Below are 144,179 nucleotides of genomic sequence, written 5' to 3' on the forward strand. Positions count from 1 at the left end.
AAAAAATTGGCCATGGGATTTTGGCGTTTTCCCCCCTCTGTATTTAAGTATTGCTAAGATTTCAATATATGTTTGATATTCATCTTCCGTCAACAACTAATTCCAAAATCCATTCTTTTGCACCTGATCATGCAAACGGATACGTACCGCGTAAACAGACAGCCCGATCAGTCACAATCTCTCTCATATACATTCAACATTAAGGGCTCTGAAAGTGCACCTGTGTCGTGGCGTCAATGTCGGGGATCGTGATTTTTAATGAGCCTGTTTGCCAAATTGACAGAGCGGTCTCCATCAAGCCGGGAAGAACAAGGCAGCAGAAGCAGATGCTGCTGGAGTGGAAATTCTGTTGCAGAAAGCTGATTTTAAACTTTGCGCTTGCTTAGACCGACGTCTAACATGGGGTCTGAATCATTGTAATTTGTTTTAAAACTGTCCACTGGGCAAATTAACAACGAGAGGAGGTGTCCGTCTCCAAGTGTGCTCTGTACTTCTGTTATATCAAGACGTCTGTGAACGAGTTGCACGCCACATTTAAAGGGAATGATTGGCCATAACTGAAGTCAGCTGTGACAACTCCCACAGCAGTGTAGTCTTCCCTCTCACAGACCCACCAGCCTGAGTCTTTCTGCAAAATTACCAGTTGGCATTGGATGATTCAGTGTACATAAATCCAACTTTCTATAGCGGGCAATAGCGATACAATTTTTGTGAATGATGCAACACTTGTCTCTCACCCGGTGTTGCAAAAGTGAACTCAGAATAATAAACAAGTATATGCACCTATGTATGTGCGCATCCACATACATGTGTATGCGGTATGTATGTCCTTGTTGAGCTGGAGCAGTCACACATTTGTCCTTTTTGTGGAGTGGGTGGACGGTGACATTGTCCTCCCCGCTGTCACGTGCTATGGAATATGCTGGCTGCCTTTGTTGTCCCACTGCCTGTTCTGCTTTTCTGGCACTTTCATACAATGGTGCACTTGAGCACCGGGATGCTATTAAGCCTTTCAGACTACTACAGCTTGAATTCCAGCTCTCAGGAAAGACGAGCATCCCAATGTAGGATACATGGCACAACATACATCAAGAAACAGCAGTGAGGATCGAGTGTAACACTGGAAACAAGGTGACTCGCCTACTTTTGGCTTTATCAGAGCTAAAGACAGCATTTGATCAACAGCAATTATTATTTTTGTTTTGACTGAGTCTCATTTGATGAAACTCCTTTTTTGTTTCCTGCTTCCTAATGTGCTGTATAGGAGCTAGTCGTGAGATTGTGAAACACAATATAGTAATAGTAATAGGACGGTCAACATAATATAAAAAAAAAAAAATCATAAAATTTCATGATTTACTCTTCGGACTGATTTTTGAAACACTAACAAAAAAGTGTACCATCTTCCACAAGCAATGTCCCAGCGAGGCGAGTCCTCCCAATGTGGCGGCGTTGTGGTCGAGTTCGAGCCTGACGACATCAGAAATGCGAGAGCCAAAAAAGCCAGGAGCATACCAGGTGGGCTCATCTTTGAAGACAAACGGAATACATTGGCCAGAATGAAATAATGTTGTGTATAAAGTACCGGCATTCAATTTGTATGCATTTTTTATAAGGTTCCGCACTTATCTACCTCAAGGGTCCCAAGTTCCTCATCTACGTCAGTGGAGCGTTGTCAATGTGGGTAAGAATCGTCTCCTGCACACACACACACACACACACCCCCCCACACGCACCCACGCACACCTACACGAGGAGCAAAGCACAAGGCAACATCATTTAAAGTGGTAAGGAATAATTGTTTTTGTTTCTTTAAATGTACCAAAGTGCACTAAAGTCTTGAAGTACACTATATTTCCTCATGTACTGGCCAGAGGCATCAATGAATTAACAGCTTAGAGCAAATGCCTCTGTTTGTGCACATTCTTGTAATATCATGATTTGTGCTCTATATTCGTGCTCAACGCAAGTCTGGCATGCAGCGTGGCGTAAATCTGTGAATGGGCGCGCAAGACAAGTTTTTCTATTTTTGCAGACGCATGCAGCTTGGCGCGGTTAAAAATGGGCATTTTGCGCCATTGTGGGTGTGAATAAGCTTCACAGAAATTGAAGAGTTCCTTTAACTCATTCACTGCCAGCCCAAATAAAATGGACTTTTTGACTTCTATATCCGCATGCACCTGTCTACAAAAATAGCGCCTTTGGTGTCCTAGCTGGTCCATCAAAATGAGAAATTACTATGGAAGGTGATGGTGGACTGAGCTGTTGAAGCGAACTATTCCACAGTAATGCGCAGGATATTATTTTTAAGATTCGTACATATTCTCACATTAACTGACTAAAAAGCTATGACTGTGAACAAAAACGTGATGATGTTCATTTGTTAATCAGGGCGACCGAATGTGGCACTTTGCCATCTCTGTGTTCCTGATTGAGCTCTATGGACGTAACTTGCTGTTAACTGCGGTGTTCGGCTTGGTGGTGGCTGGCTCAGTTCTCCTGCTCGGAGCTTTGATCGGAGACTGGGTTGACCGCAATCCCAGGAATAAAGGTATGCAGCAGCAATTTCACACTCACCTGCAATGTTTTGCATGCATTACTGTGCATCAGACAAGCGGGTAATAAATCAGTGCATCTCAATCTTGCGGCGGGGCCGTGTGCTGGTTTGCCGTCCCGCCATGTGGTAAATTGCATTCCCCTTCCGGCGTCTCAAGTGTAAATCACTTCCTGATTTGATTTCTACACTCAAAAACCAGCGAGGCACACGGTTCACAGCCACCGGCATCTGGTTTAGGTTAGATTTCGTAAATGAAAATATCATCCAGGCTCTAAGAGTATTTTTTTTTTTGTCTTATTTCAGTTGCTCATGCGTCTCTTTTCATCCAGAACATCTCAGTGACAATTTGTAGCATCGTGCTCATGTTGGTCTTCTCATATAAGAAAAGGATTGAGCAGATCTGGGATGGCTGGCTTACTGTGAGTACACCAGACATAATGACAGCATGTCTATTCACTCATATTCAATAAGAGGATAATGGCTGCGATTATTGCGGCTGTTGTTCCCCTCTGTGATGTGAGCTTGCGGCTGCAATCCTCCTGTGCTTCCATAATAACATGTTGCATCGCAAAACTTACACAAGGTGGTTTGTTATACGGTGGTGATCGTCCTGGCAGATGTGGCAAACCTTGCAAGCACTGCGCTGACCATTGCCATCCAGCGGGACTGGATCATAGTCATCACCGGCTACAATCGCGGCCACCTAGCCGGTATGACGACTCGCTCTCGTACGTGGTCACGGTGGGCAAGCAAGCGTATTAATCTAGTCCTCCTTGATCCTGACATAAGGAATGAATGCCACCATGAGGCGGATAGATCAGGTGACTAACATCCTGGCCCCACTCGCGGTGGGACAGGTCATGACCTTGGCCTCCAACGTAGTTGGGTGTGGCTTCATCCTGGGATGGAACCTCGTGTCTCTCATAGTGGAGTTCTTCTTCTTGTCACGGGTGTACCGCATCGTCCCTGCTCTTTCTGTCAAACCACCAACAGCAGAAGTGGACCAGGCCAATCTGCAAGGGCTGGACAGGAGAGGATCGCAAGGTATGATGGTGGGATTTCAATTCATATCTGTCAGTCAACTACAGCAGAAATACAATTTTTTAGATCCCAAATACTTTGACACACTTAGAATGAGAGCAAATCAATACTGTAAATCACTGAAATAAATTCAATGTACACTCTAGACTCCTATGATTGCATTGCGACATTCACCAAGGCAGAAAAATAACACTGGGGAAAATATTTTTTGTTTAGTTAGGTCTGACAGCTGTTTTTAACAGAATTATGGGTGCGGAATCCAACACCGATCTCGGGTTTTCTCTATCAGGTCAAGTTTTCAAGCTGTATGATCACAGTTTTCTTAAAAAATTGTGTGTATGTTAGGGTGACGATATTTTGATTACCAAAAAAAGAGGACACTTGGACTGGCCTCGAGATATTGAAATGATTCTCATGAGAGACGCACCACCACGAAAATCAAGTTACATCTGTTTTTACGCCGAGCACATGGGTGCCTGATTTCACAATATACATCAATAATCATGGCTAAAGATTATAAGGAAGACTTCTGCATTGTCTTTCTTCTTCCTTCCTTCTTATTATTCCCCATCATCGATCTTTTCACATTTACACTAAGAGTAAGTCAAGTTGTGCGCCACCATCTAGTGGTCAAGAGTAGAACTAACAGACGAGATTTGGAACATTATTATTAACTGCAGTTATGAAGTGTACAAAAAAAAAAATCCGTGAAATAGCAGAACCGCGAACCAACTACCAGCAATGGAGGGGTAGTTACGTACTCTATTTGCATATGACATATTCTAAACTTACACATACTACGGGTATTCTGATTTGGTTGAGATATGGCAGGAAAACTGCAAACTAATGGCATGGAATACATATTAATGATTACATATGTTCTGTCCTTGTCAGTACATGCTTATTGCATAAAATAGTCCTCTGTGTATTGTCTGACTGACTTGCTATTTGTCATCAGGTGAAGGTCAAGCGGTTCGGCCTCTGGCAGAAAGCAACAGCGATGAGAGTCTTCATCTAAAAGAAATCACCTATCCCCCGCTATGCTTGCGGAGGTTTCGCTGGCTGATGAGCACCTGCAAGGATGGATGGCGATCCTACTATCAGCAGCCGGTCTTCCTGGCGGGAATGGGCCTGGCGTTCCTCTACACCACCGTACTGGGCTTTGATTGCATCACCACCGGCTACGCCTACACTCAGGGCATAAGCGGCTCCCTCCTCAGTTTGCTGATGGGCGTATCAGCCATCACTGGGCTGATGGGCACCGTCATGTTTACGAGACTGAGGAAGACGTACGGTCTGATCAACACGGGCATCATCTCCAGCTGCCTCCACCTGGGCTGCTTGCTCATGTGTGTGTGCTCCGTCTTTGCCCCCGGCAGCCCCATGGATCTTAGCTTGCTCATGCCCTACTTTACCTCAAACTCCTCCGCTGAGCTTGGAGGGATGGCGAGTCAAAGACAAAAACACACGTCTCCTCTGAGGGGCAGCAGCAATCAACCACTTCTACCCGATCGCTCTTCCATCCACTGGACCAACAACACTGTACTTTTTGACAACGTGCCCTCCGGTAGCGCGCCAGAGTCGTACATCTCCATTATCCTCTTGTTCATGGGGGTCATCACGGCACGCATCGGTGAGCGGACATGGTTAAAACAACACTCGGCAGTCAGGAGAGCTCATTTACTTTTACGCAGTACAACCACCAGTGAACCTATTTTTTTTCCCACTTAAATGACACAATCAATACTTAATCTGTCTGCCACACTGAATAGCATCATTATAAGGCAGCTGGATTGTGAGGGGAAAGAACTGATGACCTTATGGTTTAAAAGATGAAAGCAGTTCTGTAGACGTGGCAATAGGTACCAGAGCATCAATTTAATCGGAACTGACCAAAGGACACAATCAACTTGCCTCCACCGAATGTTAAGAGAAAGAGTGCACTACTTAACTGCAACCAGCATACGTGCTGTTCAGTCACTCTCAGCTAGTTTGCCTTGAGAGAAGAAAAATGTGACATCTATTATAATAGTGGTCTCCAACCATTCAAAGCATTTGAAAGGGCTGTCGGTTATACGATGATAATCGCGATCGCCCAGAAATACCAAGACGCCACTGTATACTAGCACTAATGAGAGCTGTTCCCAATATTTTTCTCTCTCTCGTATAACCAATTGAGGTATCCAAAATGGTTGCAATATGTAGTAGAGTTCTATACCACTGCAAACTGCAACCACAATGAAAAACAATTGGGACCAATCCTGGCACTGTCAATCAAACCTGCATCTCATCTATAAAGGCAGATTTTTTTAATACAATGTTGGATATTTTCTGCAGATGCTCATGATGTACACTGCTACAATCACAAATCAATTGCCACCCTGGTACTTTTTTTTTCAAACTTAATGTCACCTGTGTTGCAGGTTTGTGGTCCTTTGACCTGACAGTCACCCAGCTGTTGCAGGAGAACATCTGTGAGTCCGAGCGAGGTGTTGTAAATGGGGTGCAGAGCTCTATGAATTACCTGATGGACCTGCTCCACTTCATCATGGTCATCACTGCTCCCCAGCCACAGCATTTTGGTATCCTAGTTCTCATTTCAGTGCTCTTCATCACCACTGGACACACTATGTACTTCCTGTATGCGCACAAAGTCAAGAGAAAACGTCGCCTGGACCCCTAAAAGGGGAGACAAGGCCCGCAAATGCAAGCATGAGATGCGTTAGCAGCACTTTGACCACGTGAAATGAATGTGTCCCCTCCTATTCCGTGACTTAGTCATTCATTTCAGCACACCATGGCCAGGGTCTGTCTCACCTCAGCTGCTTCCTCCCTGCAGGGCCTGCATGTGATAAAGCAGCAAACCAGAACTCAGGTGCAATAGAATGGGATTAACACTGTATCATGAATATGAATGGCTGCTCTAAATGCAGCAATGAAACCTCCAGGGGAGGTGTCCTTGTGGAATTTACAACAGGACTCAATGCCTTCGTAAAGCCCATAGGATTACCGCAAGGCTTTCAATGAACCTTTTAAAGCTTTGGCTATGAAACTGGATGGATGATGACATTTTTTTAACCTGCCTGTACAAAAGAACTGCTGTTGTGAGGAAAACACTGATGCGTTGAAAAGAAAGACATACATTATAGAGACTTTACAGATCCACCCACTTGGAAATATTCCAGGATTTCCAATAAAGGGAAATAAAGGGAAGTACTCATGAGATCGTATGAAATAAAGGTGAAATAAAAGTAAGAAAGACAGCTCCCCTTTTAATGGCCAAAACAGTTTCTTCACCTGATTTATTTTCCTGCGCAGGAATCAAGCAAAGACACGTCAAATAAATGTTTAATGGCCAAAACAGTTTCTTCACCTGATTTATTTTCCTGCGCAGGAATCAAGCAAAGACACGTCAAATAAATGTATAGTCCTCATCTCCAATGGCGTGCGTGTTCAAAATATTTATAAAAATGTTTGAAATCAACACTGTCACTTCTTATAGGCGTTCAACCACACTTTCAAATGAACCCACCATGACCTCACCTCAACAAAAGCACAAGAAGACAGTTGGGCGATTATTTTCTGCTACTCGATGTTTTTATATTGCCTCCACGCACAGCCGACAACCAGCATCACCTCTGCAATATATTTGTATCATTTTCCTGTCAACTCTACATATCATGTGTTGTCACAGTTTATTTTTGACTAATATCAACATAGTAATAAATAATAAAGTAACTTTAAAATGACATTTTGTCTTGACACGATGCCAATAAGGAAAAATGATTTCTCTGAGTTTTGCTCGATGTCACCTCCGACAGGTCTAACGTGACGACATGATCCAAATAAGGCAAGCTTAATTTGTTTAGCTAATTAATGCTAAACACTAACGAGAACAAACAGTAGAAAAAGTGCAGTAGAACATTTAAGGTAGAGCACAATCATTGACATAGACCTTTGTTTTTTTTCCTTTCAAAACAGTATATAAAAAAAGAAAAGTGAGTTCAAAAGAGCCAGACTCAAACTGTTGGTGTCATTAAACCCTCATTAACTGTACTCCAGTTTGAAGTTCTTAAAAAACAAACAAACAAAACAATTATATAGTCTTTTAAAAATCAAATGGTGGCATTAACCATTATACAATTAAACTAAAACAAAAATCGAAACAAAAACTAAATCTAAAATGAAAACTAAACTAAAATAAAACCACTCACCCGATAAAGAAGCTTTATAAACAAGGAGAGGGAACAGAAAGAGTGCAGATTGATAAACTCTCCCCTGATTGTTTGTATCAGCATTGCTGCAATTAATAAAGCTTTTTGAATTTAAATTTAATGTGGAGGTGGTCCTCGCTTTCAGTCCCAAGTGCAGAATGTGGAATTGCAACACACACACGCACAGTTACCGCTTTATTTATTGTTTTTAATTCTAATTTTCATTTTGTTTTATATTTGTGGCATTTCCTGCGATTACGATTTTACCAGTGTTACTGTTACTACACATTACAACAAATGAGGTTATGTCACCGGCACCATTGGAGCAGATCTCCAAGGATCCCCTCTCCTGCTTAGCTAGGACTGAGCAGCCAGAACCAGTACTTTAAACTAAGTCTATGTTCCATTTCATGATCTATGGTTATGATCTCTTTTCCTCTTTGGCATCACTCTGTGGTGACATCACACCTCACCCTTCCCCCAACAAAATATCAAATATAAAAAAAGCTCATGCATCAGTACTTTTGTCTATTTTTACTTTTATATTTTTGCAAAAGTGTGATGTGCTGAAAAGTCTATTGTGACAGCTGTTCTTAATAACAATGTTGATTTCTTGATCGCCTCTGTTTTGCAGTCAATCCAAAGCAATAAACTCAAGTGTGAAGCATAGGACATCAGAAGGGGAGCCACAGAATGGTGTAAAAGTGTCGAGAATTTATCATCATATCAACTATAAGATAACATCCAGAGGTTGAAATATATGGTATCAGTGAAAAAAATGCAACAAGCAAAAGGAGCTTTCATCACTTCCTCCTCCTTCTGCTGCAGGCCAACAATATCCCCGATGCTTTTTGTGCTATTCCCTGATTAACGTGTACACACACTAACAAGTCTGACTTGAGGCATTCTCACTTTGAAATTCGTTTACTTTAGAAACTGGGTCAGTGATAGCACACTGAAGCCGCAGTTGCCTCATTGAGAAACTAGAAAAGGAGTACACAGGTGCAAATAGAATAAAGGTGTTTGTAGATATTCAAAGCCAGCCAGATCCTTTGTCTCAACTCAGTCACAACTTTTCAACCAAATTCAGGTGAGATCATACAATTTAGGAATTTGACCAAGATTTTCGGGAAATACATGCATCTCTAAACCCCTGTCATGCATGACATCATATCAAATGAGAAAATATTGGGCGTCTGCTCTTGGCAGAATCTGAGTTGCACGAAACACGTTTCGTGCCTCTTACCCAATGTGTTTTGTGTGGGAATCATCCAGTCATATTTTGTAAATGTGCCTGCATCTAGTTATTAACTGCTGAATCTATGGCTAGTTTAGAAGAGAAAACAAGGAAACTATGAGGAAAGCTTTGGCAAGGATCACATAAAATGACGTGGAGGGCCAGACACCTGTGATCTAGATTAGTTTTATCGATAATAATAAAAACGGAAAATGAATGCAGCATGATGCACTCTGGAAGACGAGCTGCAGTTCATCTTTATGTGAAGAGATCTCATTATGAGAGACTCATTAAAGAATTCATCTGAACATCACTTCCCACCTCCTATGGCCCACTTCAGTTCTCCTGGTGCCATAACAGGAGTAACGAAGAGGCCATCGCCCATGTCCTCTATTCTACCATCTGGACAATGGAAAGGGAAATATTCCCGTTTTCACCAGGGCATCAAAACCACAAGGTGCAGCTCCAGAGCCAAGAAAATCATCAAAGACATTGGCCAATCCAACAACAGACGGTTTCAGTCAGCTCCCCCCTGACAAGAGCCTCGGCACATGCAGGGCCACAACCCAGAGGCTCTGCAAGAGCTTCTTTCCTCAGGTCGTTGGAACTCTTTATTTACACCAGGACACAAAATGCGCACATGAAATCTGCATCAAGCAAAACTCAATGCAGGTCTTTTTGTACCTTTTGGATTTAACCAGGTAGCAGGAACTCCACACACACTCGCGTGTTGGCCTTTCAGCATTACAGTTCCCTTTCATAATAACGTTAGTGTAATCTGGCCGCCAGACTATGGTCATCACTTGGTAAATTTAAATTCAGTGTTTATGTCCCACAAATGCTGAACAGCCTGCTCAACAAAAACATTTTCACAATTTGGTGGACAACATAAGATTTATTTGGTTGTTTTATTTCACTCTTGATGGGTGGACGGGCAGGTGTTCCAAAAACCCAATTGTTTTTATAATCTTAATTTTCCATATGCATCCTTATAATAAGATTGCATATTTTTACAGTGTGCATCGCTTTTGAAGTCAAAAAAGCATACACGTAATGGACGTTGGAACACTCCTATTGTGTTTTCGCAAACCACAAAAAAGAGAAAGGCAGAAGAGAAGTAAGAGCAATTGAAATAGTGAACCCTTCTTTCATGTGGCACTTAGTTGAGTCAGCACATGTGGGACGTCAGCGCAAGTGAATGGCCTTGCAAGGACCCAGTCAAGCGTTTGCTGCTGACTGCGGACAAATCGATAGAACGCTAATAGATAAAATGGTCATAACGGGAAAATAAATGTCCTTGATCAGTCTATACTATGTAGCATTCCTTTGATTTCACTTTAAGACCAAAAGGTGATGAGCATAAAGCAAGTATTAATGAGCTTTACTGCAAATGAACTCAATTACATCACTAATATGAGTCCTGGTAATCATTTTGGACATTGAAAGTGAAGCCTCGGAAATTGTGCGACACTTCAGCTTAGTGATTGCGGGCATTTTTCACTAACTCAAGTATTTTCCTTTTTCTTTTGCTGTTTTGTGATGCCTCCACATAAGGGTAGCAATGCTGACAAAAATTAAAAATGGCTCCTACTGTAATGGTGTAATACAGTAAGAAGTTACATCCAGTCATGTCTGTATTACAGTTGATCAAGTATTTATGATAGTGGTGACAATTTGAGCCGAGAATGAATACTTTATCGTGTCCATCCTTCATGGGATGATTAATACACGGACAATAAATGCCTAACAAATGTGGCTTGACATGTGTCTATTGTATTGTGTGCTTGAGTTTTTGACCTTCCGATACAAAGCACCCTGCCCAGTCCTGAATCGAGACTCTCCTGCATTCAAGAGATTCTCCAACTTCCTTTTTGGGTGTGTTTGGCCGGCCAGATGTTTCCTGAACCTGCCCTGTTCCCAACTCCCTCCCCACCCCTTTAGTGAAAGGCAAGGGAAGGACGACAAGGGAGTGTGTCATTCACTTTGTATGCATGCACCTGGACTCCAAGGGATTTTCTATTCTGTGACAATCAAGCTTAGAACAGACTGATTTTTCGGCCACTCACCTCTTTGCAAGTCAGCTCCCAGACGCCAGTTGTGCTCGTTATCCCTATCGGTGAGGCAGTGATGTCGTGGGATTGCGGTCTGAGGTACATGTTCTCCGTGTCTGCTTCGCTGCAGCCGGGCAGCATTTGCATCCTGCATGATAAGGAGGAACTGTCCAGATTGGAGATGGTCCAGAGACTGGCCAAGGATGGTTGCCGCTTCTTGCAGAATCACAGCAAGGGCCCAGAAAGGAAAAATGAGGTGAGAGACACAGAACAGTGAGAAACTTTGGCAACTCTAATTCTGTAAATGGGTTGATGTAGAAGGCGAATGTCTGCAGAAGGCTGCTCTCTATGAAGTATCATGTGACTGATGTCATCAGTAACATTTTGTATTATTACACAATATACAGTAGAGTTAGGTACAAAAATTTGTGGACAGTGGAGCTTTTTATGGTAAATCACCACAATGGATAAAGAATCAAACAAACAAGATGTGCCGACTTTCAGCATTAATGTAAGAGGTGCCAACAAAACAGCATTATGAACTATTAAGAAATTACCTTCATTGGATAGTTGCTAATACTTCCATTTCCAGTGGGGTTGGCCATGGGGTAAAGTTAGATTATTATTTTTTTCACTTTCATGCTGATTTCATGTTTGTCTTCAACTCCTGAAAAGTCATGATCCAGTCACTGACTAATTTATTTGCCTTCAATTAGTATGTTCAGGGTCATTAACTTTAATGTGAATGGGTGTCTCATCAGATTTGAAATACAGTTCATCAAATCATCACAATTTAAAATGCCATTAATTCATCGAGCCCCAAAATTCAAGCGCATTTTTTCATTATATTTTCATCTAGACAAATGTCACTGTATGGTGTGAAAATAATAAATCATTATAAAAGAGAATGTGAAAAATGATTTCCTAAAGTGTAATATGTAGTATTTGGGTGGAGTTTTCAATGGGTGCGGCCTAGTGAGTGAGCGCCTGTGTGAGGTGTCGCTGACAGAAGTTCCTTACAAGTGTTTGCATTATTTTTCAATTTGTATTTTTCTCTGTCCAGCTGAAAGTGCATCTGCGAGTGAATCTCTGCTAGCCCACATTCAAGGGCATTACAGTACCTTAATTAGTCTATTTGTCTTGGCTTTACTCAAGCAGCAGCGTATCTGAAGCTTGCTCAAACTCAAATTAATTTTTTTTCATAACACAAATCATCAAACTGAACTAGCATCAGCTCAAAGCTGGTCTGTGCATCTTCCAAGTCAATTCTTGTCACTTCACTCAGTAATCACATCATCAATAAACACCAATGAACACGTTCCATTAGCAGCCGTGCATGCTATAACACCGTCTCCAGCATTTTTGAATCATGATGTGGTACGCTTTGGAGTTTATCATTCTGGTGGTTTTTAAAGGTAAAAAATAATAATAATAACAATAAAAAGTCTATTAATGTTCATGAACTTTTGGAGCCAACTGTATGCTCACATCTTCCGCTATGATTGTGTTCGCTTCAATTATGTCGACAAGTCAGTTAAATTAGTTTCAAATAATTCTGAAAACACACCAGAGTGAGTGAAAAATTGGTAAAACTGGAGAAATGAAACGTAGCGGACAGATGACATCATCTAAGATCAGTCCACCACACTTAAAATAATGGCCTCTGATTGGTTGAGATCATGGCGGGCTCAGCTTCCTGGATGGTTGTGCTAGCTAGACTGCGCCACAATGGCAGGAAGCATTGACGCAAGCGGGCCAGACCAACATGCAAGGACGTTACGTGGCTTCAGGGTGGAGTCGAGTGCGTTAGGTCCTTGACCTTTCTCCAAACAGTAAATCTCTTTATCTCTGTTGTTATTCAACAAAATGACTTTCTGTCTGCACAATGCCTTTGCTAATCTGCACATAACATGCATAAAAAATCCCATTCTCATACTGCTGTTATATACTGTAAATAGTAGAACATAAAGTGCACCAGTGTACTATGCATATATGTCCAGCATGTCCATCATGTGTTATCCTATCAGATCTTAGTTAATACTTGACATGGGAAATATAGCCATTATCTAGTTGTGTTTCCAGATAATGCAATAGTTTACTGTAATCCAATGATGCTCCGCGCATACCAGCCATGTGACTCATGTACATATCTAAATATGGGCATCAAAGAGCTTAGAGTTCCCAGATGGTGAAGGCATAACTATTTCAGTCCACTGCACTCTGATTGTTACGCAATCACTTTCAATCTTGTTTAGTTTTATTTCCCAATGATTCAAATCCTTCATATAATTTATTTTTAGCATGTCGTTTTGTTGGATATGACTATTTGGAACTGCTTTTCTTTGCAAAATCATGTCCAAATATTTTGCATAACGTACACGCTCGCCATATGATCAGAGTTTAAAGCCTCAGAGCAGATGCTGCTGTAGGGAACGTTTGGGAATACATCAAATGCTTCTTTGAAAACCATGCTGGCGTTTGAACAACTCTGTGTAGAATTTGGACCAAATGGGAGCCGTGTCAAGATTGACATCTTCTAGGTCGCGTTGTGTGTTCCATACCATGTACGCCAGCGCCACAGAGCAGAGAGGGTCCCTGTAGGCAGCGGAATGCATTTGGAACCCAAGCGAAACAATGAACCATTTAAAAATCACACGGCCCTGGAGTAATGTTTACTCAAATACAGACAGAGTCCATTTTAGGAACACTTCTGCACTAGATTGGGTCACATCAGGGCCCGAGTTTGCTGCCCGATTACAAGAACAGGACTCCAGAGAACTGATAATTTTACTGAGATTACCACAAGGCTTAGTCAGTGTGTACTAGTAGTGGCCACAGCATTAGAGTTGGATCAATAATTCATCATGAGGAAAGGTTGGTTTGCATATTGACTGGCGTGATGCTGACACTTAACAGTGATCAACTTGTTTTGGCATTTGAGAGCAGATGAGAGCAAATACGCACACACTATAACTTCTATTCTGATCATTGCAGCAGGTGTGTATTTGTGTATGCATGCACTCATGACTTGTCTCTTCCTATGTGTTCTGTTTTGATGGAAAGAATTTGGTTGTTTAAAAACTCGGCTCCGGACTGCATGTTGGGCTAAATAAAGACTAAATTGTCCAAAGGTGTGAATGTGACCATGAATGCTTGTTCTTCAATATGTTCTCTGTGATTCGCTAGCGACCAGTCCGAGGTGTATTCAGCCCTCTCTCCCAAAGTCAGCTGGAATCGACTCCAGATCACCCATCACCATAATAATGAAAATAGATAAATGTGAGCGTCACACTGCTTAAACCCGTGTTGCTAACACGAACATGCTTTACGGATAAAAACAAAGGGAACTGAAAGCTTGCGCATACTGTGTTTGTATGTACACCATTATTGTAACAATGATAATGTGTCTGGAAGCAATGCTTGAACGCTTCGGTGCAAAAGGCAATTAGGACAACCCAAAAAAAAAAAAAAAAAGCAAGCACTTCCCGGGTGTCCGCACAGCTAATTGCATACACAGAGATGAGAGCTGCACTGACTGACGGGTGAGGGGAGGGGGCGCTGAAAGGGTGAATTGGTGCAGGATGCGTGTGCGTGCACCATATAGTGAGGTCCTCATTATGGTCAATATCAGTGATCCTTCCAAACCTGCCATTGTCAAGTGGTTTATAATCCTTTTTTTTCTAACAAGCTGGAACAATAAAATGCTGTTTGGAGTTGCAGTGCAGCCTACTGTGTACATTTACTGTGCATGGAGTCTTTTATCATCCCAGTATAGTAGGATTTTGCCCAAAAACTAATGCCTTTAAATAGGTGGGGTATTAAGGTTACTTAAGTCACTGTAAAGTGAAAGTAAATGTCTTGTAAATTTGATACACCACAAGACAGAGAAGAGTTGTGAATGATAACGAGGCGCTCTAAAGCTGCTACACCAGCCCAATTCACACGCTGGCTGTCAAGTCGGGCATTTATTTTTCCCACCCTCCTCACACCTTTGCCTTTTTCTGCATGACCTGCACTCACTGTCAACAACGAGGCACTCTAGAGCAGCCACACCATCTCACTAGTCAAAGGGAAGATGCATTTACAAGGTGTAGGCATTGTTAGCTAGCTAACTACAAATCGTGTGCCATACAACCACCGATGCAAATGAAGGGGTTCAAGTTCTTCGATAGTGGGGGAGTTGGAACTCACACCAGAGCTGAAGCGCCATTGACAGGCACCGTTTTAGCCATGCCCAACATTTGAACTTCATATCTACACAATTCTTTGCACAGTCCAAGCATGTATAAATTTGGAAGCGAATCTCTGAATACACTGTGCAATGTATTTAACATCATTAGTGAACGACTGTATTTGCCTTGATTTAATTCATGTAATTTATAAAACGAGAAAAATACTCCACATCAGTCTTTTTGAAACAATTAAAGCCAAAATATAAGGTTTAAAGTTGTGTTGCTTGACTGTATAATATAACGCACCCACATTCACTTTAAAACGAGTCATCTACGGTATTCAGAGCTTCATCATAGACCTAAATGTACAGTTGTTGCAGTCAAAGAACCTAACAAACAGGAGGAATTTAGTGATGTCATTACATTTTCAGTCTTGAAGTATTCTGTATCTAGTGGACGTCATTTAAAGCAAATGTGCCGTAAATTTGAGTCTTGAGCTTATGTTTGTAAAAAGCTGCTTCAGTAATTGACTGCCTTGAGCAGAATTTTTTTTATTTTTTTCCCCCAGACATAGCCAAATTTTCTGGCATGGCACGCTAGTAATTGCCGTGCACATTATCTATGTGCAAACAATTGGAATGTTATTAGAAGTGTGTTTGCACCCACACTCTCTAGTTAGCTGTGCAAAAAACAAGCACATGCCTGTCTCCCTTAATAAGATTTAAAGATGGAACAGGGGTGACCTTTCCTGGTTCAGATTTATATCAGATTGGGTGACTTGGCATGACAAATCTGAATATGAAATCAGAACGACAGGTGGGAGACAGGAGACAATGTTAACTCCACACAACCGAAACCCTGAAGGCAGCGGTCATAATTTAATAGAGCCGACATCAGGAATCAGTAATTAAAATATGTATGAGCCACTTATGTTAATCCCTGAATGTGCTCCTACTGATAGAGCCTGAATAATGATCAGTGGAAATTGGGCTTCATTTACAGTGCAGGTTTTGACACAGCATTGTGATGGAAATCAGTGGTGATTTGTGTTAGTTGGAGAACATGCAGGGCGGGAGAGGGGGAGTGCGAGTTTGGGGCGGGGGGTTATATCTCCTTGGTGATAATGCAACCCCTCCCTTTCTCCATCGCTCATGTCCAGCCTGTCCAGTGTGACGAGGCAGTGCGCGTGCAGGAGCGGGGCCGCTGCGTTCTGGTCCTCCGGAGGATGGCGTCACAGCGAGCAAGGGGAGGAGGGAAGCGGGAGGAGGAGGAGGCGGCGAGGAACAGGAGGTAAAGCCACTCCACAAATCTCTGCCTGCCTCTCTCACTAAGGCTTTCTCCACCTCTTATTATTCTCTCCGGACTACTCTCACACATGCGTCCATCACAACTACCGCTCATGTAGGACTGTGTTAGATGGACCTTGGCAGCATGGAACTGTGAGCTCTAGCCTTCCCGATCAAGTCGTTCGGGGAGGGGGGACTTGTTTGGACTATCAGTGGGTGGGGGGGGCACAGGACTCTGGATGGCAGGGTAAAGGGGGCATGCAACAGTAACCACGGTAACATTGCCGGCGTGAGGGCAAGGATGAGCTTGCTGCGGGATGAGATGCTGCTGCTGCACGCCGCCTTAGTGGAGCAGGAGGAGGATGAGGACGAAGACGAGGAAGGGTCCGAGGAGGGCACCGGCAGCAGCAGCGACGGTACCGGCCGGGTAGAGCCGTCCACTCTGCCCACATTCGACGTGCCCTACTTCCGATACATCGACGACGAGGGCACGGAGGGCGAGGAGGAGTGGAGCAGCGGTCGCTCGCTGTCCTCCATGGACGAGGATTCGTCCACTGACTCTGTGGTGTCTGACAGGTACACAGTGGTGTCAGGGACCCCAGAGAAAATCTTGGATCACCTGCTGAGTGACGTGAAGTTGGAGGAGGACCAGATGGCCACACAGTGCAAAGACACAGGTCAGTGGAAAACCTCCCACATCCTCTCTGTTACTGTTTGTTTTCTTCTTTAGGGAACATGTCTGCGTATTTACGAATTCTTAAGAATGCTTTATTATTAATATGGGTGTGTGTTGTCATCATTGTGAGCCAGAGTCTGCGAGACTGCTTCACTGTCAAAGGTTATGTGTTTGAATCGCGGCTCTGACTTTTTGTGGGTTTCTTGTCCACATTCCAAAAAGCATGTATTAGGCATCGCGTTGACTCGCTGATGTGAAAAGCACAAATCTGTCAGGAATTGGTGCCACCCTAAAGATGGCAACACTCTACATGAATTTCCTCAATTCACTTCAAAATAGTGGCAACAAGATGCCACAAGATGGTGATGGCCTTAGGTGTGAATGTGATTTTGTATGACATTTGCCCTGTACTTTACTGGTTACAAGTCTCAGATCACCTTAAGTCAGGTAGGATACACTCCTACTCACCTGTGGATGTCACTATTGTTATTCATTTCGTTTCCTCAAATCAAAGGCACTCTTCCCCAAAATTTGCAGTTCGGCTCGCCTCCTTTAAACGCTTTTGCACACAGACAGCAGGCAGGCATAGCTTTAGAATGAAAACCCACTCTGTCAACAAACGCACTCACTTCACTTGGTGGTGGCAGCAGGTACTCTAATAATAATGTGACACTGTTGCCAAGGCAGAGGAAAAACTCTGAAGCTTGGAAAAGAAATGGTGAATGCAGCCGGCAGAGACCAGCAAGGGGGAGAGGGGAGAGAGGCAGAGAGCTACAGCGAGGGAGAGAGGGAGAGAGAGAGACACACAGAGAGAGAGAATGCGAGAGAGTAAGAGAGAGAGAGAGAGAGAGAGAGAGAGATTTACATTCTTTGATTCCTGGTAAATGCAAGTGGTCACATTTGATTTGTCATTGGTCATTGGATGGAAGCTAGCAAAACACCTCAGTGGCAATCATTACTTATTCTGGTGAGGAAGTGAATCAAAATGAACTTAATGTTGTCACATGGGACTTGTTGTGGAGCATATGGTGCTGCAATAGTCAACACAGAGGGTAACAATTTGAACATTCTCAAACAACAACACACCATGCACATGTTTTGACAAGACACCTACCTTTAAGTTCACTGGTCTTGTTCAGTAATCATTCAGCATGAGTTCAATATGAAATGATGGCACTGAAGCTGACAGCAGGCACGATGGGGTGCTGTGCACCAAGGTCAAAGAGCCACACACCTAAAAAGACAAGAAGCAATGAGTCAGCAGCCACCCACTGATTTCTAATTTTCTTACTTACTCAATTGGCTCACGGGCATCATGCAAACTATTTATTTCTCTCAAAGATGGCTGAGGGACAATATTTAATACAAGTCATTTTAAAAGCACCACAGGCATATATAAGCCAATAAAGTCACCACAATCTATCCATATTGAAGTGAACTTTCACTACCCATTAAGTTGACCTACATCTAATGATCAGATTGTGAGATGTTAAAACACACACTAGTAGCAATATTCTACCTCTTTTTAATTCTATGCAAAAGACAGAGGCTTATTACTTTTGCTCTATATGGGTTTGGTGTGGCTCTTTGCAAGATCACTTTCTTACTTGGACGAATCACAGAGCGACAGTGAAAGACACGTTAACCAGGAACTGATTGCCTGCCAGCAGCACAACTACCAATACGCCACCAAACCACAGCATGGATTTTTTTTATTATTATTTTAGATGCATGCTGCAAGTTTCAAAACTCTTTTAAAACTGTAGAAGAATATTTAGTGTTCAAGATGTTCCAGCTACAATGATTTTAAGCTTTTGACACATGGAGATTAACTCCTTGGTGGCAGCTGAAGTCAATAAGTGACACATTTACATGCTTAATATCGAAGGCAGTGATAATCAATTTCACGTGTGCAAGAAAAAGGATTGTCAGCCTAATTGATTCCACGGAAGAATGAAACAGCGGAATCAGTGAATCTGAGATGACTTTTCTCTGAAAGGACATTTGGCAATGTTTGGCTCTATGCTTAATGTTGGGGTACGAATAAAAGCGGAATACAAATTGTCGCAGTCAGGCGGAAATGACGTATGAGCAATTATGCTCAATTTTGTGTTGCCCCCACATTGTCTGTTATTTTTACGCATTAATAAGCAGTTGTTGAAAATTGCTTGAGAACAAGTCCATTAACACTCTTGAGCATGCAACTGTCGTGAAATGTTCCAAATAGTGATGAGGTCGCGTGAAGCGTTGCATGGCACATTCCCCACCTGTATTGATACCGAGTTGGTGGTGTATCGCTTAGTACTGACACCTGTTAGATTATAAACATTCATTCCACGCAACCCAGTTGAGATACTCAAGTGATGTTGATTATGTGCTTGTTTTTGCGGCAAGAAGAGGCATTATACCGTAATTTCCGGATTATAAATTGCTACTTTTTTCCTATATTTTGAACCATGCGGCTAATACAACAGTGCTTTTCTGTGGATTTTTCTTTCACCGGTAGGGGCCCGCTATAGTTCAGAAAAAACACTAAATAAATCTCGATTTTTTTTTTCTCTTGGGTCTGTTCTGTTCTAATTAGCAAAGTTGTTGCTGTGTTAAAATTTTCACAGTAAAAAAATGTTCTGTACATGCAGTAAACAACTCAGTTTTTTTCAACATAGAAAACTGCGGCTTGTAGTCTGATGCGGCTTGTATTTCTTTTCTTTTTTTTTTTTCAAAAAGAGTTGCTGTGGCTTATATATAGGTGCGCCTTACAGAGTCCGGAAAATATTCAATGACTTGGCATTCACACAATAACATTTATCTGATGGGCGCTACAGAGTTAGAAAACACCCGTTCACATGGCACTTATGAGACTGGTGTGCATAAAAATTTGGATTTTAATTCTGGAAGATCAAGCGGATTCTGAGAGGAAGGCAATAAAACAAGAAATAAAACCAAATATCTTTGAGCCAAAATATAAGATCAAAATAAAAATCTAACCTTTTTTTTTTCTTTTAGATTCGATGTGGCAATGGGTGGCAGTGGAGATTTGTGCTTCCAAAAAAAATCTGTGATTCTTTTAGCAGATACACATCCATTGAAAGATGCATTTACTTGGAGTTTGGCGCCTCAGTGACACGTTCTTATGAATCCCTTTTAGAAAATGAGGCAGGACACACCCCACTCCAATATGATTGGCTGATGCATCAGTGTCGGGCATGCACTACCGCATCCAGGCAATACCTCCAATACCAATTCCAAATATGTATCACATTTTTTATAAAAATACAAAAAGTCATGTTTGCTAAGGGCGGGCTTAATGATAGGGTATGTTAGGGTTAGTAGGATTCATAACAACGCCGCCACACTGAAGAAACATGTTTGACAAATATAGCCTACAGTTAGTGTTTGCTGATTACATTAAGATTACACTCCTCTGCTTATATGGCAGGAAATTAAGATAGCTTCCGGCTACCACAACACTGCATGCATAAAATGACCAGGCAGGATACTGTATGGTCCCCCCCCCCCCCAAAAAAAAAAAAGAATTCTTAACAAGGTCTTATTTAATCAATTTTCTACAACATGCAAGTATGCTTCACTTTGAGTAGGACACATTAACGTGATTGGCTTTTCATGCCATGATGGTTATTGTGTGTGCCATTGAAAATAGAGTTATGTTCGGGCTTGTTTGGACTTGCTATGCTCAGTACAGTCGAAGTGGAGAAGCCTCATTGGGCTGGTGGAAGTCATCACCAGAGGACTTATCTTCAATGAAATAAATGTCTTTCATATTGCTCTCCTTTGAAGTGACTCCATTTCACAAGTGCGTCAGACCGGCAGAGATACAATATTTTAAATGGTGCAGTAGCGCTGAAATTGTCATTTTAATGATGTCTGTCTCTATTTACAGACACACTTTTGGATGACTTTCTGCTGACCTATCCAGTGTTTATGTCAACTAGCGATTTATGCCAAGCACTTCTGGGACAATATCCTTCAATACCAACAAAATGATGTTAACAGGCTCTCTAACTAACAAGGCTAAAGTCAGATTCACACGGCTTACACTTAAAGCCTTAACCAATCCTTACTTATTGCTGCAAGCGGTGCCGAGTGAAAGAAGACACAAAGGAGGCTCTGGAGAGGAAACAAAAAGTGGTGCACCTAGTATCACAGTGGATGCTTCTCTGCAGGGACTTTCTGAGAGAGGACGAGCATGTCAAAGTCTTCATGAAGGTAGAGGACGAATGGTTGACTGTGGGTGTAACGGGGAGAAATGAAAATTGTCTTTTCCTTGCAGACTTTGTACCGCTATATGCTGGATGACCTTTACGAGCACCCGGCCTTGCAGAGGGATTTGAGGGAGCTGCAGAAGCTCTACCAGCTGCATCGGAGGCAGTGAGTAACACGATCAGAGGTTATCAATGATAAATGACTTAATGATTTAAAACATCATGATTACAATGACTTGGTAAAGTTAGTTCAAATACGAACGTCTGCAGAACTGTTGCAGTACTTAGACGAGAGAGAGTACACCGCACAAAGGAAAAGCTTCTTCTTCTTTCATCAATGCATTCTTTCAGAGACTGACGAGGAAATGCAGTGTTCTGGGCTTTTGGTGCATGCAAATATGAAAGTCAGGGAGCTCTTTATGCTGAACCTCCATAAATCGAGGGAATAAAATAAAGACGAGCTGTCGGATAGAGAGCGGGTTTATCTACCCTGACAAGAAGGAAGAACCTGCCCACAATTAACCCTAATCTCATAAAAAACATTCCTATACAAAATTAATAAATTCTTAAAAGACAGCAATCTGCAAGCATTACATTTGGACACATTTTGTTAATTCTAGTGGATATTTTTTGATGATGAAGCTTTGTGTTACCACATTAGGTCACCCCAGGGAGTGCAACATAGGAAGTTACCCATGCGAGACTGCAATTTTAATAGCCACATTTTGGCACACTTTCTGTCCTTGCATGATAGCGAGCAAGCTCATCTTCAATGAAAGCGGCGGCTCATTGCTAAGTCTCATTTCGCTGCATGAAAATATGCGAGGAACAAGCACGCTCGTTCATCAAATTATTCTAGGCTGTTCAAAGAAAAACAGATTTACATGCGTGCACACACACATACACACACTAATGACTTCAGGCACAGTGTGTGTTATACGTTATATACAATCTATACATACCTATATTGAAAATATACCTGTACTGTATTTTACACAATTGGAAAAATCTCACTCCACGCCACCAAACACAAATGTCACAAAAAATGTATACTTATAGTTATTGTATATAGTATAGTTAATGTGCAATTGTGTCTCTTTGCACTCACAAAATTTAGTCACTGTGTGAAATCTGGATCTGTTTAACTAGATAGATAGATAGATAGAAATTGGAGGGTGGGGAAGTCAGTGGGTTCTTGCCTCACTCTCCACAAGGTTTTGCAAGAATCGGTTAAGTAGTGGAGTGCGGAATCCTGCTCACTATCAAACAAACATGACCTCCTTGGTGAAGGTAAGAGTCCGCCAGCTGACAAACACTTTGTCAGCTGTGACTGCCCCTCCTACCCCCTTCCCCAATCAGAGTCTCCCTGGGGAGTCTCTGTCCTGCTGCCCATCAGGATCCAGTGCAAATGACATCGCCTGATGCTGCTACTGCTGTTGTTTTCTGGCACTGACTCATTCCTGCTCACATTCAGCGAGGGAGACCCACCACAACCAGTACACTTTGTGTGGGTGGCACTAAGTGACATACTCTACTATTTATGGGCTTTTTACAATGAGGCCTATTGGGAGGACAAGATTGGCTGCTTTGTGCTACAGAATGTAGACCGAGCTAATCTAGTTCTTCTGCAAAAGAAAGCCTGTCGTGTGCTCTTAGGAGCTAAGTAACTTAACTCCATTACAACTCTCAAAGCCTTTCATAAGGCTGCCTCATGATTCACAGTACTCCACGCTGAAATATATTTTCTTGAGGCCAGGACGGCTGCTGCCCGGCCAGTAGGTCCCTCAGGGTAGGCTTTGTGCCAACATGCCTATTGTGATGCAAAGGACCCAATAGACACAGGGACGGCCATCATAGCCATCCATCAGATCTAAATGTGGAGAAGAGGGTGAATAAATAAAAAGGTCTGGGAGAAAAAAAATGCACCCAGCAATCTGCTCTCACCTTCTTGACATTGACTTCAAATAATGAAGTGAGCTCATAAAACGCGTACGCTTTGATTAGACAGTGAGGGGGATGTATTTATGCAAATTAACAAGGAAAATCAAAAGATCCACTTGAGAGGTTAAAAAATGAAACAGGTTTGGGCCTGTGTTGATTGATGCTTTATTGTTTCATTTATTCTTTTTCAGCGAAGTGGAGGAATATTCCCCTCAAAGAAAGGTGAGTGAAGAGGCCATGATATTACTAAATGGGCCATTTTGTATTGCTAGGTTATGTATCCCCACACTTACGGTCTTATTGGAAAATATTACATGGTTATCTCAATGTTCATTTCCCTTCTTCCAGAGCAAAGCACTTTTCCACCAATTAAGCCTGAAAGAGAACGGGGTCCTATCCAGGGCCACGCACAGACAGACCAAGGAAGGTAAAAAGACACACACATTCCTCACATCATAGATATTTCCTTAAAGCTGCGCTGATGAAGCATTATCCCCAGCAGCAGCACAATGGGAATTCTACCGGGGACTGAATGTGTCAGTTTGGCATGCACATTCCTGAGTTGTGAAAAACAATGCAAACACAGGTCGCAACGGCATGTTGCGCTGTCGGGAAGCCTCTCAAGGGAAGTGCTAATTTAGTGATCATGACAACTGCTCTGTTTGAGGAGGAGAAAACACAAAATGACGTACAGTCCTCGGGAAGTGAGTAGGAAAGCTTGCAACTGGTAGAATACCGACTACAAAAAGCCAGTATATAGGCATGAGATCTGATCTTAAGCAACGAGAATACCGGTATTTATATACAGCTTATTCTGACAAAAAATTGTGAAAGGTGGCAAGGAAAATGCAATTCCTAAAAAGAAAACACTGTTTCTAGGCAGTGTAATTTGTAAGTTGCATAGCTTGAACCTTTAATACTTTAATACCGCACTTAATTATAGCAAAATTTAAGAAGAGGATATTTCAAAAGAGTTGACAAAGCTCCTGAAGCCCAAGACAGATTATAGAGCTGTGCCGATGACCAAAGTGTAGCCGATAGTACACAACAGAATTACTGACACATTGGTCTTGCCATCTGTATCAGATAGGTTGTTCTTCCACATTAGTTTCTTAAAAAAAAGAAAGAAAAAAAATACCCTTTGAGCAATAATTTAAATGAAATGTATTTCACATAATTTAAATAAACAATTTACCTATACAAATGCAACCACTTTTATCAAATTTAACATAAAATACTTTGTAAGTTAAATACAACTGACCTGCATTTAACAAAGGTATTGTATTGGACTTTAAAAAGTTTGAATATTTAATTGAGTAATTATTTATGTGCGCCACTAGTGTATGAGTACTGCATTAACTTGATTAGATAGTTCAAAATCATTTCCTTGATAAACATGAGATTTTTTTAGCTTAACATGCAATACTCTGTTTTTGCAGTACCGTGCCATGTGTACATCACGATGGACTCCTACCTGAGCATGAGGGCCCATCCTGGGGCTGTGGCACAGGAGTTGCTACAAGCGGTGGCTGAGAGGATGGGTGTCTCCGAGGGTGAACTGGTGCTGGTGGCCGTCACTTATCCTGGAGGTAAACACGACATTATACAAGGTCAAGTTTACAAGGTATTTCACATTAAGTACACTAACGTAAACCTTAATGTCTTCCAGTCCAGCACAGTACGGGTATCAACAATTGTGACTTTGTATCATTTTGAACAAAACATGTTTTAGGGGTTTGTAGTTTTTGTGAAAAAGTCACTCTTGTGTAGCTAAATAAGGGCAATATTAGTCACCTCTAGCATACGCAGACTCATGGACAGCGAGAGGGTGGATAGTGGGGGATCTACACCGTCCACATCATTACTATCCCTTTGTTAAGGCAGGATTTTCAATCAATATTTGTATCAGCTCTTAGTAATTTGTGTATATGTATGAGTAAGCATCCATCAGTGCAGATACAGGATTTCAAATTAAAATAACAATAAATGAGTGGTTACATTTCCTAACACAGCGGACTAGTCACAGTTCACTACAAAAAAATGTATACACACAATTAATTGACCAGTAGAATGTTTTTCTTCTACCAAAGTCCTGCAGATTCCATACATGCTTAACCTTCTGTGTTGTTCTAAACGGCCATATATCTGTGCCAAGCATGAGATACTGCATTTAAAAAAGGGAGAAGCATTTATAGTCGATCAATAAACAGTTAAGTCAGTGTCTGTTTTGCTCCAAGTGGGGTCCTATCTCTTGTACTTTGCTTGACAGATCTTGCCCGCTATCTGCCACTTGTGATATGTGATGCATTTGCTCTCTTGTAGGCAGACTGCTCCTGCAGCCTCATGACACAGTTTTCTCCCCCTCCCTGCAGCCAGTGGGAAGACTGCATGTTTGCAGAAAGGACCTGGGTGAAGTCCTGGTAGGGAGAACACTGTCACATCAGTCACATCACAAAACCTAGTATGGTCATGTAGAGCCGAATGATTTTTGAAAAATAATCAATTTGTGACTCATTTCGCTAAATACTGTGATTGTAATTTAAGATGTGATTATTTTTTGCCGGTGGCTGCCTAATGCTGTTTCAACTTTTTTTTTTATTTTAATTTATTTTATTTGTTATTATTTTATTTTTATTATTTCTATTTGCACTGGAGATGGGAAGCACTCCAATCTGATTGTACAAAGAGTGTAATGACAATAAAGGGTATTCTGATTCTAATTCTGACCAGAATCCCACATGGCATTGTAGCCAAAATTACAATCCTGGTGAATTAATGCTCAATATGATGAGCCCCTTAAATTTTTGTGGAATCCGAAACCAAGTTGGATGAAATGCGAGTGTGGATCTGGGTCTATTTCACAAACTCTGACTTAACACTAGTCTTTCCCAAAATAAAAATAGAAATTTAAAACAACTCACAAGAACTTCTATGTGAAGATGTCTATGGTATTCAAAACTACTGACCTCTTCGCACATAGATTCATTAGTTGTTGTCTTGCCTGATTTCGCTTTGTGCATAGCGCCACCCACTGTTCAGGAAGCAAAAGCGTTTCCATGTACAGTCAATGCAATCAACTCAAGCAAAGCCACTGTATTGAACCCTGCGAATAAACTAATACGAGACGAGAATAAATCCGTACTGACGGAATGTCCACCTCTGTCTAATACACTCTTCTCAGAAGACAACTGGGTTATGTTGGTTGGATAGTGGAACATTTTTTAAGTCCAGAGACATTGATGTTAGAAGTAGAGCTGTGCAATTAATCAAAATTCAATTAGCCCAAAAAAAATCATCGTTTGAATAATCGTGATTTCAATTATAACAAAAATATTCTGGATTGATATTTTTTCATAATCGAGCAGTCCTTAGTTGGAAGCATAAAATTATCTAAAATGTCCAACAAGGTAAATGAGTAAGAGGTGCTCTCAGGTGGAAACAATTGATTACAAGGTCAGAGGTCAAAGGTACAAAAATGTGCATGTCTCATGTTTAGTACAGAATATCTTGCAATTTGTCATGTTTTTTTTTATTGTCTTCTTTTGCATTTCTCCTCAGAACCCATTCACAGAAAACTCAAAACTGCAACAGAGGACTGCCCATATGCTTAGTTTAAACACATGGGATGTTGCTGAAGCTTTCAGCAACATTGACTGGACCATATTTGACTCCATTCACGAGGTTTGTTCCATAACCTGACTTTAATTTTCCAAGGATGTTGTCTCAGTAATTCCCAACAAGCCTAGAACCATTAAGCGACCTGATCCTGTTTCATGAGCAATTTTACTGTTTTTGCAGCAAGAGCTGATCTACTTCACCTTCAGGCGTCATACTGGTGGAAACCATACGGCGGCACTAGAGTTGCTACTTCAGCGCTTCAATGAGATCCAATTGTGGGTGATGACTGAGGTGCTGGTGTGCACTGCGCTCTGCCAAAGAGTACAGCTCATTAAGAAGTTCATCAAAATAGCGGCACAGTAAGCATCCATATAATCATTGTATTTCCTCAAATAGACACCCCCGTTCCCCCCATGGGGGAAAAAAATTACCCTACTAGGCTGTAATCACTCTTTACTGTTCCTACCATGTGTTGCGGTGTGCCATGTTGACCACAACATGCTGCCTGCATATCTATTGATGCTTACACTAGACTTTAAAGAGAATGCACAGTGCATTCAGAGATAGAAAAAAAAAGACAAAAAGAGCATGCAATGCTTGGAAAGGAAGTTGGAAGCACAAATATGATTATTCTAAACCAGTGTCAGCGGAGGTACATAATATTATTAGATTATTAAAATCTATTTTATTTAATAGCGTAATTATTCATTTATACACGCAAAGCTTGTAATTCCCTGGCTGCTCTGCCAGCAGTTGATAATGAAGTATACATAGAGTATTCTGATGTAGCTTGAATTTTGTATTTAGGGTAATGCTGCTCTCTCGTGGGTTATCAATGAACTGCATGACCTTGTTTGCTGTGACTAATTAAAGCCATTTCCCTGTATTCTATTTGGCAGCTGCAAAGCACAGCGGAACCTCCACTGCTTCTTTGCCATTATAATGGGCCTGAACACTGCTGCTGTCAGCCGTCTCACTCAGACGTGGGAGGTAGCAATCACAATTTATTTTATTACGATTATCTGTACTTATCCTCTCTCTTCCTGACAATTTTACAATGCAGTACATATAATATGTAATTTTTATTCCTGCAGAAAATTCCTGGGAAATTCAAAAAGCTGTTTTCTGAGCTGGAGAGCTTCACAGTAAGTGAATTTCATGTTTCTCATTGAAAACAACGAAGAACTCAATAAAATTGAATATTGCAGAGATGTTCATTTTAGCACTGATGTTGAAGTTAAATTCATAAGTAATACAGTACTCATTTATTACACAGATTCATTAAGACCATAATAAAACACTTCCACAATCCTGAACTATTGATTTTAAAAATCCTTTTTGTTTGTTTCTTATGCAATGTAAATATTTCTTGAGCGGGTGAATTTGATCTTTTTATTCGCTCTAAGTCATAATTTTAGAAATTCACATTGGCCTCTGTGCGTCATGAATGTATATTTTAAACATTGCTGTGTCTCGTTTCACTTTTTTTAATTTAACTAGTGAAATAAATGAAGTTTCCCCCTTATTCAAGTTTTTCCATATCCACCATAACAGTATATAACATTCCTTTTTAGTGCTTCACGAACTATAGAATGAACAAAGGGAATTTTTTAGCATCACCCATGTGCATGCATATTGCACACACTGAGCATCCCACACATTTGTTTTGAACACGTCTTCACAGGATCCCTCACTGAACCATAAGGCCTACAGGGACACCTTCAAGAAGATGAAGGCTCCAAAGATTCCCTTTCTTCCTCTGCTACTTAAAGGTAGCATCATCATTATCAACATGAAAGCGGACCAAGATGTAGACACAATATCTCAAATAGCTCACAACTAAAGCCGTAGCTCTCTTTCTTTTAGATATCACCTTCATTCATGAAGGCAACAAGACATTTCATGATAATCTGGTCAACTTTGAAAAGCTGGTAAGTCAGGGAAGCGATGAGATTCTGGCTTTTCAAATCACAGTGATTACTGACACGCTTGTCTTTACCAGCACATGATAGCAGACACGGTGCGCCTCATCCGACAGTGTCAGAGGGATCATTTGGGTCAGTACTCCTATTTTGTGCTAACCATTGACAAGGAGATGTGATGATGAAGACAAATGATCTCATTTTAACCCCCACAGGAAATGACATCAGCCCAAAGAGCAGTGCAGACGTGCGCACTTACATGGACAACCTTCATATTATCGACAATCAGCAGACCCTGTTTGAACTGTCACACAGACTGGAGCCTCGGACTTGAAAGGAAAGAGATGTTACTTACTGTAGCCTTCTTTTTCACACTCAGGACCCTGTCAGCAATCCGAGGTCATGTAGCTGAACGACCACCAGAGAGCGCTAGTCAATCAGGAAATACTTGTCTGACAAAAGAAAACGCAAAAGGAAGCATTGTTTTTGTCACATGTCTTTTTGTGAAGGGTCACCCTAGTATCATCAATGCAGACATAGCATAACAGGATAATATTTATAGCATTTCTGTATCCATATAACTTGCTGCCTGTGTGGCACATACAGGGCTGGTCTAAACTGTTGCTGTTACTCTCATGTCTAGCAGGTGGCAGCATTTGGCAAATGGAGTTGATGGTGTCCCAGGTTGACTCATTTTTGTTTACTGTGGCACATTCACTCTCGTGGCACTAAACAAAAATAGCACAAAAACGATGTATGCCAAAGTAATGATGTCTCAATTTATAAATACTTCATTGTAAAATCCAGTTTAGATAATTTCATATTTTGCCATCTAGTGGAAGTCAATTTAATTGTCCTGCCTGCCGCTATATATCGGTAACATAGATGAATAAAGAACATGATTATTTCTAAATAATTTTTGAAACGAAGTAAAATTGGATAAGTTCCTGATGATGTCTTGCAGCACACTTGCGTGCCACACACATGGTTTAGCCTACAAGAGATTGACAGGCACTGATCAGGAGGTGCTTCCGCAACAGCTCATTTTGAATTGGCACCTTAATTAAAAGTATTCATTTAACAGACAGTTGGTAAAAACAATTCCTACTGTTGTTTTTGATGGTGGAGGAACTGAATCAGAGCGACATGAATAGTGTCCAAGGCTTGCTCGAAGGTTACAAATCATGCTCAGTTATTAGTCTTTATATTGTGCAATGTGAGGTTAGGTAAAGAGTAACAATTTAAAGTCTTAGTGCAGAACGTTAATGTGAAAACCAGCAGGTGAAAAGTCAAGAACATTAACATCACTTTTTTTAAATTCTCATTCAAATAAATGCTGTGGACAATCAGTAAAATTAAGCAGCAAACACACGTTCACATCAGTTTATATACTATTCTGAACGCTTTCCTTCAGCCTGGAATACTAACCACATTTTATATTTGTTCATGGAGTGCAACAAAGCCCACAGTCAATCTAATCTCATTTACGTGGATAGTGTTGTGTTGTAGCAAGGAGATGTTGGAGAAAGATCTTTACTATTCCTATAGCCGTATCTAAAGGAAAACGTGAAGTAAAATACTACAGCCTTTTCCAGAGGTTCTGCTGCCTTTTCCATAGGTTCTGCATACATTTATTGAGAAGTCATGAAAGAAAAATACATTTGCTAACTTAAAACTACTTGTTGCTGCTGTCCTAGATATTTCTTGAGTTCGGACTCAGTAGAATGTACATTTTATTCTTTTTTTTTTTTTTAATAGGGGGAGGCGTTTATATTTTAAGTCATGACTGCTAAACAAGGCATATTTTTTGTATTTGTATTGTAGTCATAAAATAATGTTTGTGCATATCCTATTTATTTGTTTCAAGATAATTTATTTCGATTGTCTCAACTTATTCTGTTAGATTTTCTTGTGCAGTTTTGACTGGTCTGTGTGACATGGCAAACCATAGATCAACCCAGCGTGCACCTAATAAAATATTTTTCATAAAAGCAATCCGAGTACTATGACATGTGACTTTTACATTAGCTCAAGTGAATGCTATCACTGATAAAGCATTACTTTTATTAATGAGAAACAAACATTTGAAGGGCTTTCGACAACAATAAATAAGGAAGAAAGAAAGATTAAAAAGAAAAACTCACCGACTAATGTCAACCCACTGATGCCGCTTCATCATCTCTTTCTGTAAAACAGTACTGAACCACACAGTTGTTGAAAAATAATGGCAAAAAAAAAAAATACAAAACTCACTTCTCCTGTGATGCTCAGTATTTGAAAGACTGGATATAGTGTCTATAATTATAATAAATTACGAACACAATATTATACAAAAGTAGTAACAAAGAATCTACCTTTACATATGTAATAATGCTCTTTTTCTAGATGGAGTGTAGTTTGGAGTGGCATATGATATACTGCTGCATTTACTGAGCAATGTTTGATATGTTTTTCTCACTCATTGTGGCCTTTGTATATGATTAATGACAGGATTGACTGACTGACTGCATGTTTACTTTGAACGTGCATTACAAACACCCCCCAATTGTATACAGCATCTACTGCTGGTCCAAAAGCAGGAAGAAGTGAAATATATTTCCACAGTAGCATCTATTCATCAACACACAGTTTAACTGACATAAACCAGGTGTCCTTGTTAGTCTTTTAATATGACTAACTGTGGCACGGCCCCTGCTGCGTCTGGCCCAGCGTACCCTGCCATTTCTGCCCAAATACATCGGGCACGTTATCATTTCCCTGTCATCAAATGACTGGCTAGCTGCTAATGAGCGGAAGAGAGGGCAAATGCAGAGACACTACTGGGAAGATGAGCTCTTCATTTCCTGTGTGTGATACAAACAACAGAGGCAATCTTTCACCCTCCACTATTCTTTATGCTGATATAAGGAGTGAGGGTCGGAAATAGCAGAAACAGGCTTTAGTGTTTAAAAAGCATGAGCACTAATTTTCACATCATATGTTCTTTACCTTCTATGTAACTGTTCCAATAATTCAAACTAAAAACTGTTGTTGAACAGTACATATTTATTCATTATTTACTATCTTTCTTTGGAAACATAATCTATATTCTCTAATATGTTCATGATTACGCCTTTCATTTGGCACATACGTGTTGTCAATAAGCTTAAAAGGAGTCTTGTTAGACCTTTTGGGTTATTTTGGTTCATCTGGAAGGAGAACTGATAAAAGATGTGTAATCTGATGCGTTGCTGTCTCACTAAAAGCTATCAATGGCATTGAATAGGTTTCGTCTGCAGGCCCGGCTGAATGAATTACACTAGTCTGTTAGTATTCTGCCGAAGCCGTACAAAAGGTCAATGTCAAATGCACCTCATTTAAAAGTCAATAGCAACCATGCACATCATCTCCTGGGAATTCAGGCCGGGAACTCTCCAGACGGCATTGTGTATCATTCAGTTAGTAGAGGGCAACCAGCGAGCTTTTTTTAATCTTGACCTTCCAATAAAATGTGCTCCCTATCCAGAATTACATGGTCTAAAATGGAGACATAAGCTCCCAACAAATCATGGATGGATTGAACCATCTCAGCCGAGAGGACCAGCAGTGTCCGGATGACATGCCTTGCTTTAAACATGTAGTTTACAATCTTTGTTCCTATTTTTTTTTTTAATATTTTGAAAAAAGAAAAAAAAAAAGCCAAAGGATCAGAGCTGACACCAACAATTATCAAACTAATGCAAAATAAAAATATGTGGACGAAGAAATATGAATATCACTACAAATAACATATGTAAAACTTTTCAAAATAATACTGTGACCAGAAGTAATACTACCGGTATTTGCATGCCATTCAATATCACACAGATAGCAGCAAGGCCACACCAGCTAAAATCCACTTAGCAGGAGGCTGTCTGTTTCGGAGGTAAAATGTCCAAACATATGTGGATCCTCGATGTTTTGTGCGGTACAAGGGACACTCGTAAGTGTTTTTGAGCTCCCGCTCTTCCGCCGGCACGGCTCGCACATATAGCACCGGCATGGGAGGAGTGAGATCCCTCAAAACTGCCTCTGCGATGATTCCCGACTGAGTATCCCAACGTGCGCCTGGAGCGACATGGGTCATGTTGGGTGTTTAGTCTCACTGCTAATTCTAACAGTGTTGAATGTTGGAAATATGCAAGGATAATATTGTTTCCTGATTCTACCTTCCATGAAGAGGCCATGGATGTAGTAGGCCCCCTCCCGAGGTGGATGCCCAAAATCATCTTTTGTCTTCTTTGTCACATCAGCAGTCAATGTCATCTTATCCAGGGGCCACTGATTCTTACGAGCAATGCTCTGCAGAATAGCTGCCAAAAATCAGAAGTTTTCAATTACTAACTCTCTGAAGTGCACATTATCTACTCATTATGATTCTTGCTTATTTTGAGAGCTCACCGGTGAGGAAAGACTGCGGGTTGAAGAGGCCCGAGAGCCAAACAACAGCAGGTAGAACAAAGTCCTGTGTCCAGCCGTCCAGGTCACGACAGCTACACTTGATATCACTGAACCTAAAACAAATTGTGTCGCAATGTGATCGCGTTTAACATCAAATAAAAATGTAATACACGGTGATAAGTCGGTTATTATATAGGTTTGTGGTCACCTCACAATGTTAAATGTATATACTGTATCTTGAGGCTTCAGATGATGTAAAAAAATTGGTGTCATTTATTTTGCCAGGTTTGCCATAATTTTGGTATTAAATACTTATGGCTTTTGCACACAGGCAGAGTGGTCAACAAATCTTCCTCATGGTTCTGAGGTTTCGGAAATTCAAGTCTGGACTACGGCCTATCTGTGTGTTGCATGTGGTCCCCATGCTTGCATGGATTCTCTCCAGCTATTTAGACTCACTCACACATTCCAAATACATGAATGTTAGGTTGGGATGGGGATGGATTTAAACTCACCCGGAGGGTTAGCGATATAGAAAATATATGGATGGATGGGGTGTTGCACACTGTGTTCACACAGGTGCATCACGACACATGTTGCTGAAAAAGCCATGATTAAAAAAACAGATCAAGTTGTTTCGTTTACCATCGCGTAAGCGTTTTGGTGGAGGCGTAAGCCAATCTGGCCCAGGAATCTGGTACAGCATCACTGAACAAGGCCGACTGCAGATTTTCCATACTGGAAGAAATTGTGAGCTCTCCCTATAAGCACACACAATCCTCATGAATGATGCTGCACTTACAGTAATACTGATGAGCAAAGAGAACCCTTCAATACGCTACCTTCAGGCCAAGATCTAGTTCATTAAGGGACTTCCTCATTTCCCCCAGTAGGATATTCATGCGTTCACACTCCTGCAAACAGACTGAAATGTACGGGCTTCGCTCTGCTACCTTAACCAGCATCTCTGCCATGTTATATTGCTCAGGAAGCTTGTCGAGAAGGTCTTCAATGATAGACTTAACCTGACAAAAACATGGGCATGTGGTGAGCCTTTTTCTGATGATTAATGAGCTCGTACAAAAAAAGTGAGATGACGTGGCCACACCTTCTCCTCCGTGCTCGATACTGCCCCCTCTCCTCTGGAGGAGTCCTGTGGCTGCAGCTCAAGCAGAGTCTTTAAAAGGTTGTCCGCGGTGAGAGTGAGGCACTCGAGCTCTGCATTTGGATGCAGGCCATACAAAATGGGGCTCTCGGGTGGAAGATGCTCATCAATATAAGCGTGGTACCCACTGTGGTCCATGAATGGAGGGGCCATGAAGCCAGGACACAGATAGAGCTCCCCTTCAAACTGGCAAGTGAAAACTTGATTAAATAAGTACAATCACATGTGCACTGAAGTCAGTGCGACAGTAAGACAAACTCAATTGGTGAATATTGTCAATAAACACAATATTGGTCAATTTTCTTCAGTGGGATGTCACACAGCTGCGTGAGCTAAGACAATAAAATTGCAGTAAAGCTTTACATCCCAAGAGGGCATCCTTTATTCTTGAACACAAATGTTAAAAAAAAAATCTTATTCTCACAATGACATACAGTAGTTATCTTCTGCAACAAAGTAACACATACTAGCTGAAAAAGCAACTTGTCGCACAAATGTTACAAAATATGAATGCAAATGGAAAATAAATGACGTTGACTCACCATTTTGGGATGCATAAACTCTTGCAGATAGGCCTTACACAGCCTTCTGTCCCAGTTATTAGTAATGTGTCCACCATACATGATCTCCCCAAAGAGATAGCACAAATCCTCCCATGGCACCTGCATGAACGTAAACCACACAGTTAAAGAAAACAAAAGACATACATATGACTTATTCTTTGAATCTTCAAGCAAGAACAATATGATCTGTCCATAATAACTGCACAAGCTTTTTGAAACACACTGATCTGACGTGTGACAAGTTTTCCCCTCAGCAGGCAATGGCGAGAACCTGCGAGAGGTTAAAGAGGGAGAAGATAACCTGCGATTCATAACAAATTACAAAAGATGGAGGTTCAAAATCATTTGTACCTGTATTGTTTAGCAAATTGCTTCCTTCGTCAGCTCTAATTGCAGTGATCACTTATGTAGCGTTGTGAACTGTCACATTGGCTGCATGTAATTACATTTAGGACGACGCTTCATTGCTCTCCTAATGAATTCTCTGTATACGCACATACAGGTTACTGTTTGGTTAACATAATGAAGGACATTCGTTTTTTTGGAGGGCAGAACACCTTGGAGACGTGATTGGTTCTGACCGGGGTAATAAAAGCTCTAAGAGAATCACATTAGCAGCTGCGAGGACTGCAGAGAATTGATTTTTTTGTCATCTTAAAATAAAGCTAAATTATAGGTTGCATGTTTATAGCAAGCATATGTGAACTAATAGGAATCAAAGCATCCATCATAAGAGTGAAAACATTTGACTAATTAATCTGAATTACTGAATGAAAAAAAAAAACAACAGTATAGTGGGTAATTATTACAAACATTATAAATATACAGACAATTGTGAATAATATTAAAAAAAGGAACGGTGAAAGATTAATGAAATGACCTTGTTGTTGGACTCTAAGTAGTTGAACAAAACATTAGTTGAGATGGTGAGGTCTCCAGTGCTGAAGGGATACTGATTGTTCCACCCTTGAGGGCCAAACCTCCGGCGCTCCGTGACACAAGCATGAAAGAAGCAGAGGGAGAAGAACATGGAGTTGAATTCCTGTTCGCGTGAGCACATATCCAGAGTCTCCTAAAAAAAAAAAAAAAAGAAAAAGACAGAAAAAGAAAAGAATATGTGAACTGCTCGCAAAGTTGCCCCCAAACATATTTTCAGTACAAAATATAATGCATTTCTTCAATATAAATGTACGTACTTGACTGAAGTTGTTGAGGGCCGCATGCAGACTGGGATTCATACCAGTAGGCGGCTCGTTGGTGATTTTGATTGCATTCTCGAGAATGCCTCGGGGGATTACGTGCTGCTCAGGGCTGGGTGCTGGTTCCCCAGTGATGAACACTCTGTAGCTCGAGTGACTATCCACGGCCTCTTTCTCCAGTAGAGCTTCAAGAATAGGCAGCCAGCTTGCTACCAGGTGAACATTCTAAGGAGCCCAATTATACATCAAATAATGAAGAATTATTTTATTTTTAGGCTCAGTAGTTAAATTGTGAAACGATCATTCTAAAAATATCTTCCTTCGTTTATAATTATTAAGACAACCCTCGGGGACTGGCTTTTCTGCCAGCGTCTACCTTCTAAGGAGGCATTTACTAGGCTGATCTAGCCAATTGTGTTTTTTTATTGAACCAAATTGAGTCTATTTCCCACTTGGGGGGGAGATAATATCATTAGCTGAATGGGCTGAAAGAACAGCTTGATGCAACTACAATAGCCAGTAAGTGAATAAGAAATCCTCTCACCTGCAGAATGACCCAATGTCCAAGTTTAGAAGAATTCCTGAGCGCCCTTTCAGCGACATCTTCCTGTCCCTGTCCCAGTGAAACATTGTGCAAATTTCCCAATTCCGTTGACAATCCCAGCATTAAACCTATACAGACAAAGTTATTTAAACTATTTGCCCAGAGCAAAGAAATGCATATATTGGACCTGGTTTTAGTGTTATACCAAGTTTCTCTACATCTTTGAGTGGATTGACACCAGGTGAGAGGATGAAAAACACAGGCGTTGAGGGGCTGCTACTTTCATACAACTTTTCAAATTCCAACCTTGCAGTCTCCACATATTTTGCTCCCATGCAGTCACCAACAAAATTCCTGGCAGCAAACCAAAGTTATTGTCATACAATACACTAATTACACACATGAATAGGCATGGTCTTGTGTTCACCTTAGCATGTACATCACCCTGTCAGGGCGCAGAGCTCTCAGGATGATAAGCTTCTGAATGCAACTCTTATTTTTCCAGTCCTGTGGGAGTCTTTCCTTTTCAGGGCAACTGGATTCAACGATCTTCCTCCAGCGCTTGTGTGAACTTTCGATGTCTCTGTCCAGTCCATTAAACTCCTCCATTGAAGAAATGGTCTATAGTCACATGATACATTGTCAACTTTCTCCGCGCAAAGAAGTAGGATTACATATTTGAACACGGACAGCTGACGTCATCAACCTCACATAAGATTCCATATTCAGGTACCTTAATGGCTCCCCAGGCATGTGGTGACAGGAAGGACACAGGGCTAACTTTGCTAGCTTCCACTGGGAAACGCAAAAGAAAGTCAAACTCCTGCGCATCAATCAGGTTCTGCTTCAGCTGAATCTGGAGGAAAGAGTATTTTGTAATGACGTATTCCTGTCTCATCAATCAATTTCAAAGCAACTCAAAGTTTCAAAACAACTCCTTGGCAAAAGGACACCACTGCTACATCTGGTTGAATACTTTAGAGTGTAAAATAGTGACGCGAAGGACAGCCTTCACAACTAAGCAGTTTGTTTGATGGGAAAGAAATGTAGCCACAATGACAGATAATTCCATTATGTCACCAGAACCAACCCCCTTGTCAGAACCGACTGTCTGAACAGCAGCTGGTGAACGAGGGGTGAGAGGTAATCAATAGTAGCGTATAGTCCTGCTGACTGCTTTTAATTGAAGTTAATGTGGGGGCAGAAATATATTTTGATTGATCAGGGTGACAGGACGCTCCACCTCCAAGGCAGCCCGAAGTCCCTCACCTGGAAGGCAGCATGTGACAAGAAGGTTAACTTGTCTCTCTCAAACAGGCCCTGGCTGGTGTACAGGAATACAGAATAGGTGATGGCCTCGGTAAGAGCAGCCACTCTGCTGCTCACATCCTCCCCACATTTCACATGCTCCATTGCGTTGCAAAATACCGAGATAAAGCTCTGTAAGACAGCAAAAAGGACAGAGTATGTAAAAAAAGACCTTCAAATTGAAGATTAAGAAGTGAATGGAAACAAAATGTGTGTACATTTAAAGTGAACCACACCGTTGGGGTAAAATGTAGAAAACGACAAATACCCTAAAAGTCCCAATTAAAAATTGGACTCCAAATTGAAAACAATTATTTGGCATAAGTGAGCATGCGCCGAGAGGATTTCAGGGTTAAAAGGCTATAATACCTTTAGGGAAAACTGATACATGGGGTTAATCTTGTTGAGGTCATTGATGATGAAGAAGAGGAGTGATGCTCTCTCAGCAGCAGGGCGGTATATTTCCCGAGCCTCGTTGATCTTTGTCTCATTCTCTTGGGTCTCCACCACCTGTGTGTTCCAAGCGCACAGAATGAGCTATGAGGCTCTCAGTCATGCTCCAAAAGCTGTTCATTACAGATACTCCAAACTGCATAGCGCTTACTGCAAGTTCAATAAAAGATGAGTCACAGGTTGCGGTAAGATGTTCCAAAAACTTGAGTGAGAAAAGAAGTGCAATATTGAAATCTGATAAGGGTCATACTTTGTCTTGAATGTGGGCAGCTGTGGTCTTGGTGATTTCAAGTTGCTCCACAAGAGAAATATCGCCGAGGAAATTACCACAGGCTGTGGAGAGGCGACTCAGCAGGTCATCCTCCAATGTTTTAAGCTCAATCTTAAAATGATTCTGCTGCCTGGTCAGCTCCATCTTTGACAAAGTGAACAAATTAGTTATCCCCTATCTGGAATCCTGGCCTACCTCATATGTACATTGACTACCAGTCAATGACTGTGAGGTTTTACCTTCAGGTCTTCAAGGTCAGGCCTTTCCCGGGATACTACTTGTCCCAGCAGTTGCTCCTCCAGACCAGCCGGGGTCACAGTGAAGTTGATGAGGGTTGTTTGAGCCTGGAGCTCAGGAGGAAAATGGGGGTTGGCCAGTTTGGTGTGCAGAATAAGATTGAATTTACTATTGTATTCACACACCTTTCCACCAATCTGAATGTACCTGGATGACAAAAAAATGTTAGAGAGAAGTCAATTTGGATACTTACGGATTGTGTCAAAAGATTCAATCATTATTAAATGTTTGTTAAGAAAAGAGACACTAATTATGGTTTGAAAAAATTGTCTTCAATACAGTAATAGAAATTTACAGATTTGCAAATCTAACTCAACTAATGCAATTTTTTGCGGCAACAAACAAACCAGTTCAGCAGACTAAATCAACAGGATCTCTGTTGGTTACAGCCAAGTGGTGCACTCCATTTGTCATTGAATGTTTAAATAACTGATGAATAAACTATCCATTCTACACAAGCACCAGATTTCTTAACAATCAATCAACAATTCCTTATTAAAGCTAGTGCAACCTGAAACTTATTGAATATCATTAATCATTAATTAAAGGTAATCTAAGCAAATGTGCTGTTTCAGAAGTCTACAGTATATCAAACTGGTAACAATTCACATTAATCAGCACCCGATCATTAGCTATGAGTTTAAAAAATGTTGGTGACCCCTGTACTAAATGGTTTTTTTTTATTTTAATATCCAGAGAGGCCACATGAAATATTTTGATTGGAAGAAAGTTTCAGAGGTTCTGAGCTGCGACCCTAAAGGCTCAGTGTCCAGAATTTGTTGTTTGGAATGGTGATTTTCCCAGCGACAGATGAGTGCATATTCTGCATAGGGATATAATGATGCAGGTGGTAGGAGATGTATGGTGCGGGCAAGGCATAGAGCGATTTATAAATCATAGGGAGAAGTTTGAAGACTATCTGGAGCTTGATGCGGAGCAGTTGAAAAGGAATGAGGGTGATGTGTTGGATCGATGGCAGTTCAAAATAATCCTGAAGTTGTAGACTTTAAGAAAAGGCTGGATGACCGCCATTCATGTGAATGGAGTTGTCTCCAATCGCTCTGAGCAGTACCTCATTGATGTATGTATCTACAATATGTACTGTATGCATGTATGCGATATACAAATTGTGACCTAGCGAGCTAGCTGGGCAGATGTCCCTTGTTTTGTTGCCGTGGAAGGCAGTTCATGCACCAAATGCATTTTCCAACCGGCCCAAAAAAAAAAAGATGAAGAAATAGAATAAGTAATAGTAGACATGGCAACTAATGGGTCGCGTGCAGTATGCATTAGTTTGCTGCTACGACTAGTTTGGCAATCGGCCTCTGCCACAACAGGGATTTACAATTTACAGCACCAAAAAGTGCAATTATCCACCAGGTTTCTTGTTAATTGAGCCATTTTAAATTAAAAAGAAAAATGCTTCCGTAGTTAGAAGCGGCAATTTCAAAATCCAACCGGAACTCGTTCACTGCCATCAACCCAATTAACTGATTTTTGGAGTTAAAGCTCTACCGTTCTTGGTTTTTGTAAAAATAACCCCCTCCCAAAATCTGACATATAGTCAAGTCCAATTTATAGTTTTTTTTCTCCATCATGATGTATTTTTTGATTGGTTGGACTACTCCAGAGCGAATTATAGTTTGAAAACTATGGTAAATATAAAAGATTGCTTCCTCCATAACCAATATTTATCTGTCCCTGCATTTCAATTAAATTAGCACAGGCTTGACAAACATGGTGGCTTTTCATTTTTCTCTAATTACCACTTGGATGGCAGGCAAGGCCAGGGTTCTACGGCGCAAAGTTCCTCGCGTCCTAATCGGGTTCAACTCTTTATCTTCACAAGCCAGAATTAATGTACTATTGATAGAACCATTACTCCACCAAATTAAAGTTTGCTGATGGATTGTCTTGTAGTCTTCCGTCAGCCATGAAAGGAATAATTAGTATTCATTACTTCACACTCTACAACATTCCAATTATTAATGAACTTCAGCTGTGAAGCCCCACCAGATCCATCATGGCTAGCCCTGTTGGTTGTATTAATCATCGACAGAAACAAGTGTGCAGGTCATCTACGAGGGATAAACTGATAATCAGCACTAATATGATGGATTTTGTTCTCAGGACAGACAGGACGTCACAGGACGTGCAACGGACATGCAAAATAAAGGTTCATACTCACAATCATACACAGCTAAATCCATGAGTTTGGTAGGAGTCAGCGTGAATCAGAGTTATAAAAGTTGCTGATTTAACTTTTTTTAATTATAGTTTTAATTTCATCTTGACTTGTTTTGTAATTCCGTTAGTTTTAAATAGTTTTTAGAGATTTTGGTTTTTATTATTTTTATTTTTTTCTAAATACTTCATTTTAGTTGAGTTGTTAACGGTTTAAGTATTAGTTTTGGGTCTTTTTTTTTTAGGAGAAAGTTCAGGATGTACTGCCCAAAGATGGCAAGGATAGGCTCCAGCACGCCGGCGACTCTCATGATGATAAGTGGTTTGGATAATGGATGGATGAACGGTGTATTTGTAAAGTCCAAGGTAAAAAACTAAAATAAAATAAAAAAGGTCACTAAGTATGATATTTTTTATTTTATTTTATTGTAGTTTTTCATTTTTGGGGACGTATTGACGCACCGATAAAATTTACTGACAGAAGCAATGACGGAAGCACGGTTAAAATAAAATGACAGACTGACCAACTAACGATTACAGTTTGGTTCGACTTAAAAAAAAAATGATGGCGGGTTCCTAGGACACTGCCGGATGGTTGAATGTCCAATTGGCAAAATGTTGTAAATTGCCCACCTCTGATTAAAACAAGTTTGTAGTGGTGCATGTTAACACATTTAGATTAGGTGAATAACATTGATCAGTATCAGCAGACAAGGATGTCTGGAATCAAAGGTGGTTTTGAATTTCAGAAAACAAATGTCATTTAAAACCATCAAGTATAGACTTCCAGACTTATTAGAACTCAATGGGATAACATCAACAAAAAATTTATAGCAAAGAATAATTTTAAAGCTGGTTAAAGGCATTCCTTCATTCCATGAAGACAAATGTTTAACATGCAGCGAATCATTGTGAAATTTTTGAAGAGATATTGAGTTTGCCAACATGATGGAGAGCCGCTGCATTGAGTGTTTCCTGGTACCTCTCTTGTGAGCCCTAATACATAACCATGAACGTTCTCCGTTCTGCTTTTACATTGAGGCTCATCTGTTCAATATTCATCAGGCCTAAAGAATATGAACACACAAATATACATCTATCACCTGTCTTGAGGGATGGATCAATATGTTGCATTCATGGATTCAGAACACGCACATGCACATGCATTAATAATCTGAAGAACGGGCAATGATAATGTCTTCCGTCAGGTTTTGCTGATATTCCAGTGCTCAGTGAGACTCAACCATCTGGTAATCTGATCCTAGTGTCTTCCACAACCAACACTACTGATGCATCCATTTGAGTTCCAGTACTCAAATCGGCCTAATACTGATGGAGAGTAATCATTTGGTGTTTCATATTTTTGGTGTGACCTGTCATGTTGAAGCTTAAAAAAAACTAACCGTCCCCTTTTGATGGTGTTCTTGCCCAGGAGAGGCTCCAAGACAGGGTCAAATTTTTCTGGCACATTCTCAATTAGAACGGTGTCACCACAGGCTAGTGCCTCTTCAATTACATCAATGTACCTGTGGAATAACAAAAGAAAATCAGGATTGCAAATTAACACCCCTACTGTATGCTAACCCTACCTTTAAAGAGAAAGTTTTGAGTGTAATAATTAAATGATATACTTCATCCAGTACATCTCACAACACAGCTCCTTCTCACCCTTTCTGCCCCTGTTGCACCACCCTGAGCTTGGAGCCTTGCTGACTTCGTATCCACTTGATGCCCTGCCGCTGTGGGTCGACCATGAGTGGCCAGCGCTCACTAGTGGTCAGGATGGCAGCGTTCTCAGTTGACATCCTATCATTCGGCAGACCCTGGTTATGCCAAGCAGCCACAGTGGCATCATCTGTAAGCATGAGGATGGGATCCAGGCCATCTGTCAGGGGTACAGAGACCTGAAATGGAAACCAGGGATTGATGTCGCTGAGCACTGGAGGCAGCAATGAGGCTTGTAAGACAGGTTTCACCGCTACAGTGTGACACAGATGAAACTTAACCTTCTGATATTTGAGGAAGGGGATCCATTTTTCATTGAAGAGTTCAGCACGATACTGCATGGTAAAGTAACCCATGTAAGAGACAAATGCTGACGTGAGGGCGACATCCCCACACAGGGTTTTCTGCTGCTTCTTATACTGAACAAGCGTCTGTGACCAACGCTCCTTTTCTGACTAAAAGACAAGAAAAAAACAAGGACCATGATTGCTATATCCTTACATACAAAAAGAAATCAACATTTAGAATGCACCCATAATAACAACGTTAAATATAGATGACATGGAGAGCCAAAATTAAAGACAGCGGTGCAAAGCAACATCAATGTACATGGCAGAAATTAAAGTTTAATCTCAGATTCCCTCTGCGTCACTACAGCATTTATCTAAAGATTCAATACGACGACTGTGACAGCTCTACAGCGATAAATCACGCATGACATTTTCTTACATGGGGCCGTGGATCTGAAATATGTCACATAATAAATTCTCAGACAGTTAAAAATCACTATAATTTTACTCTAATGTATTATGGATTGCCTGTAATATCACTCGGTCCGGGGTGAGACATTGTTAATTTCCAACAGCTGTTGAGGCTTTGAGGTAAGTTAATGATTAAATATAGACGGTCTGATTTATTAGTCGGAACACTATTGCTTCCAGGTCAATGCCATAAAGACAAAACATTTATCTTGATATGCTTAAAAGCCAAGCTGTTCCATGCAAACCACATTTATTTTCTGGGATAAGGAAGTCGAATTTACAAAATGACCACGGAATGGTCATCTTTTATTTGATATTAGAAATTATAACGATAATTTTCTCCTTCCAAGTCCATTTCCATGATGCTATTTTATCCGTAGTGATATCCACATGTAAACCTCTTAAGAAAACAGCAGTGAGGCTTGTGCAAATTAAGCAACAATTACAGCAACCGGCACCTCTGACTCTCAGATTTTCTCCCTGATTACCTCTAAGCCCCTGACTAGTCTATTGGCCAGCTCTATGGTCTGGTTGGAGTGGGTTACATCCTGTTGACAGCTGATTTTCTCAGCTGTAGCGCTCTCAAACTGAGCTGTAAGATTCTGGAGGTTAGCATCCAAATCCTAGAGAGCAACAGAAATGGCAAAGAAAGAGAATATATCAGTGATAAAATATCAGCAAACTAATCAGCTAAGTTAGCTAAGAAAATATAAAAACTTTATTTTACTCACTTCCAATTTCTTTTGGACAGCTTGCAGTTTAGTTGTTGCATTTTCTAGTTCTGTATTAGCATGGGATAAAGCATCCCTCTTTGGGATGACCTCACAATAAATCTGAAATTGCAATAAGTAATGGCATTTTTTGCAACAAAAGGAAATTGCATATATAACAAACTTCTGTATATAACAGACCTCATAGTATCGAACAATGTTAATTGTCCAGGCACAGAGTCCAGCTGCCGCTGTAGATTTGGTCCTAACTTGATCAGGGAGGAAGTCTGGCTTTTTAAGGTAATATTGTTTGACTGCATTCAAACAAGACTCATGGATGTGCTCCTTGTCATATGACACCAGGGCCTGCAGAAAATCATCCACCTGATACAACGGATGTAAGAGAGTAAGTAAGTAAGTAAACATGTTTCCACATTAAGGACTAAAAGTATCACAAATGCTGTTCTGTAGCTTGGGCTAGCTGCCCATATGATTTTCTTTATTCATTCCATCAGATTCATGACATATTTACAAATTCAGTTATTATTTGATTGGATACACTGAGTCAATTTAGATGCGTAAACAATAACAAGCCTTTTTTTTTAACCTTTTGTTATGGTATTTTTTTAAATTTTAACCCAACAAAAAAAATCAGGTGAAAAATGTGGTGATCCCTGTACTTTCAGTCAAGTTAAAGTTTTGTGCTGTTGTTACAACAGATCTTGAAGAGGGTAAAGACCCATTCAATTTTAAGAGCTTTAAAATATGTCTTTGGTGGGTGTTGAGAGAGTGCCTCCTCCTCTAGTGTGTGAGCATATTCATGGAGCCATCCTGATGTAATGTAAGTATGGGAGAGACGGCGAGCGGGGCCAGGGTCAAGGCCAGCACAAAAATTAGATTGGCATTCATCAGGCAGATGTGACTGAGGAGATGACAGCTTAACCTTGCCCATGAAGGCCCGTGCTGCTTTCCAGCTCCGGTCCTTAGGAACCCGACCACGTGGAGCCAGTAGAACCATCACAGCTGCCGCTACGTTGATGACTGCCGGGGGAGGGTTGGGGAAGGCCTTCAGTTCAGTAAGATTTACCTAAAAAGAGTCATAAATGTTTTACAGCTTGCAGAAGGACTCCAGATTTGACACCAAATACCTTGTTGAGGGTGTTCAGTGCTGCAGTGGCAGCTGTCAGTAACGGTTCTGCTTTGGCAAGGTCTTTCTCACAATCCTGTTGTTTGATGGACACTTCTGTCTGTATGAGAGAAACCTAAACAAACAACGGATACATTACTGTAATCATATTTCACATGTTTAAAAATGGGGATGTTGATGATAGAAGGAGAGCAATGACTAGAAGGAAAATCAAGAATACAGTGTGGTATTTCACCTTTTGTGCCTCAATATCCGCCGCCTCTTTTTTGCTGCTAACCTTCTCAGTCTGAAGTCCAATCTTGGTAATAAGAGCCTCAATATTCTGATTCTTAAAGGTCAAATCAGATTCTTGATCTGCCAGTTTGGCTTTCAGGTCTTCAACCTTAAACAGGAACAAAGTTATTACACAAGTTTAAATAGTGCATAAAATACTGATGGCAGGAAGCAACATGACTTGGTTCATAAATTAAAGATAATCCTAATTTCCATACCACAGCATTCTACCTTCATTATTTCATCCTCAAGTGTGCAGGAAGAGGTTTCACTTACCTGAGCAGCAGTGCTTTGGAGCTTTTGAAGGCCGCTGTCAAGCCGATTCATCTTGTGCTGGAGCTGGGCCCGAGACTTTTGCAGAAGGTTCGTGTACAGGGTGATTTGCTGGAGAAAGCTCTTGGGGGTGGTGTAATTGTGCCTCTTCTCATCGCGCTGGTATTTTTCACTTGCTTGGTTGACACTGGTATGAACGTAGGCCATGAAAAGACTGATGGATTCCTGGACAGCAGGCTGTAAAAATAAGCAGACAAGCAAGGGGGGAAGAGGGAGAGGTGGATTGAGTAGAGTTTAACGTCCGCAAGATGATGGAGACTGAAATATTATCTTCATAAATTTTGAATTCATCTACAAGTTTTTCCATCATACTAGGGTGGCCCTGACTTACTCAATCTGAAATGTAGGTGTAGCTAGCAGAAATGATTAGGCTTTGAAACCTCTGTGAAAATAATTTCAGAGACATCAGAGACAGACAGTCCCGGTAGTTTGTAAAACAAGGAGCATGTTAACAGTATCTAATGCATTCCCGAGTTCTCATTTATCAAGACTGATTAAGCAAAGAAGTGTGTGTAAAGCGTATGTACGAACATTCCCACGCAAAGATTGAATTTATCAATTTGGACTTGTGTGGAAAGACTACACACAATACCTCGTGGTACAATTGTGAAACTACACATAGAACGGCTACACAGAACACAAAACCAAACCAATAAATAAATAACTATTTAATGTTGCGTCTGTTAAAAATCAACTACAAATGCATGGTAATATGACCATTGTACAGTATCACACAGTACAGTATCATCATGATCACATTTGAAGGTGGTTTTATTTTTAGTCAGTGATCAACATCCACACAGGGACAGATGCGCACCCTCACTTCAGTGGAAAGTAGCAATCTGGCACATGCTTACATGTGAGGACACTTGGTTGTGACAGCTGTGCCAATTTAGTGGGTCGTTATGTGCTTAATCACTCTTTGCTCATTAACATAAATGATCCTGGACTGTGAGCGCTTCACTGCTATGATGGAAAACAATGTGATGCGTGCACTCACTGTGCGTCTTCGGGCATGTGTTCGGCAATTTGTCTGAACCTCAGCATAGAACTAATGATGAGGGATCTATGAAAATGTTAATGCAGCTGCACTGTAGTAATTAAAAGTGGTTCATTAAAGTCTAGTCATGTCTGTGTCATGGAGAAAACAGTTTTGCACCTTTGATAACATCTACCTTTTCTGGCAACATATCGTTGTTAATTTGCTGTTTAAGTGTGATCAAAATACTAGGAGTCAAACACAACCAACAGGTAATTTATTGTGACTTAGAAAGTCCTACCTCAATGTCTTCAATCTCTTGGATAAATCTAGAGCTGACTGACTGCAAAGCTTCCGTGCTCCATGGATGAAACCAGTCAATGGTGGTGCACTGGATAAGGGCAGGGAATCGACGGGCCCTCAGTCGGAGATCACTTCCTACTGGTGATAAACACAACACCACCTACAAGAAAAAGAAGAGAGACGTCAGACAAAACACAGAATGCACCACTAAAGTCTGCATGCTTACTTTGCTTTAACAGCGGCAGTGTCAGTGATTTCAGAAAAATCAACGCATATACAATATCATATTGCAGCAATAGCACAGAAGCATCCTAAAGGCAAACTGATGACTGCCAGCCTCCTTTTGCCCTCACCCGCTATTTCCATCACTTTGGCAAGCAGTCAAGCAGACACTTCACCAGTTGGATGAAGCAGACGGTGCCACGACCAGAGACCCTGGCACAACGATTAGCCGTACAGCAAATGTGTGCACCCGGACACGAATTTCCATCCTTTGAATCTCCCAGTTTAACTGGGTCTGTTAATTTATCATGTCAGGCGTAATGACCATAAAAACAGATGTGAAACACTCAAAATCACTAATATGTGTATGTTCCACAATCTACGATGCAAAGGCACCAGCTAGTTCAACACTAATTAAACCAGTTTCTGTCTATATATATTTCTGAGATTTAGCGGTTCAGGAAATGATGCCATTCACTTGTGGGAAAACTCTTATAGCAGGAACACCCTCGCAGCTTTGTGCGGACCTGTTACCTTAGGCTTCAGGAGCTTTGCGGAAACTATGACGGAATGTACACCTCAGCAAAAGAAAAAAAAATGAACATCGCTCGTTTTCCAACAACAGGGGAAAACAACTAGCAAACAGAAGCAGAGCAAAGTGATATCAGGCAACATGAGGTGTAGAATTTGCAACATTTATGATCAACAGGTAAGAATATCATCTCTTTTTGAATTTCAATTGATTGTGAAATCCAAAACATAAATCTTAGAACGAATAACATTCAATGGTATAGTAATACTCCTTTATGAATAATGCATGCCTCAAACGTACATGTTTACAGTGCTAAATGCTAATGCTAGCTTTGGATTGCTATTGCTGCTATTTTGCTGAACGGATTTTGGCTATTTATCACAGCTACGGACTTTCACAATTGCATGACATTCTCAATTTTTGAGAATTACGCTCGTGCTCATGAGTGTGCGTCGTGGCTTTGATGAGGAGAGTGATGTGCTAGGTTTGGAAAAACTGGACCGTCAGTTGAAGGCGGGCTCTGTCAGTAAAAAACCTCCAGCAGTTCTCCCGGGTATCAAGCAGCCCAAGAGCACGGACCTCAGCTTTCACGGCGGACACAATTCCTTCAATCTCCTCCTCACTGAAGACTTCAGGAATTTCCCCTGCAGGGAGATGCAGCCATTATTACAAACACTAGAATTGCCATCAATATTAATTGTTCATGCAGCGGAAGATTTCACAATCCTTTCACAGAGTGAATAGTTTAAAAATGGATTCTGGACTAAATAAGCAAACAAAAAAAAAACATATGGGAGTATTGAATAAGAATGAATGTGAAATAAGAATCAGACCTGATGACAGTAAGTCATTAACAATGACCAGAAAGCGTTCATCAGGTATTTGTGCATCAGTCACAAGGAGAGCTACACGCTGATTCTTCACCCGGGTCTTTAGCAACAAACCCGCCAGATCCATCTGAGCAAAACCACAAATTAAAGAAACGTGAATCTGTGAACGATGAAACATCTTACTGTAATCAATACAATAACCATTATGACAACATGAACTTTTAAAATATTTTGAAATGATTACAACCACAAAACTTGTTTCATCAACAAGATATTTCCAACTGGCCTTTAATGGTATCTGACAATTACTTCCTGCATCAACATAGCCGCTCAACAAAACGGAATTAAATCAATAACATGCTTGCAGCCACAAGGGAATATTGATCAAGGTTTTTCACGTTCATTTTATTAACTACGGATGTTTTGTATAAAACCAATTACATTCAAGGCCTTGACTGTTGATTCAACATTTAGGGACAAGCATTGTTTAAGATATTATTTTGTAATTTATTTCATGCTTATCTTGCATCGATGGTTTACCTTGAAGTCCTGGATGCTGTAACCTTTGTGTAAAGTGACTTGGAAGACTTCCACAGAGGAAATGTAGGCTGCCAGACGAGTCAGGCTCTGCTTTCCACTGCCCCCAACCCCAATCAGTAAGCCATGACTGCCTGGAGACTCCAGGATACGACTGATGCGACAACTGGCAACAATAAGACCTTTTTGTCATGAATTTGTTCAACTTACTTTTTGGGAAAATGTTTTTGTTTGTTTTTTAAAGCAAATACAAGTAAAAAAAAAAAAAGAAACTTATTATTACCAAACAGACTCCATTTTCACTCACTCTGATGATGTGCAATATATCACCACTTACACATGTTGCATTGCGTCCTCAAACAGAACAAGATTCATGGCTGCATTTAGTTCATTGTGGCTCTCCAGGGCATCGGTCAGGATGGTCCTGAGCACACACCAGTCTGTGACACTTGTGTAAGCTGATTCCTTCCCCATTGAGGCAAAGTGACAAAAGATTAGGGGTTGCTTTGTCACCTTTTCATCCTCAACTCCCTAGATAAAGAAAAATATAACCATTAATTTGGGACGAAAGATCAGTATTGTTTGCTGAGGGTGATCACTGATATTGCACCTCAAAGCACTCATGCACAGTCTCCATCTGGAGCTTCCGGAAGAGCTGTACGTCTTTGACATCTAATAGCCTGTCGCAGTAGACTCTGCAGGACTCATGAAGCCACAGCAGAGCAAGATCAGCACTGTTTTCCACATTCTCTGGCTCAGCAAAGAGGATACCCTGAACCACAAACAACCAGATTATGATTTGCTTCATTCACATGGTTTATAACAAATAGTTGCAATATTTCAATCAACATTACCTGAAAGATGTTTGACATGTCTCGCATGTTGAATGTATAGTGAAATTTGATGGCTGTTGGCAGAAAACTGAGATCCATCTTGTGATGGAGCATTACTGCAGCCTGGACTACAGCTGCAATGCTCTTCTGCACCGGCAAACTGAAGTGTTGTTGTGTCACATGACAGCTCAAGATTAGCCCAAAGATGGACATAAGAGCGTCAGATGAAGGAAAGTTCACCGCAAATACAGAGAAATGTCTCTGTTGAAACAAATGAACATTATCTTGATTTTGAAAATAATAATGCACCCCCCAAAAAATCTGTTTGACTTAAATCAATGTGATTGCCATTTTACTACTATATTATTTAGTCACAATCTGACCTACACTAGGAAGTTAACATCAAGTTTTTAATTGTCCTGTGCACAACAGTGATCAGATCCTAATATGCATACTGAAAACATAACTCTTAAAGAATAATTCTCTCTATGTTGACATTTTAAATTGTAAACATACCTGTAGTCTTGGGTTGATATTGAAACTCCCAGCAGTTGGGTTCATACAGGCAACGTATTGCGTGTTGTATATTTCTTTTAAGGTCAACTTCTGTCTGTCATACCTGTGATAATGCCAGGAATGCATTAGAATGTACAATTGAATGCAACAGTCAAAATGGGCCTTCATACCAGTGTCCATAATCCAGATGCTGCCTTATGAGTGTGTGCGGTTGGACTGTTCCATAGGTGTCAACAGCTGGCATGTTCATATCATCAATGAAGTACACCAGCCTTCTGCTGCCTGCGGGTGAGTAGCTCCTGCCAGCTCTTTTCTCTAATTGACGTTCTAGGGTCTCTACAAAACCAACATAAGTTATTTCATTTGCAGACGAGAACAACTGAAATCCTTTCACCCCGAAAGAGGTTGAAATTTACCAGCAGATGGCGCTGCAGCTTACTAAAATTTGCAACCATGGACAGCACACATCATTAAACCTCCACCAACTCACCCTGTAGTGCCTGGGAGGTTATGTAGTAGTTGAAGGGTACTTTTGTAGTTGTGTAACTCTCTGGCAGGCTATCTAACTTATTCCTGACAAGTGCAGTTTTCCCCACTCCAGCGTTTCCTACAAGCATCAGCGGCTGTCTCCGCTCCAGCAACAAGTCCATGAAGTAGCGGAGACGCAGGGTCTCTGCTGTGTGTACCAGAACAGCCTACAATCATACAAACAGCAGGAGGACGGGGAACAGAAACATACATTGTTATTAAGGCTTTCTTTGGAGTGATTTATTGACAGACATGTGTTCAATGAATTGTATGTGATTTATAATTTCTTGTATTTCGCCAGTACACCACAACTATTCTGTCATAATAGCATCATTTGCTGAGAACAAAACCCCACTAATTATGGCTCAGCAAGACCCTTTAGAGCATTCACAGCTGTATACAGGAGCATAAAGAAAGACAAAAGAGCGTGGGTGATAGCTCAAGCCTTCTTGCTCAAGCCTTCATCCCCACACAGACTGGTATGGGGTGTAGTGGATGGTAATCACACACAGTGGCAAGCCTTTCAACCACTGGAACACCCCTGCCATAACCTATCAAAGTGAGCTTTTGAGCTTTTCTTATTATGTTCACTGGGGCATATGTATAATTTTAATGTCTTTATTGTTGATTCTTGGTTATTTGTCTGAAAAAAAAAATAATGATAACGTATGTGACGCTGTCTAACCTTTGAAAAAGTTTAGCATTTTGGAATTACCATTCGCCCCCCAAAAAATATTGGTAGAGTCTGAGGTATTCTCACTTGCAATGGTGTGCCAGTTTCCATTTCAAAGGGAGGCACAATGTCAGTCCAAGGAAGAAAGCGCTTGGTTTGAGGATCAATGTAGAAGTCAAACACTGTCCCCTGTGTTGGAAGCTTCACCGTCTTCATTTCTTTGGTCCACCATTTACTGAACTCCACCCGGTAATCAAAGACCTAGATAATCAGAAAAGATTTTAGAATGTTATACATATTCTCAATGCACAGGGCAGCCTAAATTAAAGATGCCAAGCTTCACTTTAGTTTATTTAAAGTGTCAAAGTTTCTCAGACAAAGTAAAATGTATGGCATACAATTCCAAGTACATTTGTTTTAGTATCAAGAAGACAAAACAAAAAATGTGAAAAACTAGTATTACATAAAAGAAAAAAAATACTACCTTTGCTACCAAAATCCCCTCCATATACAAATGTATGTTGGAGAATGGTTTTATTACACCCAAATAAATGTTTTTGTATGGACACACCCACCTGTTGAAGTGCCAAAAGTAATAATTTAATCAATTGGAAAATAGATAAACCTGGTCATGGCACAAGGCCCCTCCAAAAGCCCAAATGCAGGCAAAAATAAAGTAGGTCTCATAAAGCTCCCTTGGAGAGTTGGAAGGAATGTTTTCTGGCGTTAGGAGACAATCGAGCAAAGTGCAGAGTGTCTGAATGAGAACAGAGAAACACAGGTAAATTCTGACATAGTAATTCCATAGAGGTCAAATGGAAATTAATTATTTGTTATACGCGCGATGTACCTGCACCAGAGAGTTCTCAGGAATTGGCGTGATTGTCTTGAATGTGTTTCTCATCTTCTCAAGACAACGTGGGACATATTTTTCAAACAGTATCGTTAAGTGAGCCCTTTCTGTTTGCCGTTCTCGCTGGTCAATCCAACTGGCAACATATCTGAGCAAAAATAACCATTTTAATTTTGAGATGGCGCAATTAAGATGACAACATATTCTAGTAAAAACACAAATATGTCATATGTCACCCCATGTCTCACATGGTTATACAATGGAAAATAATTGTTGTTTGAGACTCACGGGTTCCAGCCTAGGTCTTGCGGGTTGATGTAGAGAATTCCTGCTCTGGACACAGTGGCAGGAGTGGCTGCTCTCAGGTGGCTAATTTCAAACACAAGCCTCATAGACGAGGTAAGTGGCACTCGCTCATTGCTCGCTAGAGTCAGGACCTGAAAGATTGCATATGACTTAATTGTACACACCTAATAATCAGCAAGACATAACCTAAACAATGGAAACATCTCATCAGCTCTGTGACATGATTCATTGCTCTGGAGAAGAAAAAAAAAAGTGTCCCACTCCAGGAAGAGATTGCTGAAGGAGGGTGAAAGAAACATCTTTTTCTGTCTGTACCACCTCGGTAGCTATGTGTTGTAAAAAAGTGTATGGGTGAACAGGGGGGAGGTACCTTGTTGTCATCCATCACTGTGTTGAGTGATTCAATCCACATCGGATCGATGTCTCCATCCAACACAATCCACTTAGGTCCTAGGTTGGACATGTTTGCTTGCTCTCGCATCAGTGATGAAAGCAAACCTTATGTTGAGAAAGAAAACAGGAAAGGAGAGTGTAAGGTATTCAATTTCTGTTTATTTGCAGATTTAAAAGAACGGTGCACCCCTGGCTGTTTGTGGGGTACAGGGACCAGGCCAGCCCACTAATATCAAAAATGCACGTATAATTGATGCCCATTATAAAGTCGTAAATGCACTTGGGTTTATACATGAAAAATTAGGGTTGCTCCCCTCACCCCCAAAAACTCAAAGAACAACAAAAAAAGAAAAATAATTTAATTAAATGCAAAAATTTGAAAGTATATAAAAATACTCTGAAATAATACTGTGAAATCCCGTGGCTTGGTGAATCTGCCTGTGCTGAACTGCAAATTAAGCGAGGTTCGACTGTATTTTTATTTAAAATAATATGTACTTGCCGTCTTTCCACTCTCGGGTGGCAGGATGGATGAAGCCAAACAATTCATCTCTGTCAACTGCTTTTGGATTGAGGTCGTTCAAGACAGGCTTTCTCTTCAGGTTTACATAAGTTTTATAGAGAACCCTCAATATCTAGTGAAAAATGAGCATAGTATGTGACATAAACATAAACACTACTGCACATAGATTAATTTAGTTTTAAATGACAATCAAATACATTAATATCTAACCGAGCTTTTTCCAGTTCCAGCATTTCCAACAACAAAGATAGAATGGCGCACAGCCATAAGTTCCACCAACTGCATCACCTTAAAAAGAGACGCAATGACATTTTAGATTTTCATGAATTATTGTAAAAGATAATTATTAATGAGCCATATTGAGCTAAACCTTGAGGATGAATGCTTCCTCTGGCTGGAGTCGGAGAGAAACAGTGGTATTTCTGACTTCCTTTTCAAAGTCCCAGTCTCTTTCTCTCTCTACTTCTAGGCCAGGAAATAGATCTCTCAGCAATCCAAGGAAAATTGTGACATCATCTGTCACAATTTTTGGCAAGTTGAAATCCCTCAGTGCACGCATCAACACCTAAGAAACACACTCAATGGTTCACGAATGTTTTTCCTTTTTTTTTTGTTAGTTTACTGTACTGTACTAATATTTCTCCCGAGTAAAACCACAAGAGATCATTTTCACAGAAAACCTTGATCTTATCTCTGCTCAAATTGAGAATAAAAGTGATGACCACACGGCACCTACATTTTCCAATATAATATCAGATCACCTGATCCTCGGGTCTTGTCTTATCTCTTCGTCTGAGTGCACCAGCCACCACCAAGACAGACTTGACTGCTCGTAAACCCCAATCATAGTGGTCCTAACGGATAAACAGTTGGTGTGTAATTACGTAAATAATAAATATATAAATACACAAAACAACGTAATAAGTGATTATTATCCGACCTGCTTGGAAAGGAGCTCTTTGCACAGAGTGTAAAGAGAAGTAAACCTCCTGGCCAGAAGCTTGGCACCACAGAAGCCCTCTGCCACTAACATGATCTCACAGATGAGCTCAATGTCAGGTACCACCATTGCGCAGGGTCTATGACAGCATGAAGACAAAGCATATATTTACCTAAAGCTACTTATTGATTCATTATAAAGGTGAACAATTTCCACCTAAACAAAGCCTTCAGGTTCTCAGGTAGTTCGGTCCTTCCTGCATAGCCTGGATTCATAGTAATGAAGATCCCCACTGAGGGCTTTAAGAGAATTTCAGTATTCAGGAACAGGAATCTGAGGACACGTAGAGCTTTTATCAGTACAGGTAAGACTCATCTTGTGCAAAAGGCTTTATACATTAAAATTCATCTGTATACCTTTTCTTTTTAGATCGGATGGCATCCTGGATCGTTTTCACCTGCACCGCAACAACAGACAAAACCTCGACGGAGATGCGATTGAATTCGTCAAAGCAGCCCCATGCTCCAGTCTGCGCCAAACCCTTATAGATATTGCCTGTTGACTAAAGAGTGCAATAATTTTTTTAAAAATACATAAATGTACTGTAAATAATGTATGAATACGAAATGAGCAAAGGTAGTTGATTATGTTATCTCGAACCTTGTAGTCCATCTGCTCAGAACAGTTAAAGATGTAGACCATGACACCCATTGCTCGGCCAAGATCTTTTGTGGTCTCGGTTTTGCCAGTCCCAGCAGGTCCCGCTGGTGCCCCACTCATGGTCAGGTGCAGTGACTGAGTCAGTGTGATGTAGCAGCTAAGTTATTAAAGGAATAAACAGTGTGTGAAAACCTTTGATGCATTTTCTGAATGACAATGGCCAGCGTTTTTACCGGTCGGTGAGGGGCGTGATGACAAGACGTGGTGTATTTCCAAGATATTCGTACAGGTAAGGGAACTGGGCATCACAAATGTTAATGAAACAGTGTCGTTGCGGCTCATTCCAGCAGTGTCGGAGATGGGAAAGCCATTGGAAGGCTTGCGAGCTGGTGACCTAGACACACAATTGACAACTGACAAACTGTAGAAACAACGATACAGTGAAAAAGATATATGACAGAACTAATTTAAAAATTTTGTTTCATTAGTCAAATAAAATGAGCCTAAATTCCGAAAAGTCATCAGATGATGAACATGATTTCTGAGATTGGGCTGTAAAAGATCAAATTTACTTGTTCTATAGTTTGTTTGATCCAATTTATGTTACTCACCTTTTGGGCAATCAAGCTAGCGACAACATCCCTTGCATGAACATCAATGGTGCAAATAGTCATGATCTTCTGCCTGTTTCCTGGACTCAGCTCGCTCAGCAGCATGTTGATTAACACGTTTAGTTGAGCAATCTGGGGGAGATTCAAAAGACCAACTTCAAATAAATCAAAGGCTACCAAAAATAGCACTATTAACCGTCTAACCCTTGACTCGTCATGTGAAAATGAACACTGGAACTAGATAATGTAGCGCAAACACCTTGTGACTAAAATATCACTAGAAATGGTCTATTTGTCACTTGTCTTGCATGACAGCTCTAATCTGCCTGTTGAAGGAATGGGAGAGATTATTAAAGCAGCAGTCAAGGACATGTTAACCTGACATGGCACGGGAAAAACTGACAAGAACAAGTCTAATGCGATTATGATGGCCTGGAAAACATTCACACATCCTCTTCCCACCTGTTTCTTGTTGTAGTCTTTAAGAGCAGACTCAAATCCTTCTTCCATTCTTTTAAACACAAGCTCCACATCGTTACTCCACCATATCTGCGACGCAGTCAGAGCAACTTGGGCCGGGAAGTCAAGAATCCACTGTTCTCTGGGCCTTTCCTCATACACTGATACAGCCTCAGACAGGTGAGCCCTCACACTTTCCCTCATGGACTCTTCCAGACAGGCAAGCCACACTTCCACCTTTCACAATATTCATGTTAGAACATGTAAAACATAGCAATGAATTTTCAGAATCCAACTGAATATTATGGGATTTCTCTCAACATTAATGAAACATGAGCTATTCTATTGTGGAAACAATATTTTATCGGAATATCTTACCGCTCCATTACAGTAACATTCCTTCTGGAATGGTACGAACTCCCTTTCTTTGCTGTACATGCCCACAGCTTGTTTAGATTGATTGTTGGAGAATTCCAGATCAGACATATTATCAAATAGTTTTAAGAGGTGGCATGTCACCTGAAAAACAATACAATATAGTGATGCACAGTAAATATTGAAATGTGGCTATTAATTAATAATATAAAAACAAGATGAAATAAAAAAGTACATCTTTGGGGCGGCTTCCCTTTGAGAGAATATCCAACAAGTCTGCAGATGATATGAAGTAGAATCTCGGAAATGAAAGTCTTTTGGTCTCCAGGTATTCAGCAAGAGCCTTTTCACACAAGGCCAGCCTGGCAAATGAGAAGATTTATGAATTACAGTCACATCATTCATGTTTATAACAACAAAATTGAATGCCCTTTTGAATAACCTTTTCTGAAGATCTTCCAACTTTTCAAATAGTTTTGGTGTATTGGTGGCTTCAATCACATGTTTGGTTTTTGCACTGTCCAACATCAATTCCTGAAAAGGAAAACTGGATTCAATTTGATGTCCCGGTTGGTCCAGAAGTGCAACAATGAATGCAAGTGTAGACCTGAAATTCAGCATCTATCATTCGGAATCTGTGAGCATCTGTTGGTAGTTGCTGGCAGATATCATCGCAGCCTTTAAAAATACTTTCTAAATAGACCCATGTCCTCTGCACCTCCATCCAGACCATCAGCACAGAGTCAGCCACCGTTAGCTGTCGCTGAAGTTCCACAACTTGTACAAGAAAGTGATCTATGTGCTTGCTTTGAAAGATGCCCTGGAGCTGAACCTTGAGGATGGGTGTAAAGAGTTGGAAGGAATTGTATAAATTATCTAACATTTGGTACAACCATAAATAATCTGCAGTGAGTAACATCATCATAAACTCATATCATCACATGCACTAGTTTCACTTTCAAGCAGTATCATCAGTGCCACAACGCCACAAAAAACTGGGGGAGGGATATGGCCAATTTACACAAAGAAAGAGGCACTAAAGAAGTAAGACTTCTAATTGCCGGCTACAACCCCCCCAATGCATCTGGTGTACATGTACAAAGACCGCCAGGGTGCAACAATGCCCCATGTGCAACAGCAGCTATAAATCTGAGGCTTCAATAGGGACCTCTCCAGTGTCAGCTGTGCTGTTAGACAGTCAGACAGAGGGGCCCCATTTTGCATTCTCGACCATTCAGCATTTAACTACCAGTGCTTCTAACAGACAACTCATCTTGAGACCTAGTCCTTGTGTGTTATAGCTACAGCCTTTTTGAGATGATAAGGTCATACTGAGAAACTTAGCAACTTACCTGATGATCCTCAAGCGTCTCAATAAGCTTCTCGTCACATTTAAGAAGGGGGACAGAGGTTTGGTAGTGATCTTCATATGAAAGCTCCATTGATGCCCATATTTGACAAATTTCTGTCACAACCTGAAATTAAAGCACAATCATTCTAGATACACAAACTGCAGTTTGTGCCTGCATGAACAATACATCACTCATGCAAAAATATCATCTCAGCCATTCCAGGAGAACGAACCAAAAGATAGTAAAATGTATTAAAACAGATTATTTTAATAGTTATGTCCGTGACAATTGTTTTCTAGATATGATTTTAACCATTATGCGTAAACAATCGAAGAATAACCTTCTCAATGCCCATTTCTTTAACTGCTTTATCCACGGTGTTGCGGACTTCTTCTTCATAAAGATGAAGTTGCAGAGCCAAGAGGTCTGCCAAGGTAGTATGATCAGTCACAGTGAAGTTCATCTATATATAAAAATAATAAATTCATGTAAAAAAAAAAAAATCAAATTTCTATGGAGCAAGACGTTGCTCCAAAGTAGTGCGCACCTGCATTGTTCTTATTAGTTGCACCCAGTGGCGTTCCCGTATTGCAAGGTTCTGCAGCTGACTCACAGCTCGCAGTGATGTCAACAGGTTCTTCACAAAAAGGTCTAGGCCAGAATACACATTCCATACACGAGCCTCTTTGTCAAGCTTCCGCATGTCCTACACAAACAGAAGGCTCATTACCATCTTTTGTTAGTGTATTAGACAAATGTGATAACCAAAGCAGTGGTGCATGTCAGGAAAGATGCACACAGTTGGTGATCTCACCTTTGCAAACCCTCTCAATTCTACATCTATCTGCTCTATGTTTATCTGCCTCCATTTGCTCTTTGTCCAGTGATCCACGTTGGTCTGCAGAGATAAAGACACACATCTGGGTCACTGGGCTGAGGGAGCTTAATTGGGGCATTTAGTGGCAAAAGAATTAATGACCACACAGAGGGCAGGCTGGTCCGATTTTTGAGTTATTGCCTCTTGTGACTTTTAGAGGTATTTCCATTTTCTTACTATTTTTTTAACATTCTAACCATGACGTACTCACATGAACATATATGACGATGTCCCACAGTTCTTTAAGAACATCGATCTCTCGTTTACAGAGCTTTATGTCTTTATAGTCAGGGATTGTCACGTCAAATAAATTTGTCGACTCCTGCAACGCCGACAATTCTTTGTCCATGTCTCGGATTGCTTTTTCAGACTATACAACAGAAGGCAAGACACGAGGGGAAATCTGTTATGTAGAGTGTCAAAACTAATATGGCAAAAATTAGGTAACAGTTCAAACTCCTACTTTATCCAGACTAACGTAGGGATGAGATGTTTGGTAACTGAAAGGTGCAGTTGCTCTAAAGATGTCCCTGAATTGGCTTTGTTTCACCTGAATAACAAATAGAAGTTTCATGACACAATTACATCCAAGTATGCTCTATTCTATGCATGCAAAAACAAGAAAGAGATGAGTTGTGACCTCAAATTCCAAGCACCGTCTCCGTAAAACCATCACTTCTTCATTTTGCATAGAGGACACCTCATGCCGCACTTTTAAGGACAGTTTTTTAGCCCCATTCCATTTTTCAGGAAGTTCCTAGCATATGTGTTTGTATTGAAAAGGGTTCATCATTTGCGGGTGAGAAGTTAAATTAAAAAAATAAGTAAAATTCCATTACCTCGAGTTGTGAATACACCTTGTCCGGAATGGTCACTCCATGCCTTTCTAGGAGGATTACTGTCTCTCTTAGAGGCTCAAACATCTTGTCAGTGACAGCTTGTCTGTCTCTAATAGCCAGGAGGTGACTCATGACGTCCACCAGACTATGGTAGTCTCCTTTAGGCACACACTTAGCAAGCCCTTCAACAGTAGTACGGACAAAGCCTTGAAGGTCATCAAGACTGAAGGGAATAACGTGAAACGTAAGAATGGCATAAAGACAGTTTTCTTTGCATTTTAGGTAGAGTCGGTGGTGACCTGTCTGTGACATATGTCAAGAGGTGCTCCTTAAAAAGCCAACTCCACTTCTTAATAGTGTTCAAGAGGCTGACTTTGAAGAGCTTAACGTCCACTCGAAACCATCCATCAAATATTCTGGAGTCTTCAAGTTTGCATGTTTCAGAGTACAGATCCTCATAGTAATCAATCTGTTAAATCAAGACCACTGTTATTTACAAATGAAAAGCTCATATGATTTTGGAACGAATTAGGTGAAGACGCCTTTCACCTGTTCTTTGAAGTGCTCAACGGTAGGAGGGCTCTCTGGGAGAATATCAGCTGTGTGAGCCTCCACCTCATCAGGTGTTAGCGCCCGTGCATACAAGAGGAACTGGCTGAGGAACTCCGCCCGGTCATCTTGCCACAAATGGGTGTAGCAATCAAACTGTCTCTGGTACGAAACGGCTTTGTTGAGAACGTTCTCAACTCTCTCCATCACTTCCTTCCGCAAATCCAACAGATCGAGCATGTCTTCCATTACATCCTGTAAGGGTTCAATCACATGACTAAAAAAAAATCTAAAATGTTTTTTGTGGCAAGTGGGGACACATTTTGGCTTTACATTCTTACTCTTTCCCTTCACAAAGTACCTTCATTATAGAGAGACTTTCCTTCTGCATATTGTAACACCCCCCCCCTCGAAGTCCAGTCAAGTATATCAATTTATCATTCCACAGTAAATATAATAGGGGCTGATTAACCTAACTTTGTCTATGACTTACTTGTAAGTATTCTTCTTAAAATCAAACCAAACCATAATATGTTGCATTTAAGCAAGGCCATATTAATTGATTTAAGAATTAATTAATCATTAAGAATTCTATCATGTACAGTAGCTGTCTTGAACAAAAACGTTCAAAGACATTCTCCCATTGCATTTAAAACACAAAAACTATGAACCAATCAATGAAAGTCTGTACCTGATAGCTGTCCATGCTTGACTCAGCAGAGAACTTGTTGATATTTATTGACACCTTAAATATATCTCCAACAAGTCCTTCAACAAGCTCATAGAAGCCATCTCCAGCATCTCTCTGCAGCGACGGATGGAAGATCATGCCCAAGTCCGTGAGCATCAACTGTGCCTCAAAGAGAGGCGACTGCCTCCAGTCCATGTTGTCCACAAAGAATTGGAGTGAGTGGCCGATGTAGCCAAAGAGCCCCTCGACCACCATCTCGTCCACATATTCCATGTAGGACTGCCAAGCGTCTGAAGTCGGGTCTGCATTGAAGAGCACCATGTTCTCCTAAATATGGTTCAGAATATTGTGGAGAGGAGAGAATACACATAGAAAATGTAGCGTTATCAGAAGCACTTTCCTTGCTCTTTAGGATTACATTTTCCAGGAACAGTATATCTCTTGGCACAGTATCGATAATTGATTACACATGCATAAAATATGACCTATTGTGAGAGAGGATAAATGGTTCAAATTGTGATGTACCTGCACCAACTTGTGGATGGAGTCGCCATCTTTTTTTATGGAGCTAGCTATTTTGCTAACACGGTCGCCCCTGTCCTCAAGTTGTAGTAGTGAGCTTTTCTTGTTGTCCTTTCTATAAAACATAGTGTGCTTGCTCCATCTCTCCATCATTGATTGCATGGCATCACGGTTCTCCTTCGCTCTAGTGGCTCGGTCAACAAGGTCTTGGACCTGGTTTTTGATGATGCAGATGAAGCTCCAACAGTCCTGCTGTTGCCACGTCAAGTCAGTCTCTGCTCTTTTCAGGACTTGGTCTACTGAAGCCAGCTCATCTCTGATGAGCGGGAGTTCAATTTCGAGGACTGTCTGTTTGAGTTTGTTGTACCACTGCACTACAAGCTGCAGATTCCGCACATACTAAAAAATATTCGGATATATAATCAGGATTTTTTTTTAAGCACTGACAAAACAGTAACAGTTACTGCAGAGTACATGTGAGTTTCTAACCTTTCTGAAGAGGTCACGTTTCTCAAAAACAGTCATAGCTGCCACAGGAATGTTAATGTTGAGCGTTTGAATATACTTCACATCTGTCAAGACTTCAGCCAGCTGAGTAGCCAAAAGAAACACCAGTGAGATACCTTTATAGACACCTTAAATTTTACATAAATACACTTATATAAACAAATGACTTTTTTTTTTTTTTTTTGTGGAACTAAACCTAATGAGTTGGTATTTGCACCGCCGTCTATGGTACTAAAATGCATATCACCAATTATTATAGGAACTAATATTATTTTAAAAAACAGCATTGTAAGTGTCTTCTTGGAGCAAAAAATGTGAACTCACCTTGGGATTGAAATTGACTGAGATGAGGTAGTTTGAGGAATTTCTATACAATAGCGGTTGTTTCAGGTTAATCTGGCAAGCCTGCTCCAAATCGTGACACCACTCAGAGTAAACCTGTTCCTCACACTGGTGTAGAAGACTAATCATCTCCTTATATATGTGGTGCTCCTTTGTTGTATCCATACCTCCCCCTGATCTGAAAATGCTGAATAATGAGTCATGAGCTTTAATACACTACTGCATCCACGTACACGATATTAATTTTAGAATTAAGCTGTTTCACTCAACCTTTCAAAAAACATTTGTATTTTTTCCCATGGGGCTTCAATGCGTTCTCTGATCATTTTTGCCCATTTTAACGTTCCAGATGCACGAGCCATGTTCTTTCCAAACCTTTCCAGCTGAAAATAAACAGAGAATAATAATTGAGTGTTGCATGCTATTTTCTTCACATTTCATTTTTTGTAATATTAATTTGCCTTTTTGTACCTACCTCATTGAGCTGTGACTTCAGGAGCCATTTACATTTGTCCAGCTCATCTCGATATTGTTGCAGCAGTAGAGCAATGTTGGGACTGAATATTTGTCTAATGTGTCCTCTCTCAAGAAAAGGTCCAAACATTGTTAACAGCTTAGGACAAGAACAAGAGAAGATGATGCCATGAATGTTTTCTGTAAGAGTGACTGAGCCAACTAGACCAGTTTAAAGCACATTTTTGCAAATCCAGTCCGTCTTACTTTAAATGCTGCTTCAAGTCCTGCGCAATCCTTAAATACTGAGCAGAGAAGGCTCGCAAATCGGCATTCAAAGTCCGCAATCTTTACTTTGAAATCCTGATATTCCTTCTCAAAATCCTGGAGAAACATTATGTAATGTTACAGTGTTAAAACAATGGCGTCAGTTTGGATTTGGTTGAATTAGTAGTTTGGAGAAAACCTTATTGTATGAAAGTCACCTGGGCATTGCAGTCAAGAGGGCTGTGATCACATTGTATTAATACCAAGCAGTGCTCACTGAACTCAGTGTACATCCGAGCAGCATGCTCACTGTAGAGTTTGCCTTTAGGCCCACCGAATTCCAGCTTTTCCAACCTTTTGAATTCCAGCATTAATTGAAAAATGTCCTGCAATGAAAAAAAGTACACAGTGGAACCTAATACCTGACGTAAAACATACAGTACAAAGTAGTATCCTCACCTCCAGTTGTAGCATGCGGTTAAGAAAGTTGTTGAAACGTGTAAAAATCATAACGGATGGGAAATCCCAGCGTGCATGTTTTGCATGGCTTGCCAACTTCTCCCTCTGGTTCTGATAACTCTTTTTAAATGATAGGAAGAGTTTTATCACCCTCTTCACCATGTGTAGACCATCCTCCGGGTCTTCTCGCAGTAATAAGTCAGTAGACAAATATGTAGATGCCTATAAGATAAAATAGCACATCTGTAAATGTGTAAATCAACCTCTGCTGTCACATATGGGTTACCATCAGAAATGTACTTTTATTGCATCTACAGTACTAGCACAATAACTACAATGGTAAAATCACTTGGCGTACTTGTTCAATGAAGAGATTGCAGAGCTGTTGAAGTAAGACGACAATTCGTGTCGGCCTTTGATATGGTTGGCAACTCGTCCAGATCAGGGATAACAGGTGAAACAAGATTGGGATGGAGGCTTCAACATGTGGGAAACCTTCATTTTCCATTTGAGAAAGATGAACACACAGCGGCTGTAGATGGAGGTCAATGTCCTCGGCTTCAAGGAGTGCTTTTGAGGAAAAAAAAAAGATACAATATGAAAATGTGTTTTCCTCTGATGCTCTAATAATAGGACAAACCCATTCACTTTTTTATTTTGCTTCTGCTCATCTCATAAGCATAACCTGGCTTTCTTTTTCAGCAAATCCATTTTGAGGAGGTTTAGTCTACTCAGTGGGTCAAAACCAGCTGCAAATGCCTCCAGTCAACTTCCTGGTAGGCTGCGAAGCAACCACTTCCAAATATAGGCAGGTGCCCTTCCTGGTGGTGAACACCAAGAAAACCACGTTCGCCTTTGCAAGTAGAAATACTAAACGTTAAAATCAAGAAAACAGTGCGGTCTCGTGCAGAGTTAAACGGAAAAAGCTCTATCCCTTGTCCTAAGTACCTCCAGGATCGTCTCGTCAGCTGACCTAAGGCGGCAGGCAGGAGCGTAGGGGCGGAGCAGCTCAGAGCGGTAAGATGGGGCGAGACAATTTAAAGATTTAAAACAAATAAAAGAATCATAAAATGGGCGCTGAAATGCATGGGAAGGATGTGGCAAAAGAAAATGTCTACACATTAAAAATAAATATGAAGGTCTCATGACAGGAAATAATCCATAAAAGCCTTAGAGTTAGGGAAAAAGTCTCAATATACAGTCTAAAATTGTATGTAAAAAAAACAATTATTTAGAGTCTTGCTTGGTTTAAAAAAAAGAAAGAAAGAAACTCTTACCATCAAATACACTTCCAATCAGGGTCTTTATGACAGGATGATAGCTGCTTTCCATCATCTCCAACATCACTGCCATCTTCTGGATAACAGGACTCTGAAGCTACACAGGAAAAACACATTCTATATCAAGGAATACCAGGAGATGAAAATAAAGAATACGGCCATTTTTCAGTACATGCCTGTTGATATATGCTCTGAATATTGCGTTTCCTGGAAGCCCAGAACTCCAGTTCTGCATCAGGCCCAGGATTACTGCCAGTCAGAAGTATGTCTGATGAATCCTCCTTCAACATTTTCTGGATCAGATTGGTCCAGTCGCTGACCTGGGTCTCAATGTTGTGAGCCAGAGCCCTGTCATAGCTACCATACCTGTGAATGTGTTTTTTTTTTAATAACTTCTGCGCAATTATCTGATCTGATAACATTTGTGTACTCTTACATTTTAAAAGTACTGGATACATTTTCCATCCAGTCTGTGTCAGGTGGCACAGCGAGGATTGCTTCCCCCAAAGCACGTCTCCGCACAACTGATGTTTTACAGCATATCCGTTGTGCATTTCGATTAATGTCCTCTGACAGCAGTTGTGGCCATGTGTGCTGGTTAAGACTGTTGGACAGCAGTGGGACACATACCTTGGAAGTAAACAAGACAAGTAAAAATAAGCAACATAAGTAACTCAGCAAATTAGTTTTTGATTTAATTATTAAGCAAATGATGGGAATCGTATGGTATGACCTGTTCAATTATGATTGACAATTGCAGTAGAGGACATGGAGCCAGGACACCAAAAAGCAGAAGCTCCTTGTAGTTTTCTGAATGGACGAGGGCAGCACGCTTCTTTGTGGCGCAAATGAACTTATTTCTGACAAAACCCGGGGTCTAAGTTTGAAAAAGTATGCAGTAAAATATACGACACATTTCAATAACATTTAGCTTTGCTAGCACAAATGCTATCCTAGTCGATACTGTAGCACTGTAAGCATACCTCATTAGTAGCGACCAGGCCACCTGTCTTTGTGGAAAAGAAATAAACAGCAGAGTGTTTTTCAAAAAGTTCTACCAAAAGTGTTTGGAAGTCTTGACTGGAAGCACATAGTTCCCACGTTTGAGGCTGCATTTGTAGGAATTTACAAACTTTCTCCTCGACAAACTTTACTCTTACGTCGTCAAGAAACGAAGGCGCATTTTCCTCGTCGTCCGACATGTTGGCTCACTTTACGACCCTGACTTATACAGAAAAAAACCACTCATTTGATATCCTTAAAAAAAATCCCCGAAATGATTAATTAGTTTTACTCCCCACGTTTGTCAGCGAAGAAGACTAACCGGAGGTGAAGTCCACCTACCGGGGAGGTTCAGCGTGCGGTTGCCAAGCAACGGACAGTCTCCTCAATCACTGCCGATGACGTTCTGGAGCTCTGTCTGTCACCATGGGGAGTTTTGGGGGTCATGTTTACACGGGACATACAAATGCAATCTGATCATTCAATCTCGTTGTCGGGGGACGTAAATATTGTTAACAAATTGACGTACCTTCGAGGCAGAGGCCATTAAAAATCGAAGTATTTTTCAGAATGTATGATTCCAAAGCATTACGCACACTGCAGTACAAGCAAGTGGGAAGGGGGAGGTTACAGACACGCAGTGTGCTCACAATTGTAGCGGAGTGCAGAGCCTTGTATATTGAGAGACCTTACACTAACCAGGCAAGAGTGAGATTGATACGCGAAACACTCAAATCAGTTCTTCATAGTATTTTAAAGTTAATACTAGTTCGAGGACAGATAGTAGACTTTGTAAAGTTAAAATTTCATTTCGGGCAGACTCCACAAACAAGCTACAATGGAATATACACAAACCTTTGCCCATTGTTAAATTAGAGAAGAAAAAGACAAACAAAGATAGACACCTGAAAATGCAAGTCTATGTTGGTGCTCGAACAATAGTTCAGTACACAAAAATATTACCTTTTTTGTACTTCACAGCTCATTTTAAAGAGCACGCCGAGTTAATGGGAACCAGAACCCCACCCCCTATATCTCCCACCACCACACAAAAGGTAAAAAACGCGAAGTTGAGTTTTTTATTTATTTTTTTTAATTCTTTTGATATTATGATAATGGGATTTACACCTCTAATGCACGTTGCAACCCCCCGGCATGATTCCCAACATTCTAAATACTTGTGACAGAGACAAATTTAGATTTAAAAATGTGTTTTAAAAAAAATGTCGGCCGATGACAACGTTAAAGTTTTCATTTTCATCCTAAACCCGGTTTACCTTAACTAGTCAAAGGTGCAATCCTGGCGAATTAACGCATTTTAACCCCATGAAGAAGAAACTTCGGCGGAAACAATCATGACTTGACTTAGCTTTGCACAATAACATCAACAACGATCTTTGGTTAAAATGCAACGTGGAATTCTTGTTAAGGTACGCTGCTTCAAGACAAACTTTAACAAATACTTTAACATTTTATTTGCCAATGTTTCATCGTCCTTGTCTTGCTGAGCGAGCTGGGCTTGTCGGATGGCTGATCGCCGTTCGCTCACTCCAGCCGCTTACTCTATGCTTATCCGGCTCCACTCTGACGAACTGAATGGCAAATTTTAATAATTTTATGAGTTTTTGAACAGAATATTCTTTAAAAGTGCAGTTCAGTTTTTAACATGAAAGAGACTGGTGTGATACAAAAGGGAAGATGCTGGGTAATGGTAGCCAATCAGCTCACGGGATGAATCCACACGTGGGCTCATTGGTCGATCTTGCGCCGGGAACCAATCACGTGCCTGTGGATATGTACACCTCGGTCAACTCATGTCTTTTGAACAATTGTTTCTTTTTGGAAAACCCACAAAGCACTGAACCCGCAAAACGTGAAGGCAAAGTGGCAAGGGAACACTGTCCAAATTCTGCTTGCCAAATAAGTCATTCATTTTATAGAGATGCGAGGAACTGCCAATGTGGAGTAAACATTTTTGACAGGCAATCTCGTTTGAACATGTGTTTTTAGCATCATGAACTGAAAATATGTTTGAACGTATACTTGCTAATACATGCACGCTCATAATAAGTTAAAGCCACATAAACATTGAAGAGCCATTTGGGAGCCGAAAGAGGAGGAAGCCTATCGTAAAGAACAGGCACTCAAAAAAGGGAGGAAATTCTCATTACAAATTGCTGTAGCTAAACAGTATACTGTAGTTCACTCATTGAATATTGTTACGTTTCAGAACACCCCGTTCAGTGCCAAAGAAGAATTACCATTTAAAAAATCTACAAATCTTGTATTGGAATTTGGATCTCATTAGCTGTGCAAGTGCTTAACGAAGTGTCCCATTAGGGCATAATTGTAGCTCGGTATGGCTCATTTGCAGATTAAAACAAAGTTGCACTCACTTTAACGTTTCCTCCACTGGTATTCAAGTGAAGAAGCTCATAAACAGCAAAACGTGACTTAGTCAGCTCGGGTTTGCAGGTGGCAAATGCCATTTTGGCCCACATCACCAACAATAACAGGACCACCTGTGTTGCCGAGATTGACAGCCTGTTGCCATGGTGCTAATAACAAGTTGGAAGCAATGCAATGAAGCAGTAAAGATGAAGATGGCTCCCGATTGATGCCAAACATTCATTTTTTGCTGTAAAATCTGAACAGGTGTTAACATGGTTGAGAATGTGAGTCATTTAATGTACCCGTGTAGTTTAGATTCAACTAGGTGAGAATATATTCACGATTTCATCTTAATGTGAAGAGAAATATGTAAAAAAAATGGATATTGATCACTAACCATGAAGCACCAATTTGGGTCAGCAGGAGGAAAAATTATACATCCATCCATTATCTGTACCGCTTCTCTTCACAAGGGTCGCGGAAAATTATACAGTATTTTATAACACTAATAATAACATATTATAATGATATCATAATTAATTTAATAATTCAAATTTCCCCATTGTGGGACTAATTTCTTATATGATTCCAGCTTTACTTTTCTTATCTTATCTTAAGTCTGTCAAAGAACATGTTGCCTGACTGTAAACAATGATTTTGACTTACTGGATGGGTTAGAGTTGTGTTTGTACTTTGTGCAATTTGTCTTTTGGTTTTGACAAAATGTCACATTTATCAAGTTGAAGCAGCTCATCAGGGTTGGCAGTGAAAGTTCGCTTTTCTTCTTTTGATGCCAAAGTCCTACAAATAGCTAAAAATATGAAATTCATAATCCAATTAATCACCAGCCTTAAATGACAAGTGTTGCACATCAAATGCATTTGTTGCTAGTTGTGGACTAATCAGAAGTATAGCAGTGTATATGTTATTTGAGGTCGTATTACATTTATGCGCATGGTTAAAAATGTAAACAGCAGAGTGCACATTTAAAATTGGTGGGCTGGCAGCACGGTGTCAGAGTGGTTTGCACATATGCCTCACATTAATGAGGTCGGAGTTTAAAATTAGGCGTTCCTATACAGAGTTCATCCGCTCTCCTGGTGTTTGCATCGGTTTACTCCAGCTTCATCGTACATCCCCTACATTAATGTGAAGCTAATTCAACACTATAAATTATCAATAGATGTGAATGTGAATGTTTGTCTACTTGGCAACGAGTCCAGGGTCCACCCCATTTCTTCTCTAAAACCAGTTGTTCTCCATCTCACCTTAATGAGGACCAGAGCTACATAAAATGGATGAATAATAGCAATATTGCAAAATAACCTTGTGGCCTAAGATTCATTCTTGGCTTGAATAAAAAGAGAAGTGCTTTTTCTTTCTACTTTTTCCTCTTTTTCTATCATGATTGGGTCCTCTTATAAAATATGAATGTATTCACAAATCAGTGCGTTGTTGTAGTTCCAGTGTAGTCCTGTAGAGGGCACTAGCCTTTCTCTTTTGACACGTTCACCAATGGACCGCAAGAGGTTGGGGAGAGACTGAACGACAACTTAAAACATACAGATAAAAGAAAGAAGAAAGAAAGAATAGACACACATTATAATTATTCTTATTATTATATTGTAAATCAAGATTAATATAGTTTGAAATTGTGGCGGCCGTTATGAGGCGAGCAAGCGCCTGTTGTTTTGTGACCTCCCGTCTGTAATAATTGTTCACACTGACAAAATAATAATATCTTGTCAGTCATTACTTCATGAGCTGTCTCCGGAAACATACACACACGCACACACGCACACAATAGTTTTGATCCACTGGTGGCAAATAATAACCTAAAAGTGAAGTGAGATGTGGGTGGTACTGCAACCTGTTGTGAATTAATTAATTCAACAAGTACTTAAAAAAATGGGGAAAAAACAGGATTGCTATGATCTGACAGTTGGATCTCTTTGTCAGATCACACAGAAATCCCAGTGGTGCAAGTGCTAATGCTCTTGAGGTGTGATGTAAGCCCCAGAAGGTACAAATTTGTTAGTCCACACCCGAGGGCATCTGGTGATGGATATGCTGTCCTGGGGGAGCAGCAAAGCCTCAATACAACAGCCGGGCCGCTTATCTTGAAAGGCTTGTTTTTAGTGCCTCCTCTGCAGTCAAACAAAAGCTTTAAGAGCCCCCATTACCTTACAATTGTTCTTCAATCCCCATTGTAATGTTAGCTCACACACATACAGTACATATTAAAAAACATATGCCATGCATTATACTTACTAAGTGGCTTAAATGGCTGCCTAAAAAAATACTGAAAAAAAAAAAAAAAAATATATATATATATATATATACAATTTGTTTTTAATTGCATGATATGAAACATGAAGCCATCTGACACTTTTCCTATGTGTTTGTGATGCGAAGGGTTTGTGTGTTTGTCTTTAAGGTGGGGAAGGGTGGGTGTGTTGTGGAGGAAGTCCAGGTCCAGGCCGTTAGGCAGGTCTCCCCTGAGGACGTCCAGGCCACTTGTGTGTGAGGGGCTGGTTGATCCCACTTAATCAGCATCCTGAGAGACTGGCACTGCCCCCCTCCCTTGGCCATAATGCCGGGGGGTCACTATGGGCTCCTCCAAATGAAGTGCAACCTCGCCAGACAATGCTGCTGTCAATCAGTCTTAACCTGAGCTGGGGCCTTTATTCCTCATATAGTGTACTTGTATAATCATTCACTCCATAAATGTAAATTAATCTCATCAATGTTTTGACTAGTGCAAGGCAAGGATACATCCGGAGCTTCTTTTAGTGTATATCAAACGCTTCATTTCTCAACGTACAGTTGGCCTGTATACAAGGAAAAATCATGCATGTCCTCTACGCAATGTTAATCTCAGAGACACTGTACACTTGCTTTACACTCGACAGGTTAAAATTCTCGGCTGCTGTTTTACATAATGTACGTTAATCATAATTCTCCTACAGGGTAAGATAATCTCCCTAAATCGATCATCAAAGCCTCATGCGGTTGAGAGCACATTCATCTACAACAGAACAAGATAATGAAGACACCCAAGGAGGCTTTTGGGAATTTCCATTTTATTGAGACTATAATTTGTACCTGCTCGCACGGAACATGCAGTTTGTTGCAAGGAATATCCCGAGGGCCATTTTAAACGACTGTCAATAGAGCCTCATACGCCGTTTCTCAATACTCAGGCTTCCTCTCGTGTAACATTTGCAGAGCATGTGTCCTGTCGCTTTCTTAAGCCCTGCACGAGTTACGTAGACTGCCAGTTAGATATTCCGTTCACAAGATGTGATTTATGCTCCCGTGGTGTGAGGCTCGCAGGCAAGAGGATCACAGGTGGTTTGGAGCTTGTGTAAAAAGTTTTAATATGCAGAGCTCGGCGCAAGGATTACAGCCATTCACTGAGGGAGAAGGGTGTTCAATAATTGTGTGGAATTCAACAGAGGCCTTACAGAATGTACAAACGTGTGAATCCAAAGAGTTATAGATGTAAAAACTTTGCCTGCTTTGACTGATTGTGTCCTTTTAAAAAGAACAAAAAGACAAATAGTTTGCTCGCACACAGCTCATAAAATGAGCCAAATGCGTTGTGGCTATTCATTACTGTCAACTGTGCAGTTAAGGACCTCTGAAAGGTGAATAGGTCGACCTTTGGTCATGTCACAGTAAAACCCTCAGCATCAAATCATGAGAGCGAACTGGATCACTGCGCTCCCTCGGAAAGCCGATACTTGACTCATTGTCTTCACAAAATACGTTACAATTCATACGGATGTTTGTCTTGTACGTTTGTTGTCAAAATAAACTTTCTGTACAACCGGAGGCAACAATTTCCAACTTGGAACACGTGTGGCTCATCATTAAACGTGATACCGCATTGTCCTATCAATAAACCCACATTCAAACATTTTGAATTTTCTGCCAGTGGGCCACAGTTGTGTTGAGGCATGTCACCGGCAATTTCAAACGCTCTCACAGGCCTCCCCGCTGAGTTTACAACAGTGATCATCCCTCTCTTTTATTCTCCTTTTAATACTTTACCCTACAGTAAATTGTTCCAACGTACCTGACTGGACCTTTCTCATATCCTAATGGTGGCATTTACAACCAACCCCCTTCACTTCTCTGACTAGTAATTTAGACCCAGAGGTCAGGAAGGCTTTGCAGTTGTGTCGCTAAGTGAAGTGACCTTTTCAACTCGGCTTTAAGTACGTTACCTACCACTTTTAGTCTCAAATAAGATGTTGTTTAAATTTAAACTGAAAATGCATGTAAAATCAGGTAACATTCTAGACCCGGAGTCAGCAGCCGTCTTGAAGGTCAGAGCTATTTTGTGTTTTGATTAACGCGAAAGGCTACCAGTTTGATACACACGTTGGAAATAACAAATTTGCTCATATTACCTTTAATACTGGTATTGTTGGGGCCTGATCGATTTAACTGTCCGATATGAGCTGCTTTTTTATTCACATTAGCACAATACAACAAAAGACAAAGATGATGATATTAACGCCCCCCCCCCAAAAAAAAAAAGAACCCTTTTTGGTTTTGGTACATAAAAGCTTTTTTTGGGGATGTGCTGTTTTGTTTTTATCATAACATGACAATGACAATATCGTGGCAATTTTAATATTGCCACTATTGTTACATCCCTATTGATCATGCTAATGATTTCTCATAATGATTAGGCAACAAAAATCAAGACTAAACTTCTTATTTTTATATATATCTACTAATGTTCACAATTCCAAACAATAATGACCGCAACATTTCTGGGAAATCACAATATTACCCTCACTGGTGTATAATTTTTCGACCTGCACCCCAGAGTTTTCAGAATCAAACTGGACAGATTGCATATTTTTGGTAAAAAATGTTAAAAATCTGCAGAAGGTATGAATACATTTTAGTTTAACTAAAGGATGCGGTTAGTCAAGTAAATCAAAATCCTTTTAAATAGTTAAACTGCGCAAAAACTGTTAACACTTGGAAAGGCTTGAGAAAATGTGTTTAGTCGCTAAGAAGAGATTGCACAGACAATGGGATATTAAACATACAAACTTTGCCATAGATTCCCAGCTCAGTGGTGTAAGGTGCACGGTTGTGGTTTTAGAGTTCATATATCAACATATTTACCATAAATTAAACCCCACAAGTACATTAGTTTCCCTGCTGCTTTGGATTGTTAAAAAGCTGCAATAACTTGCACATTTATAAACCTTGGCTATCATGCTGTCAGAATTTCCCCTGTGAATTTATGCAAAAAGTGCACCTCCCCAAGGTTACACAGCAGATTCATTTAGTCCTTACTGTGTCACTCCTTATCCCCTCCCCGCACCCTCCCCCTTCTCTCCCAGCTCCATTAGACCCTGCAGACTAATCGAGCAGTACCAATTGCTCCCGCAGTGAGATCATTAAGTAAATTATTTTAAGATCAAACGGTCAGCAGCCACAATGAAGTCCTATGTAATGGTAAAAGCCTCCCAAAGTACCACCCGCCCTTATCTTCCCAATTAAAGCCCAGTGGGGAGAGCAGTGCACCTCTCAGGTGGATGGCCCGCCACACCACCACCACCACCACCTCCACCCAGGCTTCTTTAGCTTGAGGCTTAGGTAGGACCCACTAATTGGTCCTTTGAACACAACTAACCCACTGACAGGATCTGACTTGTATGCAGTTTGAGAGTGTTAAACTCTTCCCGACCACAGTATTAAAGCAACTATGATAGTCCACTTGTTACGTATGATAACATGGATTTTTATGGATTACAGTTCACTTCCTGCATTTGATTAGGGTGGCAACAGGAAGGTTGGAATGCCCTCCAAAGGTGATTCTGCTCACATCTTTCATTGGTGATTATTGAAACTCACATCCATCCATTTATTCTCAATATAATTTATCCTAACTCGGGTTATGGGTGTGCTGGAGCCGATCCCAGGTCTTGTTGGGAAAAGAGGCAGAGTACACTTTGAACTGGTCGCCAGTCGATTGCAGGGGAGATAATGACAACCATTAACACCTATGGACAATTTAGAGTCTCCACTGAACCTTCCATGGATGTTTTCGGAATTTGGGCGGGAACCGGTTTCCCGGAGAAATCCTATACATGTATATGAAGAAGAACTCCAAACAGGAAGGCTCAAACCCAGATTTCAACCCAGAATTTCTGAACTGTGAAGTGCACGTGCTAATCATATTGAGGTATACAGTTTATTTATATTATAGTTTTATTATTTTGCTTCCAACCAATAATAGGAAACACTAACACTCTCATTAAAATAATCATTGAAATTATCGGAGCAGCGATACTGACATGTTAATTTAAATAATGAAAACTCCACACAGGACTGTCTAGATTCAAACCTGGAAACTCTCAAGCATGTAAACATGGCCACGATGTCTTTCAATGCTATGCAAGTAAAGACAAACAAGATAACAGTGGCTCTTTGAAGAGAAACAAGTGCAATTTATAAGAATTACATTCAGCGTGATGGTTAATAGTATTGTGATTTTATATCATAATATATTTAATTTTTAATTGTTATTTTGTTTTTCTCAAAATATGTCCTTGCATGAAACCGGGCCATGGGGCAAAGTAGGTTGCGGACCATTGCTTTAAGGCACGATTAATGATGAACGGTAACATGCGAGAATATTGCTTATGCTGGTGTGGTGGCGACAATGCCTTGCTCAAGGGCATTTTGAAAGCAGCCAGCAAGGAAGCTAACGAGCACAGCAGCACCCTCAGCAAAAGATATCCCAGTCCATAGAAAGTACAGACTGCACTACTGCCATCCCTAACCCGAACCCGCAAGACAATATAATGAGATGAAAACATTCAAGAATATGTGCACAGTAATACAATTTTGTGTGGGACATAATAAAATGCTATTAGTCAGTGATTGCTCACTAAGTGCAGACTTTGGGTGGACAGCTTTCCTTTCAATAGGTCAAAGAATTATAAACCTGGAAATGTGGAAAAAGAGTAAACATTGGTCACATTCCACTCAGAACAAGCCACGCTTCCACCGTTAGTTCCCCTCAGCTGACCAAGTGTTGAAATTGAAGTGTGGAGACAGGATCCAATGCAGCAAAGTGACTGGGAGAGTGATTTATCCTCCTTTGGCATGAAGCATCGGTGCCATCAATCACATGGTTTTAATTAGTGATGGCCCCCCTCAGTGGCTGACAATTGTGCATGTAATTCAATTTGGGAATCGCTTCCGCCTCAAGAACTTGCCTCAAACATTTGTCAAGCCATCGGAAGTTCATGCACAGGGTGGATGCTGATGAAGATGACCACACACTACTTGGCCAAGAATGTCACAATGAACTCACTTCAGAGCCTTTGCATATAATTACGGAATATTTTTGGAGATACTGATAATTTTCTAATGAAGTCTTTGTATTGTGTTGTACAATAGCCTTGTTGGGTTAGCACTTTTTCATTATATATTTGCTGTTTAAAATAAATTTTTTGCTTGTTTTTGTCTAGATAATACTTATATATATGTATAAATATATATATATATATATATACATATATATATATATATATATATAAAACGCACAAAGTCAGAAAATGCTTCATTAAAGGCAAGTCATATTACGAGGATAAATCTATGTATGCATTGACGATTATTGAGGATTTATTGTTGAACTTAAGCAGCGGGTGCAGTCAATGTTCTGTCAGAGCAATAACAGCAGTTCAATGTGATTCTACCAATTTTTGTGTGCTTCCAAATCTGTGTCTCTACAGTGACATCATACTAGTGCTGTCATTTTGTTTCCCCTTGAAGTCAGCCTCTGAATGGACAAGACCCAACAAACCTATTTAGCTCACAACACTCCCAGATTGCTCATCCCGCATTGAAATGTTGGTTTCTTCTGATGTCCCCTTCAATGGGAAACCCGACTAATACCAATAGTAAAGGATTGAGTCTTAAATAAAAACAATGACAACTTCAACACTTAAGATGGCCATTGAAATGCAAAAATGTCAATAGTGCTTATTTAGTCCCTCAAAGACACTTGAAAGTATCTTATCTGACACATGTTAATCAACTAATGTTTATTTCACAGCAGTCATCCACTTGTTGTCTAATGAAACCAAGTGCTTCTTTTTTTTTTCTTTTTTTTTTTTTTTTAAATTAAATTTGATTTGTCATTGTGACCCCTGACCTCATCACTGTCACTTTACTTTGGTTCCTACTGCGCAAATATTGCATTTAGGAGAGAAAAAATATTATTAACTATTCGACTGAGTGGATAAATGATCCTCCATAGTGACATGTTACTCATCCCAGCAGGATATATAGGAATATTTAGAAAAGCATGTTCTCCCACTCCAACACAAAACACAGATAACTATGCAAGCTTGCAGAAGGACTTTGCAGCCCAATCAAAGCCAAATATCAGGTCTTGTCATTGTTTTGAATCCAAATGTCACATTAAAAGGATGCTTTGTTCTCGGGACACATCAGCTACCTTTCAGCGTCTGCCTCAATCACCTCCTGTGATGTCTGCATCCGATTGAACTTTTAGAGGTCCTGATTATAGTCTGCCTTGTGACTCCGTAGATCAACTCTATCTCACTCTCCTCACAATCAAGCCGCTATTTGGCCCCTGACAACATGCCCACGCCATTAACTGATGCGCCGGGGGAAGAAATTCTAGACCTGTGTCAACATTTTGGAGGGGAAAATGTTGCTTTCACCTAGTGCTGATTGACTCTAATCAGCCGCATCGTGCCAACATCGCTTTGGCCTCAGCTTGGTGTGTGCTATTGCCTGATTACGTGGGACGAAAGACAGTTGTGTTCAGAATAATCACAGTCGTGTTTAAAAAAATGAGTAAACCTTCAAAGCTTGTTTTATTTCAACAAATTCAAAAAATGCATCAACTTTATTTCTTTATGTTTACAAAAATATATTTTAGGCGGTATCTGCAATTTCTGTACAAACTCCCCCAGTGCTGCCTACAATGAAAAATGCTTCAAGACTTTGCTATCCTGTTAATCGCTGAGTTACAATATTATACTTCATAACCACTGTTTCTAGGAACTGCTTCACATCTGTGTTGGTGCCGGCTAACACCTGGCAACTGTGAAAATGGTATTACATCCCGAAATAATTGGACTGAATTTCACAATGTTTTATTGTGGAATAGAATGTGCGGTGTTCCTAATGAATTTTAAGCGACAATATTTTTTATTTTTTTTAAATGTGCTGTGAATATTCTACACTCAACAGCACAAATGATATAGAACATGATGCTCTAATATGTCCAAGAAGAAGAAGCAATTTGGAAAGCAAGTATAATATTCATTATTTCTTCTTCTTCCTATTCTCATTATTATGATTATTTATTCATTTATTTATTTAAATATAAGATTTTTGGCACCGTTTCTACACCACATGGCCTTCCTTGGGCAACGTACCCTTTTAACTTGGATTTTGAACCCCAGTCCCTCTGTCTAAAGAAAGCAGTTTTACCCACTTCAGCTACCACCAATATTTTTTAAGAATGTTACATTTAATTTACCGTCAGTCTGCCCAAATATTATTATCAGATCTGCTGTGTCAAAATAATTAAACCAACCTTTGGTAAAAGTAATCCAATCTGCTCAAAATCCATCAATACCCAGCAAACAATCCTGATTTTTTTTTAGTGCATAGTTGATTTTTTTTTTTTTTTGATTGTGTTAGGAAGCCCACCGTAAAACTCCCACTAAACAAATACAATAAAACAAATACCTCACAAGAAGGCCAGTTACAACTTTCAAAGCAGTGACCAGTGAGGCAGACAAGCTAATCAATATCCGCAGTGCAGCCCACGATCGCAGTATTATTTATTTTGTCTTTATTATACAATAGCCTTGACGTGGCCGAGTACTGAGAAAATCCAACACACATTTCTGAGGTTTAAATCTGTACCAGGAGAAAAGCAAAACACAAAGCAAGGTGAGAGCATTCATACTCCACACAGGAAGAATGGATGCTGAGATTCGAAACCCAAACTTCAGAACTGTGAGGCAGGCACGCTAACCATTAAGGACCAGCATTGCTGGGTCACAAAGATTTAATATCAAATCCTCGACAACGATTCGGCACTGTTGCAGGCTGTCAAAAAGCATTTTTTAATACTACACTATACAGCTCAAGTATTGGCTTGTGTGCTGAGAGGGTTTGATGGGAAAAAAAAAAAAAAGCATTGACGCCAGGCTCGCGCTGTGCTGTCTGGCTGTGGGAAAGGTCGTTGCTCCAGGCTGTTTTCACAACCTGGGAATGTTTTATTTCTGTTAGCTGCCTGTGACATAAATTCAAGTTAGTCAGTGTTTGTGTCCAGCAAATCACTGGGAGGGTTTGGTTTGACACACCGAAACACAAGCACAATGATGAGTATGCTGACAGTTCAGGGGCAATGTCCAGAGGCTATGAGAGCGAGTAACTTCCTATATCCTGTGCTTGATGGCGTGGAGTCTCACCTGGGCTATAATCTGGAAGGAGTGATCACAAAGAAGCGGAGCCAAGTGAATTCCGCCGGTCCGACTTCAAACATGACAGGACAGTAAATCAGACCAGTAGACAACATGAGGCAGCTCACTCATCCCCCGTGATCGCTCCCTCCGCCGCCCTGGGGCGAAAAGGAAACAACTATGCCAGTAATGTCACCTGACTACACGGCAGAGACACTTTGCTGCAAAACTGCTTAACCAGGCTAGCGAGTAACTTGCGTGTTGATCTTTCCTTTCTACACCCCCAACTATGAGGAGTCATTTCCTGCAAAAATCTGACTTTGACAAATAAAAAAAATAAATAAAAATTAAAGAGTTATTAGCGTGCCAAAACGTGCAACAGAAAGTCCATTATGTAAATGCAACATCTATATTATTGGACTTTTCATATTATGCCTGAATAGCAAACATTCATGGTATGATAACTGGAAACATTGTTTACTATAATAGCATTATCACTGAAATGTGTATAGTTTAGATCGCTTTTCGAAGAAAATCCAAAAATTATATGTTAATTGGTAGTTATATTCATTTTAGGTCAGAAATCTTCGAAAATTACCTTTGAACATATATAAAGGGAATAACATACTGTCAGGGTCGGATCGCCGGTGGGCGAGGAGGAGGTGGACCCAGAATGCGAGGAAGCAGGGGAAAGGGGAAACTAAAGGGAATTTATTAAATTAATCAAACGAGGACAAACAACGTGGCGTGGACAAACAAACGTGGCAGGGTGCGAAATGACAAAGACAAACTAAACGTGACTAAACAGAACAAAAAATGACAAGTAACGAGGACCGTGACAAACACTGGGGATCGTGGGCATGAGCGAGAATGAGCGCGAGAATGAGCGCGAGAATGAGCGCGAGAATGAGCGCGAGAATGAGAGCGAGAATGAGAGCGAGAATGAGAGCGAGAATGAGAGCCAGAATGAGAGCGAGAATGAGAGCGAGAATGAGAGCGAGAATGAGAGCGAGAATGAGAGAGAGAATGAGAGAGAGAATGAGAGCGAGAATGAGAGCGAGAATGAGAGCGAGAATGAGAGCGAGAATGAGAGCGAGAATGAGAGCGAGAATGAGCGTGGCCGTGACAGTCCGTAAAGGGAGTAATGTTCCAACGCCGAGCTGTCGGGATGAGGTGTTCAAATAGTCCAGTCATTAAGTGAGCAGATGGGGATCAGGTGTGTGACGGTAACGGGGAACAGGTACGTAGCTGGTGAGGAACGAGTGCTGAGGGGAAACGCCCCACTCAGCTGACAAAACAAACACACATGGCATGGGAAAAGGAACGTGACAAAAACAATAACAAAAACACCTGACATGACCGACACGGGTCATGACAACATACATTAAATCAAAACATATTAACTTCAGGATCTACTATATCCATTTGTCTCTATTCATAAGAAATATCTGCTTTTCATATGAAATTAATCTTGTTTTTTTATTTTATTTATTTTTTTCATTTTATGTGACGTGAGATGGCAGAAGTAGACTGCAGCATCTTGATGCGGGTTCAATGTCAATATTGCGGGAAGACTTACAGTCTATATGCTTGGGTCAGAATTGTGTGAGAATTCCCATAAGGATGAAAAAAAAAGATTGTCGGATGAAAAAAAAGGAAGACCAAGGGCAGCGTGATATTCCAAGGGTTTCACTTTACATGGCTGCATAGCAAATGAAGGCCTTCAATCAAGTGGGATTGAGCGAGAGCAACACTCAGCACTGCAAGTAATAACGAAAGGAATAAATCCATCAGTTGTGAAGAAGAAGAAAATAAAATGAAGCGACAGAAAACAAAAGGGGGGTCATAACGCAAATGTTTCGATACGCAATCTACAAAAATACTATTGCATCACATTGCACTCCAGCACCTTCACGATTAGACCAAAAACAGCTTCAGATTACAAATCATAATATTGTGCGAAAGGAAATAGTAGAATGACGATATAGAGGGAGCACATTAAATTGTTGCAAAAAAATATATATGATGATTATGTTGCATAATAAGGACGAAAACAACAAGTAGATTGTAAGGACGACCAAAGACTTTATCATCGTGCTGCATATACAAATTCCGACTCAAATATATCTTCATTACTCATTGAAAGGCTAACACATGCTGACATTCGGAAAACGGAGTAGACGGATACATGATGTCGACAAGAAAAGTATTCAGACACAATTCTTAATCAGTTAATTAATCAATTAGGTGTCAGGCTCGACCTTTTATTTCCGCACCTTAACAACAACTTCCAAATTGACGGCAACAATTTGACGAAAGACAGATACTTTTATTTATATAATGTGGTGGAAATTTTTATGCAACCATTAATGCAAAACACCGTGTCATTCGAGCACAAAAATTAAGATGATAAAAATTCTCTTTTCTCTTTCATTTGGGTGCCCCTTTGGAGTTTAGACGGTGATTTAAAAAACAATATGCATTAAAAAGAACCGGCGTGTCATATCTCTGCTGCCCTTGTTGAATATATCCATAAAATTAAGTATACTATATTAGTGTTAATCCATCTTGCAAGTACCATTCGTCAACTGTTTGCTTAGTCTAAATATGAGCCAGATTGCACCAGTGCTTTAACAATCAATACATTATCTTATGCGCATAGTCCAAACATTTATTTATTTATTTATTTATTTTTGCAAGTGTGCAAAACAAATGAAAAGGGCAACCAGTCAGTAAAAGAGCAATTGATAAAAGTGAAAAAGTGAGGTTGCGCTGGTGATGGGGAGGGCCAGTGAAAAATCTCTGCTGACCCTCTCATCCCTGCACTCATCTATCTCTCACTACTGTCCACTGATAGATTTCCCCTCACTGATTTATTGCAGAAAAAAAGTGTCACAGTGGAATGGGCTTTTGATAAAATTGTTCAAGAGCTTCCAGGCAATAAATCCTGATCTTTACATCCACGTTTGCTGGCTACTTTCACATTCTGCTGCCATCAATAAGAACGTTCCAAACATGACAACTAATCAATAACTTTACAATATGCTGGGCAGTTTGGGAAAACACTAACATTTATATTTAACAAAGAGCATGTTTCTCTATTATATTCTGTAAGCTGCACATATGAGCACTCAGTTTACAAGGCTAGAATTTCCAAAAACATAACACTGATCGACAGCAAATTTTAATCAGAGATGCTGGTTTTGAAAACAGTCTTTACAAACATTCTTCACTTATTCAGGCACATAATTTTTTTTTTTTAGATATTTTAATTTTTTTTATTTTTTTTGTTTTCTTGTTTTTCAGTTTGACAACTAAACTTTAACATGAGGGGATCTATTTTCATGCCGAGCCCAAGCGCAGTCTTACTTTGAGCATGGGTGGAGTATTGTTTCTTTTGTTATTTTGCTAGACTTTGTCCAGGGAGAATTGGACGTAAAAGGGCGTTTGTGCCTTTGTGAGATGGGAAGTGGCCAACTCCTGGCCAATCGTAGTGGCTCCCCTTTTTTATTAAAAATCCAAGCGCACCCATTGCTTGATACGGAGGAAGACAATGATGGCGCTTCTTTTAATTTCAATATGCTTGCCATAAAAACGGGAAAAACACGGCGTTTGGGGTCATGCTGTGGCTCTTCGGGCATTCCGGCCTTGTCCCCGACTCGTCTGACAATTTGGTAGCAGAAAGTCGTCTGCGCATGGCGTAAAATCTAGCAAATCGTCATTTTCGTTCCAGAGCTGGGTTTAGGTCGGGCATTCCTGCTGTGCCTACAGCCACATCTGCAAATTTGGTTACAAAATAAAAACTAGATTTTAGACTCCCAAAAAGCTGGTCAAACTCGAAGCGCAGGTTGTGTAACACGATTTTGGTGGATTTGATCGAGGTGTAGACAGACAGGTGCTTCACGGACGTGCGTGGTGGCAGTCATCTGATTTCATTCATAAATATGACACCGGCATGGGACAAGCTCGCTGACTCATTGTAGAAATCAATAAATTTAACAGATTCTAATCACTATCATCTTTAAAATATATTAATAATACCGCCGTCACTATTGAGGGGCAAGGGGAAGATCACACACAGACACAGGTCATGCAGGTGTAAGGTCACTTCATTGGGACAGCTGACTACATCGTCCGAGGGGAATCTATTTCTGTTTGCACAATGTCACGTATGCCACACTCAGGTACTTCCATCCCACAAGAGCGTACAAACGGTGCAAACACCCCGTTACACAGAATTCCACCGACCCAAAGTGTAGCAAAATACCAAAAGAAAGACTATGCCACAGGCATGCGCACAGTTAGACTACGTCTGGCACTAAACATGTAGGGCCCTATGATTTTTGCTTCCAATCATATTTTGATCATAAAAGGTCACACTGTATTAAAAAAAATAAATAAAGGTCAGGTGCTCAGATTGGCAAAAAAATTGTCACTGGAAAGTATTGACCTGACAAATATGCGTTTACGTGTTTTCCATGTGCAGGTGATTTCCATGAAATTTGAATAGGGTAAATTTATTTTGTTTACAAATACAACTTAATTTAAAAAAAGAAATAAAAAAAATGTCCAGTTGAATTTTTCAATGACAAAGCATGTTTTCCCGGATTTAGACTCGTCCATGTCAGCATTACAAATATAATTTTTTTTAATTGGGTGAGTTTGACTCGCTAATAATTGGAATATATTGAGAATCAGAGCGTTCTCAATATCAACGCTCCTTGATATCACCATGAATGAGACAGGTATGATCTGTCAATTATAACGCCGGGACTATTTCACCTAAAATCCAAGAATCACAAGGAGTAAAAACGCTAACTCAAAAATAGATCACGAACAAAAACTAAAAAAAAAAACAAAAAAAAAAAACTCAATTTAAATTCCATTCATTGCCTGGATTTAGCGCGCTAGTATGGCGGCAGGTGACAAATGCCTGGAACTCTGAGGATGCCTCTTGCACATAGCCCACAGTGCACATAGCCCAGTTTGCCCTGAAGCCAAAAAATCCAGCAGTACCAAAATGTTGTTGGATTTCAACTAAACCATCAGTCATGATGAAGTGTTTCTGACAGGATCTCTTCTGTCAGCCCAGTGGCGCCAGGAAGGATGAGTGATTCAGCAAACCTGCCCGGTGTTGTCTCACTGCCACTTCCACATTTTACGACATAGCTAAAAGGAAAACAATGAGCCGGTTGCTCAGTACAGGTGTTCCTCTGAGGGGATGACTTGTAAAAACAGGTAGCTAAGCAGCAGTGAGACGAGAAGTGACTCACGTAAAAGCTTTTTGCACTCGCAATAACTCAAAATGAAATCCTGGTCGCCTGCCCAGAAAAGATGAAATCACAACAACAATTTGATTGGAACATACGACATGTTTGCAGAAACTGCAATTGTTTGGTGACCTATACAGAGATAAACATCAGCGCCTGACCAACAGACAAACACAAGCCACTTAGGAGAGTATTTTCAAAGACCTTGGCACTCACGCTAAACAGCAAGAAATAGAGCAACAGTGCGTTTCACTGAAGATGACGGTGGGAGAAGCTGAGAGACAAAGAACACACTTTGTCTTTCAGATTAAAACCACAGCAACGGGTAATGACAGTGACGCAAGATAGGATCAGGAAATGAAATGTTTACAGTGAGTACGTTGATAAGAGATTGGACAACAAAGGAAGAGGTCAAACACAAAAGAAGATGTATACATTTTCGGTGTATATAGTCAAATGCGTTACGTGCTTCAAGGTTTAAGATAATCATTTTAATTGAGGGTATTCTAATTTATTATGTAGTAAGAAATTAAGAAGCTAACTTCGGTAAGAAAAAACTAATCTAACTTTGATTACATTATTTTATTTTGTGAAAAAAATCTTAGCCCTTCAAAGGGTGAGAAAACTCAAATGAACTTTATTTAAATAGAAAAACAAGTTCCATTGATATCTTATTTGTTGCAGCTAGATTTTGTTAAATGTGAGTTTCAAACTTTAACAGCTTAATCGGTCTTGGAAAGCTAGCAAATCTCAGAAGCTGACAAAACCTATTCATTATTATGTTAATTTTTTTAAATTAATTCCAGTTAAAATCGAAAACTTGACACTCAAAACTTGCTTAACGAACATAAGTTAAGAGCCGAGAATGAACAAACCCTCGACGAGTTGTTGAAATACATAAGAAGCAATGAATATAGATCAGAAGGGTCATTTGTAGTGAATAAAATTCACAAAATTAGCGTTGAGAGCGACAAAAAATGAGCATCATCATGCCGAAAATAGTTTCCTATTCGGTCATTACGAGATAAGGAATACCTTAAACAGAGTACACGCATACTAATTTTTCACATTTAACTGTATTTTTTTTTTTAAATGTGAGAGACCCCACACATGATGAAGACGACGTCAAGACGCTAGGCTAACCCTTAGCTTATCGGATAACTTCATTCTCCTAATTGTGGTGAATGGCTTGGCAAACTAAAACGACAAACATATTTGTGGCTGAATTAATGGTAAGGAGGTGCGCGTGAATTCCTCCCGATTATCAGCTGTCAGAAAAACGTTCATTTAGCAATACATTATTTAGGGTGTAGAAGTGCTGAATAATATTAAGCGCTGTCTGAAATATTTGAATTTAGTACAATTTGGTTTGTCTTTGCAACACTTTTAAAGGATTATTCCATCGCTCGACATTGCTCATATGCTTAGACACTGTCGAGAGATACTGAAATGTAATATTCATATAAAGAAGTTTAATTGGCACCGACGCGAGTGGCTATTTGCCTCTGTCATGCAAAGGATCCACATCCAAACGGCTGAGGACATTTGAATAATTTCAGTTGCCAAAGCCTGGCTTGATTTCGCACAACACGCTTCCAAATATCTATTATCTTGCCCTTGTCTGCAAGGGAAGATGAAAGCTCTTTTTTTTTTTCTTTTTTTTTTGCGCCGCTGCGGCTGATTCCTGCAGTCATACAACAACCATGTTAATTTAACATGTCATGCCAAACATGTTACAAAACGATGCTTGTTCTTATCTTTGTAATCACAGCGGGGAGAGCAGAGGGCACGCAACCCCCACGCCCGTGTCTCATTCCCAGCTTAATCTTACATTTCATAGCCCATCTCGCCATATCAAACGGCACAAATGGCTCAATTTGCATGACAAGATTTGCAACATGGCGAATCAGGTGTCAACCTCGATTAAACATTACACTGGCGGCGCGCGATCATAATCAGTCGCCTAATGAGTGTGGCCGCTGGCGTGAGAGGCTTGGATGGATCAGCCAGAGGGGCTTCTCCATGCTGCCAGCGGGGGGTAAGCATTTGAGGGATTAAATGTGAGGTGCCGTATCCTATGGGCCCCAACACGGGGGCTCCTCTGGGTGGCAGGAATGGAGCCCTGTGACGCTGACCAGACAAGGCCACAAAGGCCAAACACACGCACACACACACACCCACACATACGGACACACGGACAGAAATCAGGAGGGGAGGACTGCTCTCATGGTTGAAACTTACAGACAGGAAGAGGGCTGTTAAAGTTAAAACATTAATTTCTGAGGTATTAAAGTACTTAAAGCGTGAAGCTTGATGGGTAAAGTTAAAGTAATTTGTGCACTTTTCAAAGCTAACTTCAAATCTCATATTAGTTGTATGTTTTTGGCGCATCATCTCATCTGGATCTTGTTCAAGATTCTTCCACGGGATCTTGCAAATCAACACTAATGGATGATGAGATGTTTTAAGCCATTTGTGATTTGACAGAAAAAACAATCCACATCCATGCATACGTACACACACACACACCCCCCCCCCACACACACACACCCCTCCCCATAATCATGATTATGGGACATTCCCATGAAATTGTGTGTATAATTTAACATCACCTAAAATAACGTCTAATTTTGATGCAAGTTTGGGCAAAGGTGTGGATCCCTTTTTTTTCTCTCTAAATATTTTTTTTTTCGTTTCCCCGGTTAGTGCATGGACCTTAATCCCCAAATTCTGACATACAGGATGTGTATATCTATGAAGGTGATCCAAATACGGATTGTTCTACCTTGGCGGAGGTCCGCGCTCCATTGAGTGCCATTCTACTTATCTCTGTAATAGAATCACATCACATGATGAGTTTTCCTGGGCAGACCTCCGTCCCCGCCTACCCCATCCTCACTTGGGTACAGTGGGCCCCTCCCACTGATGAGCCTTCATTGTTATCTAGTGAATATACACTGTTGCTAATGCTGCTGCTGGCCATGTTGATGTGCATCTCTTTGGGACCTCAGAGACTTCCCTGTGGCCACCATCCTACCACCCTCAACATAGATGCCCCCCCCCACACACACTTATTAACCAACACCCCACCTCCACTCCCACCCTCTGGTCCGCTCCCCATTTGGGGTGACCTGGGCGCTGTTCTAAGAGTTCCTCACACCCCAGAAGCTGTCAGTAGCCTCCTTCCTTCCCATGAGCGGAACACACAATAGAGAAAGGGCTCCGGCTGAGAGGTTCAGTAGCCATTAACCCCTACCAGCTGTTCCTGCAGAGGGTATTCTGTGCCACAATACGTGCCCCCGAGGGGGCCCTCACGTCCACTAATCTAGCCATTGTTGGCCAGGAATGCTGACAGAAGAAAAGAAATTTTTCTTGTGTCCATGCAAGCGTGTGTATCCATGTGTGAGAGCCGAGAAACGTAGGGCTAATTTCTATAGTTGCTTGTGAAGGAGGGAGACCATGAAGAATACCCTATTTAGCTGCTTGACAAAATTCTCTAGCTTAAAAATGGAAAAACAATAGCAATTGTTTTCAAGTGGACTCCTATACACTGTCCAAAGTCTCTTGAAGAAAAAAAAAATATTCGTTAAATTCTATATTGCAAAAAGCAACATTACGAACTGGGAATAATTTTAGTTGAGTTCATATTTACTGCATGGCAGAAAGTCATTTTGTTCTAAAGCTTGCTCTGAATTGATTCAATTCCATTTTGGTATACTTTGGTCTTGGAATATATTAACAATTAGTCCATTTCAATTAACATGGAAATTAAAATGGCATTTTCCGGTCAATTTAACAATGATGCAGCCATTGTGGGCTTCTGGCGCGCCGAGCATATTACTCCAATCTTCACAAGTCAGACAAAAGACAGTCAGAGCAACTTCGCACACATGCAACATTTAACAACACACAACAATGCAGACGCAGTGCTTGAATTACTTGGTTCTGCACTCCGTTGTGCTAAATTACTCCAAAGAAAGTAGTTGTTGATGTGAGTCAAGATGTGAAATAATAAAACATAAAAGAAGAAAAATGCACAAAGTGGCACTCCATAGTTGTCAGCAGGTCAGTTGGGTGTCGGGTGGTGGTGATCGGAAGGGTTCAACATTTGTATGAAAGAAGTAAACAGGACAACGCCGGGAGGGCAGAGCTCATGTAAACTGTTTGGTGCGTTTTAAAGAGTAAAAAGCATTTTTCGGGATATATTCTGCCCGTGTGTTGTGACAGGAGGGGGATCTGCCTCAGTCAATTATAAGCCCCAACAGACTTTTGTGCTAATGAGGCGGTCCCACCATCGGCAGACTTCCCCTGTCGTCCAGAAAAGATCACTTTCATTGCTTGCAGAACTAATTCAGCGCACAAAAGTGGGAGCTTCACCATTGCAGCCTCTTTTACTGCTCCTTTTGTGGAGGCTTTAGAAGTGCGCTGAAGAGAGGGCCTAGCGCTCAGGCCTCTTCATCTCCAGTCCATTGCCTGTCATTAACATACATATCCATATGAAAAGTGGGCTAAGGCCGGAACAGCTGTCCAGTAAAGAGCCAGTGATTCCCCTCGCCCAAATGCTGACAGAAGCCTTTAGCCTTCCTTGGGCAATAATAAACCAGAACCATTTAAACAGCCTTTCAGGGAGGGAGAAAGAGATTGGGCCATAATACAACATTCACAGGCACCGGTGCCCCTCATTGGCTTGCAACTGTCGCTTGTGAACTCACACAAGAATAAGGAAAAAATGGCAGGAATCAACACAATATTAGAAGATTGCAGAATTCCTACTGGAGAATAAACAAATTCAATTAAAAAAAAATCATGTTATAAATATCATAATACAAAAAGTGTATTCTTAAATGTCTATTTTTTTATGAAGATGATATGCATGCAAACCATGCAGAAGGCTCCCGTGCTGAGGACTTTTCAACTAAATGGTTTGTTCCAAAGGGACGTGTGGGCTGTATGGGGACGCAACTGAGCAATCCTCTTGTTTAAACTTTGGGTGCCGGTCATGAAGACAGAGGTTAAGTGACTCGCCACAGGTCACATGGGAAGTCCTTTATTTAGGGTGGATTTTGCCATCTAAATCCTCATCCACTCAGGCCCTCTTGGGGGTTTCTAATTCAATAAAATCCCATTTAAAGTGTTGTTGATTAAGGACTCAGTGGCGATAATGGAGAACGTGAGCATGGTATTTCTTTCAATAGTAACAGAATAATGGAAACATTAAAAATTATTTCAGTAGGAAATTTTGTTTCAACATTAATATTATTATTAACATTATTGTTATTACATATTAGTTACAAATATGTCACCGTCTTCAAGGTTGATAATGAAAAAACGGAACATTCCCGGTGTTTTTTTTCCTATTATGAATAATTATGTAGGCTATGTATCTTGATTTATATGATATGAAATAAACGAGTTTGTTTAATGCTTTAACCATTTTATTTAAAATATGTTAATATGATAGTTTTTTTTAAGTATAAAAATGTACAATTAAATGATTTTAAATAATAAAAATTGTGTGGGTGAGAAAAATGTGAATTCTATATTAACAGTGTGAATTTTGAATGAATAGTTATACCTGACCTGAGTAGCATACAGTACAGCATAACAATCATTGTCAAACGTTGCAGAACTCGTATGTAGTGACTCAGCACGTCTGGGATTATTGAAACCCAAACTACATCTTACTGATCCCCTCATATTATTTCAGTCATTTTTAAATGATTTGTTTCTTGACTTGGAGCCAGTACATCCCACACCAGAAGATGAGATAATAGGAGAAGGCAGAGTGTGGATCTAATGAATAAGAAAAGGGCTCTGCTTTAAAGGGGACTGGTTTGTCTCTTCATGGCTGCCTTTTTATTCAGCTTTAGAAACACGAGGAGTCCTGATTGATAAATCCCCTCTCTTACCCCCCTGGCGCCTGTGACCTCAGAGTCATCGCCTACAATGCACGCCGCCGCCACTTTCTACAACCGCCATTGGACCACAGAAGGAGTGAATGTGGCTCGTTGGCATGTCTTTTTTTTTTTTTTTTACAGTTGTGACGACATTGAGGCTGTAGTCAAAACGGGCGACCGGCAGCTAAATTAATTTCCAATTAGGGCCAAAACACGACTGTATAATAGTGGTGATTAAATGCAGCGGAAGTGTTTTTTCATAGATAAGCAGCCAACACCTCAGGCGCTCACCTATCACACAGCAAGCCCCTGGTCAAGCCTTTATTTATCACTGCTCAGCTGTTTGTTGTCTGCTAAGTTCCACAATTCATTAAAGGAGGAAAAGGGTTTTGGGGGGGTGTGGCGTATACAGGGACAGTGTGGAGGAGCTGGGGTGGTTGTGAGGGAGGAAAGGGGAGGGATTAGGATGACTTCTTGAACACATTTTCTCCCTTTTTGCCGCAATTAAACAAAGTAGGCCTGTGATTAGTGCAGCGCGGGGAGCCAAGAAAAAGACACCCTTGAATCCCAATGGAGGGACCTGACTGAGCATTATTGCTTGACAATGCCTGAGTTTATTGCTCAAACCTGCTTAGCCTCCTGCATGGCAAACCATGGGAACTCCAGTCAGGTGGAAACTTTTTTTTTTTTCCTCCTTCCCTTTTTCTTTTCCCGCTCCTTGTTTCCTCCCCCCTCCGACCACGGAAGCCCTCCAGGAGCTCACAGTGTGCCACACAAGCACCCCCTCCCTTGGTAACTGAGATGTTTAGGATAATCTCTGGCTGTTTTTTTGTGCATGAGCTCCCACTTGTCTGCTGTTGTTCGAACACAGTTAATGATGAGCTTCCTCTGTTTTTTCCACACCCCTTCCCTCTCTCCTGTCCTCCTCCTCCTCCTCGTCCTCCTAGGACAGCTCCTTTTCTCCTCTCACATTTGAAGCTAAGCGGCTGGTTAAATGAGTGCCTCCTCCCTCTGGCTCTTGGGCCCGCTCTCGAGGGGCCTTTGCTTGGCACTGTGTGCGCGACACATAATGAAAACAATTTTACGCTGCGACGGGAAGTATGAGGCAATTACGGATGTGACAGCCACCTGCAGACTCACCCCCCTACTGTCTGCAACATGTTCTCTCCCAACCCGACCACCACACGGTGTCACCTCACTGGCGGAGCCCCCCGCTCCATCCCCCTCGCCCTCACCCGACCCATCTTTCCCAAACACACACTCCACCAGCACACAGCTTCATGAATAAGTGATGACTTGATGATGTTGTGAATGGCTGGAACAGCCCAGGAGGGGTGAGAAAGACCGGGGCTGTAATAAGTTGCCCAGCTGGAGGTGGTGTTGTGGCCCTGTCACCCTGTGGCAGTCCATAGAGGCACCTCTCCACAAGTGCTGACCCCGGGATCGCCCTCCTGACAGGAGCCAAGGGATGACGTGACAGGGGCGTGCAAAATGCTCCCCCAAATCTCTTGTTGGCCAATTTTACACATGAGGCCGGGCCCAAAAGCCCAAGTGGCAGGCCTAACAGAGCCCTGATTTAATTTGATAACCTGCTTAGTGAATGTGAATTAAATGAGTATTTCACATACAAATGATCTCCTTTCATGCCATGCTTGAAAGAATTAGTCTTTAGCTCTACCACAACAGATGCCTCAGAACTTTGCTTTGTTTTACATATTCACATAAATCAGATTCATTGCTTTTGTTTATGCCCAATAGAAATGTATCTTGTGTCATGCCAAAATCATAGCTTTAAAAGGAAAAAAAAAAACACTCATATGATGCGTGACAATTTAAGGGTCCAAATCCCACAGAGTGTCTTTTCTAAGATGCCCAGCTGTATGTGAAGCCTCCCTGACCTGAAGATTATTCACACTCAGGCCATGGTGCTTTATAGTCTTCCTGTCATTCTGGCAAAAGCTGCCTCCTGGTAGTCTGATGTGTCCTTAATGGCCCCACTGAACAATACATTATCACCCACCAAGATGCATAATTCCAGCCTTGATTGGCATCAACATATGTACATATCAAAATCAATGTGGGTTCGTCTTCAATCACAAATAATTCAAATTTGCATCCGACCAAATAGTAGTTTGGTATCCATACACCAAATATTAACATTTTCCTTCCCTTATGGTCAAAGTCAGCAGGGGTCAATTGTGGGATGCCCCTAAAAGATTATCAGAAGAGATTATCCTGTGATGTGGGCCGTGTTGAGAGTGATGATTTGTGACATCTGGTTTGGGATAGAAGACTCGGGATTGCCAATAGAGACATCATTGTGTTTGTGGTGTATTGGATTGGTCATCGCAAATTCGCCAAACACTAAAAGAGCACACATTTTCCAAAATTTTGCTAATCTTGTGTAGGGTCGCTCACAAGAAAGATTAAAAACATGCATGGTTACAGTGCTTTGGCAATCCATTCCTAACTGAATTTGATCTTTTAAGTCAATACATTTTTCCCAGACAAATGGATATAAATATAATAAGCAATCACTCTCACAGGAACTTGATTGGACTTTGAACTGGATCGTTACCAAATTGTATTGGGATCTTCTTTGACCTCTCCCACATTCCACCGCTGAATGGTGTGTTGAGTAATCCTGCAAACAAGCCACCAGACAAGCAAACTATAATAGCACTCAGTAGATAGAATTCAAAGCCATAAAAGGCTGATCCGAGCTGTGAAGTTTATTGAAGTTATTAGTTTTAACAGTTGACATTTGCATTCCAAACAGGTTGCCAATGGGCATGAAAAAAAAAAAACGACGAGGGAAGAATGCAACTAATTTCCCACAGTAATTGATCGCACCATTTGTTCTCCAACTGATTGTTTTCTTCAAATGATTGTTTGAACATTAAAGGGGCTTTTGACCCGCAAATTCATTTGGAGCCAGTGCCAGGTCTGTCTCCTAAAAAGTGTTCAAAACTGTACTGGTAGAAGACAGCCAGAGAGAGTCTTGAATACTTTTGTCCTCACGTTGGTGGTGTGTGTGTGGGGGTGTGCATGCGTGTGTGAGTGTGTGTGCTCCACTGAGAATTACATTAGTTTGCATTTGGGATTTTTGCTAATCCTGCAAACGCGCACACACACACTCACACATGCACACAAAAAGCCTAAACAGCAACATCAGGTCTGCAAAGTGTAAAAGCAGAAATTTGCACATGATGGGTGACTCTAGTCATCAGTTCCCAATACTCTACAATGCTTTTTTTTTCTAAGGCCGCCCCGAGTAGCATGTGATGATTATTCACACTGAGGCAGAGCGTGTTTTTTCTGCCAGTCCCCCACAAGCTTCTTCAAGATAGTCTGATGTGTCCATAATGGCCCCACTGAGCAAGCAACATGACAAGTGGATCCCCAGCAACAACTGACACATGAGAAACCAGTCTTTAAAAGCCACTGGGTGTATTCGCCCACTCATCTACAGCATGCTGGCCATGCTGTGTGAGACAGTCGCATCCTACATGGCACAAAAAGACGTCGGAGATGCAGGCAAATCATGAGCACACATGAAACACAGTGGGGCACATAGTGACAAATGGTTCGACAAAAGCCTCCTCTAAGCATCCATCCACTGAGGACTGTATTCTCTTCGAGCTCAGGAAAGTGTGATATAATAGATGAGAAGACTGAGAGGAAGCAGGAATGAAGAGGCGAAAGCAGCATATATAAGCGTGACAAATATTAGAAGAGACAATGTCGACAGTAAACCGAGAAGGTAAGAGATGAGAAGTGGTAAATTAATCTTCCTGCAATATCTCGCGCCAGAGAAAAGTGCCCCGCTCTTTATTTCTTATAACAACTGAAGACAAATGAGCACAGCCTGCACATTGCTTCTGATAAGAGACATGCAAGACAGACAATGGCTCTCACTTCTTGATTTAATCAACACTCAGGATGATGCACTTGAGAAAATAACTAAATAGATTTATCAGGAATGATGACATGGAGGGGGAGCAAGGGCAAGTGTGTGATTTCTCTACAGGCCGAGATGAAATATACATAGTTTAATAAAAGAGCCTGCGAGCTGCCAGTAGAGCACGCCACGACTCGGCAGCGGTGAGATTGAAGCCGTGGATGCCACAGTACCAAAATACTGTGCCAAGTGAATTAATGCGACCCGAGTCTTAGTGTGTGCACATTCAGACCAATCTGGGGAGTCTTCATTTATTTTCTCCCTGCAACTCTTCCTTGACAAAAATGACAGTGTCTCCTTATTGATTTTACAATCACAGATCAATCAGCTTTGCCCTGACTTTCCCCCTTCACAACCTCACTCAGTTACATGCTCTGGTGAAATGAGGGAGAGGAGGACGTGTATGCTCATAGGCTGGTCACAATATTAGGCACACCTGAACAATGTCAATTGGTCCAAAGCAATAATTTCAGCAAAAACGCTACCTTTACAAAGATAATAATGCTCATATTTTTACTGATACTATAAGAATGAAAATGTCATGCTCCATGACCTCACTCACTTTTTTGTTATATTATTGCTTAAATTGCTTACAAGGTGTGACTTAACCTGTGATGTAACTGTATATATAAAATCATGAGTTTTTCTTGTTGGTAAGCACTCCCAATCACTAGCGTAAAGCATTTTCATATCATAGAAAAGCTCCCTTATTTCAGTAGTTCATTTCAGAATGTTTGATATGTTCAATCGGTAACAAAATACTTTAGAAGGCCAATTCTCACCACATTTCTGTTTAAAAAATGATGACCGTAATTTATGTAATAGTCTTATTTCTTGGGATGATTGATTTTTTTTCATCATACTGTATATAATCATCAACATTTTCGAAAAAAATTGAATGGTCCACTCTGTCTATAGTGAATTTATTATTCATGTTAAATTAAAATTGTGAAATAAACTTAGTTTTACACCTTGTTTTGCAGCGCATGCAGGTATGGCTGACAATTGGATGGAATTTCTTACGTATGAGAAAGTTCCCCAACCAGCGGGCCACGTGGTATCGGGCTGTACAAAGAGGTTGTTTTTTTTTTTTTTTTTTTTTTTTTTGCCTAGCTATGTCAGTCCCCAAAAAACAGCAGAGGCAATTACCTTCTGAAGGTGGATATACCAAAGTGGAATATACATTCACACACGCAACCCGTATCTAGTTCAGAGTCCCTGGTCAACTATAGTCTATTAAAGGGGAAGTCAAACCAAAAATATTATCTTCAATAATCTAAACATGGCATTCTGATGAATATTGCGTTTGTAGAATATGAGTTAGGCAGCAAAATTCATCCATTTTCAGCTATATTCCACAAATGCAACATTAATCAGAATGCAGTATTTTGACATATCCTTGCTAAGAAATTTTTGGGATTGACTTCCGGAAAGACACACGACAACTTGATTTTGTGGCAGTGAGTGGGAATCAATCCCATGGTGGTGCACAAAATTCAGCTGGGTGAACTACTATATATCAGGACCCCTAAAATTGATTGACTTTCAAATCACTTTTGTTCATGTCTTCGAATGCATGTTCAACCATATACCAACAGATGTTCCATAGTGTGACACAACTTGGGCATGGGGTATATATTTACTCAGCTGAATGGAGTATCCTTCCTCAACATGGCTACACCAGACATCACTAGAGTTGATGTTTCACATATTTGAATCCCCTTCAATGGACAAGGAAAACAAGTGGAAACTGCCCCGCTAAACACAAACCCACAACTTCATGTTGGACAGAATAAAGATTTTGGTCATTCTTAAGAGCCATTCAAGTAGTCCCAAACAACTAGAGGTGAGAGACAGAGAGCAGGGATGTCTTAGTGAGAACATTTCCACTGCCTGACAGAAGCACGCCGATAACAACTGTACAGCCAAGATTGTGTTGTCTCACGTGCCCACTTTCAGTACACACCCAGGGCCTTTACATCTCACTCAGGCCGGGTGGGTTAATCCAGCATTACTTCAGCTGGCCTGGTTGGCAGAAAGGCAGCACTTCTCTAAATTCATTCATATTAAAAAAAATAATTGAGATGCATTCAGTTGTCAGCATGCAGGGGAAAATGTATTTAAATGGTCAGCGACATGCAGTCAACCCATTGTAGGCCAGCGTGCACGAATGAGTCAAATGGTTATTACTGTCACACATTGACAAGGTATAACAATGCTGCCTGTCTATGTTATGATGCTTCGAATAAAAAAAAAAAAAACACACACACAACGAAGCAATTTCTACAACAACAACATATCAAAACAAATACCACTTTTTCCATTCGGACTGTTCCTTTTCAAAAGACGAGCTGCTTCAATCATAGCGCTAATGCAGTAGTGCGAAGTAAAAAAAAAAAACAAAAACAAAAAAAACATGATGGTAATTGGTTTGGTAAAGATCGTTTTCCATCACACCATAAAGCTCCACACAATAGAAAAGGTCAACAATTAAGTAATCATGAATACGAAGCACTATAGCTGATGAAAATAGGGCAGTGGTTTAAATAGATTTGCAAGCAATTTACCTTTTCACAATGTTGGCAATCTGATGCAATTTGCTTGCAATTTTGTCTGCTTTCAGAAGCTCTCGCAGCTGCCACGACACGGTGCAAATGGCCCCGAGAGGAGAGCGCAGGCAAATGTAAAACTATCTAGGCCACATCAAGGTATCAGAATGGCGCTTCATCAGGAAAATGATAACAATTAGCATAAGTGCTCCAAAATCAACACTTTAAATGTCAGCGGCAAAGGTTGTGGGGCCACGGATGCGCAAGGGGAAGCAGTGTCCTCCAGGATGGACTCGGCGCGCAAACACTGAGCAATCAGTCATCATGTCTCCTCAGTGATGGCCCCACAATTGCTGTGACATTCTCTCCGGCCTGTCACTCTCGGTCACACACGGTTTTTCCACTCTGACTTGATTTGCTCAGAATTGCAAAAGGCATATACCTAGCAGACTGAGACGGCACCCACACCCAGCACCAGCACTTAACTTTATCTTTACACAGCCGACAATGAGGATAATGTATCTCAGGGTCAGGTCCTCGCTTATGTCCTATTTCATTTGCATTCATGAGGCTTTCTAGAAAAACACACCTAATGAGACGAAAAAATTGTGGACTCCATGATGACCTGTCACTTTCCACCTTAAATGTGAATCATAATCAGCAGGACCCTGTGACGAAAACATGCCCTGAAATGAGGCCTTAGCAAAAAAAAAAAAATAAATATTCGAATTTGCTGTGTAGCTTTTGGGTCATTTTGTAATTTAAAATCCAGTTTTTCGGGTTATTAGTCATGATTTATTACTATTTTTCGCAAGGTAAATATCATCTTAAAACCATACCAGCATAACCTGATCAATAGTTGAATAACAAACTCTTGACTCCCTTTTCTGCATAAGAAATTAAATTCAGCCTCACAACTTATTTTATAGAAGTAGACTTTGTCCCCTTATTAGTGCCTGGAGCCATTTATGATTCACCGGAATATGCAGACAAGGGTTATTGATTATGAAATGAATCATCTGACAAATTGTGCCTTCTGTATGGGGAAATGACCTTTCGCGATGGCGCAATGCGTCACTTGGTTAGTGATGAAACCGAGTGACAGCGTCGCGTTAAATTTGCCAGTGAATTGTTAAAAAGGATTTGGATTTCATTTTACAGGATTATAGTTTCAGATTAAAAAAGAAGAGTCAAAGGAAACAATTATGTATGTCTTTTCAGCTTCTGCTTTATGTAATTTGTCCATATAGATTTTAGCTCATGCTTTTCCTCTAATGCTTCGTTTTGTCAATAGCCTCTCTGCCGTGTATTTAATATATACTAGTGTCTGAGCATCAATATAACAAGATGAATTAGTCTGGAGGTGTCTGGATCTACGTCAATGGCAGCGCGAACAAAAACAAGTGAGCAAAAACAAAATGTTTTCCTGTATTTGAAAAGTTTCACAGACAGACGACAACGTCGTCAAAACGATTCCCATTCATGAAGATCTGCGAAAACAAGTAGCACTCTGTCAAGACCATTAGTTGTCGAAACGCTCCACACATGACACAGCAATTGATTATCAACATACACCAATATTGTGAAATATTTTCACATTATTTCAGCATTTTTTAATTTATTTATTTTTTTGGGCTGTTTTGTGATATTGCTACTTGTGGTCAAAATCGTAAATGGGCTTTCACTTTTCTAAGATATTCAACGCTCTCTAACACTGTCCTCGTGATGACGAAGCATCAAATGTGACTTGGGGTTCATTGTCTTACTCAAGGACACTTTGTGGTCTCCCAAATCCTTTAAATTAATCTCCAATACCAACATACCACAACTAAAGTCAAAAGGCTGAATATTTCTTTGGTGGTCACATACTTTTGAGGCAAAGAAACATTACACTCACATTTACACGACACTGAGTGAGAACTGAACCCACAACAGCAGCAAAGAATCTAAGCGAACAAACCATTATCACATCAACAATGCAATTTTTGCATCTAATATTTCACACCTTAAAGTAAGTAACAATGTGTGGAGCAAAAAGAAAATTGCCAAAATGAGCAAAGTTTTTTTATTATCCTGATGACCAGAATGATTATAAGGCCGCTGGCTCATGAGCGTCCCCCAGCGTCGGAGGCGTGCTGATGATGGCCTTTGCACAGATGGGCTTGAGTCCGACTCCCAGCTCGCTCCTTTGTAAGGAGCCTGCTCTCTAATTATACATGATGTTAGGGAGAGTGAGGCAAGGGGAGAGGGCGGTAGAGAGGGGGAAGGGGATTTGCACACAAGCAGGTGACACGACGAGAAGAGGAACCTGTGGCAGAGTCTCGGCACCATCGGGCACAACGTAGCTGTAGCCTGACAGCTAATTAGAAGCGACACAGATTTCTCCCAATGTAACAGATGTTGCCTAATCAGTCCAACTCGGGAGAACCCTACGCCAGCAGCATTTCATGCACAATTTAACCATCTAAAAAGGGATGAAACACTTAATGCATTGTAAGGCCAGCACAGCTGTTTCTCTCGTCAGAGCATTTCCCTGTCTAAAAGAAATATATATATATATATGCATGTTTTATGTAACTCCAACCAAGTGTTAATAATGCAGAAATAGCTGAGACAAATTAGCTGCCACACATCTGTCAGAAGATTTCAGCTTTGTGGCTTGCCAAGGATCTCTCTGAGAAATAGTCAATATAACATTAAATAGAGACGATCCATTTGCGGATCAATGGCACCATTTTAAATGGACCGTATGGAAATTGGGAGACGTACAGTCATTCATTCTTTCTCCTTCTATGCAGCAAAGAAGGTTCAGGGTTACGGTTAAACTTTGGGGAGAAACAGAATACACCCTGCACTGGTCGCCATTCGGTCGTGGCAAACACGGGCAAACAAAAAATCTCCACTCGAACTGCAAGCGTTTAATTAACCTGGAATGCATTTTTGAAAGTGTGGGACAAAGCTGACGTTTTTGTAGAAGACCCTCAGAAGGACAAAGACAAAGTAAAAACTCTCGCTTGAGATAACTTTTTGGTTTACTTTGAGGATCCGTTTTGCGAATCAATAACTTCCTTTGAGGAGCAACTTTCTAATTTGGAGGAGCAATTGTGTATAATTTTCTCTGCAGACACTTATTAAATTGCTTGTTGTTTTGCTGTTCAAAGTTGGATACTCTCCACTTTAACACAGTTCCAGCTAGACTTCCGTGAAAAGTGGACTCGGTCATCCGAGCAATTAACTCCAGTGTTTCATAATTACATGTCAATCTTGGTGGAGCTGCAAATCAGTTGGTGGCTATAACGAGTTTTTGTTTTAATGTTTTACTATAAGCAGTGGTAAACCTTTTAAACAAAATCTGGTCTTCTTCTTTTCTTTTTTTTTAACTTGAAGTGAGCCAAAGAAAACGTTTATAATTGAGCAGAGACAAATTTGTTGAACATAGTCAATAAACAAACTAACAACTACAAAGTTGAACCAGGCCTGAAATGTGATCTTAACAGTTCCAACAACAACTGGGAGATCCAGTTAGAAACTTTCAAATAAAACCTGCCAAACTAATTTCCTCAACCTTCAGACTCATCATCTGAAGGGAAATTCTGGTATGTGTGAAGTGATCTTGCATTGGCCAATTCTTTTCACGTCGCAAGACAACTCACCCCAAAATGACATGATGAGACATGTTTCTTCATACTAGCTTTAGTTTAAAATTAAAACAGAACAATGACTGCAGAATGATCTCCCTTGTGACAAGTTCACATGTATCGCTGCTAGGATGTGCACCTGGACCATAACGTAACATTTTTTTACGCTGGATTGTGCGAAATGGTAAATTGCGGCTCATCTCAGACCGGACCATATAAAGTAGGAAAACTACTACCCCTCTTTTTCGTTGGGCCTTCGGGTGGAGAAGACAATTGCAATATGACACGCCCCAGTCTCCGCCTCTAACTGACAACGGCAACATTTCTACACTGGAACAAATTATCTCTATTTCTATTTTTTCCTTTGGGAAAAATTTGTTTGCGTATATGAATATTAGACATTCGCACAATAAATATCATTACTGGATGCCTACAAGAGGTGTTTGAAAACTTTACTATCAGTGAAGATGTATATTAAAAGGCAACAAATATTCCGAGGCAGGCAGAGATGTGCAAATCATGTGCGTGTAGGCCATTTAAAATCCCATAATATACAACCGCAAATCTCTCTGGAAACCAGCAGTGATTGTGATAGTAATGTGTTTTATTTGGCAACCTATCAGATAAATGTGGATTTGTGTGCTCGCTCTTCCTTTGCCGTCCAACATTGAGCATCCAGATGTTTTTCTTGCTATCTGCTCCTGTATTGGCTGTATCTCATCAAGTCCGCATTTTTATCTGATGCACTGGATGACAGGTAATCTAACTGAAAGTTCCAACAATTGCACACAAAGGGAGAAAAAAAAGCCTGGGCTGATGAAATCTGAGCGGTTATCACACTAACCATTACCTGTCAAGCCCTCCGCTTCAATTTAAGGGTGCATCAATTTTCTGAAGAGGAAATCAAGGGCGAGGAATAAAAGCAGTGCAGATAAACAGTGACAAAGGCCTCCTTTCTGCTGCTTTTATTTATGATGGGATGTAGCTGTGCAGGGACCACACCGAGGGCTTTATCACACCAACTGATACATCTCTGATAGCCCCGGAGTCTTCACCCTTGATGAAGTGTTGCACTTGCCACAGAAGATTTCTGACTCAAACGACTTTGGCTTGAGAAGCTGTGGAGATGGGGGGCGAGTCCCAGAGTGGCCGCGCATGCTTCCCTGGGGTGACACACCAAGCAAACAAAGATGGGAGTGCGCGATTAACTCTTTTCTGAGAAGTGTGATGTATCACATTTACTGGATGAGAACATAATCATTTTATATCGTGGTTTTTTTTGGGGGGGTTTTCGGGGGCACTGGCCACTTGAGCTGAACTGAAAACCAGTAACACGATGGTACCCTCATTGATGTTTTTTTATTTTTAATGTATAAATGAATAAATCAAGGTACAGTTTGAAATTGCAATAATTCCTAAAAGTACCCAAGGCAAAAAAAAAAAATAATTAAATATCGATCAAGGAGGTAAAGCAAAAACATGCAAACTCCAGTCAGGCTTTTTGCTAGTCGGCCTTCGTAGGCTCAAGCATGAAGGTACAAGTTGAACAGGGCAATAAAAGAGATCTGCATTTGTTTTTATGTTCTTTTAAATTGCATTATTGTTTGTTGGTTTTATATTCTGTAACATGTGTTGGATTACTAAAATCTGTGTTGTGATTCATGATAACATAAACAGTACTTTAGTAAACGTTAGTGCTGGATTAAAGTGTTGATCCGTAGACACAAATATTGATCTTGAATAGACATTTTCAACACCTCGCTCCAACTAAGGTCTGCCCCATCCTGCCGAAAGACCCTCGTTCTGATAGTTATGAAGTGCTTTGAGAAGCTCATCATAGTGCAAATTTAAAAACTGCATTCACAAGACGGTGGACCCTCACATGTAAGCTCTTCCCACAAAATCAGGTGCAAAAGCAAAACATTCTTGGGCTGATTCCATCACTGGGGTACTGGGTCCTGGACTACATGACGAACAGACCACAGACAGCACCATCTTCTCCAGCACTGGCACTCCTCAGGGCTGTGTGCTGAGCCCCCTTCTTGCTCACATTACTGACCTATAATTGCTCTGCAAAATTCTGAGGTGGGAAGTTTACAGAGTACACCACAGTCGTGGGATGGATCACGAACAACAATGAGTCTGACTATTGAGAAAAGATAGAACAGTTGGTGAACTGGAGCAAAGATGACAACCTTTGCATCAATGTAAAGAAGACCAACTAGATGTTGTTGGACTTCAGGAACAACAGACACCACTTCCGCCAATGTATATCAGAGCATATGTTGCATTTTTGGACACATTGAAACCGGGAATAAGTATTTCCCTTGTTAGGCCACCATATTCATTTTTTTTTATTTTGTTCTTTTATTTTTATTTTCACAAGTCTTGGGTATTATGTGCCATAACATGGTAATTTAAATATGAGCCATTAGAACTCTAAGGGACCCTATTATCAGTACTAATGTGCCTTCATGTCACATATATGTTCTGGTAAATATCATATACAGCTCAAAACTGGTAGAACATTAAGCAATGAGATGGAAGTCTCAGCCCATTGCGCTCATGTGCTTAGAGCAGTGCGCGGGGGTCTGTGTGTGTGTGTGTGTGTTAGTGAACTAATAGTGAACATACAGGTTAAGGGCTCCCATGCTGACAGTTAACTGAGTAGTAATTAGATTCATCTACTGCTATTGACAGACGCGACAAGACTTGAGTCTGATCAATACACTCAATCACTATATTGTACCAAATCCCGATAACTGTGAGTATCCGTCTTAACTGCATTAGTTACAGGCAAATAATTAAATGTACTCTTTTGGATATGGATGGCTCTGTGTGCCAGTGGGCTGTGAAATAAATATTTTTTTATATTATTTTGAGTTTGAATCATCACGTTTTTACTGTAATAGGAGATGGTAACTATATTTTATGAATGTGTATTGTAATAGTATAAATGATAAGCATATTAAAGAAAATTATTTTTGTAAAACTAAGGGTGTCCTCAACAACAAATGATTTTACGGTACATCATTTATAGTGCGTTATTATTTCCATACAGGATGTTCTGGAGGAATACATACAGAACAAATACTTTTTAAATAATTAATTTCAAGCTAAAGCAAAGAATCATTAACCGGGCTAAAGGTATTGGAACCTACAAATTCATTGTTGATTAATGTAAATGCATTGAAATTCTATGACTTGAATTTCAGACCTCATAATTTACTCTGCCACAGTATTCAGAAGCTGTTTGAAAATAGGGACACTAGTTATGAGTTGAGGGTGAGACAAAAACTGACAAGACAAAAATGTGTCTCTGTTAAAGATGACAATGTGTTTAAAATTTGTGAAGCTGATTTGAAAATGAGTGGTTCACGTATTTCTTTGAAAAAAATGTTTTAACTCAATACTAACAAAATATATGAACCACACATAAATGAATGAGTATATTTAAAAAAAACTGTTTTGTTATCTTTTTACTGAAGCTGATCTAATGAATTAATAAATGAATTACTCAATCAACTAAATCCATCTGGAAATGTGACCGGTGGCGTGTTTTGCCGTTGAAAGGCTTGAAACTGAGTCAAGCATGCAGTTTTATGACACACCCATCATATAAACCATCAAAATTATTATTTACCCACGTTTCAAAAGAAAAAAAATACTACATTGAATGCTCACTTTATACGCGTGCATCCCTTCATTTCACAAAGTGAATAAAATGTCACCAGTACTAACCATGTGTTTGCTTGTCCTTATACATATTGTTAGACATCATGTATGAACCATCTTGACCATCAAAGGTTTTCACAGCGAGTATGTGAGCCTTAAAGACAGAATCCATTATTGACAATAGCAAACACTCTCTCACTCCCTTCCATTGACTTTTGACCCCTTCTTAGTATTTGTCCTCTATTCACAATCACTGATAGCTTTTAGTTTGCCATAAATGGCCCATTTATATTTTCGCAGACTTAGTCTCACGCATTGACCACCTGCCTGGGAGTGATGCAGATCGCTTTAGCGGCGTATTGCACATAATAACCACCATCACCGACCATTTAACAATGCATTTTAAATCAGTCAATGGCGACATCGAGGCAGCTGTCAGGGATGTCAATAAATATATATTTTTTGAGGAACTCCGAGCAGAACTCAAGCTTTTTAACTGAGGGGGGCAAAATGAGTGTATAAGTGTAACTAGGATATGTTTGGAGGATAGTCAACATAATAACCTCCACCGTTGCATTCAAACGACAAACCTACAGTAAATACAGTAAGTTGTGGTCAAATAACATGCGTCAAGAAAACGATGTATGATGCAGCGCACTGGAAATTATAAACACACTCATAAACATATTGTGAAATCAATATCTGACTAAGAGTACATTTTTCATTTCATTCCAGCAGGCACATGAGAGATTGTCATGAGCAAACGCTCGAAGTGCACTTTATTAGGTTTCTGACTATGCCGCCACACGTAAGTACTAAATATGAACACAAAAATATACAGTAAATTATTCGATGAGCCACATGCTGTTTCACCAAATCCAAAGAGAAATACAGTAATACCTTCAGGCACACACAATAAACAGCAGTTTGGAAACTAGAAAGCAATTCATCTTTAGAGATGTTTAATGCCACTCGCAGTTGAAGTTAACACTCGAACTAAACGTAAAACAAAGACAATGACAAGTTGTGATTTTAAGATATCCAAACAATGTTGCTTTGAGAATGGCCAGTTTGCTCAATGCTAACATTTAATAGAAAAAGCTATTACCATGCTAGCGGTTAGAGTTGATAGTCCCAGTTTTACAACCCCTTAAAAAAATCAATATTCGAACACAAAGAAGCAAAAAGTGTACACCGGTATCCACACTTTATCCGCTACAAAAAATAACTAATATTTCTGAGTCAGAAGGAGCAGCACAATGAGTTGAATTGCAACGTTTCATTATGAGGCACAATCTGATTGATTTATTAATTTTTTAAAATTTAATTATGTACAATGTTATAAAAAGCTATGCTTCCTAAAAAAACAATGTTTTTTGTTCAGTGTGTTTTTTTGTTTTTTTTTAAGGGGGACGCTTGGGCAGATTAAATACATCATTCATTTCAATGAGGAAAGATGGCTTGAGATCTGAATTATGACTGTGATCAAGGAATAAATTGAACTCATATCTCAAGGTAGCACTGCATGTTTTTAAATGATACAAAACCTGCTCAAGTGAACTATGATTACAATGTGTGAATATTGTTACCTTAATATATGTGGATATACCTCTATAAACTCATTTGATGTTGTAAGTGTACCCAATGACGTAACCAGTCAGTTTATATGCAAATGATTTCAAACTGTTGTCAATATTATACGCTGCGATTTGCAGGCAACCTGTTCAAGCCGTACCCTGCCTACGATGACTCTTAAGATAAGCACTTCAGCAGCTCTGGCGAGGAAAAGTGGTTTGGAAAGTGAAAAGATGAAGTGAAAAAATCTTTTTGCATTTTCTTTTCAACACAGATAAGCCACTATTTAGCCAAACTGAATTTTTTTTCTTGCTTTTTTTTTTTACCTAATACTCAAAATAGAAAGAGTGACACATCATTGGATTAAAAAGAAGACCATTCAGTGAACATGATCATTGCAACTTGTTGACCCGACTGAGCTGTTCCGAGCCATAACTCTAAAGACAGATGCTCATATTTGACGAATGCTTCATATCTATTAGCATATCCTTCGCCCTTTGACCCTGTCGGGCAAGATAATGTCTCGGATGCTGGCTCTTTCACTTGCGCTCAGAACAACGCGGCGCGCACACACGCACACACACACACACACAAATATAAAGTGGGGGGGGGTTGAGGAGTCACAGTTAATGGGATTACCCAAGCGGTCCCTAAGCTCACCTCCAAGTCCCACTGTGGCAATCAGAGGCCCGAGCATCCTTAACCCATCATGAAGAGTGCTTGCGGTAGCACACTGAGGGGGACCTCTGCTCTCTAACCTCCCAACATAAGCACATCTCTAACTGCACTGACCTCTGCTGCTTTTATGGAGCTAAACGCACCATCAGGCAGGTCACACTGGAGAGACGCCATTAACCCGAACCTTCCTGGCCGGACCCGCCATGTTTAAATATCTCTCCTCCGGCAATCAGAGCGGCATCAACACCTTGCCGCTTGACCCCGTCGCACCGCCGCACACATTGCTTGATCTCCGATGCCGGGGTCACATCGCTAATGGATCTGTACTCGTGTGTCCGGGCCAATAAAGGGAAATGCTAATGTGCGCGCCGCTTTGATAGCGGGAAGACACGGGAACAGGGCCCTACACGCATTCCTGCCTATGCACACTCCCAACGCGATTACGCCGAAATGAAGCGGAAAATGGAAGCGATTTATTAACGAGACATTAGACGCACTTTTAATAACCTTCCCATCCTGCTCAGCGGGGAGCTGCGGATTACACCACACAGGTTTCGGTGACACCAGAAAGGAAGTTCCCCGCCGGGTGTGTGAAGAGCGCGAGGAGGGACACAATGCCGAGCCTGGGGTTCTCACATCCCGCTCTGGGCCCTCACCCCATGGGGAAGGACAATGGGTTAAAAAGGCATGAATGTCCTGCCTATCCAGGATATAATGTAGGTGGCTGCCACTGAGTCTGAATGGGCTGACGGAGCAGCGCAGGGAGAGGCACAAAGAGGCCACAATAAAAGAGATTCCTCGGGTCACTAAAGCATTGCATTCACTTTGGCCTCCGCCGCTCACACATTCACCTTTAGTCTTAACGACGGCCGCTTGCCAAACGACACATTTGACATGGAATATGTGTATGCCGTTGCTCTGTTTGATTGTGAACGTCAAAGATTTAACTGCAGTAAATTAAAAAAATAAAAGACAATGAATATTGTCGGAGTTGACAGTAAATCGTCATCGCCAGGGGTAAATTTTGAGGTGTTGTTGTGAGCTTGTTAGAGAAAGAAAGATCCGGTTTGAAAAGAAAAGCGTCACTCCCACTAAAAGTAGAGGAAGGATTAGACGAATTCCACAGTATCAAGTGACATATATGTGCGTGCAAAACTGTGAGAAATCAACGTCACGTTTTCCACACACCGTTTTGGTTTACTTCAACTAATCACACAAAATAATGACAGAAGTTCTTCAGCAGACATGATTAATAACAATGAAACAAAAACAAACTGCAATTGCGTTTGTCCAACTTAACAGATGACCTACTCTCTAAATATCCCAAACGCCATGATGGACCCTCAGAACTTGGATGGTGGGGCGGTTGAACAGTTTGAAGTTTAACCTAAAAATATGGTCCAAAGGTCGAATAAGATTGAGAATGATTATCATGGAGTGAGTTTCACAACAATATAAATGTTAATAGAGCAATGATTACAAAAAATGAACATTTATTATGTATTTGCTAGATGCTTTGCTCTACTTTTTCTTGCACTTACAAGGAAATTGACTATACTAAAATCTTATTAAAACATTTGTCACGGTCAGACAGACCACTTAGTTTTCTTTTTGTGAGTAAGGACTACACTTTAAGAAGCAAACAATCATCTAAAAACCATAAAAAAGTGACAACTAATAAATTAAACCCTGCATGGCATTGTAAATTCTAAGATTTGTTTTAATTTTGGCAATTTTTTTTTTTTCGATCTAAGATATGTAAATATTACCTTCCTTTCATTGTATTTCATTAATTATTTTCCGATTGATTGGTCCTACTGTCTTATAGTGAGACATATGGCGCCCGTTTTGGCTTGGACGTCCTTAAAAGCACTACATAGCACGGCCATTGTTCAAACTGTCAACCTGTCCCGGGACAATCAGATAATGCAAGGAGACAAGGGATGATTCCCACCTAGGAACATGCCTTTACAGCACCCTTAATCTAATTCAAGCAAATAAACTCATAAGCGATCGACCAGGTCACAAAACATTGCAGCCGAGGTAGCTAATTTGCTTCCTCGCTGCGGCTCCGGCAACAGATAATACTGTTTTATTACACAAAAGGTCACCAGGGAAATTAACTTCTGGGCCAGCAAATAAAAAGAAAGGCCCAGCGCTCGGAATAACAAGTACATACTGATTACATTCAATCATGCTCGTCCCAGTTGGATGGGACGCTGACCTTTTCTGCTGTCTTGTCAGGAAATAAGATATGCAAACGCGCCCACGGCACAGCGTTCCTATGTTGTATTGTGGCAACAACATAGCAAGGCAGCCACTGCAGAGTGCATTGAACGAGGGTACCCATTTGGCGGAAACAAGAAAAGTTTAATTTTAACAGTTGAATGGGAATTCATAGTTTTTTGGGTTTTTTCCCCAGAGTCTGAGTGCACTGAATTGGATTAAGAGCACACCACTGAATACACAATGAGACAACAACAAAAAAAAAAGTTTCAAGTTGTTTGTCTTCTCAGCAAAACTCTAATTGTATTAGCTACACTCTATTAAAAGGGGACGACGATGTGTTTTACTGAGATCATTCAGCGTAAATATGCAATTCAGGCGCCACTATAAAAGAAGTTCACTTTTGTTGTAATTTTGTTGATTTCCAAATGCTTCTTTTATTGTATACTTTCATTTTGTTCCTGGGCTGCCGGCGTTGTTAGTCACTGTCTGCCTCTCTGGCCATGATTGATGTTTACAGGTCATAGCAATACTCTTAACTCATTAGTTAGAAAGGGAAAGATGGGAGCACTTGCTGGAGTGAGATATTGCCCAGGAACATAGGGAGCTATTTCAAGTGGCCAGACAGAGAAACTTAGTATCAGTGTGATAATAGCCCTTGAACTATTGCATGTTTCAATCAATGGAGACGCAAGTAAATAAAAAAAAAAAAAAGCAGAAGGGGAGGGGTGGGGGACTGGGGGAGTTCAGCGGCATCGATCCCAGCTCACCGCAGACCCTGCCGACAATCTATGGTGTGTGCTGCAAATGCTCCCAGTCATCCACAAAATCAATGAAACTCATCCTTTCAATAGCATCCAATTATTAGCACAAAGTAAAGGTAGCCTTCCACAAGAGATTGGAAAACTTTATTGAAAAGCAACACACACCAGATAAACTCGAATTGGAATGTGACTCAGGTGCCATGCTGAGACGAGCTTTTAACTTACATCCTGTAATCGTTTCCAAAAAGTTACGTGACAACATATTTTGATTACTGAGAAGCACAAGGTCATTTAGCAACTATTTATAAATAATGTCATTTGTATTTATTTCTTTTAAAAGTGTTCTTTTAAACAAATGCTCACTGATTACTTTCAACAATTGAATAAAACGTGATTCGTAACTTTTGGTATTTAATCTGAGTGTTACATTCACTTATCGTCCAAAACTGACTTGCAAGGGATTTTTTTTTCTTATGGCGAGTGAACATTCTTATTTTGTGACTTATACATGTTTCTTAAAAATGCTCATGAAATTGTTATTAGCGGCGTGCTTGCACACAGATGTAACAAAAATATGATTTACTAATGGCATATTAATTATTTAAAAGTAAATCTTCAGGAAATAACCCAAGCATGAAGTAAATAATGTAATCATTCTATGTTATGTTAATTAGTTGTGCGCTCTATCTAACATTAGCTCTTTAGCTGGATGTTTGCCTTTCTTTTTTTTCTTTCATTAAGCTTTTACATAAAGTATGGGGATATCCCATGAGCCCCCTCCACCTGCCCCCATGTAATAACCATTAATATCCAATCATAGTTTGTGTTAATTAAAAAGCGTAATTGCCATTAAATGTAATGATGTTAGATCTCATGTTCATGTGTTACGACTCCGCCCACCACCGGCTCGTTATTCCGACTTACTGAATTTAATCAGACGGCAAAGGAATTCTCGTCTCTAATTATCTGCTCTGCTTCATCATTTAATCTTTCAAGATCAGCTCCTCGTGTGTGCTGCGGCCGTCACATGATGAAATGCCGTCATATAGTGTTCTGCCAAATCAACTATTCATTTGCATTGTTTAGAGTTTACTCATCAGGTTTTGTTTTTCTACCTTATTAGTAACTTGTGTACATACTTTACAAGAATGTATGACGTATAATGTTAATGGAAATTATTGTAAAGTCGGAGTCAAGCCATACTAGTGAACGATCTTTGAGTCACATTCATAAAGAAAGTATGCAAATGAAAAAAGCCTCAACATCTTCCCAAAAAAAATAGCCTCCATGCAGCATTGACTCTGTGCTCCAAAAGAGTTCCAAAGAAGCTGTTGTGCAAAAGTATACTAAATGGGACAATTCCTGTGTAGGTAGACCACAAATATTACTGCACTAATTTATGTGCCCTCTCCAAATGTCGTAAATCTGCTGCATTCTACAGCTAATCAACACTGCTGATATATTAAAAAAAAAAAAAAAAAACACTAGTGGTTACTATACTTATGATGTCACCATTAACAACTAGAAAACCAAGTGCAGACCTCCACCAAGGTTGAACTGGGGTGAAATCCCAGAGTGTTTGGATTTGTTTTTATTTGGATAACCATTATTTTATTTATTTGTGTCTTAATTTTTTTAATTTTCCATTCACCTTATCTGCATTTATATCCATATTTGATCCTAAATGTTCCAGCTGCTTCCTCTTCCTCTTATACAGGGCGGAACAGTTTCGTGACAACTCAAAGGTAATTATTCTGATCAAAGTACATAATTATTAAAAAAAAATATTGTAAGCTGCTTCAATTTTTAAATTGTGTCTTGCCATTTTTTGTTTGTCATTTTATGTTATTTAAAAAGTTACTTCCTGTCTTTTAGCGATCATCTGGCGGCTTTTACAACTGGATGTAACAGGTGCTTGCTCAGCACATACGCTCTCGTCACAAATTCAGTTGTGTAGTTTTTTTCATGATCCTGATTACTAACAAAAAAAAAAAACCTCAGATCGAAACAACATTTCTCATCCTTACTCAGTTTGAAAAGACTTGGAGTTGAGGGGAAATAAATACCATGAACAGAGGTCTATATACACACGCATCTTATATCAAGGGTGGGCGGGCGATGGGTTCTGTCAACTCATTGTGGTGTCAAGTGCTTGTAGAACATACTAGCAGCAAGGAGGGGAAGAAAATCTGATTAAACAATTAGTGTCAATTAGCCCCGACCAAATGATTCCACAAACAATTGGTCTCTAGTGCCTAGCTTAATTACAGGCGACTTTCAGCTCCTTATCATGAGCCATGTCGCCCGTGATTCATGTCGGACTCACGTCTGTCCCTCAAGCACCATCAATTATCCAGCGCCAGTAAACAAATCCACCGAGCACAAAAATAAAAAAAAAAATAAAAAAAAGAAAAGACAGCTGCAGGTCCTGAGCCTGATGCCGGATTAGCATATAGGCCGATATGTATGCTTGTCAACTAAATGATCATGCACTGATACACTGATGAAAAGCACGGCAGCGTGTTTTTAATCACATGAACAGTGGACCCGCCACTATTCATGGGGGATCGGTATAAAAGCTGACCGCGAATACATTAACTTCCCGAGTAGATTTTTTTTTTTTTTACTCAAAACTAAGCGGGGTTCATATTTACCAGTATGTATTTACTTAAAAAAGCTTTTTGATTTTGATATAATATTTAATGTCTAATATTACAAATGTATTTTTAATATGGTGCTTTTTACATGATTCACCAACGGAATTAAGAACCCATTATTATAATTCACACGTGATTTACTTGTGATTTGCTTTGATGTTTATCCTCAGAGAAGCCTACGACTCCATTGCTTTGTTTCCACAATAACAGAATTTTCACTGTTCAACAAGAATCATGTCCACGTCGCTTGCGGATTTATCCCGAACGTGTCAGCGTGATGAAAAAAATAAACAGACGTACTGGAAATAGAAAGAAAAATGAATTACCAGAAAGGTTTTTGATAAAAGTTGGTTCCCCAACAGCAAAAAGTAGGAGTATTTTCCAACGCAGGTCCCTTGCACTGCAAGGCCATCGTTCTAAGTTGCAAACCAGTTGTCGACCGTGCTGCCACGCCACCAAGTATTGTGTAGTAAAAATTCAACAAAAATATTCTTTTAAAACATTTTCATCATACAGTCTCTAGTTTACAGTTGTAACAGTTTTTGAATGACAATTAGTGCAACGCACAAGACCACTTCTCTAAGTTAAATGCTGGCATGCTCGCATACGCCCTAAATATGATGACGCATGGACGTCGTGTTTGCCAAGTTGCCAACTTCTAAAGTGGATTCATGGCTTGAATTAATGTTGCAAAGTATAAAACGCAGTTGTACAGTGTACTATATGCTGAATATATTTTTTTCATATTTGTGAACCCAAAAATGAAAGCACTTTTTACCCTGCGTTTCTTTGCGGGCTGAATTAAATGTCCAGAGCAGGTGGGCCATTAGAGCAAAAGCTACACACAAACTCGTCTTTTAGGAGCGACGTCATTTGGTGGCACTTTTTGATTGGGTGCCGTTTGATGATGTCGCTTCTGTGCGACAAACATTAAGCTGGCGAAAATTCGCAGATGACTGTTCAACCGTAGCATTTTCCGGCACAGGGTTGTACCTTTACTATCAAAATAAATGCATTTAAACTCAACCCCAGAGGCACGTGTATTAAATTAATTACCAAAAATGAAAACCAAGGACATTTTCTCTACAATTAGAGTTTTAGTTAGTTTTGTAAATGTATTTTTTATTTTTTTTTTAACTTTGTTATTTAAAATGCTTTTCCGATTACCAAAATAATATTTTTCATGAGCTGGGAGCGGAGCAAGTATGTAGGTGAAAACTTTCTGCTTTCCACACGTTTGCTTGATTTGACGAGTTTTTTTTTGTTGCGTAGATGGCCGCCAGTAACCGTTCATTGTCTCAATTAAAGAGACGCAACAACACAATAAATAAACAGTATATTACTGATGGTAGTTTACTATGAAAACAAAATTAACATTTGAGGACTTTCGGCTTGTCACCGAAAATCATAAATGGATGATTTTTTTTTTTTTTTTTGCAAATAACAAAATATAGGCTGCTGAAAAAAATCTGTGAAAAGGTGAAATCACAACTGCTGAACCACAAACATACGGGGTTTTACTGTACTGTTTGGGAATCTAGCTTTATTTGTATTTGAGCACACGCATTTTAAAATAACATGACACTATTTATTTTATTTTTTTTTTGCATGAAGCCAAATTGTGTAAACAAGAGAGAGTGTGAGGTCAAAGCGCTTCATCTCATAAGCACACAACAAACACTCACAGTGTACACAGTGCACAAAACGTGTGAAGGGGAGCGACAGCAGGCCGGGTGACATGTTAAATTACCCCCGTGATGTATAGCTTAATGAAGCCCTTGTGTTGATCACGCTCCACATTAATCAACAGCCATGAACAGATTCCCTTATTTTCTCAATGCTGCCTTGATAAACTGCAATTTCATTTAACCTTGGACAGCAACTTTAATAGCTTCCACAGGACAACTGTCAATACTTGCCTGGGTATACAGTGATTAAATTGCACGGCAAGGAGTGTGTCACGGCGTCGCCTCGCCGTGCTCATCCCGGATTGTACGTCGTCCAATGCAGCCTCCGCCGCCCCCATCCACTGCCTCCCCATTATTTCAAAATCTCTATTTGTATTTTCACACTTGCAGAAATGATTTGATTTTTTTTTTTAATTAAAAAAAATATCGCTCAAATGCCTGAATTGTTTTTGTGTTGTTATTTTGTTTTATGGTCGATCCCGTATTTGATTGGAACCTGTTGATTACTATTTTGCTGATTTTATAACAAACTGCTGGTGCTCGTGAACCTTTTTAATTATGTTGTTTTTCATGATATATTTTCCTAAAATAACAATGGAGGTTAGTTATTTCCCTTTTTGATAACCTGCCTGGCATGAGCGGAGGAGACGAGCTAAATGTAGACGGTGACAAGCGCCGACATGAGCCCTGTCATAATGATTTTGTGCGACATCCTCCACCCTTGTCAATTTAGCATAAATTATCAGCCCTGAAAGGCCCACTGGCTGATTAAAACCAATTGTCTGGGTGACGAAGGACAAGGCAACCTCTTTATTATATGATAAACTAAGTTAATGGAAGCAGACAATCGCTCCTCAGGGAAATCGGACTGACTCTTAATTAAAGCATTGTTTTCTCTGCTGAGTAGAAGGAGATCCATACTCATCGAACATTGCACAGGAATAGAGCTTAAGGTAATATTTATTAGTTCCTCTTGTGTAGGCTTATAACAACATAGTCAAGGATCACAGAAATCCACATTTGTTACACCTGCACAATGAAATGAGATGCAATACGAGTGAAGGTGCAAAATAGTGATTTAAAAAAAAAACACACACAGCCAAAATGTTACACATAAGGTCTCAAACATTATTGATCAGAAAATATGTTGGAATATTAGTTAACAGAAGGTTATCTGTTGTAATTTGCTGAAAAGAAGACATGACATTACTGTAGGCATAAATGCACACGCAAATGATATCCAATATAAAAGTTGAATCAAAAAGTCAACTTTTACAATAATAATCAAATTTGATTAAAAGTTGTCATTTTAAAATCTATTTATGGTCGTGATTGTATTGAGAGTTGTTTATTTCTAAATACGGTATTATATCACAGACATCTTTCATTATGATGTAGCGGAGTTGGACACCAAAACAAACTATAACCACATCATAATAATGAACACATTGCTAAACAAATTCCTCTCCGCTTAGCGTTATTTTTAGCGGCCGTGTGTATTTGAAGCGGCCGTTTCGCTTTTAACAACATGTACTGTCATCACGTCACATTGCTTTTCACTACGCAGCCGTGCAAAGCACTTGGTGATTCCACCCCTCCCCCTTTTAGTGTATTTTGTAATCACAACCAATGTTCAAAAGAGCTCAAGGAAACGTATGTTGGTGTTGAACTGCATTGCATCATTCTGACGCGGAGAAATTCAGTTTTGGAAACAGCTGAGAGTTTTCAGTGCACAATATTGAACATCTTGGAAAGTGTCAATCAAAACTCAGGATAAATATGTTTAAGTACATTTTACAGCTTGATGAACAACAATCAACACACACCACTAGCAAGTCGCCATATTTGTTTATCAATCAACACCCATGCATGACACTTGGTACGTCCCCTTTTCTGGGTGTTTTGTTATCGCATCCACAGCTGAAAAGATTCCAAGGCGATGTGTGTTTGTGTGCAAGCTTTAGACGGCCTCAGCAAACACAACCAGTTTGTCTTCCTCTTGTGCCTGCTCGGATGACATAACAGAAAAGCAAACATTTCTGTCTCGCGCCTCTCGTGGGCGACCCCCACACACCCCGCCAACCCATCCGGCCGCACTTGAGAAGTGACAGACGTACACCCGCGCTTCCATTCTTAACCCGCGCAGCCAGAAAGAATGCCCGTGAGCAGGACAATTAGTGAAACTTGAAGAGCCGATGCTAATCCTAAGTACCTCACTTTGTACGAGCGCCTCGGCAGCCTGTCTCGTTCCGACGGCTGCTGACAAAGTGCAACGTTGGCCTCAGTCAAAGTCAATAAGAAGAGACGAGGCAGTCACGCCAGGCAGCGCGGTTATCTCGGTTTATGATAAACAAACACCGCAATCTATCACAGGGAATGCAGATCATAACATCCAACAGGCACACATAAATTATTCCACACATTTAATTTTGTTAATAGAGGTAGAATCATTTGTAACACTGAGGCAGCACCGAGGGTCCTCACGAGCTGTACGACAACGTCTTGGCTGCCGCCTTTTGAATGACAGGAGCCGGGGACGGATCATTAGCGGCCTATCTCGACATAGCTGGGTGACAACATCCGTCACGCCTCAATTCTAAACATGTTCACTATTAACATGCAATAATGAGAGACAGATCATGCTTCTCCGTTCGACCAAGTACGGGTTTGCATACCAAACGGAAATTTAACGAGTGTTAACTAATAAAGAAAATTAGCTAGAGCCAAAAACGTTGCTTGGCATTAAAAGAGTCAGTGGGCTCAACGAATCCGTTTTCACTATGTAGCTTTATGATACCATATTAAATATAGAAGGATTAAAAGCAAAGCAGAAGCTCAGATCTCTAATTCAATCTTTGTTTGTTGAGGCAGATCATACTACAGATGAGGAGAAAAGTGCTTTGGCGGCTCTCATTCATCCGTGCGGGAGAAACCAGAAGCTCCCGTCTTGCCGCACAAAGCCGGGAACAGCTGGCTGATCGATACTCGACAAAAGGCTGAGAGGTTAGAGCAGTCAAAAGACTGTTAACTAGCCATTTTATTTGTCAGACATTTATATCATTGTTTATGGTTCGCTGCACACCCTTTCACTTTGGGCCAGGCGGCACACCTGTGCTTGGAACACGGTCAAGGCCTCATGACACAGTCACCTCGTTTGGAGGGATGAATGAATTGAGAACAATTTAGAGACAGACACTAAAGAAAGAAATATACTTTAAAACAAATAAATGTGGGTCTCCTCCAATAAATGCTCAGTAAACTACCATGGCTTGTTAAATGGGAGTATTGCGCAAAAATTGACAAATTAATTAATTTTTTCTACAAACATGAATGGATTATTTATTTATTTATTTATTTATTTATTTACTTTTTTTTCCCTTTCTGGATCATTTTCAGTTTATGATTTATAAATGTGCCAATTAAAGCGTAATGCTTATAATTGGAAGTATTAAAAAGAGAAAATCACAGTTAAGGACCCACAACATATTGAGAATGTACTTGAAGAGGTACTTGAAGATACCATTAAATGAATCATTGTAAAAGTTATTAAAAACTGTGATTTTCTTTCAAAAGGACTTTGTTATTTTTTGTTTATTATTTATTTATTGATATTTTTATTTTATTTTTTTGTTGTTTTTACAATCACAGACCAGTCTGTGCCAGATGAAATTTCACAATTTCCATTCACACGTATTCATTGCTGGTGCATGTGTTTATTTGCATATTGTTGTCTCACCTCATGGTCGCAGTGAGGAGCACAAGGCTTTGGCTCGCACAGGCTGACAGAGGAGGAGACCCTCTCTGGGGCTCATCCAGGCGGAGAGGGCCTTCCTGCACATCTTTTGTCACACCATTTGGGGCCCTTGTGTCTGAGCATGCCTTTTTCTGGACCCCCTTGGCAGCTCAGCTTGCACATGGACATCTGCTCTTCACACCAAATCTCCTGATAGAGAAGTGCAACAACAAACAACAGAGCAAATGCATTGATTTAACATTCATTGATTACTTCAGTCAGTCAGTTATATATGTTAGGGGTTCGAAATCTTGACATCACATTCCAATTTTTTCCATCTGTTCTTGCACCGCCACTGCAAAAATATTATCTCAGGTGAACTTCAACTTATTAACTGATTAAAAGCATTTGGAAAAGCCACTTGAAAACATTTTGATGATTTGTGCAGTCCCGTTGCGAGGAGGCGGGGTTTCTGCAATCAGCAGTGTGCGCTCTGACAAGAATGACAGTATTTATTTATAGGTGCAAATTATTATGCTCACTGGCACAGCTCCGTCTCACTTTTTTAAAATTCTTTGTGAGGTCCCACTTTACACAAATTGGGTTCAATCAGATCTTTGTCCAAATTGTCGCTGCTTCCAAAAGGCTAGGTGGTGACAATGTGGCTTTCTCTGGATTCTTTCTCATAGCCATCCTGATGATCTCTAAAAATCAACAAGGTGCCATGGCTCCAAAGTTGAAAATCACCGTCTTGGAGTGATGGCCACCATTTCTTTATGCAATGTTCGTAACTTCCTCTGTCTTGTGTTTGTGGTTATGTTATAATTTAGCTGGGTTTCTTCAGGTTTATAGAGAATGAAGCTAAGACCGTAGAAAAGACAGAGAAAAGTCAATACAACTTTGCAATCTATGGAAGTGGGAGATTGTCACACCGTGAAAATTGAAAATCTATTTTTACGGAACTACACTCAGGCATCACAAAATCATAATTACATTATATGAGAAAAATTTAAAAATAAAATCTACCATTATCAAATGAAAAACACCAAGTATTGCTGTGTCATTCATAACCACTAAAACTGTTGAAATAGTCATAAACTGAGGACCCGAATTGCTTGCTTGCATTGGGATCCAGAGTTGCATGAACATTTTACTTGTCACTATAAGTCAAACCTATACGGTGAACTCTCAAAATACTAGTAAATTGCTAACTTAATCATGTTTGGCTTCAATGAAAAAATAAGCCTGTAACAAGTAGAAAATTTGATTATTTAGGACTTCATCATCTGACTCCACACGTGATGACACTAGTTTTGTTTTTTTTCCCTTTCCTCCCACAAGCCACTTTGAGGGCAAAGCTTCTCATCAAAGTGTACTGTCTGCAGTCACGGCCCCAGTTGTTTTGTGCGTGGAGCGATTGTGCCGCACGCAATATTGCGTCCACTTTGTTCGTGCTCAGCGGCCCAGAATAAGTCGCTCATTATGGCGGCCAAGGGGACAGGTTTGGAGTTTGATGTCATGGCGGTAATATAGCCCCATAGAAAGCCTTCAATGGGGACATCTGTTGAGGGCGGCTTACAGTTACAGCCATCGCAGCAACCTGTGCACCATCTGAACACAAAAACAACAGGACACTGACGATGCGAATTAGACAATCTTATATTTTATTTCAATGCATTACTCGTCTTCCAGAGCTGAACACAGAAGCAACATACTGGCTGTCACACTGACCTTTGACCTGGGCCTTGCTGCAATGATCACTTGCTAATTTGTCACCAAGGGCCCAGCATGCTCCCCCACACTCCCCTTTACACACCCCCATGCACCACAGCCTCTTGTGCTAAACACACTCTTCCACATTTAAAAAAAAAAAAAAAAAAAAACGGAATCACCCCCCAATTATACATAATTATACACATATTTATTTCTTATTACACACTGACTCGTTTTCTTTCCACAGGGAATCAATTTTGCATATTGTAATAGAGGGGGTTGGCGGACTGTCTCCCAACTTAGAGCTAAGGGAATTACAAGTGTATCATTTATGTGCGCGGTGCACAGTCACACTGCCCCATACAGCCTGCATCGGGTTGTGCCGTGCCTGAAAAACCACTCTGATCGGTGCACAACGGAGCTGAAGAGAAACGGTATGTAGCTTGTATTTATTTATTTATTTTGGGATTATCGTCACAGTCGTATTCCCAGTCAATGTTTTGTTGCGTTTAAAACGCCGTCGGGTGTATTTTTACACCAGAAGCAACGAATGCAATGTTTTGTATATTTGTAATATACAATATTATAAAGTAATTCGTTATGTATTATTTGCATATTTTAAGATAAAAAAAATGCTGCCAACCTATAAATAAAAAGCGTGCTCCCGGTTTTTTGTTTTACTTAAAAATGTAATTCATATTGTTTTTGAAGAAAGTATTTTTTATGCATATAAGAACCATAATTGTGTAGTGTATGTAAAGCATTAAATCAGAATAACAAATGGTACCAAGTATTAGCAACACGTGTAAAACGTGATGCAATGTCATTTAAATCTGCTTTTAATCAACACTTGCACCTGTACGACATAATTAAAAAAAATAATGTTGCGGGTTTTTTTTATACACCTGTGACTAAAGTAGTGTGCATTAATACTGGGTTGAAAAAAGCGTGTGTCCAATGGTAGAAACACAAGAATTAATCAGGCAGTCCATCTATCACGCTGTGTAATAAAGGAAGCGACATGGCCAAGGCAGATGATGTGATGAATAATCCCTGGTCGTTTTAATTAACTTTTCCCTGTCCTGTAATGACCAAGCTGGTCAACAGAGCCGGTCAATAAGCATGTTAATATCAAACAAATAAAAGTGCGGATGATTAAAAACCTCCCGTGTTATTAAATTTGAAATTCAAATGAAATGTACGCTTCCAGTGCGCGCTGCATGCAAAATAGAACCGAACGGGAGTGGCGTGCATCTGAACGCTGCATGCATGCTTCCCCCCCACCCCCAATTTCATATTACGTAACAGCATCTTTCACAAAAAAAAAATGTCAGTGTGCAAAATGATGAACCCCATTCAAAAGCAACATTTATATTCGACATCCAGTCTAAGCCATATAGTGCAATCACTTATTTCTATAAATAATCCCGACGCCAACATTACCCAAATTGCCAGCCTTGCGTGTCGGGTTATTTTTTATTTAATTTAGCAAAACGTGTACCATCTACTCATCAAAAGCGCCGACATAATTGACGTCAATTATGTGAAAGTTGTTTTAATATATGGATCACACGAGTGGAGAACAGAGTAGCCTTTATGTGCTGCATGAGTTTGTTTTTATTAACTTTAAAGTATGGATATTTGAATTTGAAGTGTAAAAGCTGCCATGTGATGGTTTTTAGAAAATACTTTAGGGAGTTGCTTTATAGATAAAACGAAAACGCGCAGTTAATAATACTTAGCATATAAGCAAGGAGTGAGATTATTTTTTTTAATGAAAAACTTTTATTGACGCCCTGCTCATCCTCCCATGAAGCGGTTTTCTTCTAATTTATGGAAAGTGATGTTCTGTAAAAAATCTCAATAAGTGGCCCCCTAATTCCTCCCTCCTTATTCACTCTCATTTAACTTTACCTTCCTTCCGCTGTCTTTTATTATGGAGGGGGCGGCCTGGGGGGTGGAGAGCCCTGTCTATTGATGACCTCACGGGGGCCGTGCGGCGGCCGCGCGGCACGCTGGAGCCGCTGATTGGACGCCCGTGTCACAGCGCCACTTCAAAGCCGGAGAGGAGCCGCGAGACCGTGGAAGAATGGGCGGAACGCATCATTGTATTGCACACCTCTAAAAAAAAAAAAAAAGGAAAAGAAAAGAAAAAGAAAGAAAAAAAACACTGCTCGGATTCATAAATATAAAAAGATCCTCAGAGGAGGGCTGTGTTTTTTTGTGTGTGATGGCAACTTCACTTCTAGGGGTGAGTCTCCGAAAAGGACTTTCTTACTGCTTCAATTAGTTCTTGTCATTGGCTGCTCCTCTCCTGCTTGGCTAAAGGGGATTACACTTTAAAATCTAGGGGCAAAGTTACAGCAAAAGCAGTGCTTAGATTCTATTTTCGGTAGATGGGATCAAAGTTTGTCTGGTGCGCTTCTCTTGTTTGTAAAAGTTTGCCCAGGTACGCAGGTCAAGATTCAAAGCGGCTTTTTTGTTCTTCGCATGCGGTTGAATAAGTAAGTGCGCGCTGCCCACTAACTTGCTGCTTTCGTGTCCCTTCAGGAGGAGCCGAGGTTGGGATCGACTCCTTTAGCCATGTTAGCTGCGACATGTAACAAAATAGGGAGTCCGAGCCCTTCGCCTTCCGCCATTTCGGATAATTCCTCCTCTTTCGGGAAAGGCTTCCACCCGTGGAAGAGAGCCGCCGCCAGCAGCTGCAGCCTGGGCTCCGGCCTGTCCGGCTTCGGGGTGTCCCGCAACGGCTCGGGCATCTCAGACTCGTTCAGCTCCAACGGCTCTGCGGGCTCCAGCGCCTTCTCCCTCACGTCCGGCACCTCGCCCGGCTCCCACTTTGGAAACGACTACTCCGTGTTCCAAGCCTCCGTGTCAAACGGCTCCCAGGAGTCCAGCCACCAGCCGGTGTTCATCTCCAAGGTGCACACGTCCGTGGACAGCCTACAGGGCATCTACCCGAGGATGAGCGTGGCGCACCCGTACGAGTCGTGGTTCAAGTCGTCTCATCCCGGCATCCCCGCGGGAGAGGTGGGGACTACGGGGGCATCCGCGTGGTGGGACGTGGGAGCCGGCTGGATTGACGTTCAGAACCCCAACGGAGCAGCACTACAGACGTCGTTACATTCCGGTGGACTGCAGACGTCCTTGCACTCTCCCCTGGGCGGATATAATTCTGAATATTCCACTTTAAGTCACTCTGCCTTCAGTACAAACCCCTCTCCGCACCTGTTGACCACCGGCCAGCACCTGATGGACGGCTTCAAACCGGTGCTCTCCACTTACCCGGACACAACCCCATCTCCGTTAACCGGTGCGGGCGGTACCATGCTCTCCGGGGGTCCGCCCGCCTCCTTAGCGGCGTCCCCGAGGTCGTCTGCGCGGCGCTACTCGGGCAGAGCCACCTGCGACTGTCCCAACTGTCAGGAGGCAGAGAGACTGGGACCGGCTGGCGCCAGCCTCCGGAGAAAGGGCCTCCACAGTTGTCACATCCCCGGCTGCGGGAAGGTTTACGGGAAAACGTCCCACCTCAAGGCGCACTTGCGCTGGCACACCGGCGAGCGACCGTTCGTGTGCAACTGGCTCTTTTGCGGCAAGCGGTTCACGCGCTCCGACGAGCTGCAGCGACACTTACGCACGCACACCGGGGAGAAAAGGTTCGCCTGCCCGGTGTGCAACAAGAGGTTTATGCGAAGCGACCACCTGAGTAAGCACGTCAAGACTCACAGCGCCGGTGGCTCGGCCGGTTCGGGCTCCGGGGGGAGTGGAGGCAAGAGGGGGAGCGATACCGAAAGCGAGCACAGCGCACCGGGGAGTCCCCCGTGCCACTCCCCGGACCTGTTGCACCCGGCCGATGCGAGACAGGGCGTGGTGGGCATGAACGGCCTCTAACTCCTCTCCCTTGACGTTAAAAGTGTGTGAACCACAAGAAATTGCAGGAATGTTCTGGAGGGCCATGACGGTGCTGGACATTACTGTACGTACTGTGTGCGCAATGCGCCATCACGAATGTGGTTCAGAATGTGAAAATTGGCCTATACGTTTCTCAATAAGGACATGACACGACTGAGTGCACAAAATTCCCTCTGTTGGCCTTTAGAATGTTCCGTGACATGAAGATTAAACAGTACTTATGTGGATGTTTCATTTAAAGGCCAACACATTTCTTGAATTATATCCTTTGGTACGTAACAAGCAACATCGTAACTGTCATTAATAAAATAGGCCTATACATTTCCCAATAGGGACATGCCAGGGAATATACTTTGGTGTATGCACAATATATGTCCTTTATTCAGAAAATGAGCCCATGCAAATTTCCATAAGGAGACGAAAGTGCACAATATTGCCTGTCAGTTTTTTTTAGGGATAATAGGCTTATACATTTTTAGAACGACTATAGAGTGGACAGCATTTAGTGTATGCACAAAACTCCGTTTAATTTAAAATCGCCCCATACATATTTATGAAAGGACGTTCCATAATTAAATATATGCACAATAATTGCCATCTATAAAGAAAATAATTTAGCCTATACATTTTTCTGCATGCGAACATGAGATGTATGTATAAAGAACGGTGTCATTTATTGAAAAAGAAAATAGGCTTACATACATTTTCTGTAGAGATGAATGTGTAACTATTATAATTTAGAGTACAGTATATGCACAATGATCCATTTATTGAGAAAATAGGCCTGCGTGTTTCTTTTTTCCTGTTGGGAAAGTATTGTGTATACCTTATTCAAAACGAGACATTGCTTTTATTGCGAAAACAGGCCCCTGCTTTTTGGGTGGCAATGACTTAACAGTGGGTATATGCACAATGCTCTATCATAAGTGTATTGTATTAAGAAATTAGGCCTGCGCACCAATAATTAAGTACATGATACTTAACATACTTAAATGTACTAAGCTCCATGTCATTTGTTGGGGAAAATATAGGCCTATGCATTATTGAGAAAGGACGTGACAGTGAACTTGCAGTGCAATGCTCCATCATGCGTGTCATTTATTGAGAATATAGACCCGACAATTCTTTTTTCATTGATATGTTGCTGTTCCAATAGAAATATCCCCGTGTAAAAGTGAGAGGGAAAAAAAAGTTTGGTTGACGCCTTAATGTGTGTTTTTTGGAGGGACTGCAAAAAGTTGTGCTGTCATACATTTTTTTCGCGGGCAAACTCTGGCACTTTATATTACTGAGAAGGAGAGATTAACACAATGCTCGGTTGTGGAATTAATGCGGTATAATTGTGGGATTGTTTTGTTATAGCTGGTCGTCTCACACACACACACACACCCCACACACACATTTTGTGTCCAGTCCACATGTGCGTCAAGGCAGGTTTGCAGTTGAGGAGGTCTCTTACGTGACTGCAAAATGTGCTGTAAATATTGAACCACGTAGGTTAGAATATACGCCCATGTCAAAGGTGAGTAATGTATTTGTCCAGGAGACGATTTTGTATAGCTATTTCTAGTTGTATATGGACTCTAGTAAATATTTGAAAATATACGGAAATGTACTTTTTATTTTTTTTGTTTTGACATGATATGAAATGTATTGTGGGGAGTTCTATTTAACCACGATTTTTCTTGTATTTAGGGGTCTATCATTAGGCGCACTTTTGAATTTATTTGTAAGGTTTGGAAATGACACTGTTTACCCACTGTTGTTTTTTTTTGTTTGTTTGTTTTTTATTTTATTTAAATTACGCATGTTGTAAAGTGATTTTAATTTTACAATGATATCCCCTTCTCCTCCTTCCGAGAATGGCTTTTTATGTGAGCCACTCAATAAAGTCAGTATGGACTCAGAATCACTTTGTTGGGTCGATTAAATGATTGCCAATGAAACGGATACTTTTCTATGAATGGAAATCATACTCGTTAATTCTTTTAAGCATTTCTAAAATGGGTTATTATTTACCTCTCGCAAGCTGGTTCATATTTTACATCATGAGGAACTTCTTCTTCATTAATTAATTTTCAATAGTTGATTAAAAAAATACTGCGTGGGTTTAGGAATCAAAATAATTATATATAACGCAACTGAATTTAAAATTGTGCTTATGAAAATTTCTTCAGGCCGATGTAAGAGCAGCTCTGAGTGTGAGTGTTCAAAATTTTATTACAAGCTTTAAATCACTTACAATATTTTCATTATTTTTTGTGAATGTTGTCTTCTGATTCTAAGACCGTTTAAATTGATTCAGTGATCAAAGCTTCGTATTTCTTCAAAATAAATACGCAGTCAAAAGAGCTTGAACAGAAATAAGTGACGACAGCACTCTGGACACATTTGGAAAATGAGAGTTGCATCGAACAAATAAGCGCTGCAATTATCCCGGAATATATTTGTCCCTTGTCAATTTTATTTTACATTTTGAAAATGCACCTTTGCATTCAAGAGCAAACTGTACAAAACTGGTTATAGGGTCGAAGTTCCACTTTATTTTATGAAGTAGCTGGAAAACAATTCATTTCTAGTGTATGCATGATCATTTTATAAATACAAAGAAAAACACCCATGTTTATATTACTGAACTGTTGTGTGCGTTTGATTTGATTTTAACTGTTTATTCGTAATATCGTGATTTTAAACATCAAGGCGAATTAATCTTACTGCTTTTGCACATCACAGAAAATAATGAGCGGAGTTGATGTGACAAAACTAAAAACTATAACGCCAGAATGTACCAAAACAAATGTTAAACGTGGCATTTATACATTTCTTCAAAATGTAATATCGGGAAACAGTTTTTATAGTCGTCTCTATTTCACGCTCGTAACAAGGAAGGAAGAAACTGCGAAGTTGAACCCTATGCAACCCTTTAGCGCCCTCTATCGTTTATAAATGTTTTGACCACAAAGGTTCAGATAAGTACGTTTCAGTGCTGACAAAATTCAATGACATTTTTCTCTTCACAAAATTAAAAAAAAGAATAAATAAACAAATTATGTAATGGTATCTTTTTGTATTTTTATACTGCAATACAGTACATATAGCAGAGGTATTCAATTAAAAGTCACAGAGGTCCACGACGAAAATTTCTTCCAATTAAAAGGTCCGAACCAAAGTCCAACTTCCCGAAATGTCTAGCCTATGTTCACATTTTTATATAGTTTCAATATTTAGTCATTTTCAACAGAGCGCACTTATATGCTAAATGTTTAGCAATGTTTCCATTAAACACCTTTGCCAGTCAAACAAATATAAGGCCTTTATTTCACATTCAAGAAAATGTGGCTCCAGGAATTTAAGGGTGCCACTTCCAGAAAAAAACAGTAAAATATCTCCTGCAGAAATATATCAAGTGCTAAGCATTGAGTTAACATCTTTTACCTTTTTTTTTTAATCAAAGAGTTATCAGCCTAAAAAAACGGAAAGCCTAATTATCCAAGTAAACCAGGTCAACATGTTCAGTACACAATCAATAAAATGGCTGTCCTCATGAAAAACTCATTCAAAATGAGCTTTGACACCACTTTTTCTTTTGAATATTGTTTTAACTTCTCTTAATGAGAAAAATGAGTTCGTGACTAATCGGGTTCATTCCAATCCGATAACGAAAATCCAGTCAGATTACTTTAGATTCGAACAAGTGCCTGTAGGTGTTGTCTTGGTGAAAACCAAATTTGCGTGGCGGTTGAGAATGAAACGAATGTTAGAGAAATGGCGCCACCAATTGGCTCAGATGTGAAAACACAACGTCGCGCCACGAGGTCGTCTTGCTCTCTGAAAACAAATAAAAACGTCATACATTCACCAAATCTAGGAAGACGTTCCGAGACCAGAAATTGATGCCATATACTAAAAATAATCACAATTAGTGTAGAGTATATAAGTAAGTGTATGTGCCTCATTTTCATGTTACAACATGATATATTGTGTTGTATTTTCCAAAAGAAGTCAAATCTTCAGATGAACAGAGATTATCGATGATGTGTTTGAACCAAAAAAAATAAAGGTTCGGGATCAAGTCAGGAGGTTTTAAACAATAATTAAGGTTTCAAATTAGGGGTCAAGGCTAGTGTCAGGGTTTCAAATCCGTGTGCGTGTGTGTGTGCGCGCGTGTGTGTGCGAGCGCACGTGTGTGTGCGAGTGTGCGCGTGTGTGTGCGTGTGCGCGCGTACGGTGTTCTTTTGAATAGAAAACTAAGTATTTCTATAAATAAACAGCTGCACTTCATCAGCAAACATGATGCCACACTGGCGCTAGAGGGTACTATTGCCTCGAGGAAAAATCTGCGCAGTCCCGTTATTAAAGCCCTAAAGAATTTTATTTTACATTTGAATACATTCTGCAGACAATTAATTAGATTTAAACACATCAAGAAGTTCACAAGTAGCCATTCTGTTCCTACTTCCATGTTTGTCCTGCACTTGTACTGCGTGTGTGCTTGTGAGCGAAGGTGAAGGCCGGAGTGATCTGCAATTTACTTATCATTGCTGTGGTCATTTGTATGCATTAGCTATTAGGATTTAACTATTTTATTGAATGTACTTTGGCCAAATTCAATCAAAGGTACTTGTATATGCTCGTTATGTTTATCATCATTTCATTGAAAAACAATCCGACACGCTCTAGAGCGTGATTAAAGAATGTCAAGTGATGGAAAGCATTCCTTTTCACAACCGACCCCAACCTCCCAATCACGCACACGTGCAAACACACGCGCACACGCACACACACAAAATCGTGGCGCCGTGCCTGTTTATAAACCCGCCAGTAGTTAATGAGTAAATGGTTAATTAGATAACATGGCTGCTGTCCTTGACGAGATTAACTCCGGTTAACATTAGTTTGGGGGTTAGGGTTATCACGTGGGAGAGCAGTATCCAAATAGAGTAAAAAATCAATTATTAAAAAAAGGGGGGGGGGACAAAAAACATACAAAGAACTACTAGCATTCCTTGGAAGCATACTTAAATATTATAATTTACTGCGTTGTGGGATTACTCTTATTTTTGGGTTCATGCTGAATATAATCTGATCTAATAACACTTCCTGCTCGACATCATTCGTCATCCGCACACTTATCTGGAAGCTCTCGAAACCGCCGCTCAGTTTCAGGTGTTGTAATGTCTCATGCGTAAACACACAGGTGCATTGTGGGAGTTGAAGTACAGCACAGGGGGAAGGCTCCTCCTCCAACTATCTAATGTGTTCCACTGCAGACTCGTACTCCCAACATGCTCGGTGTGTGTGAAAGCAGAACGGAATAGTAACGAAGACACGCTTCACAAGTCTAAAAACAAAGTGTCAATGTTTTTTTTCTGACAGCGTACCGAGAGAAAAACTACAAACACCTCTTGTCGAAGGTGAGAGATTATTTTCTTTGACTGGTTCATTGTTTTTTCACAGGATGGCTCAAGACTGAAGAAACCAGTGTGGAATAAGCGACATAAACGTGTAACTACTAGACATACACGCACACGCACGCACGCACACACCTGTCAAGACGGTAATACAAGTTTAGCTGTTTTGTGAGGTGGACTACATTCATTTGATTTATATTGAAACATTTTGAAAATGTTTGTTTTATGAGATTTGCTGAGATCATTACATATAATGTTGACAATGGACATTTTGTACACAGCATGGATAGAGAGGACTGACTGTAAACCTCATAATGCCCGACAAGACCAACCTGTTTTTGCTCACTGGTTGTAAGAAAGCAGATTGATGACAGACTCACTGTGACATAACATGAATGGGTTGAATCCTCTTTACACCAACAAAATGAATGACACATTGACATCTGAGGCTTTCTTCCACATTGGGTACTGTTTCGTTGCGAGAAAGGTGGACAGGCTGTCTAAACTGTGAAAAGTAACTTGAACTGTCAATGTTTTGGGTGAATTTGTTGTTTTCCTATTTCTGTGAAATATTTACTCTTGGGCCATAGCTGACAAGTATTCATAGTTGACTATCGATGCACAATGAATGAACCCAAATGCTGATTTTTACTCAAACTCACCTAATCACTCAGATATTTCTATGAATATAAAACAAAAAAATATTTAATATTAAAACCTACTTTTTTTCTGTTTATGAAATGTTTTACAGTTTATTTATACGATATTACTATTTCAATTAGTATAACTCTAATGTTATCAAAATGGGAGTAGGACAGCTTTGAATAACATGTTGATGTTAAAGGAAAGGTCCTGTCGAAGCACCAGGGTCAAACAAATATTATTGAATGCTTCTCCTTTGTTAGTATTACGTTATGGGAAATAATGGACAGTTAGATACTATAGTGGGTTCACCTGTCACCATCATGAAACCTATTAACAGGGCTACTCTGTACTTGGAAGAGGTAATGTGACTCGATTAGTTTTTTTGCAAAACAGTGAGTGATTTTGCAGACACTATTGCCTTAACTATTGCGTTCACTTTGCTGTTTGTTTACAACTTGGAACGCTACCATGGTTGTTTTGTTTTTATTAACTAAAAGGACTTGTTGTGGCGTCCAACTTAAATTACGCCACAGCGGGCTGAGACAAGGGGGTGGAAAACATTGATGACGCGCATCCAACTGGCTTGACTGTCTATGGCGGCGCGTCCATCGCGGCAGCAAATGACAGGCACTTACTTGTCTGTCGCGCTCCTTGGCTGCTCTGCTGTCTCTCTCTCTTTCTCCGCAACAAGAGTTGGCCGATGTTCCACAGTTGTTTTATGCTCCAGTTCAGGACACGTTGCGCTCGCAGTCGATGTTAGTTTACGCAGAATTGTACGCTGAATTGTACGTTGAATTGTAGGCTGAGTTGTACGCTGAATTGTACGGTCAGCAAAAGGTTTCTTCCCCTTGCTCACCCCACCACACGATCCAAACCAAACAACTACCCACAGGTGAGTGCAACTACTAATAAGAGAAGACCACTCCCCCCCCCTGTGACATCACCAATCACCATAAAAGTGGAGGGTGTGCACGCTTGGTGCGTGCACAACACACGAGCATGCATCGCAACAAAAGAAAACCACCCAACACTGTACGGCTCCTACAGGACTATTTGGCACACATGCAACATTACTGACTTCTTTTAGCAGCTCATCTCAAACTCCTTATCTTCTAACCACAGTATATATATTTTAACATTAACAGATGAAAATATGGCAAACTCCTTACCGTGTGCAGGGAGTCTTGGAAGAAGCAAATCTGAGGGCACACTGATTGATCTGGATGAAAATGCTTTGAATGGTGAAGATCGAAATGGTAATGGTCTTAAAACTGAAAGCAATATCATTTAAGTTAAGTGCTCAAAGCGGAATTACTCATGAAATAATTCATTTTTAATAGGTGGAAATGTGTCTCAAACAAGAGAGAGCAATGACAAGTCAAGACAAAATCCCTTTTGGAACAAGCTGTCTGGGTCGAATCCTTTCTTAGATGACATCGTACACAACAACTCAGATAAGCTTATTTCCAACACATCTGATACATTCCCAGAGACTATAAAACACCTGGACACAGAAAACGGGGACACTATTAGCACATCCTCCGATGAGGGAAATGTGGGGACCTTTCTGGAAAAGACAAACAAAGCAAACAACCGATCTGGGAGATGGAGGAGTGCCACAGACATCCTAGATGGAAATTTTGAAAGGAAGGCACCAAAGAGGGGGGACAGCTTCAAACCAACCCAGCCTGTTCTAAATCCTGATTTTGAGTGGCTAAAAAATGATCGAGAAGCCTATAAAATGGCTTGGCTGAGCCACCGGCAGTTAACTCGCTCTTGCCTGGACCTAAATCTGATAAGCCGCAGTCCTGGATGGGCTCAAACTCAGGCAACAAACTTTCAGGTCATCTGCAAGATTGGCCATGATGGCGGCACAGTCCACCTGCCAGACTCTGAAATTAGTATTTATGTCCCGGATGGTCACGTCCCTCCTGGAGAAGTTCAGGAAGTCACACTGAAGGCAATGCTTGACCCTCCTCCTGGACTCAACAACAACTACACTACCACTCTGAGTCCACTTCTGGAAGTAGTGCTCAGCAACATCAACACAAAGGGCTCAATTACCCTGAACATTAAGTTGTCCGGAGAAGTGCGGAGCGACCTGCAAAGTGAGGTCCTGACCACAGTGGTCGGGCTCTTGTCTTGCAAACGAGAAGGACCCTATACTAGAGTGAATGACTGTGACATTTTCAAAAACATGATGCAAATGAAGCTCCAGCAGCTGAAGACACATTTTTACGTGATAGCAGTTGCCGAGGCCTCAGCTATTCAGTCGCCGGCTACGTCAGTCTGGGATTACCTTCACCGCCAAATTACAATTGCTGTTTATGGCCCCAGGTACATCCATCCATCTTTTAAGGTTGCAATAGTTGTGTGCTGTCACGAGGAGATACCTCCTAAGCTTCCCTTTTCAGACATTTGTCGAGGAAACAAACTGCCTCCACTCGTGCTGCAGCTCTGGGGAGCACACCACCTGAGGACTGACAACCTGGATGACCTGTTTGTCACCACCAGTCTCAAGGGCTCCATGTTTAAAATAAGACTTGAGGACAAAGTGAAAGAAGTTAGGCAGAGCCAGCTGAAAATAGGGACTGTGTTGCATTTACCGGTGGCCTTATCATATTCTAGCAGCAAAGAAATCAGTCCTTTTGAGTTAGAACTACAAGTAACTGAATCAAACTCTACAACTGTTGCAAGTTTCCAGGTTCCTTCACCTCCTGCGGCACCAGTTCGAAGTGAAAAACGCATGACAAATAGAAAAGTTACTGAGAAATCGAAAACATCCTCGATTCCTGAGGATCGGTTGCCAGATTCCCCCATATTTACAAATGGTCCTGTGAACCTAAAATGGTACGGCGTAGCCCTAAAGTCAGTTCTCCGTCAGTCACGTGTGGATTATCTACTGGAATACTTCAAGGGAGACACCGTGGCTCTCCTATCAAAGGCAATTGTTAGATCCGTGGGGAATTCAAAGGGAAAGGAGTGGTATATTGGATTCCTCAGGGGAAGAACTGGTTTGGTACATTGCAAAAATGTCAAGATCATTACAGAAGATCAGGTGATTGACTTTACAGGCATTCGCATGACCACCAAGGTGCTCCTGGACAACATGACACTGCCCTTCAAGAAGCTTACATACATGTACTCGGCCATTCAGACACTCGTCACAGAGCTCATAACCAACTGGAGAGGTTTTGCAGATTCTTTGGGGTATTACAATCTGTCACTGGACAGCATCACTCGCAGAGTTGCTGAAACGGAGGCTGATAAGGTGGCCTGTGTGCTGGAAAAGCTGAAGGAAGACTGCCATGCTGAGAATAGTGAAAAGAAATTCCTTCACGAACTCATGTGTGTGAGTAGAATATTTAACTCACTCAATACACCATCAACTCTCACCCTCTTCCACTTCCCAGTAACCTCGGTCTTCTACAAGCAACATTTTGCTCTTTGTCCTTTAAGGGTCTGTTAAAGATGGACAGCATCAATCTTGTGATTCAGCTGATTCAGAATACAGTTATCCTGTCCACCGCCGTGGAGCTCGGCATTCGATGGAGAGAGCTCGCGGACAAAATGGGAAAGATGACCAGTGCTCAGATTGCTCTATATGAGGCACCGCACAGAGGAAAGAATGGAGAAGTCGGGTCTCAGGTCAGTCCTCCAGTTTGCTGTTTTCCTGAAGTGTAGTTATTCGGATGATATTCTGGTTTATAATACAGGAATTGTTGTCTGTTATTGTCAACGTTATTGGTGGACCAACTTTGGACAGCTCATGTTGAGTTAATTCTTGTTTTGACAATTCGGGCAATTTTTCAAAACAAAATTAGCGAACTGCTAAAATAATTGGACAATGTTTATTTCACAGCGTGATGTTATATATTGCGCCATGTTTAACACATACATTCATTAATTTCGCCTAAGTCATTTATGACTATTCTGTGTTGATTTGTTTTAAAAACGTCTTAACAGTACATTACACTTTCCGACAGATGGTGCAGCTAACAAGATTTAAAAATTTATATTATTGTTCCTCACTGTCTTACAGTTGATGTGGAAACCTGCTTATGACTTCCTCTTCTCCTGGAGTCAACGTTATGGAAACAGTTCCAGAGACATGATTCAAGACCTTCACCTCGTCCTTGATAAGATGAAGAACCCTGCCACCAGACAGTGGAGGCAGCTGACCGGTGTCCTCATCACAGTCAACTGCCTCGATCTCTATCGGGCCTCTGCATTCCCAAAGACCTAAGCACTTTGTAACTGAAGCATGAGGACAATGTGCCTGCACTTCTTCTGTTTGTTCATCGTCAGTCTTTATCATTTAACTGCAACTGTGATCGGCCTGTTTTGAAAAACAGATAATGGATGGATGAAAAAATAGGAAGGCCAGTCTCTTCATTAGCACATTGTGTTTATGCAAATGAGATAACGCACTACAGTAAAATTCACTTTGGAATTTTTCAGCACTGAAACTGAAATTAACTGTATTTTTTTACTTAGAAAAGGTCAACATTCATTAAATAACAAAATGTATTGTACTTTTTTTTACTACTACTACTACTTTGCGCTTCCTGACTACCTGTTCCCTTTGAATACGTTATATCACTGTTCTCGATGTTTGCATCAGTTGATCTGAAACACAAAGCATCTGAGTTGAGACAACAAGAAATGTGAAAGTTATTTACGCGTACTCAACTGTATAATTTATATGTACTTCCTGAATGCTCTCCCAAAGTGATTAATGAGCATGTACTTGATATTTTGTATTGTAACAGTGCACCATTCTTCCTTCCAATACATAGTTTACTAACCACTTGAAGGAATCCCATATAGAGTATACAGTCAAAAAAATAAAGTGTGTGACTGTCAGGTTTAAAAGGTCCTGACGCCTTCATTAGACTGAATTAAATGCAGAGAACCAGAGGAATAACCAGGGAAGGTTTTGTCTTTTCTCCATCGCGATGGGAGGAGAAGCCAGGAAGTGAAGTAGACGTCTTGCCAGTTCACTCTCCCGCACTCTCACTGACTCCTTCGCCCATCCCTCTGGACTTTATTCAGAGAAAAACGAAACCTATGGAAAGTGAAACTTAAAACAAGCGTGTGGGTGTGCGCATGTGTGCTGAAGCAATGATGTGCGTGTCTGTGATTGTGTGTGTAATTATCATTGATACAAATAGTGTATAAAAAACATGATTAAAAATACACAAACTATTTACATACTCTCACAGTGACTTTGTATCTACTTTAGTGTTATGCATTTTAATTAGTATTGCAGGTGTAGTTCCAACTTTTTTTTCCATGTTCACTTATGCTAACACTGTTTAAGCTTTAGTTTCAGTGGTCTTCCTTGTCTGTGCAAGAGCACACACTGCAAAACGGAATGGATTTTGGCCGACGGAATCACACCTAAGGTAAAATAAATCTGCAAATTTTAACAAGCAACAGAGCAAACAGATTCAAGTGATAGTAGAAATGGATATTTAAGTCTGTAGTAATACTGTACAGGAATTGTACAGGAATACTGTACTATCTCAATACACTGAAACTGTAATTTTGAATAGTTGCTGGGAACTTGAAAGTGAAACTTATCTTTATAACAACTCACATTGACAAAATAAAAATAAATAGTGACATAGACTATTTTTTTAAAGCCTGCATGTCCCTGCAAACAACAGCGTTCCCTCCGCAAGGAACCATAGAACGTTTTTAGTTTAATTGCTAGGGAATGTTTTTTTTTTTTAATTTTACATTATGTACTTCCTGGTCGTCTAGCGGGTGAGTTTAATTGAATTCCTATAAAATTCCCTTGAAACACAAGACATAAAATCAGTTCTTGATATTAAGCACGGTTTCAAAATAAGCGAAAGACATCTAAAGCAAGTACTACATAAAAGAGGGCATGTATTGACCGCAAAAAACGTTTCAAAACCCACCTCCTATTACTGCTGACATGACCCGGAAGTATATAAATGCACTTCTTTTTAATAATAATAATAGTAAAAATAAGCGTACTTTCGCTAAAAAAATGGATTTTATGAGGGAACGCATTTTCTCTTGACTTCAATGTCACTTTAGGAGCTCTTTGTCATGAGTGAAAAGGTTCGAAATAAACCGCCTTTGCTTACTTCCTGGAATGCTGTGCGTCATTCAAAAAGGAACCCAAGCACACGCACACCTTGTTACGTTCCGCCCTTATCAGGAGGGACGCAAAGATTACCTGCTGTTTAAATGTATTAATTAAATATAATTGAAGAGTTTTTAAACAAAAGTTAGTCTCGGTATATTAATAGAATAGTATATACGGTTGTTTTAAAGGAAAAAGTAATTTGGTTGCTTTGTTTAACATTAAAAGAAGAGGCTTAGAAATGTCATGGCATTTTCCATCCAATGGGTAGCGCCATTGTCCCAATAATGTAGAAATACTGTGAGCTGTTCTAAATTGGCTACCAATGCATAATAAAGAATAATATTAATGTCGTATCTTACTATCTGCATCAGCAGATTTGAAGTCCCATTTTGAAGATTTGCTGAAAACCTAAAGCCATAATGGAGTAACGATCCACTGCAAATTAAGATAAGTGAGCTTGGAAGATTGTGCAAGGTTCTGCAGCCAACAAACTTGGGAGCCATCCACAAATCACTTTGCATGAACAGAAGCATTCCTCTGTCCCCCATGGGTGCACGAGACTTCATTTGAGTTGCCGCCATGATTCCGTGATATATGCAGGGGCCAAGAAGTCATTTGGCTTTCAATTTATTAGCTTGCTGATTTATGCTCTGGGCAGGCTGTGATGGTGACTCCTACCACAACACCCACCCTTTTTACTTACACCCTAACAATCTGGTAATGGATGACGTGAAAGCTGAGCAAGTTGGGTAATTAGAAAAGTCAGTGGGGGGGAGGAAAAAACATTAAAACAGTTTATAAGCCTGCACTTCATTTATCACTGAATTGGGTTGATCTGATTAAAAGCGGGGGCAGCGTAATGGAATAGTGATTAGAACGTCTGCCTCACAGTTTTGGTGTTTGGGGTTTGAATATCAGTTCTGGACCGTCATCCCACATTACTAAATACATGCATGTTAGGTACTCCCATGGCTGTTTGTTTCTAAGAGCACCGCAACTTGCTAACGAGGACAACTGGAATAGAAAATGGAAGCATTAATGATTGAGGAGGATTTTAAACTACACTCCCAAAGTAAACTATACACCTTGAATCATAATGGGATTAAAGGCAAAGTCAACCTCAAAAATGTTTTTGCAATAAACTGTTCTATGTGCCTTCCCTAGTCTAAACATGACATTCTGATTAATATTGTGTTCGTGCAGTTTGAGTTAAGCAGCAAAACCCACCCGTTTTTAGCCATCGCAGGGGGTGTCCATTTTGTCGCTTCTGTCAACTAAAAATAACATCACAGTTGCTCAGGGCTCAGGTAATGACCAATCATGCCTCACCTGTTTTCTGAAGCTGAGCCATGATTGGACATTTAATCAATACTGAGCAACTGTGATGTCATTTTCAGTCGTCAAAAAGATGGACAAGAACTGGTGGATTTTACTGCTTAGCTCGTATTTCACAAATAGAATATTAATCAGAAGGCCATGTTTCAACTAGTGAGCCTGCATCAAACATTTTCTTGGAAAGAAACTTGCCCCTAAAAGTTGCATTTACCTCTGTTGAAATGAGAAAAAAAATCTGTAAGTAACTAAATATTTCTTTTTAACAATTCAGCAAATTCATAAGATTATCGAGGGTTTTAGAACAACATATTTGCGGTGTTAAGGTGTTTGATGCCTTTCTTCTGACTAACAGCCTGCTCGGAGCCTCTTCTCATGACCACCGCTGAGAAGGAGGAAGCTCTATTACCACATGACTCACGGGGAAAGCAAGAAAGAAAAAAATACAACGTGAAGTGTTTGGCAGCGTTTTGGAGCAGCTTTGTGAGTAATCTGCTTCCACATCCTGGCTGCCTCACTTTTTCTCTCACTTTTTCCATCTTACAGAAATTGAATTTCATGAAATGAAAGCACCCAAATGAGCCCTTTGAGCTTTGCTAAATAGCTCCTACGTAGAGATTCGCTGAATTGATGGCAAACGGAATCCCTTATTTATTTGGAGCTGATGTGATCACATCCTACGTTGTGGTCAAAAGTTTTGTCAGGTGTACACCGATGGTGTGGGGGATGTGCAGAGAGCGTGGCTGCTGACAGGCCTGATGCACCAAGCGTGACACTCTCAGTTCACCAGTGATCTAAAAACCAGATGGAGTCAACAGGGTTGGCGTTGAGGTATGCTGATAATCAGCAATGTGAGATTTCATAACACACATGCCTTCCATCCTAAAGTCTCAGATTGATGAACTGCCACAGCCTATTGTTCCCATCTGACTTCAAGCAAAAAGGTTAGCCAGTAGCCTTTCTTATATTTTATTTTTATTCATATGTATATTTGAATATGTTTGGGGGGGGATAGACTGACTTTATAACCTCAGCTCAGTTAGACACATAAAATCATGTGGTGGGCCAGATTGGGCCCGCTGTCTTTATGTTTGACACCGATGTCAGCTGTGACAGGAAATCCTTGTAATATCTTGTAAACAAATAGATTTACTGCATACTATTTTCTCGACTTTCTCCAGACTGTCCCCTATCGACAAGAAATCATTCTATTGTGACGTGTAGCTGAATTTAGCACAACCGTTTTTTTATTTTCTTTAGCATTTGCTCACCCCCTGAAGTACCTCACACTCGAACCAATTTGATTTTATTCAGTCTTGGAGGTTCCACTGTACTTTAAGATACTGCTCGGAATTATTCGAGGTGATAATCAAGCTTGAATGACATCACGACTTGATGACATGCTCAGCTGGGTGACCGCACAACTTCCCCAATGATGACTGAAAATAAACACAACTCTCAAGAGCAAATACACAAAAATCTACAATCAGCTGAGAGCTCGGGGGTAAATCTCTCTAAGGATGTCCTTAGCTAATTTCTGTCAACCAAGGGAGGCTGAAGGGTTCCTGTTCCAAAAACAACATCGCTGGAGAGGTAGCCCATTGTGTCCTCAATGAGGAGGAGGAGAAAGGAAAGGAGGAAGAAGAGGTCACCTCCGACTGACACAGTGGGGGGAGCGGAGGTGAGGCGAGATGAGTGCGCAGCTGCAGTTCAGAGACCATCGGTGTCGTTACAACCTTGCATCGTTTACAATCAGGTCTCTCGCTGCATTGCGGGCGAAGCTTGTTGGTTCTGAAACCTCGACCGAATGACTGCGGAATGACAAAATGAAGAAAGATAAGATTCCTGGATATTTAATATAGAAGTCAGCAGGATCCTCTGCTGTGTTGTTCTTGGCGAGAGATGGGAGACCCTCCTCCGCCCAGATCACTCCCCAAGTCCTGACACCCCACCCCCACACCGCTGCCCATCATCCCCATTGGATGATATTCATCCTTATGTACAGCTGGAGCACTCTGCTTGACCCGCGCCCAGCTCATGGTGCTTGTGAGAAGCAACTGAGGTGAGATGCTACGATGGAATTTATTTGAACATCCGTCAAGTGATTTTTATTTTTTTTTAATGAATTGAAACACAATGAATCAGTTTCCATTAGGAAGTAATTTCAAGATCTCTGACTTCAGCTCCGGATGGTCATTTCCCATCTGCTCCTTGCACCTTGAGAGTGTTTTCATTTTGTATTTGTGTCTGTGACTTTTTGTTTTTTAATGTAACCTTCCTCTTCCCAAATAAATTCACTTCACACTATTTTCTACGGAAAAAGTCTTTCAAATTCAAACAAGTGTTTACTTAAAACGGACAAAGGGGCGCTAGTGGCGAAGTTGCCATAGTGATGGGATCCCAACCAAAATCCAATTAATTTATCTATTATAGATAGATGGCAATGAAACAACGTCTATGGGCTCTATTTTTGTCCCCAGCGTAAAAATTCAGTATGAGGCACAGGTCTAAATCTGCACGGAGGCGAGTTAGACCTCATGTTGGTATTTGCGCATATTCATGCAAGTGGCCATAGCTGTCATTGGAAAATTAGATTATTTTCAAAATATATAATAAAGATGATGAGAATGCATTCAATGAATTGATTTCTGCAATTATTCAGTGGTCTGTTGATATATTTCTGAATGAAATACGATGAAATCCACCACACATATCCTCTGAGCTGAAAACCATAGACCAGGTGCACTCGCGGATGCATGCATGCTCATGCAACATAAAAAGTGTTCAAGCAGTTGGGGCCTGGGCTCGTTCTTCCACATCACATTCATCCAATCATTCCTTTGTGAATTTTGTCAGGTCGAACAGAAAACAGAAGATGTTTCAGCAGTTTGTTGTGTATCCTTATAATGTTACGACTTTTAAACTAGAATTTATGTATCAAGGGCACAATCTATTATCTCTAATATAAGGAGCCTTTTTTTGGTATCTGAAATACATTGACATATTCATTTATGTTCCAATTAAATCCTAAGCGCAGTTACGCAATCCACTACATTTTATTTTAAGACCATATTCCACAGGGACTATTTCATCAGCTCAAATAAAAGTAATCCAGTCGAATCAGATGGCTGATTGTGACGTCTGTGGACTGCCAAGAGGATGGAAAGTCCCCACTGTTATTGAGTTTCATAGAGGTTATTTTTCATTGTGGAAGGGTGGCGGTGCTCAGGTGGGGAAAGTGAAGTGTGCAAAATAGTGACTGTGGGAACTGGTGAAGTACAAATACTTAGTTACTGTACTCAGTAGATTGGAAATTTTGAAAATTCTTTGATTTGTCGGTCCCGTGGATAATGAAAAGGTCAAATAGACAGAAATAGAGATAATGAAAAAAATAATGGTTTATATTTTGATTGAATGATTGATTGAAAATGTAGGGAATTGTTGGGATTGGGAAAAAAAAAAAGTGAACAGACGGCAGCTATATGAAAGAACTTCCACCAGGGAGCATTAACTGCAAGGTTCTACAAGATTTTCCCCATCCCTATGTATTCTCATTAAATAGAATTGTTGGATTTTATCGGCTCCTATTTATGGTCAATGCGTTGTTTTTCATCTTGGACTGAATAATATGAGCTCTAATGCTTAAAAATTATCTCTCCAATCTGGAAAAAAACCACTTACAGGTATTTGTCCATTGTTATCATTTCCCTTTTTTTTTCTTTTTTGCATTGCAGTCAGTTGACACCTTTAGCAATGCTTTGGGATCATGTTTTGGTCACAAGTCTGAAGCAACTTTAGCTGGCTTTTGTTTTTGTTCTTCACAGTACGAAAAATATATAAGTTAGAACAAAAAGGAAACTACTTTGCATGAGGTTTTTTATCAAAACAAATTCTGATTGTCAAAAATGATCTGTCCAATATAACAAAGGTGTTTTTTTCCCCCACTGTCATCATTAGCAATTAATTTTTGCATTTTTTTTGCATACATAAAAGTCTGGAGCAACATTGACTAGCTTTTTGTTTAGCTCTTCACAGTATGAAACTAAACAAGTCTTTTTTTTTTACTGTTGTGCACAGTAAATTTCATAGAATACATTTCACACTAAGAGAGTAAAAGTTGTTAATGATTTCTCACAATGAGGGCACCACATTTGTGACCCATGATCTAATGTTTGGATTTAGACGTTTTTCAAATATGTATTCAATACTTTGCCGCAATTCACTTGCAGGACTAATGCGTATTAAATGAACTTGTCTGCATGACTAGTACTGGGGCACAAATGAATAAGCCACATGAAGTTTTCATACCAAAAGAGGCCATGCAAACCCGTTATGTGACCTGGAAAAAGATTAAGGGTGATTCTCTTAATTTATGTGTCTACAATATGTCTGCTACATAGTCAAAATTTGATTCCAGTTCTGAAGTTGTTCTAATGAGTCAGGGATTATTTTTATTTATAACATTTCCCTTGGACGATACATTGGAATTCATTTGTGCCCCACCAACAAATTTAATATAAAAACACCACTGCTGCACAGATATGTTGCCCAGTTCGCAATAGATGAGTCTGTCAGCCCGTTTCCTTCAAGAGCCTCACACAAACGTAGCACTCTCCAAACTCAGCGCAGCACCTGTTTATAGCAAAGCTGCGATAAAGCTACTGTAGCTCTCTGCGCAGCCGTTTTCCTTGCGTGGGTCATTGCACTGGTCAGCGTGCTGCAGCAGCCCGGGTGTATATGTGTGTGGTCTGCTGCATGCCAGCAGGCTTTTATAGACAGCAGAAGGCTCGGCTCACTGGCCACCAGGTTTTAAGATTTAACTGCGGCAGAGGAGCCAAAAACACACGCTAAATTTCCACTAAAACAAAAAGTAAGGGAAAAGTTAGCACATGCCACACGATGCAGAAAAGAACCAGAATGGGATTTTGATTAGAATTGTGACAACCCAAAAGTGTACCAAAAGCAGATTGTGGGATGAGCAAATTGAAACCCGTATTCAACTTCCAAGCTGTGAAAACAGAATGGAGCTTGCTGGTTCTTGGTGACTAATAAGCTGTTATTGTTCGGTGAGCCGCGCTGTCCCACATCCCATTCAGATGGTAATAGATTTGAATAGACATGTTCAGTACGACATATATACTGGCACTCAGGGAGATTTCATTTCTTACTCCCATATATATGAATGAATACAATTTTTAGCACCATATTTCCCCATATAGTACCGGAATGTTTATTTACTCAACTGCAAAAAAAAAAAAAACTGCCGTCAATTAGTGGTAATTTGTCGGCGACTGATGATTTTCACAACAGAGTTCCCTGTGGGGAAAAATGTATGAACTGATGTGATTATTGTGACGAGAGGAGGAAAATGAGGTATCCAATTGGAAAGAGGCATTGATCTCGCAGCACATTCATACTTTGACCCATTTTCTATACCATAAGTCCAGCTGACTTTGGGTAGAAAAAAAAAAAGGGTAAACCCTGGTATTTATGTTCAAGTCTGAGTTATAACTCATCAAAAAACGCATTTTTATTCTTTCGCTTTTGACTCAACATGAGACTGTCGCTGTTCTGCTGGTGAGTAGGAACTTGCTTCAGCATGGCACCGGTCTTCTCGACCTCTTCTCACGCACTGAACTGTGAAATAGTCTATAGATATATATTTATAGACATGCTGGTTGATCATTTGGCCCAAAATGAAAGGAATAAAATCCAACTTTGAAGTTTAGGTCTGAGAAACCTTAGGAGACACCCGTCCTTAAAGGTCTCCAAATTCTTTTCTGACACACCTTGTACGTATTTTACAAACAAATGTGAAAGCGATGCAACAAATATTGAGCAATTTGGTGTTCAACCACCCCAAAATAAAAAATCATTATATATACGTACAGAAAAGAAGGCTGCATTTGAAGGAGTCTTTGAATCCGGATAGTGTCTGATGATGACTTGGGCCTTCAAATGCAACCTCTGATCAGAGATACCGCTACTGGACAAATGTATGTTTTTGCGGATGTGCGACTACTGACGGCAGGCCTTGGCTCAGACCTCTCAAACCAAGTGCGATTGTGCGACAAGCAGAGGCAGAAACTTGAAGCCTGATTAGAATGCGCTACATCAAAGCTGCGCGCTTTAAAGACTTTCTTTTACTGCTACGTCCAGGAGTCCTGGCTCCTCTATGTCCAGACAGCTTATACAGGCTTGTTTTTATCCTCACCTCCCTTTTCAACACCCAAAATCGTCTCTCACTCTCACAGGACTGCTGTTATCAAAATAAAAAAAAATAAAAAAAAGCCATGTCTGGATTTCTCTCCTGAAAGACCCTTTATGTTTCTAATGACAATATTGTCATCTAATGCTGTAGCTTGACCTCGTCAGCACTCCCAGGTTAATCGAGGGCTCACGTTTTTTTTAATCAGCCCTGTCTTTCCTCACGGCACGCAGCTGATCCATCTTCAAGCTGGCATCAGATTCTGCGCAGTCGGCCGCTTTAATGGAGTGAACACGGATATCACAGGCAATTGTGGGAGCGTGGTACATGTGGGGGACTGTGGTTTGTTATTCCAGCAGATATGAGTGGGCCGATAGAGAAACGCTGCCTTCCAAGGCCCCAGCAGAGAAAACAGACAGGTCTCTGTGGATCTGGCTCGGGTTCAGATCGTATAGTGAGTCAGATCCCGAGTTGCGTCTGCCTTGATGTGACCTCTGGGAGGGTGCTCCAGGACGCTCGTTCAAGACCGAAATGAACACTTTCAGGATCACAACAACCAAACCGGCACTCATTGATAAGCGAATGAGTGGGCACACGTCACGGTGTCGCCTTGCTCGTTTTGCATTTGTGTATGTCCTTTCCCGACAGTGGGATGAAGGTTAGGTCTTTATTAAAGATCAACACCGGTGGAGTTGTCCTGTGATGACATCATGTAGCTAAGAAGCAGCTGTGTTTTCTCAGAGTCACTTCAGCAGCAAAGAACTGAACTCGGCAGTACAATCTGCCAAGGATTATAAATATAGAGTTGGCCTAAATACAAGCGTCTATTTTTTTTATGTATATACCGTGCAAAAGGCCACCGCCACAAGCTTTGTTGTTTTAATGACCTTTTTCTACATTCAATGGGACATAGCAAATAACAGGACAATGCAGTTAGCAGGATTACAGCAAAAAATACAAAACCAGTCTATGGAGAGGGATGGTGGCACTGGGCCAAAGAAGAACACAAGCGCTTGATGAAAGGTACTGATACAGGAATTTACTTTTGGTGATAGCATGAGCTGTTTGCAGTTCTGATGGGTTAACTAAGTAAAGTAGGACTTTGTTATTTCTGAATCTTAATTTCAACTACAGAA

At 40.5% G+C, this 144,179-nt stretch overlaps 6 protein-coding genes and 1 long non-coding RNA gene across 9 annotated transcripts; 4 read left to right on the plus strand and 3 right to left on the minus strand.

Annotated features, from left to right (window-relative positions):
* Window positions 1–1,415: 1,415 nt before the first annotated feature.
* Window positions 1,416–6,437, plus strand: LOC148329367 (ferroportin). Its single transcript, XM_088306004.1, has 8 exons — window positions 1,416–1,518; window positions 1,617–1,684; window positions 2,392–2,551; window positions 2,861–2,976; window positions 3,141–3,267; window positions 3,347–3,601; window positions 4,557–5,231; window positions 6,022–6,437. Exons 1-8 carry the CDS (start codon window positions 1,416–1,418, stop codon window positions 6,279–6,281), a joined length of 1,764 nt encoding a protein of 587 aa, XP_088162130.1. The 3' UTR covers window positions 6,282–6,437.
* A 4,607-nt stretch (window positions 6,438–11,044) lies between these two features.
* On the plus strand, window positions 11,045–30,933 carry LOC148329368 (rap guanine nucleotide exchange factor 5-like). Its single transcript, XM_088307640.1, has 18 exons — window positions 11,045–11,356; window positions 16,432–16,562; window positions 17,135–17,235; window positions 21,136–21,214; window positions 21,317–21,461; window positions 21,526–21,623; window positions 23,590–23,620; window positions 23,747–23,825; window positions 24,838–24,987; window positions 25,721–25,818; window positions 26,957–27,079; window positions 27,197–27,375; window positions 27,916–28,006; window positions 28,111–28,161; window positions 28,701–28,788; window positions 28,883–28,947; window positions 29,019–29,073; window positions 29,154–30,933. The coding sequence occupies exons 1-18, from the start codon at window positions 11,177–11,179 to the stop codon at window positions 29,270–29,272; spliced, it is 1,863 nt and encodes a 620-aa protein (XP_088163766.1). The 5' UTR covers window positions 11,045–11,176; the 3' UTR covers window positions 29,273–30,933.
* Window positions 30,934–31,965: 1,032 nt separating this feature from the next.
* On the minus strand, window positions 31,966–65,565 carry LOC148329369 (dynein axonemal heavy chain 11). The gene is made up of 78 exons (XM_088306576.1): window positions 65,499–65,565; window positions 64,580–64,791; window positions 64,222–64,443; window positions 63,981–64,148; window positions 63,763–63,879; window positions 63,518–63,655; window positions 63,313–63,425; window positions 63,025–63,229; window positions 62,683–62,784; window positions 62,197–62,592; window positions 61,672–61,998; window positions 60,981–61,235; window positions 60,731–60,900; window positions 60,432–60,654; window positions 60,233–60,349; window positions 60,056–60,142; window positions 59,804–59,962; window positions 59,530–59,613; window positions 59,263–59,421; window positions 59,056–59,178; window positions 58,716–58,838; window positions 57,971–58,195; window positions 57,806–57,897; window positions 57,599–57,725; window positions 57,367–57,507; window positions 56,992–57,225; window positions 56,530–56,661; window positions 56,152–56,312; window positions 55,919–56,075; window positions 55,675–55,820; window positions 55,475–55,591; window positions 55,259–55,397; window positions 55,080–55,172; window positions 54,689–54,883; window positions 54,529–54,606; window positions 54,298–54,430; window positions 53,773–53,900; window positions 53,385–53,533; window positions 53,094–53,244; window positions 52,869–53,000; window positions 52,331–52,504; window positions 51,533–51,737; window positions 51,213–51,378; window positions 51,043–51,145; window positions 50,548–50,787; window positions 50,304–50,465; window positions 50,031–50,224; window positions 49,697–49,859; window positions 49,160–49,283; window positions 48,828–48,970; window positions 47,571–47,732; window positions 46,234–46,467; window positions 45,920–46,066; window positions 45,686–45,799; window positions 45,481–45,624; window positions 44,739–44,921; window positions 44,559–44,660; window positions 44,316–44,450; window positions 43,348–43,521; window positions 43,010–43,245; window positions 42,745–42,867; window positions 39,100–39,304; window positions 38,840–39,004; window positions 38,506–38,646; window positions 38,098–38,268; window positions 37,562–37,684; window positions 37,256–37,449; window positions 37,034–37,182; window positions 36,829–36,956; window positions 36,282–36,509; window positions 35,966–36,157; window positions 35,065–35,184; window positions 34,466–34,708; window positions 34,200–34,382; window positions 34,003–34,118; window positions 33,358–33,470; window positions 33,126–33,269; window positions 31,966–33,024 (listed from the first exon to the last, which is right to left on the minus strand). The coding sequence occupies exons 1-78, from the start codon at window positions 65,563–65,565 to the stop codon at window positions 32,777–32,779; spliced, it is 12,588 nt and encodes a 4,195-aa protein (XP_088162702.1). The 3' UTR covers window positions 31,966–32,776.
* A 58-nt stretch (window positions 65,566–65,623) lies between these two features.
* On the minus strand, window positions 65,624–66,852 carry LOC148329370 (dynein beta chain, ciliary-like). The gene is made up of 4 exons (XM_088306733.1): window positions 66,485–66,852; window positions 66,235–66,378; window positions 65,938–66,131; window positions 65,624–65,867 (listed from the first exon to the last, which is right to left on the minus strand). The coding sequence occupies exons 1-4, from the start codon at window positions 66,701–66,703 to the stop codon at window positions 65,624–65,626; spliced, it is 801 nt and encodes a 266-aa protein (XP_088162859.1). The 5' UTR covers window positions 66,704–66,852.
* A 48,055-nt stretch (window positions 66,853–114,907) lies between these two features.
* Window positions 114,908–130,247, minus strand: LOC148329371 (uncharacterized). Its single transcript, XR_015845698.1, has 3 exons — window positions 130,015–130,247; window positions 117,702–117,908; window positions 114,908–115,970 (listed from the first exon to the last, which is right to left on the minus strand). It is a non-coding gene; the product is annotated as an uncharacterized LOC148329371 (long non-coding RNA).
* Window positions 119,745–125,118, plus strand: sp8b (sp8 transcription factor b). Of its 3 annotated transcripts, XM_088306735.1 has the most exons (3): window positions 119,774–119,845; window positions 121,354–121,662; window positions 121,962–125,118. In XM_088306735.1, exons 2-3 carry the CDS (start codon window positions 121,642–121,644, stop codon window positions 123,300–123,302), a joined length of 1,362 nt encoding a protein of 453 aa, XP_088162861.1. In that variant the 5' UTR covers window positions 119,774–119,845; window positions 121,354–121,641; the 3' UTR covers window positions 123,303–125,118. The 3 variants fall into 3 exon arrangements, with proteins under 3 accessions (XP_088162862.1, XP_088162861.1, XP_088162863.1); XM_088306736.1 differs by lacking the exon at window positions 121,354–121,662 and having other exon boundaries at window positions 119,745–119,845; XM_088306737.1 differs by lacking the exons at window positions 119,774–119,845; window positions 121,354–121,662 and adding an exon at window positions 121,822–121,860.
* macc1 (MET transcriptional regulator MACC1) lies at window positions 128,590–134,230 on the plus strand. The gene is made up of 5 exons (XM_088307657.1): window positions 128,590–128,737; window positions 130,525–130,635; window positions 130,720–132,731; window positions 132,839–133,027; window positions 133,422–134,230. The coding sequence occupies exons 2-5, from the start codon at window positions 130,533–130,535 to the stop codon at window positions 133,623–133,625; spliced, it is 2,508 nt and encodes an 835-aa protein (XP_088163783.1). The 5' UTR covers window positions 128,590–128,737; window positions 130,525–130,532; the 3' UTR covers window positions 133,626–134,230.
* The last annotated feature ends 9,949 nt before the right edge of the window (window positions 134,231–144,179 follow it).

Source organism: Idiotropiscis lumnitzeri, chromosome 10 (assembly GCF_059441095.1).
Source record: "Idiotropiscis lumnitzeri isolate Australia: NSW breed Sydney's pygmy pipehorse chromosome 10, RoL_Ilum_1.0, whole genome shotgun sequence".
NCBI classification, from domain to species: Eukaryota; Metazoa; Chordata; class Actinopteri; order Syngnathiformes; family Syngnathidae; genus Idiotropiscis; species Idiotropiscis lumnitzeri.

Bases quoted from the DNA above. Each gene is read 5' to 3' on its own strand.
- LOC148329367 (XM_088306004.1), top strand. From the start codon at position 1,416: ATGTCCCAGCGAGGCGAGTCCTCCCAATGTGGCGGCGTTGTGGTCGAG. The intron at 1,685-2,391 runs GTAAGAATCGTC...TTTGTTAATCAG, and splicing joins GTGGAGCGTTGTCAATGTGG to GGCGACCGAATGTGGCACTT. The intron at 2,552-2,860 runs GTATGCAGCAGC...GTCTTATTTCAG, and splicing joins CCGCAATCCCAGGAATAAAG to TTGCTCATGCGTCTCTTTTC.
- LOC148329368 (XM_088307640.1), top strand. From the start codon at position 11,177: ATGTCGTGGGATTGCGGTCTGAGGTACATGTTCTCCGTGTCTGCTTCG. The intron at 11,357-16,431 runs GTGAGAGACACA...GCTCATGTCCAG, and splicing joins GCCCAGAAAGGAAAAATGAG to CCTGTCCAGTGTGACGAGGC. The intron at 28,789-28,882 runs GTAGCATCATCA...TCTTTCTTTTAG, and splicing joins TCTTCCTCTGCTACTTAAAG to ATATCACCTTCATTCATGAA.
- LOC148329369 (XM_088306576.1), bottom strand. From the start codon at position 65,565: ATGTTGGAGATGATGGAAAGCAGCTATCATCCTGTCATAAAGACCCTG. The intron at 54,884-55,079 runs GTGATCTGATAT...TGTGTTTCTTAG, and splicing joins AGACAAGACCCGAGGATCAG to GTGTTGATGCGTGCACTGAG. The intron at 47,733-48,827 runs GTCCAGTTTTTC...TTTTTCTTGTAG, and splicing joins GAGCCCGCCTTCAACTGACG to GTGGTGTTGTGTTTATCACC.
- LOC148329370 (XM_088306733.1), bottom strand. From the start codon at position 66,703: ATGTCGGACGACGAGGAAAATGCGCCTTCGTTTCTTGACGACGTAAGA. The intron at 66,379-66,484 runs GTATGCTTACAG...TTTCAAACTTAG, and splicing joins GCCTGGTCGCTACTAATGAG to ACCCCGGGTTTTGTCAGAAA. The intron at 65,868-65,937 runs GTAAGAGTACAC...ACACATTCACAG, and splicing joins GTATCCAGTACTTTTAAAAT to GTATGGTAGCTATGACAGGG.
- sp8b (XM_088306735.1), top strand. From the start codon at position 121,642: ATGGCAACTTCACTTCTAGGG. The intron at 121,663-121,961 runs GTGAGTCTCCGA...GTGTCCCTTCAG, and splicing joins TGGCAACTTCACTTCTAGGG to GAGGAGCCGAGGTTGGGATC.
- macc1 (XM_088307657.1), top strand. From the start codon at position 130,533: ATGGCAAACTCCTTACCGTGTGCAGGGAGTCTTGGAAGAAGCAAATCT. The intron at 132,732-132,838 runs GTGAGTAGAATA...TTGTCCTTTAAG, and splicing joins TCCTTCACGAACTCATGTGT to GGTCTGTTAAAGATGGACAG. The intron at 133,028-133,421 runs GTCAGTCCTCCA...ACTGTCTTACAG, and splicing joins ATGGAGAAGTCGGGTCTCAG to TTGATGTGGAAACCTGCTTA.